The sequence below is a fragment of the Dendrobates tinctorius genome, unplaced genomic scaffold (genome assembly GCF_039654945.1).
Source record: "Dendrobates tinctorius isolate UK_male_01 unplaced genomic scaffold, ASM3965494v1 ptg000047l, whole genome shotgun sequence".
Classification (NCBI taxonomy): domain Eukaryota; kingdom Metazoa; phylum Chordata; class Amphibia; order Anura; family Dendrobatidae; genus Dendrobates; species Dendrobates tinctorius.
Window position 1 is genome coordinate 2,423,460 of NW_027361715.1, and position 144,179 is coordinate 2,567,638.

At 45.0% G+C, this 144,179-nt stretch overlaps 3 protein-coding genes and 1 long non-coding RNA gene across 7 annotated transcripts in view; 3 read left to right on the forward strand and 1 right to left on the reverse strand.

Annotated features, from left to right (window-relative positions):
- Window positions 1-1,384: 1,384 nt before the first annotated feature.
- HEATR3 (HEAT repeat containing 3) lies at window positions 1,385-26,236 on the forward strand. 2 transcript variants are annotated; one of them, XM_073576168.1, is made up of 15 exons: window positions 1,385-1,547; window positions 2,550-2,722; window positions 4,255-4,342; window positions 5,218-5,330; window positions 5,902-6,011; window positions 6,096-6,236; window positions 6,576-6,844; window positions 7,246-7,336; window positions 8,794-8,948; window positions 10,091-10,173; window positions 10,780-10,916; window positions 12,001-12,089; window positions 12,506-12,649; window positions 19,763-19,939; window positions 25,058-26,236. In XM_073576168.1, exons 1-15 carry the CDS (start codon window positions 1,419-1,421, stop codon window positions 25,178-25,180), a joined length of 2,022 nt encoding a protein of 673 aa, XP_073432269.1. In that variant the 5' UTR covers window positions 1,385-1,418; the 3' UTR covers window positions 25,181-26,236. The 2 variants fall into 2 exon arrangements, with proteins under 2 accessions (XP_073432269.1, XP_073432270.1); XM_073576169.1 differs by lacking the exon at window positions 1,385-1,547 and adding an exon at window positions 1,739-1,853.
- Window positions 26,237-35,724: 9,488 nt separating this feature from the next.
- TENT4B (terminal nucleotidyltransferase 4B) lies at window positions 35,725-91,432 on the forward strand. 2 transcript variants are annotated; one of them, XM_073576170.1, is made up of 12 exons: window positions 35,725-36,610; window positions 60,135-60,258; window positions 68,358-68,404; window positions 70,403-70,523; window positions 71,067-71,174; window positions 72,008-72,136; window positions 72,502-72,715; window positions 72,807-72,933; window positions 77,557-77,660; window positions 77,916-78,100; window positions 80,292-80,483; window positions 83,903-91,432. In XM_073576170.1, the coding sequence occupies exons 1-12, from the start codon at window positions 36,159-36,161 to the stop codon at window positions 84,077-84,079; spliced, it is 1,980 nt and encodes a 659-aa protein (XP_073432271.1). In that variant the 5' UTR covers window positions 35,725-36,158; the 3' UTR covers window positions 84,080-91,432. The 2 variants fall into 2 exon arrangements, with proteins under 2 accessions (XP_073432271.1, XP_073432272.1); XM_073576171.1 differs by having other exon boundaries at window positions 80,322-80,483.
- A 21,749-nt stretch (window positions 91,433-113,181) lies between these two features.
- Window positions 113,182-122,083, reverse strand: LOC141089696 (uncharacterized). Its single transcript, XR_012232372.1, has 2 exons — window positions 121,942-122,083; window positions 113,182-113,399 (listed from the first exon to the last, which is right to left on the reverse strand). It is a non-coding gene; the product is annotated as an uncharacterized lncRNA (long non-coding RNA).
- Window positions 120,127-144,179, forward strand: part of ADCY7 (adenylate cyclase 7) — a 158,410-nt gene continuing 134,357 nt past the window's right edge. Inside the window, exon 1 of one of the 2 annotated variants that reach the window (XM_073576175.1) lies at window positions 120,127-120,608. The gene's annotated coding sequence lies outside the window, so the exon portion shown is untranslated. The remainder of the gene's footprint in view (window positions 120,609-144,179) is intronic. The other variant, XM_073576172.1, reaches the window with a different exon arrangement.

A 144,179-nucleotide genomic window follows, 5' to 3' on the forward strand; every position in this document is an offset into this window, starting at 1 on the left:
AGTGTTGGTCAGACGCTTGATTTGTCTTTCCATTTTGTAGCAGGGATACAATTCCCCATTTTGCTCTTCTGCAGTTGGCTCCTCACCCATTGGTAAGTTATCACCTATCCTATGGATGGATGGATCATGGATGACAACTTTTTTCACTGGAAAGAGTTATCACCTTTTAGATTTTATGGGTATCATTTTAGGATGCACTTTTTTTTTTATTATCTTGTTTCTGAACAGTGTGGCATGACGGCATGGATTGTTGATATTAATAAGAACCTTTACATCGACCAAGAAGCAAAAGCCCGAACGGAACATGGCGAAACGGCAAGGCTGCATCCTGTCACCATTTCTCTTCAATTTATATGCAGAAGCTAATTTCAGGAAAGTTGGATTTGAGGAAAAAGAAGAAGGAATCCAAATTGCTGGACGAATCATCAACTAACTTAAATCCCCAGTCGATACAACATTGATGGCAACAAGCGTACATGGAATAATGGACTTATTATAGACTGTCAAGATGGAAAGCTCGAACATGAGACTGCTACTCAATACAAAGGCCAAAGATATTGACTACTGCCAGGTACGACCAGGACATATTGGAAATGGACGGCTTCAACCTGCTCAGATCAATGATCACCCAAGATGCAGCGACGACACCGGACGTCAGTAGGAGAATTACTATGGGCAAATCAACAATGAAGTCACCAGATAAGGTCTTCAAATCGAGGAACATTCCACTCGTGATGAAGACACGGCTCATACATAGTCTGGTCTTTATGTGGTAACATACGGATGCGAGACCTGGATGATAAAAAAGAAGACATGTGAAGGAGACTGATGTTACCCAAGACCACGGATGCCTAGAAGAATATATATATATATTAGATCAACCCAAGCCAGACATGTCACTGGAGGCAGGATCACCAAGCTACCACTTTGGACACATCGTAGGAGGAGAGCAATCACTGGAGAAGGACATCATGGAAGAAGAAGACCAGCAACCCAATGGCTTCATACTATCAAGATAACGGCGGAGAAGATCCAGCTTCCTACAGATCATTCATCCATCAACTCGCCATGGCTCAAGATGGAGCTGAAGGATATTAAATAATAATGGTTGCTTTTCAATAAGAACATTTGGTGCCAGGTTTCTTTAATAAGATCAAATTACACGGTGAAAAAGAAAGAAGTCAGTATAAAAATAATCTACATACAGTATACATTTTATTCAACATTACAACATGTCCTCAAGAGATAAAAAAAAAAAAAAAGGTGAAAAACAAAGAAAAACTCGTGTGGCGTTAGTCACAGTGAAGTGTGTTGTGTGCGGAAGTAGGTGTTAATAAAGTTTGTTGAAAGGGGGGAAAAAAAGGAATCGTGGTGCTTTGTCAATAAAGTTAATTGAATTAACCCCTTGTTGAAAGATCATGGGGAAGAGCCGGGCTCGTAGGTTCAAGCCGGTAGGCTTCACTCCTACAGCAGCCGTGAAAGCAGCGGCGGGAACCGGGGACGAGGAGAGCGCGGACTCCTTCCATGCCGAGGACCTGCTGCAGAAGGTGAGCGGCGCCCAGACCGAGCTGTCAGCCGCCGTCCGTGTGCCGGAGCCCGCAGACCTGGCGCTGCCCCCGTGCTCTGCGCCCCACACTCCCCTGTATACATGTCTATAGGGACACGTGTTTGTCTTGTTATATACAGATAAAGTTTTAAGGGAAAAAAACCACTAGAGGGCAGAGCTGCTGCCAGGGTGTGACATGGGGAGGCAGCAGCTGGTGGGCTCTGCCATGTGGGCGCTATCAGGCTCCTTGTCTGTGGCCCCAGCTGCCCTTCTCCCCACTGTGCGCCCCATGCCACCGTCTCATCCGGTTAGGCCCTGTTTCGGGGCGCATTATTGGGCACTAACTATATACAATGTGTATTTTATTGATGCTCCAGAAAAGTGTGTGTTAAAGGGAATCTGTCACCCTTTTATCGAATGTGAGCTGCCGGCCACCGCCATCAGGGGCTTATCTACAGTATTCTGTAATGCTGTAGATAAGCCCCCAATGTAACCTGAAAGAGAAGAAAAACAGGTTATATTATACTCACCGAGGTGGGCGGTCCGATGGGTGTCGCAGTCCGGCGCCTCCCATCTTCATACGCTGCCATCCTCTCCTTTCCTTCCTGTCGCGGCGCAGGCGCATTGCTCTGCCCTGTTGAGGGCAGAGCAGAATACTGCAGTGTGCAGGCGCCGGACCTCTCTGACCTCTCCCGGCGCCCGCGCACTGCAGGACTCTGCTCTGCTCTCAACAGGGCAGAGCAATGCGCCTGCGCCGCGACAGGAAGGAAAGAAGAGGACGTCACCGTTAGAAGATTGGAGGCGCCAGACAACTACACCCATCGGACCAGGCCGAACGCTGGGGTGAGTATAATATAACTCGTTTTTTCTTATCTTTCAGGTTACATTGAGGGCTTATCTACAGCATTACAGAATATCTTCCCAATGTCTGATTTGTCTGAAGGAGGGGGGGAGAGAAGCCAGCGCTAATTAGCTGTCCTGTGTAACTCTTCTGAACGTTCAGTTGCAGAGCCCTAGTCCTGAAGTGCGAGAATTTGCTTGTGCCAGCATCTCGAAGGTTGTCCAGCAGAAGCAAGTCATCCCAGCTTTCCTCCAAAGAGATGCCGTTCGATGTCTCGGCCCGCTTTTACTTGATAAGTGCATGTCTGTGCGTGAGACGGCGGCTGGGGCTTTACGGTAAGAGTTATGTGCAGAGTTACTGGCAGGAAGAAGGGGCCGCTCCTTTCTGGGCTTTCTTTGTAAAAACTGCTATGTAGTGGCCTTTGTCCACGCTGCTCCCCCTTCATACTGAACCAAGAACCTGCTGGTTTCCTAGGTAGAAATCACATGAATATTGAATCTGTGCTGCTTTATGTACATGCTCAATAGTGACCAGTGCTGTGGGGTCATAGATGAGATGAATCTGTGCTGCACTTTGTGCACATGCTCAGTAGTGACCAGTGCTGTGGGGTCATAGATGAGATGAATCTGTGCTGCACTTTGTGCACATGCTCAGTAGTGACCAGTGCTGTGGGGTCGTAGATGAGATGAATCTGTGCTGCACTTTATGTACATGCTCAGTAGTGACCAGTGCTGTGGGGTCGTAGATGAGATGAATCTGTGCTGCACTTTATGTACATGCTCAGTAGTGACCAGTGCTGTGGAGTCATAGATGAGATGAATCTGTGCTGCACTTTATGTACATGCTCAGTAGTGACCAGTGCTGTGGGGTCGTAGATGAGATGAATCTGTGCTGCACTTTATGTACATGCTCAGTAGTGACCAGTGCTGTGGGGTCGTAGATGAGATGAATCTGTGCTGCACTTTATGTACATGCTCAGTAGTGACCAGTGCTGTGGGGTCATAGATGAGATGAATCTGTGCTGCTTTATGTACATGCTCAATAGTGACCAGTGCTGTGGGGTCATAGATGAGATGAATCTGTGCTGCAATTTATGTACATGCTCAGTAGTGACCAGTGCTGTGGAGTCATAGCTGAGATGAATCTGTGCTGCACTTTATGTACATGCTCAGTAGTGACCAGTGCTGTGGAGTCGTAGATGAGATGAATCTGTGCTGCACTTTATGTACATGCTCAGTAGTGACCAGTGCTGGGGAGTTGTAGATGAGATGAATCTGTGCTGTGCTTTATGTACATGCTCAGTAGTGACCAGTGCTGTGGAGTCATAGATGAGATGAATCTGTGCTGCACTTTATGTACATGCTCAGTGGTGACCAGTGCTGTGGAGTCATAGATGAGATGAATCTGTGCTGCACTTTATGTACATGCTCAGTAGTGACCAGTGCTGTGGGGTCATAGATGAGATGAATCTGTGCTGCACTTTATGTACATGCTCAGTAGTGACCAGTGCTGTGGGGTCATAGATGAGATGAATCTGTGCTGCACTTTATGTACATGCTCAGTAGTGACCAGTGCTGTGGGGTCATAGATGAGATGAATCTGTGCTGCACTTTATGTACATGCTCAGTAGTGACCAGTGCTGTGGAGTCATAGATGAGATGAATCTGTGCTGCACTTTATGTACATGCTCAGTGGTGACCAGTGCTGTGGAGTCGAAGGTTTGGCTTACCGACTCCACAACCCTGTGTATAACTGACCATTACCCCAACCTGACCTTGAGGGACACAGTTATGCTTTACCCATATTACAAGATCGCCATATAGAGCTGTTTTTCTTATCGTCTTGTTATTATGTTTCCTGATATTAGGAACCTGAGCACCTGTGGAGGGTTTGAAGTCTGCGATGACATGGTGACCCGAGACATCATGACCCCACTAGTGGCCCTTCTGAGAGAGGTAGGTGTTCTAGTGACGCAAGTTGTTTTATTATCATGATGGGTGAAAAGTGCCACTAACACTCAGCTCTGGTTTATATTTTGAAGTATAACTAACTTTTTTACATAATATTAATACTATATACTGAAACTTTTTCCAGCTCGGAAAGCTGTGACAATTTGCAAATAACCTAATTAGGGGACTTGTTTTGTTAAAAAAAAAAAAATGCATGTAAGTGGCTTCCACTCACCGACTTTTCCCCATCTATTCTCCTGCCTTTAGCTGCACTGATACTAGGACTCATTTGGAGTACAGCTGATGGCAGTGATGGCTCAGCTCCCGTCTCCTCCTCTGAGTGCTCTGCTTATCAGACATCTCTCTTGCAGCTACTTATCCCGTGTTGGGTCTCATTCAGATGTCAGTTCTTCTCATAGGACTTCTGTCTGGGGTTTCCTTGGATAGCATTCGTACCTACTTATTCTTTGGGGCTGCTCATTTGTCCATGTGTTTTGCAGATTGGGTGGTCCACAGGAAAAGCTAATCCAGTTTTGGTCCTGATCTCGGATCAGACTTGCCGATTCAAGTCTATGGATCCATGAAATAAATCGGACCACACTCTGATGCCATCCATGTACTGTCCGTTTCTCACAGACTGTTTATTATGAAGAGGTTGAGAAACCTCCGTCAGGTTTTTTTGGGGGGGGTTTGTAATCCAAAAAAAAAAAAATTATGAAACTCTAATGGTAAAAACTGACCAAACTCCAAAACATTTCCGAAACCTGGACCATTTTTTATGTGTGGAAAAATCAGACATCTGAATGAGCCCTTAGTGAGGCCCAATGTTACAGTGTAAAGAGGTGGCTCACTGCTGCTTTCTGTCTGATGTTTTGGCGCAGTGTGCCATCGGTTTAGACGCAAACTTGGAGCCGGCAACAAATAGTAACGACTCGACCAAAAACCAAGTTGAAGATATTGCGACCCAAGCTGTGAATATTCTGTGGAACGTCTGGTGAGTGGATCTGTTTATTCAGCGTTGGTAGAATGGTGATAATCGTAGTGACGTAGCAGCTCAGACCCCAACACGTCGCTGTGCAGGCGGAGAGGAGCGGCGGGAGCCTAGTAGATCACTAGTGACCCAGCCCGTATACGTGGTACGTGGGGCCCATCTCCAGCAGTTTACTCGCACTTGTCCGTGCACGTCTATCAATAACGTGTCTATCCAGCCTGTGATTTCTCGAATTCCACCCTGTGTCTTTGGTGTGTTGAGGAGCGTAGATTTGGTAACTGTGTGCATTAGGGTTAGTCGGGTACACCCCGGACTGTATGACAAATCTGCAGTCAGAATCCTCAGCAGAAACTCAGTTGCTGCAGATTTGACACCACTCCACAGGTGAAATTCCGCTTAATATTTTTCTTCCCACACTACGTGGATGAGATTTATCACAATTACTAGACGAATTATGCAATGGATTGTCTACACCCAAACCGTGCGCTGAACGTCGGTCCCATGTCCTCTGAACGGACCGCACTGTCGCTATCAATAATTGAATGCTCTTTTATTTCCCCCATATCTGTCCCAGTGAAAGTAACAGTAAGGCTTTGACGATCTTTAACAAAGAAAACTGTGTGGAGATTGTTATCCGCTGCTTAAGCAAGTTCCCCAGCAACTTGGAGCTGTCGGTGTCGGCAGGTGAGTTCGGTTCTCCTTTCAGGTCTGTGGGAACCATTTGTCTTTTTTATTGATTTTTGTCTTTGTGAAAACGTTCCTCCACAGCTTACTGTCTGCAGACCGTCACAGAAGATAATCCGGAGCTTCTGGCCTCTCTCCATGCTTCTGCTCTGCAGATGTTGGAGAACGTGCTGATGACTCCTGCCACCACCATGGAGATGAGACTTTTGCAGACATTAGTTGCAGGTTAGAAAAAGGGGTGGAGGGCGATGTAACTTGGGTCTGTACAATATATGTCCATTCTTGCCCTGATTATTAGAGAGACCCTCATAGGTAACCCCCCACCTCTACGATGTATAGATGCTTTAAAGGGTTTTCTGATCATTGGGGGTCTTTGCTAGATCAGGAGGCTGGGAATCCTGTGTCCCCTGTTAGTCATGCATGTGTGTTGTTCAATTTATTGTCAATGGAACTAATGGAGATAACGAAGTACAGTGCTATCTTTAGTCCCTTAGAATGGAGCAGTGGTTGTACCCGAGACCCGTGCACTCTTTGTCCCAAGCGATCACCTGTTCTGTATTGCAGGTACCGTATGGAACATTAAAGACCGGATACCTTCTTGCAGCCAGGCCGACTCCATCAATGCCATGTTAAGGATCCTAGCAGAAGTCCTCTCCCAGGACGCGGGGCAGTTTATTATACAGATGAAAGACGCAGAATCCAGTCGCCTGAAGGCTGTGGACCTGGAAGAGGCTGCGTCAAGTCTTGAAGAAGCCTCTCCAAATGAAGACGAAGGGATGGGAGACGGGACTGCCAGAGATCAGAACCAGGATAGTTTCTCAGACTTGGTCCCAGTAAGTTCCATTGCATGTTCCTGCGTGGTGTGTGAGACCTGTCCATAATTAATGTCTGGTATAATCCTTTAGGTTTTGCTAGGACATTTTTTCAGGTTTTAAGGGGTTTCTGACAATTTTGTGAACATAAACCCTATCAAACTGGGGCGCATGGTCTTTCGGCCCTGTTTGGACAGTGTCACATCTCCACCCTGTTGTCAGTTCATTCATTTATTTCCGGAAAGAATGCCGGAGGAAGAGATCTAAGAATTGTGATCTTGTGCACAATACTTTTATGCAGTTTTTACTATAGCAGACATGTAAGGAGATCCTGGAGGTCCCATTTATAAAATGGACTTTTGTGAAATTTACTGTACGTCTAGGCCTTATTTTCCCCAACCAACTCTGTTTTATTTTGTAAGGTGTCACATGAAGAACTTAGGCAAGCGTCTTTCCTACTGGTGGCTCAGAAATCTGCGCTGGAGATGATCGTGAACATGTGCTGTAGTGATGGTCAGTGGATAAGGAACAAGGGCTTAATTCTGGATCCTGTGAGACCCCACCGGCCCTGTATAAATGGATTATCAGTCCAGTATAGGGACCACTGCTCTGTTCAATGTCTATTGGATTGTGGGGGATGGGAGAGCTTGGCTTAATCCAGCAAACCATAGACTATGAACAGAACCGCAGTGCCGATGTGGTACCACAGTGCCCTGTTCTTTGGATTGGTGGGTTTTCAGAACCTTATTATCACCCCAAGTAATTGATACCTTTTTTTATTGACTTATCTCTTTAATATACCCTACTCATTTAATCTTGCACTTGTCTTGAAATAGAGCTGCAAAAATCATAAGAACATAAATTGCTCCTCAGTATGATCCACACAAACGAGATGAATGCTACCGGCAAAAACCCAGTGATCAGGGCTTAAAAATGCATATTTTTCTCCAGTAAACAAAGGGTTAGCCACTATTATAAAGATTATGAATTCTTTAGAGCATCCAAGGACCGAGCTTAATAAGATTTTTATCTTTGGTCAAAAGTGTGTACAGAATAGGGAGAAAAAGGGACAGAATGAACGAACATGCAAAACCATAAATGCTGAAATGCTCGCAATCTGCAGACAAACAATGGCTGCCCATTGTTAGATTAGTGAACAGGGTTTTTTCATTTTTTCCTCTTCTTTTTTTTTTTTAAATGTTGAGTTTTCAGCTCGTATTTCTAAAATGCAAATGTGAGGGAATAGGCAGCAGGATGATCAAGGAGAAAGCGCCATGAAGACCTGTAGGTGACCTCAGGGTGTCCATCCTTGATGTCACAAATGTCACCTTCAAGATATAACCAGATATGATCCCTGTTATTCTAATGTGCAAAATATTAGGAGGCTGTGATGTAATAGTATAGACATTAAATGGTCATTGACATTTCCGCAAAGTTTGCATAAATCAATAGCCCAAGTGAATATAAGAAAAATTATCATCTATCTTATCAGAAAAATCTGCTTCTTTCTCCAGTTACAATCCACTTCTCTCTCTCCTGATCTCATCATTCACTGAAAACCAACCTGCAGTAAAGCTTTGACGCTTTTATTGGGTTCTTCTAGAAATAAGTAAATGGAGTTCCCTTCTAGATTGACATACATCGCTCCCTCTTGATGACCGGGTTTCTACAAAGTGATTGGCAGAACCTGGATCAACGGCTCGATCATAGATGGACGAGAGCCCTGAGAGCTGCCTCCTGGCATCTACGGCTCTTCTTCTGATTAGCTGGCCTGACACCATGTTATCATTGTGGGGTGATGTATATGTGACATCGCACCAGGCCGGCTAATCAAAAGAAAAGCTAAGGGAGGTAGAAGGCAGTTCTCAGGGTTCCTGTCTGACGGTCATAGATTATGACCTGGGTCGTGCCAATCAATGTGCCTCATTTGTACTATGGTGTGCGCTAATGACAACATGCATATCTTCCAGAGCCGTCTGATGATGAATGGGAGGAACTTTCTAGCAGCGACGAGAGTGAACTGGGTCTAGAAAAATCAATAGCGGACGGAGGCGAGCTTATGTCACCACTGTGCTTGTCTGCTGAAGTCCACTCTGCTCTCCTGAACCACGCCATCCCCAAAAAGGTGCCGGCTAAAATAGTGTACATGTTGTCTCCAGCACTCTGATCCCACATGAGGCATAACCAGCCAGCTGTGTTACTCAGCCGTAACTCTTGGGTTCCTCTCACACTGCGCTTTTGTCTACGTTTTTTGATCTCTTCAGGGGTTTGCGTATGAACACACACACACACACACACACACACACACACACACACACACACACACACACACACACACACACACACACACACACAAAACGGGATTTGGTCATATGCGCCAACAGAGTTAACGTGCTCCAATGTGATCATTTTTAGGGCTTGTAGGCTAGTTTCACACTAGCGCTTTTGAGCGCAGCGACGGCCTGCGCACGGCCACCGCTAAGCCCCGCCCCTGCCGCGCCTCCACCGGTAGCTCCGCCTACCGGCGCTGCATGCGTCCTGCGTCCCCTATCTTTATCACTGGGGGCGCAGGCCGTGCGCAGTATGCGTTTGGCGGCGCATGCGTCCTTTTGACGGTGCGCCGACCTGCGCCAAACGCAACCTACTGCAGTTTGGTTTCGCTCGGCGCACCGTCAAAAAGGCGCATGCGCTGCCAAACGCATACTGCGGACGGCCTGCGCCCCCAGTGATAAAGATAGGGGACGCATGCAGCGTCATGCGCCGGTAGGCGGAGCTACCGGCGGAGGCGCGGCAGGGGGCGGGGCTTAGCGGCGGCCGTGCGCAGGCCATCGCTGCGCTCAAAAGCGCTAGTGTGAAACTAGCCTAAATCTACTGGAGGTGGAAACTCAGGCGTAGTTTACTACTCCAGTAGGCATGCATGCCCAGAAATGATGGAGAACAGCGCACACGATGGCTATGTCGGCACCATTATAGTCCATAGCCCCCTCACTGCATATGTCCGAATTCCGTTTTGCACGGGGTTCGGCAGTAAGCCCCAACAGGATCACAGAACGTGGGCAAGAGCGCAATGTGAAAGCACCTTCAGCCCTATGGGGCCAGAACATGCCTTGTACGGTGACTGTAATATCACTTTCATTTGATATTTTATCTATTCTAGCTTTTTTTCTTATTTTTCCCTTAATTTTAATGAGCTGGTAATATGTTGTTATGCACCAATAATAAAATGGCTTAAGATCTATACATATTTTCTTTTTTGTGCCCTATTAGGTGCTTGAAAAAACTCGTTTTCCAGATGCTGCTGCTATACAACTATGTAGACGCCACGCCGCATGGAAACCATTAATTGCAAAGTAATAAAGTAATTTTGTTTGGAAAAAGTATTAGTTTCGATGAAAATATCGGTTGTCTTTACTGTAATGGCTACTAAAGTGTCATTTCAACAAACTTTCCTTTAATCGATAGTGCAGACTGGAATCTTTTGTAATATGTAATATCAGAGAAATCTGTGTTTCTCCACTTGTGAGCCACCTTATGAGTCACTCTGAAAACCAGCTAAAATTGGTCGTGGTCAAAACAAGAGGGACTGACCCTGAGGCATCAGGCTGCAGCTGACTGAGGTCTATGGAGCGGAGTGAGACTAAGCTGCTGTGTGTGAATATGCACATATAGTGGTAGCTTTATAGACGCAGGAGACCAGAGCTCCCTCATGTCTGTGGGTGCTGTGTATGGGAATGATCTCCGCAGCTTGCCTTCAGCTCAGTGACAACAGAGCTATAGCGGATGCGAGTCATATAAAGGGCAGAAGTAGTATTACTCCTTATGTAGACACAGGACGGGTACGCATCGGGGGCTGATTCCACCATATTTTAATGTTTAGCTGGAGTGTAACTGATGGAACAAAACATTTAGTCCTGCAGTATTTTCCATATGAGTAATAGTGTCTTCTCTGTATCTAGGATGTCCACCGTCCAGCACAGAGCCCTGACGTGTCTGCACAACATCTTGTCTATGGTGGACTCTGAGTGTTTAGGAGGAGCGTCCGCACTCCAGGAGCTCACTCAGCATCTTTCACAATTGGTCTTCACTCAGACAGGTTTGTTAAGAATCTTTGTAAAGGTGCGATAGCTTAAAGCGGTTACTTGGGATGATAAAAACATGGCAGACTTTGCCCAAAAACAATGATACCTGTCTACCAGTAGCGTGTGATATTGCAGCTCAGTTCCATTGAAGTGAATAGTGCAGAGCTGCACTACCAAACATAGACTGTAGACAGGTGTGACACTCTTTATGGAAGAAGGAAGCCATGTTTTTCTTCTCTTGGATAACCCACTTTTAAAGGGGTTGTTCAATGAAAACGAGTTATCACGTATCTACAGAACAGGATAACTTTCTGGTGGGTGGGACCCGCACCGATCAGCGCTTATACCCCCCTTTAGAACGGAGCTCAACCATTGCACCATTCATTTCCAGAAGGGGCTTTGTACACTTTTTCCACCACCCACATAGAGAATGAATGAGGCATCTTCCAGGCGTCTGATCTGCTCCGTTTTGTAATAGTCCTAGTGGTCAGACCGCCACCGATCAGTAAGTTATTGCCTAGCCAGCATCCAGCATCCCTAGGTCAAGACGTGATCCTAGAAATATTGCAAACATGGCAGACTTGAGAGTCTTTAGAAGGCCCACATTCGCCAAGGAAGTCTATTAGCTTCTTGCAATATGGGGATAATTATGGGTTGAATTCCCTCCTTATTTCTGGTCATTAAGATATATACACACACATCTAAGGGGTTAAACGGCCACTACTTGCTTCTGGTCCTGACCATTGCAGCAGGGAATGGACTGTATCATACAGCTGACATATCGCCAAAGGGTGGGCTTGTCTTTGGAGGCAGCTCCATCCCAGGGCTGTATCTATGCACTGCAGATCAAGAGGGGGGTTATATGGATTGTCTGCTTGTCATGGCCGTGCCGTGATTGAACGCAGCTAACAAGAAATACAAGTTGTGGTGACCAATGTATAACTCGTGGTGTTTGGGAACAGAAAACAAATCTTTATTCCCCTTCCTCACCAGAAATAGCGCCACTTCTGTCCACTTATGCTCATTGCAGTAAGACTCCGCCATATGTCAGCCTTTATTGCTGTTGTTCATTCATTTTCTGCATGTCTGTTTCATCAGATGGCCCAAAACAGGAAGAATTTTTAGAGGCTGCGTCCAGCGCCGTGCGGGCATTACTCCAGACAATGGCATCCAAGGGAATACCGCAGGTATTAATCTGATCTACCAAACTGATGAAAAACGGGCATTAGACAAAATAGAAACGTTTCCAGTGGTTGTCGTGGTTTGTAATATTGATGATCTGTTGTTTGGCTAGGTCATCATTATCAGATCACTAGATGTCTGACACCTGACCCCCCTGACCGATCAGCAGTTGTCTGCTCCTGTGGCTGGATTTAAACACTGACGTTTTAATGGCGCAGCTCTGTTTAATGCGTGGCATCCACTGTGAAGCATTACACATCAGCTGCCACTTATCTGAATAGGGGCTGATTTGATGAGCTAACAACAGATAGTTGGTGGGGGGTGGGCTTGTCAGACCCCTACCGGTCTGATATTGATGACCTGTCATGACAACCCCTTTAATCTTCTCCCTTCTAATTTCGGAATGCTCTGCTTCTTGCAGTGTATGACCCCGGAGCAGGTGATGAGCTTCGCTAACACTTGTGTGCAGAGCAGTAACGCCAGTACCAGGGTGAACGCAGTCAGTATTATCGGCGTCACCGGCAGTGTGCTGGCGAAGGGCGACAACACGGCTGACACACTGAAGGTACAATACAACTTCAAAACTTTTGTTATTGTGTTACTGCACGTTAATTACTACACGGTATCAGTGGTTTTTTTTTTTTTTTTTTCTTCTCGCTTTTTTTTTTTTTTTTTGCACTGTAATGATGTTGTTTTCAACTTGCCTCATGGCAAACCTGGTCAGATCTATTACAGTGACTATCTTGCAGACTTCTTTTCTTGCACATATTGTTTTTGCAATTTCTGGTCTGATCCCTTGAACTAAACTAACAGCACCAATGGCTTACATCCTGCTGCTAGTTCAGGTCACAGTGGGGCTGGGGGAATTAGGAGGCAGAGAAAGTCATCCGCTCATATGCATGTTTCATAAGGACTCCTTGTGGCAGACCCTATATTGAGCAGACCCATAATACCGCCATTTGCATGAGCCTTCATTCATTTATGGTAGTGCAATAAAATCCGTTTTCTTAGAAGTGTCAGTAATGATGACACCTGATGTTCCCGTGTCCAACACTGCAGCCATCTTTTGTGCATTGGTAGACTTCTAACATGATCAACATCTACAGTCAGTCTGCCATATTAACACCTGTGGAAATGACATGTAGCTCCTAATGTTGCAGGAACTCCTCTGTTGGCACGTCTGTGATTTACTGCCCTGTCTTGGTCCACATATAAGGGATTTCTGAACTTTTATAAATGTAGACTTAATGGCCAAATAAAATTAATTTATATACTGTAGATTACTCTGTCGCCTCATTGGGGTCACAGAACCATGGGTGTTATGCTGCTGTCCACTAGGAGGCGACGCTATGCATAATCTGAAAAAGATTAACTATGGCTCCTCCTCTGCAGTATACACCCCTGAACGGTGTCGGCCTTCACCAGTTTTTGCTTAGTGTCGCAAGGAGGCACACCTAAAAAATCCGGATTACAGATGAAGAAAAGAGGGTCTCCTGTGAGACTCCCGGCATGGCTCCTTCCTCAGTCCCCTATCATGGGGTGCCCGGTTGAAGTTGAGATGGCTGTTCCCCATGTCGCTCCTTCCCCAGTCCTGCGGGTGCTGGTTTGAAGTCGAGACCCCCCTCCTTCCCCAATTCCTTTTGGTCTTGGGTTGAGGTCGAGGCGAGGATAAAGCCCCCTGATGGTGACAGCAGCACCCTCCCTAATCCCCCTCTGGGGGTATTAGGTTGAGACCCCTCAGGTAGGGTTTGTACCATGGCACTCTGCAGCTCAGAGTAACCAGGGACCCCAGTCCAACTGCGGTCTCCTGTCGGGGCCAGGGGGGAGAGCAGGCAGGCATGGCACAATGGAGACAGGGGATCCCTGCGCCCCTGTCTCTGCAGCAGCACCAGATCTATGGTGCCTCAGAGGGGCTTCTCACAGCCCCCCTCCCGATTATAGCCCCACCGCTATCCTGGCTTTTCAATCCGGGGGGGGGTCCGGTTCAGTTTCGAACCCCTCCCGGACTTCCGCGCCGGCCTGGAGCCCTTTCTGGGCATCGGCATCTAATTTAGGCCGCGGGTTTGGCCTAGCTGAAGTCGCCGCCTCTTCTCCGCCCCCCCGGCCCGCACCCCCGGATGACAAATATGACACTACAGTGTCATAGAAGGGGCGGATCGAGACAGAAAGGGCGCGTTTTTACACAACTCTGCGCGCCCTTTTCAGCTCTCCGCCCCCCCCTTCTCCTTCCTCGTTTTTTTTCGGCGGCCATTTCTGCTGCAGGCACTGCATTCAGCAGCATCACGCCAGCCAGTCTGCGGGGGGGGGGGGGACACAGGACTGTGGATCTTCGGCGCTGGACCTAGGAGCACACTGGTGGGGTAAGATCACAGCTGGGTTTTTTACTCGGCTGTGATTCCATATTCCCTGTAAGGCTCTCCTATAGGTTTCCTCTGCATAGCCAGCCCTTCTGCACTCTGTGCACTATGCCGGGCTCAAGGAAGAGAACCAGGCAGGACTGTTTTTATGCATTCTGCACAGTCTGCAAAACCACTCTCCCCAAGTGGCAGTACGTACCCGCACTGCCGGGATTGTATCCAAAATACTGGGTCAGAACCCCAAGAGGCTCCTACCAATGTTTCAGCGTCTGCTACCACGCCGGAATGGGCTACCCAGATGTCGCAGTGTATGACGCAGTCCATAGATAACCTAACCTCCACATTGCTCCAGGTTCTGCAGGGTCATGTCTCGGCTATGAGCGTTACCCAGCAAAGGGACAGCTCCACTCAGGGACATGCCGTTTCCGGCACTCCCAGACGTAAGCGGACCCACAGGTCGTGTTCATCTGCGTCATCCCATAGCACACTGTCATCCCCCTCTAGGGAGAGACACCGTAGTTCCAGGTCACCTAGACCGTCCCCTAACAGAGACAGGCAACGCAGATCTCCACAGAAGACCTCCGCCCCAGTTCGCCCACCAGGGAACACCTTAGCGATACGCAGGATTCGGAAGGCATCTGTGACTCCGACTCAGACAAAGAAACGAAGAGAGGTCTCCGGTCCCTGGTCCTCCTAGCAATACAGCGCTAGTTGAGGACGTAATCTCTTCCATCCATCGGGTGCTGGACATTTCTGATCCACCCCCGGAAGCCTCAGAACACAAGATTTGCTTTGAAAGTGTTCTGAAACCACCTAAGGTCTTCTCTAATCACCCGGAATTCCAGGCGATCCTTACTAAGCAGTTTTCACAGCCTGAGAAGAAATTTGCCAACCGCAAATATTTGGAGGCAAGGTACCCCTTCCCACAGAAGGACCCCAAGGAGTGGACAGATTCACCCGAAGTGGACCCCCCAGTCTCTAGACTAGCAGCACAGACCCTTCTTTCACTGCCAGATAGCTCAACCCTCAGGGACGCAGCAGACTGGCAGGTAGAACGCATGGCTCGTTCAATTTTCGAAGCGGCAGGGGCTTCTCTGGCTCCCGTGTTCGCTTCAGTCTGGGCGGCCAAGGCCATTCTGGCTTGGACCAGAAAATTGCAGACTGGCCTCCAATCTTCAAATCCTGAGCTGTCTGACCAAGCGGTCCAAATATCAGTGGTAGCAGATTACATGCTTCATGCAGCTCTGGATTCCACAAGAGGTGTAGCGGGGATAGCAAGGCTCGTGCCTTCCACCAGGCAGTTTCCTCCCTCCTTCAAGCAGGAGTCATAGTAACGGTTCCCGCGGCCGGGCGCTTTCAAGGGTTCTACTCCAATCTGTTCGTAGTCCCCAAGAAAGGAGGCAGTGTCCGGCCCATACTGGACCTAAAACAACTCAACAAGTCTGTACGGGTTCGTCATTTTCGCATGGAGTCCCTTCGGTCCATCATTGCGTCCATGGAGCAGGGAGAATATCTCGCCTCCATAGACCTACAAGACGCAAACCTGCATATACCGATTGCTCCCGCCCATCAGAGATTTCTCAGGTTTACAATCAACCAGGACCACTACCAGTTCGTGGCTCTTCCGTTCGGACTCGCCACAGCTCCCAGAACGTTTACCAAGATCATGGCTGCCACCATGGACGTTCTGCACTCCAGAGGCATAGTAGTCATTCAATACCTGGACGACCTTCTCATCAAGGCTTCCACCTTCAAGGACTGCGAGGTCAGCGTCTCAATCGTAATCGACACTCTGAGTCACCTGGGCTGGTTAGTCAACCTTCAAAAGTCATCGACTTCCCCGAGTCAGTCTCTGACCTTCCTGGTGATGCTATTCGACACCTCCAGGGGTCTGGTGCTCCTTCCCAGGGACAAAGCACTGGCTCTCCGTCTAGGAGTTCGCATACTCCTCTGCAATTCCCCCCCGATCTCTCCGGTTTGCCATGAGAGTCCTCGGCAGGATGGCAGCGGCAATGGAGGCGGTACCATTTGCCCAGTTTCACCTCAGGCCTCTTCAACTAGCCATCCTCAAGTTCTGGGACAGGAATCCTTTCTCCCTCGACAGGGAGTTCCGGCTAACATCAGCAACCAGGAGGTCCCTGCACTGGTGGCTCAAGCCAACCTCACTGGTAACGGGAAAATCCTTTCTCTCAGATCAATGGAAGGTTCTGACCACCGACGCGAGCCTGACAGGTTGGGGTGCGGTGCACCTACATCACAGAGCACAGGGCAAGTGGTCACCAGTGGAAGCGAACATGCCCATCAACATCCTGGAAATTCGGGCCATCTTCCTGGCATTGAGAGCCTTTCGTCACTTACTGGCAGCCTCTCATATCAGAGTACAGTCAGACAATGCCACGGCGGTGGCATATGTGAACCACCAAGGCGGGACCTGCAGTACCCAGGCGATGAGAGAAGTGGCACATATCCTCCACTGGGCGGAAGACACGAGGTCGGTACTCTCTGCAGTCCACATTCCGGGTGTGGACAACTTGGAAGCCGACTACCTCAACAGACAAGGAATGGACTTGGAGTGGTCTCTCCATCCCTAAATTTTCCGCCAGATCTGCCATCGCTGGGGGACCCCGGACGTGGACCTAATGGCATCCCATCTCCATGCCAAGGTCTCCAATTTCATGGCCAGGACACGCGACCCGCTGTCGCTCGGAGCAGATGCACTGGTTCAGGACTGGACTCAGTTCCAGCTTCTGTACTTTTTTCCACCTCTCCCCCATGATATCCAGAGTCGTGAGGAAAATCAAACAAGAGGGAGTTCCAACCATCCTAATCGCGCCAGACTGGTCCAGACGTACATGGTACGCCGACATCGTACGCCGACATCGTACAACTTGCAGCAGACGTCCACTGGCGTCTCCCCGACCGTCCCGATCTTCTGTCACAAAGCCCGTTCTAACACCAGAACTCAGGGGCTGTCAATTTGACGGCGTGGCCCTTGAGACCTGGGTTCTAACCCAGGCAGGGCTCTAACCGGACGTCATTAGAACCATGATCAGGGCACGGAAGCCAGCCTCCGCCAAGATTTATTACCTTACCAGGAAAGCTTTCTTTACCTGGTGCGAATATCGCGGCCAGATCCCGCTCCCTTATTCCCTCCCAAAAGTACTTGGCTTTCTCCAATCGGGTCTGGACGCTAGGCTATCCCTGGGCTCGCTTAAGAGCCAGGTGTCAGCGCTCTCAGTACTTTTTCAGAGACGTATTGCTAACAAGCCACAAGTAAGGACTTTTCTCCAGGGGGTTTCCCGATTTGTTCCTCCCTACAGAAGTCCACTGGAAACGTGGGACCTCAACCTGGTCCTGACAGCATTGCAGGCACCACCTTTCGAACCTGTTAAGGAAGTCCCACTCTGCCTTCTATCACAGAAGGTGGTCTTTCTGGTGGCAATCACCTCGCTATGCAGGGTGTCCGCACTCTCCTGCAGACGGCCCTTCCTGGCTTTTTCACCAGGACAAAGTGGTTCTCTGTACAGTCCCATCCTTCCTTCCGAAGGTTGTGTCCAACTTCCACCTCAATGAGGAAATTTCACTGCCATCCCTTTGCCGGGTCCGGTTCATAGAGTGGACAAGGCTCTGCATACGCTTGACCTCGTCAGGGCATTGCGTATATACGTGTCTAGGACTGCACCCTTCCGGAAGTCTGATTCCCTTTTCCTTCTTCCGGAAGGCGTTCGCAAGGGTCTGCCAACTTCCAAAGCCATCCTTGCCAGGTGGATCAAGTCCACCATACAGGAGGCTTACCGCCTTAACAATTCTCCTCTTCCGGCCGGTATCACGGCACACTCTATGCGGGCGGTAGGGGCCTCCTGGGCTATTCGGCACCAGGCTTCGGCACAACAAGTGTGTAAGGCGGCCACTTGGACTAGCCTGCACACGTTTACAAAACTCTACAGAGTCCATACCCAGTTGTTATGAGCTCATTTTCTCCTTCACCTTTTGATGTCCGATGAACTCCCTCTGCTGGTGAAAGGAGGTAGTGAAATTGATTTGGATGGGAAAAACCTGTCATCTGAACAGGTGGACTGTGATTGGACATCCGGAATCTCTGAGTGGATATAAGGCCGCCGACGCCCTGCTGGGTTGCTGGTGATCCTTTCTGCTCTGAGCTCTGGCTTCCAGTTTAGTCCTGTCTACTAAAGCTAAGTTTTTGCTCTGCTATTGTTCCATGAGATTTTGTCTGGTTTACTTAGTGTTTTTGTTCAGCCAGCCCTGGTTGGGACTGGCTGAACTCCATTTTTGTCTCTCTGATCAGTTGATCTCTTTGCTCTGTTTTCAGAATATACCTGAGTGCTGATATAGTGATTTTGAAGTCTATCAGATGTGTTGGACATTATTTTTGGCAGGGTTTTTGTGTGATTGCAGACAGTTGCTTTTCTTTCCTGTCCTATCTAGTTAGTGAGGGCCCCATCGTTTGCTCAGCCTGTCTTTCTGTCTGTGTTTGTGTTTTCATCTGTTTTCACCGTCAATACATGTTGGGGGCTGTCTATTGCTTTGGGGTCTGCTCTGGGGCAGTTTAGATTTCCCCTTTCTTTAGGTTTATTTAGTTCTCCGGCTGTGAACGAGGTGTCTAGGACCACCGTAGGAACACCCCACGGCTACTGTTAGTTGTTGTGAATAGGATCAGGGGTCTGCAATCCGCTAGCTACCAACCTCTCCGGTTTTCTGGACTTAGCTTGTATTTTTGTTTTTTTCTCCTCCAGTCACTCATTCATAACACCCAGTCCTCAGCGGACGCGAGTCTGGGCAGACGGGTTCTGCAGGTGGCAGTGCCCCTAGTTTAGGGACCTGTCGGCACAATATTCGTCCATTGCTTCCCACCCAGGGACTGCTTTGGGACATCCCATGGTTCTGTGTCCCCCAATGAGGCTACAGAGTAAAGGAGATTTTTGTGTACTCACCGTAAAATCTCTTTCTCTTAGCCTCTAATTGGGGGACACAGCTCCCACCCTGTTGCCCTTATGGGCCGTTGATACGGTTGAGTTCTCGTATTGTTCTTTGAGCTCGTACAAAGTGGCCTTCTTACAAGCATGGTTATGTTGTTTCTGTTATGTTCCTCCTAATGCTTTTGCACAAAACTGGTGAAGGCTGACGCCGTCCAGGGGTGTATACTGCAGAGGAGGAGCCATAGTTAATCTTTTTCAGATTATGCATAGTGTCGCCTCCTAGTGGACAGCAGCATAACACCCATGGTTCTGTGTCCCCCAATTAGAGGTTAAGAGAGAGATTTTACGGTGAGTACACAAAAATCTCCTTTTTTTTTTTTCCAGCTGATTGGAAACTTTCTCCTTGGAGTTGCAACAAATGATTTTTCCTTGGTAGTATCTGGAGGAGCTCTGGACGCAATCTTCGATGTCTTTGCAGATGGTGATGAGTCTGAGAAAGCTGCGGTGGAGATAAAGTTACTCCAAGCTCTTAAAAAAATCCAACCAGCTTTCAAATCAAAGGTACGAGCTTCAGATAAATGTGTATGTACAGGGACTTGTATTGTCTGCCAGGCATGAACCTGTGAGACGCAGACAGGTCTCCGCATTTATTATCTTGTACTTTCTGTATGGCTTACACCAGGCGGATAGTAACATAGTTATTAAGGTTGAAGGGAGACTTTAAGTCCATGTAGTTCATCCCATATCCTATCCTAACCTGCCCTAACATGTTGATCCAGAGGAAGGCAAAGAAACCCCATGTGGCAAACCGTAAGCTTCACATTGAGGAAAAAAATTCCTTCCCGACTCCACATACAGCAATCAGACTAGCTCCCTGGATCAACGCAATATTAAGGAAACTAGTGTATATACCCTGTAATATTATACTTTTCAAGAAAGGCATCCAGTCCCTTCTTAAATTTTAATAGGGAATCACTCATTACAACATCATATGGCAGAGAGTTCCATAGTCTCACTGCTCTTACAGTAAAGAATCTGCGTCTGTGAGTATGCTTAAACCTTCTTTCCTCCAGACGTAGAGGAGGCCCCCTTGTCCCCGTCACAGGTCTAAGAGTAAAAAGATCAATAGAAAGGTCTTTGTACTGTCCCTGCATATATTTATACAGTGTAATAAGATCACCCCTAAGCCTTCGATTTTCCAAACTAAATAACCCCTAGTGTAATAACCTGTCTTGGTATTGCAGACCACCCAGTTCTCTAATAACCTTGGTCGCTCTTCTTTGCACCCGCTCTAGTTCAGCTATGTCTTATACACCGGAGACCAGAACTGCAGAATCTCCATCAGCAGCAGAACAGACCTTGCCCTGCAGTCTGGATATTCATTATGGGTTTCACCCATAGCAATGAATAGGGTGAAAAGCTGCATTAAAATCTGCAGTGGAAAACGATGGACCATTTGTACGATGCACCTGACCATCAGTATGCCAGACTGAGGCTCTGTTTACACTAGTGCAGTGCTCTCCGCTGAGCACTGACTGTTCATCGCAATCCCCCCCCCCCCCCAAGCAAGATTCTTGGACAGAGCTAGTCAGTTAAAGGGAATCTGTCACCCTTTTTTTGGCCCATCAGCTGCCGGCATTGACATCAGGGGCTTATCTACAGCATTCTGTAATGCTGTAGATAAGGCCCTGATGTAACCAGAAAGATAAGAAAGACACGTTAGATTATACTCACCCAGGCGGTCCGGTCCGATGGGTGTCGCAGTCCGACGCCTCCCATCTTCATACGATGACGTCCTCTTCTTCCCGTCCTGTAATGGCGCAGGCGCACTGCTCTGCCCTCTTGAGGGCAGAACAGAGTCCTGCATTGCGCAGGCGCCGGGAGAGGTCTGGTGCCTGCACACTGCAGTGCGCCTGCTCCGGAGCCATTACAGGACGGGAAGAAGAGGACGTCATCGTATGAAGTGGGAGGCGTCGGACCAGACCGCGACACCCATCGGACCGGACCGCCCACTCCAGTGAGTATAATCTAACATGGTTTTTCTTCTCTTTCGGGTTACATCGGGGGCTTATCTACAGCATTACAGAATGCTGTAGATAAGCCCCTGATGTCAATGCCGGCAGCTGAAAAAAAGGGTGATAGATTCCCTTTAAATGAAACCAACGGAGTCGCTTTGGACACTATGTGGCCTCCACCGGTATTGGAGGAATAGTGCACCATAAATTGGCACAAGAACATCTTTGCACGCTTTTTTTGCTACCCTCAGTGGGCGCTCAAACCAAAGGGCAGAATTGCTCAGTTTCTTACTGATGATGAGCTAGGTGAATCTGCCATTTAATTGGAGTGATTGATGGGGGTCTCTGAATACAGACTGCCACATATTAACATTAGTTAATGGGCTATAACTAGAGATGAGCAACTTTTCCTTTTTTAGGGTCGAGTCGGGTTTCATGAAACCCGACTTTCTCAAAAGTCGAGTCGAACGAAATCGGCCGATTATAGGGAAAAGTCGAAGGTCCGACTGAAACATGAAACCCAATGCAAGTCAATGGGGAAGCAAAGTCGGCAGGAAGTGGAGGACAGTAAATACACCTACATGCCGGACCGCTTTTTTAAAGTGCGCAAAATCTCTCTCTCTCCCTCTCTCCCTTCATCTCGTTGCCCACAGTGTACGTCCTTGCTCAGTGGCTGAAAAAAGTCACGTGCAGGCATTCTGGGAAACCCAACTTTGGCGCTCGTTTTGCCGACCGCACGCTGTGGTCGGATTTCGATCGGCGAAACACGGCTTTGCCATAAGTCGGCGACTTATGAATCTGGCCGACCTGTTTCGCTCAACTCTAGCTATAACATGATTAATCTAGAATTTTTTTTTTTTTTTATACTGTAAGGCAGTGGCTTTTGTGTCCGTGCAGCAATGGGGCAGCGACCCGAGAAAGTTCCACTTTTAACATCTTTATTTTCAAAACTCTAAAAATAAATGCAAACATTAGCCTCCGATTCGCAGCCGGGACGTTTGTATCAAACCGTTGCCGTGGGCTACTGCACCGCCGTATCACTCGTGGGTGCATCAGTGGCAACCTGGAGGAGAGGAGGGAGGGAGGGATCAATCCCACTACCATCCTACAGATCCCTCAAAAAAAAAATAAAAGCCCATGTCAGGGTTTCCTAAATCTCATAAACCAGAAAAGAGGCATGTAAAGTGGAGGGATCACCAATAAGGTATAACAAAATACAAGATAGTAAACTTTTTATTAATCATCCAAAACAAACAACATGCAGTGCAATTATAAAAACAATTAAAACCGCACAATCGCGTTCATTTAACACAATAACCCCTGCACAAACCCTTCATGATACTATTATTTGCAAATGTGCTAACAAAGCACCTGGTATAAGTATATAAAATCTTATCAACAGGTAATGAAAAACATATACTCCACCTTCCACCTTATATATTAATGGATGCAAACTACCTAGTTAATCTAACAAAATGTTAGAACAAAAAACCTGCTCAAATTAGCACAAAAACACCTAACAAATAAACGGTGTATATGCACAAATATGAGCATAGGGGTTGATAGGGTTAAGGACTGCTAATGCAGTATAAACAGGCCAAAAATCAAGGGTCCCAATTGCCAATGGCCCCCTCTATACAACCTGTTAAGAGCAAAATAATGCTGGCAGGTAAAGCCCTAATCCAGTAACCAGTGGAGGTAAGAGTGAGAAGTGGTGAGGCAGGGGCAGAGGAAACGCCCGACGCGTTACGCCAGAGCAACTGGCTTCATCAGGAGCAGTTTTTTTGAGGTTATAAGGGTTTCCTAAATCTGACTTGGTCAAATAGTGTGACCAAATCCACTTTCTTTTTAATCTGCATTGTAGCCACAACTGTGGCATCAATTACAAGGCTCTCCAGTGGGTTCAGTATGCCTCTGTACGCATCCTTGTATATGATTATTCTAACTGCCTCACAATACCTTTTTAAAAGGGTCAAATCCAGTTTGGGATTTATTCAGTTATTCCCTGTTATGAATGAGTCACCGTAGGAGGCAAAAGCAGAAATACAAGCTAAGTCCAGAAAACCAGAGAAGTTGGCAACTATCAGATTGCAGACCCCTGAACCTATCAACACAACTAGCAGTAGCCGTGGGGGGTTCCTACGATGCCCTAAACCCCTCGATCACAGCCGGAGGAATACATAGGCCTATAGAAAGAAAGGGGAAATCTAAACTGCCCCAGAGCAGACCCCAAAGCAATAGGCAGCCCCCAACATATAATGACGGTGAAGCAAGATGAAAATACTTACACAGACAGAAAGATAGACTGAGCAAAGACGGGGCCCCAAAACTACCTAGATAGGAAAGGATAGGAAGGCTGCTGTCTGCAATCTGCCAAAACCCTATCAAAGACATAAGCCAACCAGCTGATATGAAAAAGGCCCTGAAGCAGCTAGGCTTCAAAAACTGAATCAGCACTCAGGTATTTTCAGAAGACAGAGCTAAATGAATTCAGCACACCCCAGCAGGGAATGGCAGAAATCCAGAAAAACAAAGCAAAAACAAAGTCAAAGCACAAAAGCAAAAGGCCGAGCAGCAAACTTAGCTTTGGAGGAGCAGGAATTCAGACTGGTCTCCAAGGATCCCACAGAGAAATCACCCGCAGGGCAGAAGGGCGTCGGCAGCCTTATATACAGTCAGTAACTCCACTCAGCCAGTCATCATCATCATCAGCCTCAGGTGTTTGATAATCAGGCTCACTACCTTTCTTTACCAGAAGAGGGAGTTCCTCGGGCCTCAGTAATGAAGGGGAAAATGTACTCACAACAATTCCCCATCCATTGGTTAGAGGACAACTTAGTGATCACTGACGGTCCAAAAAGTGGAACCCCCAACGATCCCGAAAACCACAACGATTTTGTGAATGGAGTGTTGGTCGAACATGTGCACTGCCTATCCAATTCATTCATAATAGGACCATGGGAGATAGAAGTGGATGTGTGTGTGATCGACCAGCCCTCCATTCACACAGGTCTCTTCAGAGCCCCGATTCTCTGGATCGGTGCGTGTCCTAGCGTTCGGACACAAAGCAATCTGGACGTTATCCTCTGTCCTGTGGATGGGCATCAGTTCCAAACTGGAGAATACCCGGTTAAAGGGGGTTTGCCAATTTTCCCCAAATGTTGAGAAGAATGTAAATAATGTCAAGTTACAAAAATGATTTGTCACCCTTTATGTTCTTCTGCTTCTGTCAAAGCATGCACAGAGTAGTGTACGGGGTCAATAGGCTATCAGGCCACATCTGTTTTGAATGGTCAGTGGGGGGGCTCACAACTCTTATGTACAGGGTACGTCAGTGCACATAAAACAATAGTGTGGAGATACTTTAATGTTTTGTGGTTATAAGGGCTCGTAGACGTCTGAGCACGGCCCACAAAGGATGGACTGGCAGCAGCTCTCCTCACGGCTTCTTACGAGGCTGTGACGCTGGGGTTGGAGGATCCGTCACCAGCCTACGCTTTGGGGTCCGTGCCCAGACCGGTTTGCACGGACGTCTGCATGAGTCCTCACTGTGGATACCTAACTGGTAACAATGCCCATCACTCCTGCACATCACTCCTGCAGTAGAGCCAGAACTGATTTCTTGTATTTTTTTTTTTTTCTTCACTTATTTTGTGTGTAACAGATTCGTAAAGAAGGTCGAGAGAAATGCAGCACCGACCAGCTATGTGTCCTGGATAATGTGAGGACCAATCTCAGGCGATTTATATCTTACCTGGAAACTGTAGAGAAAAAACATAGAAACTGACATTAAAATGAAGAATGTAAGCTGTTTTTGTACAATTAAAAAGCCGATTGCACACAGAAGGCCGGAACGGTCTGGACATTTCTTTTCTTTACTTTCTAGAATTGTGATCTGTAGATCGGTCCAAAAACTGAATGTAAAGTTTACAACTGAGGCCAAAAAATAAGTTTCCAGCCGATGTCCTGTATTGAAAAACCTGTCAAAAGTTCGGTCCTCTTGGACTGATTTGTTCTTTTCATGTTGCGGCCTGAAAACTGTCTTTTAAAGTTGTTATCCAAGGACTGTGATATTGATGGCCTATCGTTTGGATAAGTAATCGGTATTAGATTGGTGGGCGCCGACACCTGGCACAGCTACTGATCAGCCTCCACCAAGATCCACAGGACGTACACTGGGTCCAGACCCGGCACACCACAGCTCCAGATACTGGTAGTGGCCTTTCTCAGGTGTGAGCGGAGCTGCGGGACCCGAGGGGATAGTTACTATCACCACATATATCCATCCCCAAAAAATGCATAAAAAGTGATCAAAATGTATGTACCCCCCAGAAATACAATAAAACAGCTCATCATGCCTTAAATAAGGCTCCAGCAACAGAACGATAAGTTGTGTGTCTCAGAAAATGGCAACACAAACGGATATTTTTTAATGCAAAGTTCTAAATTATTTTTAATTGCTAAAAGAAATGTAGATGAATCTTATGTTTGGTGTTTCTGTAATCATGGTGACCAGTAGAATCACTGCCAGGTCACTATTATTGTGCAGTTAGCTCAGTAAAAGCAAAAACGCCAAAAACAATGAGTGAATTGTGTTTAGTTCCCGTATTTCAGTACATTAATGGTGTCAAACAACTCTACCTGCAAAAAACGAGCTCTCGTATAGCTATAATACTGAGGTGAGATACTGACTGTGTGAACGTGGCCTAATCCGTGGGTTTTGTCTCGCCGGCGCAGGTCACGAGTAAGAACGGCATTGCGTATGAAACTAACAAGCGGTGTCGCCCTTAGTGTACCTGCATCTGGAAATGTGGCTGATCTACTAATAAAGTTTGCAGCTAAAGTTTGGTCCGTTCTTCTTTTATTCTTAGATTTATTTTTTTTTAATCCATCAGCCCAAATTTGGATAATCTGTGACTGCGCCAAAATAACTGAACCTTCATCTGATTAGACTGAAATCTTTTGTCTATGAAAATTTTACCCTAAGAATTCATTTGGGTATGTGCACACGTTGCGGATCCCGCTGCAGATTGGCTAGGGATTTACAGTATAATATTCTATGGGGGAAAAAAAACGCTGCGCAAAAATCCGCGCGGAAACACCGGTTTATTTTCTGCAGCATGTCAATTCTTTGTGCGGATTCCGCAGTGTTTTTACACCCATTCCATTATAGGAATCCGCAGGTGTAAAAACGCTGGCCAATCCGCAGGAAAAACGCGCAGATTTTGACCTACGGATTCTGTCAAAAGATGCAGATTCCACGTGGAAAATTTCCGCACAGCAATCCGCAACGTGTGCACATACCCTTAAGGGGATTGTCAGGATAAAACAAGTGGTCACCATTTTATAGGATAGGTAATAACACAACTGGAACCCGCATCGGTTGGCAGATGGGGAGAATTTTTTTTTTTTTTTTATCCATGACGCCCGACTACTGCTCCATTCATTGTTTATATTCAGGGGTGGGGAACGTGCGGCCCGCAATATCATCTTGTGCGGCCCGCAGCCGCTTTGCCCGTTTTTTGGCCGCGAGCCTTTTAATCCTTCAGAGGTGCGCGTGCGTATTGTGTAGGTGTTATCTGACTGACCAGACAGCCCTGACTATTTCCAGTCAGAGACTTTTTACTCACAAAAAAACTTTATTCTTTTGTGCACCCCTCCCAGCCAAAGCAAAGGGGAGAATGTCTCAGCCTGGTAAGGCCTGGATCACACTTCCGTTTTTTTAAATCCGTCCAAATCCGTTGTTTTCTGTTAAACGGATCTGCCATGTTTTTGGCGGATCCGTTTTTTTTCCCATAGACTTGCATTAGCGGCTACCGCGGATCCGTCAAAAAAACGGATCCGGTAGCATCCATTTGCGGCAAAAAACGGAAACGGATCTGTTTGGCGGACACAAAAAACGGATGTGTGAAACAGGCCTAAGGAGGTAAGAGGAGCCCAAATTCTGGAGTTTGCACAGTGCAAATGCAAAATCCTCCTGGTGCACATGGGAGTGCAGGCAGCTGGGGACCAGTGCGTTAGTAAGTTTGAGCCTTTCCCTGTTGCAGATGCATTTCCTGTTTTCCTGGTCGCCCTTCTGCAGAGCTGCTGCAAGGCAGGGCTTCCATGCTACATAATATTACTTTATGGTAGCCAAAAGAGTATAGAAGAAATCTGGTACCACACTATGTTTGACCAGTGTGACCGACCTGCCAGTTTTCCAAGAGATGCAATAGATCGCTTGGAAAATGCTAGTTTTTAGTGGGATTTCCCGCAGCAGGGAGTTTATTTTTCCATGAATATGGCCATGTGAGGGCTTACTTTTTGCAGGACGAGTTGTACTTTTGGTTTCAGCATGTCGGGTACTCGAAAATGGGAAGAAAATTCCAAGTGCGGTGAAATTGCAAAAAAAAGTGCAATCCCACACTTGTTTTTTTGCTAGGTTCACTAAATGCAAAAAGCGACCTACCATTATGGTTCTCCATGTTATTACGAGTTCATAGACCCCAAACATGTGTAGGTTCTCTTTTATCTAAGTGGTAAAAAAAAATTCCAAAGTTGGCTTTTAAAAAAAAAAAAAAAAAAAAAAAAAGCAATTTTCCGAGACCCCGTAGCATCTTCATTTTTCGTGATCTCGGGTCGGGTGAGGGCTTATTTTTTGCGGGCCGAGCTGACGTTTTTAATGATTCCACAATTGTGCAGATACGTTCTTTTGATCACCCGTTGTTGCATTTTAAGGCAATGTCGCGGCGACCAAAATAACGTAATTCTGGAGTTTTGAATTTTATCCTCGCTACGCCGTTTAGCGATCGGGTTAATGCTTTTTTTTGTTGATCGGGCGATTCTGAACGCGACGATACCCAATATGTGTGATTTTTTTTTCTTTTTTTAAATTTTTTTTAATTGTTTTATTTTGATTGAGGCGAATTGGGGTTGATTTGAACTTTTAGGTTTTTTAATTTTTAATCATTTTTTTTTTTACTTTTTGCATGCTTCAATAGCCTCCATAGGAGGCTAGAAGCATGCAGAACTCGAAAGGCTCTGCTGCATATGGGTGATGAGCAGATTGCCCATATGTAGCAGATTTACTGCATTGCTTTGAGTGATCTGCCTGCAACAAACCATAGAGGTCTCTGAGACCTCTGGTTGTCCTGGCAACGCGTCACCGACCCCTGATCACCTGACGGGGGACGGCGACTAGCTCACTTCTGACCCGGCGGCCGGAAGCTTTAGTTAAATGCCCGCTGTCAGCGCTGGACAGCGGGATTTAACTAGTTAATAGGCGCGGGCAGATGACGATTCTGCCCGCGCCTATTGCGGGCACATGTCAGCTGTTAATAACAGCTGAAATGTCGCAGCTTTGAGGTGGGCTTTCGGGGCTGATATATAGTATTCTATAATGCTGCGGCCATAACACGTATCGGCCAGACGTGTTGACAGGTTCCCTTTAAATGTTTGAATAAATATAGTTGGCTAATGATTAAGTTAATAATTTTATATGACCCCCGAACGCCATCATAAAATTCCAAATGGCCCTTGGAAGAAAAAAACCCTGGTCTATATGGAAGAAGTCAAGCACTCAGCAGCCCCCTAGAGAATGAATGGAATGGTGGTCCAGCATCTGCATTGCCCTCCATGTTCTGCCGATCAGTTCTGGTTTCCATTAGGCTACTTTCACACATCAGTTTTTTGCCGTCAGGCAGGATCCGGCTATTTTTAGAAAAAACTGATCCGGCATAAATTTTGGAGAACTGTAGAAACGGATCTGTTTTTCTGCCGGATCCGTCTAGCAGGTTATATCTGTTTCCTGGGGGCTGGCCAATTGGATCTGAGCATTCGCAGACTTAAAAAAACGGATCCGGTGGCTGGATCCGGCGCCCATAGACTTTCATTGTGGCAAAAAGCCGGAAGCGTCGGATCCGGCGCTTCTGGCTTTTTCGCTGGAGACAAAAAACGTTACAGTAGCTGTTTTTTCCAGACGCCGGAATGAGACAAGCAGCCGGATCCGGCAAAAAAACGGATGAAACGCAATGCCATCCGGCGCTAATGCAAGTCAATGGGGAAAAACTGGATCCGGCATTGCATTTCGCCGGATCCGGTTTTACAAACAAAAGCCGGATCGCGCCTGACGGCGAAAAACTGATGTGTGAAAGAGGCCTTAGTCGGACCTTCGCCAATCAACAAGTGGATAGGTGACGGCTTGTTTTAACCCTACAGACCCTTGTAACTCCTCTGGTGATCTAGTACTGTAGTACGAACAGATCACGATTATTCTCTATCGCTCTACAATGAATGTTTTTGCATTTGAACCGGCGTTCTTCTACCTATGATCTTGATCAACTGCAGATTTATGATAGAAGATGTAGATGTTCCTGGAAAATAAAATTAAATGTGCAGCTTATTCAAAATGGGGAAATTTATGATTTTTTTTTTTTTTTTTTAATCCCCCCCAACTTTTACGATCTACATCCAAAAACCACGTCTTACAAGATTTGGCCTTTTAACTGTTTGCAAAAATCAAGTTTATACTGGACGTGTGTGTGTGTGTATATATATATATATATATATATATATATATATATATATATATCTCTATCTATATATATATATCCTCTGTACTTCTAATATGCTGGATTTGATCACTTCCGAAACAGCTTCTTTTTTTTTTTGTAATTTTATGATCAGTGTCATGGGATTGATGCAATATAGAAATGTGTGATTTGTATGGAGACTATATAAGAATAAAGTTATTTGAATTTAAAGTTTTGGTTTAATTTTTTGGGGAGGGTGAAGTGTGTGAAATAAATTTGGCAGGTATTGAACATGTAAATCCAGTTTTTTGTTAGTCTTGTAGAATGGAAAACTGTAGTCCGTACTTCCAAGGGGTGAGGGTGAAAGCGTTACTCGCTCTCATCTCTCCCGTTGTAACGCTTACACGGTGCCCTCGGGTTTATGCCTCCGGGTCCTGTGGCAGCACATCGGAAATGGCGGTACGTGGCTGGTCTTGATGGTGTCTGAACTAAGCTGCAAGACGAGCTGATTACAGAGATCTGTGTGTACTATCAAATAAAGGAAATCTGTCACAAGGTTTTTTATCTATTTAATCAGAGCCGCATCATCTAGAGCACAAGACCCGGATTCCAGGGATATATCACTTATTAGGCTGTGTAATTTCAATACAATCACTGAAGAACTAGGTCACACATGCAGGCGAGTCCAGCTAATCTGCAACCCCGTCCCCACTACTGATTGGCAGCTTCCTATGTACACTTTCAGCAAGCTGCCAATCGGTGGCGTGGGCGGTCTATGCCCCGGAAGTGTGTCCTGCATGTGAAGACTTCCAGGGCATAGACCGCGCTGGAAAATGCCGGCGCATGCGCAGTACCGCTTATATGCTTCGCCGACAGTTGGGTAAAGCATACTGCGCAGGCGCCAGAGGCCTCTTTGAATGTGCAAGTGCGGCAAACAACGCTATCTGTGATATTCACAGATGAAGATTACGCTCAGCAAGCCAAGGAGGGGGAGGGGGGGGGGGGGGGGGGGAGAAGCCGGGGGGGAAGCCACGCCCATCGGACCGGACTGCGGCGATTTGCATACCTCTTCACCAACATAACAAAGGTATTTTTGCATCAAAGGTGCAGGGTCGGGGGGAATAAAAAAAATCCTAAAAGAATCCTTATGGGACGCACAATAGGGTGATATCTTTACATGATATCACTAAAAAGGGGTGACAGATTCCCTTTAAAACAACGCATTGCACTCAGACCAATGTTTCTCCATGGGGCAGCTCCTATCAGTCGTATATTTCTCGGCTGTATTTTACGGGCCGAGACAATCGCAGCATGCTGTGATTGTCAGCGTATTATGGGCAAAATAAGCCAATGCAAATCTATGGGAGCCAGAAAAATACGGATTACACACGGACCAGACGTGTGACTTGCGAGAAATACGCACCGGTGTCCTTTACCAAAAAGCCAGCAATTCATTTTGCGATATAGTAAAATCACACTGACAGGTTTAATAAAGAAACGAAAGAATAGATATATATATTACTCATGTCATTGAGATATATATAATTCAATTGCCGGCTTCTATGAACTCATTCTAAAACCCGACATGAAATGACACATGGTTTACATACAGTAAACCATTTCATTTAGTTTTTTATATGTGTCTAACTAATATATTAGGGTTTGTGTGTAAAATTTGGGACATGTAGGTGTCAAAGGGGTTAATTAGTTGAAAAAAATTGCGTGGGCTCCTGCAGTAGATTCGCAACCAGAGACAGAAAGCCAGTGAGTGAGGACAGATATTAATAGTCTTGAGAGTGAAAATTGTTTTTGGCTCCCCCCTGGCTACAAAAATCTGCCCCCAGACACCCCAGAAAAGGCGCATCTATAAGATGTGCCTTTTCTGGCACTTAGCCTCTCTATTCCCATTGCCCTGTAGCGGTGGCTAATGGGTTAATAAGAATGGGATAATGTCACCTTGCTATAGGAAGGTGACATTAAGCTGGACTAATAATGGAGAAGGAGTAATTGACACCTATCCAATATTAACCCTAGACTAGTAATGGGTTAAAAAACAGACATTAATTAAAAATTCTTTTAATGAAATAGACACCAAGTTTTTGACCAAATTTATTCATCTGCTAATACATAAACCATGGTCCTGTAAAAAAAAATGAGCGTGGGAAAGTTTTTGATTTTTTTTTTTTATTCCCACGCTCATCAGTTCATCGCAGGTCAGCCAGTGACGTCAGTGAGGCTGCACAGAGTCCCCTAGCTGACCTGAGGTGAACTGATGAGCGTGGGAAAAAAATGCAGAAACTTTTCCACGCTCATTAGTTCATGTCCGGCCAGCCGGGGAGGCTGCGCAGAGATGAATTAATTCATTCTGGAAGTGGTTTACAGTGGGCAGGTCGCATTAGCACTGGTCCTGTTGTAAACCAGATAACCCCTTCTGATGGATTGCAGTGGGGGACCTGACTGACCAGCGGAGAGGTATGTATATTGTTGCTTTTTTGTTTAATTTTTTTTACAGGACCATGGTTTATTTATGGATTAGCAGAGGAATAAATTTGGTCAAAAACTTGGTGTCTTTAATTAAAAATTCTTTTAATGAAATAATGTCTGCTTCTTTTAACCCTTTACTAGTCTAGGGTTAATAATGGAGAGGTGTCTTATTGACACCTCTCCATTATTAATCTGGCTTAATGTCACCTTCCAATAGCAACATTAACCCATTCTTAGTAACCCATTAGCCACCGCTACAGGGCAAGGGGAATAGAGAGGCTAAGTGCCAGAAAAGGTGCATCTTATAGTTTGCCAAGGAAGAATGGGCAAGAATTTCAGTCTCTCGATGTACAAAACTGATAGAGACATACCCCAAGCGACTTGCAGCTGTAATCGCAGCAAAAGGTGGCGCAACAAAGTATTAAGTGAAAGGGGCCGAATAATATTATTGCACGCCCCACTTTTCAGTTTTTGTATTTCCACAAAAATTTAAAATAACCAATAAATTTTGTTCAACTTCACAATTGTGTTCCACTTGTTGTTGATTCTTCACCAAAAATTTACATTTGGTATCTTTATGTTTGAAGCATGATATGTGGGAAAAGGTTGAAAAGTTCCAGTGGGCCGAATACTTTCACAAGGCACTGTATCTGTTCTTTCGTTTGTGTTTTAACCTGTCATTGGCCTCCATTATATGTCCATTTTTGCAAGCCTGCGAGAAAATCTCGGCATACGGATGCTTCCATGCGCAAAAAACGGAGCCCCACCTTGACAATGGATCACTGTTCAGGGAACATTTCTGTGTATTATGACCGTAAAACACGGTCCGTAATTTTATACATTGTGTCTGACTCCAGCTTTAGAGCATTAGCGCTGGCTGTCTGTGCCAGGATCGTGGTTACAGCTGCCGCTTACTTTGCACTGAGCCGTGCCGACGCCATCCGTATGACTGAAAGCCTTGGGATGCCAGGAAAAATAAAGTTAATTTCCTCTCAGTAGAAGGGCTCTCTATGAGGGTGCACTGACTACCTTGGATCCCATGATCGCTATGTGCAGAGAAAGTAAGCAGAAGGAATATTGTTAGCTGCCAGAGGGGGAAGGAGACTGATTCATTTCAGACTAACTCCAGCAACACAGATTAGTGTGGAATGGTGTTTACATGGCATTTGTGACATTACAGATCATGTGATTCCAGGAGGATTCTAATAATCGCATACAAGATTTCTCTCGCGCATCACCCCTACTCTGGAACTCTCTACCACAACATATCAGACTCTCACCTACCATCGAAACCTTCAAAAAGAGCCTGAAGACCCACCTCTTCCGACAAGCCTATAACCTGCAGTAACCACCGATCGACCAAACCGCTGCACGACCAGCTCTACCCTCGCCTACTGTATTATCACCTATCCCTTGAAGATTGTGAGCCCTCGCGGGCAGGGTCCTCTCTCCTCCTGTACCAGTTATGACTTGTATTGTTTAAGATTATTGTACTTGTTTTTATGTATACCCCCCTCACATGTAAAGCGCCATGGAATAAATGGCGCTAGAACAATAAATAATAATAATAATAATAATAATAATAATCATATGAGCTATGAAAAAATGTGCATAGTAAAACACATCAATTAAAAAGGAAACAACAACCACTGTGTAAGGCTACTTTCAGACTTGCGTTATAAGGTGCTGTGCCGTTGCTAAGCTCCGCCCCCTGCCGCCCCTCTTTTTGGTGCCGATGTGCGCCAAATGCAACGTGTTGCATTTTTGTGCGCTCTTTGCAGCGCCAAAAGGGCGCATGCGCTGGCAAAAGCAGACCAGCGCACGGCCAGCGTACCCAACGCTAAATATAGGGTACGCCGGTCGCATGCAGCGTCCTGCGCCCATAAGAGGAGTTGACCGGAGGAGGCGTGGCAGGGGGCGGAGCTTAGCAGCGGCCCTGTGCCTCATAACGCAAGTCTGAAATAGCCTAAGAAGGCCTTAAAGAGAGTCTGTCACCAGATTGTTACCACCTAATCAGACTCCGATTCCAGTGATGTCACTTACTGAGCTGCTTGCTGTAGTTTTCATAAAATCACAGTTTTATCGCCAGAAAAATATCACTAGAGGACTAGTAAACCTGCTGCTGTGTACTCCTCAATATTCATGAGTTCTGTCTAACCCCACCACTGATTGGCAGCTTTCTGCCTATGCACAGTGTACACAAAAGCTGGCAATCAGTGGTGTGAACGGGATTATACATCTCTCAGCATTCAGAGTACTGCTAGATCTGCAATATAGAGAACTGTGATTGTGTCATAATCACCGCAAGCAACCCGGTAAGTGACACATCACTGGAATCAGTCTCTACCCCTACATTAGATGTGGTGGCTAAAAACAGGTCACCGGTTCCCTTTAAAGAGTAAAATTGAATTTACTTTTGTAAAAGTGAGTTTTCTGTCCGTTTGACTCAAGTGTTTTTGTAGCTAAGTGTATTCCCACCAGGGCACCTTGCTGCATTGTATGTTATTATTGTGATGCTTGTTTTCTTGTTGTTAAACCTATAAAAAAACAGAAAAGAAAAAATTGCCGAATAAGAAACCGACTTCAGCCTCCTCCAAAAACCGGTGTGAAAACTTAAGCACGTGAGTGTTTCCACACTTTCTGCTCCAAAGACCCAATGCGAACACACCTTTAACCTGCAAGCAAGCTCCCCACGCAGCTGAACGACAGAACCCAGTGATGGCGCCTAATGGGTTTTTTAAAAGAATTTTCCACGTTTACCTTTTTTTAAAAAAAACTTTCACTTCTTGGGAGTATTTTCTTCTTGTAAAATTGCACCGTTCTCCTTTTTGTGGCAAGGCTTTTTCTAACAGAAAACGCCAAAAAAAAAAATACAAACACTGCACAGAAAAAAAGGCCATACTTAGGTAGAGCAAGGACCACGTGACTGTCACAACTGCTAGAGCGTTTACCGGCCAATCACAGCACAGCTTTCTTGATAGCAGAGTAGTTTAAAAAATAAAAGCAGAGCTGTGATTGGCCGCCTGTCAGCTGTGCTGAATAAGCCCAGACGTGCTGTAGAGCAGTGTACGATTATGAAGACCCTTAAGTGAGTAAAATATAGTGACAAATGCGTTAAAAGCCCCCGCGCGTGCAGGAAACACGGGCGCTCTCACGCACTAACGGCCAGAGGCGATTTTTTTTTTCTGGTTCGCTCCGCCCTATTTCCCTGACGTCGCATGCTCCGCCCACTCTACTTTCCTATTGGTTTAGAGTTTTACAGATTCCTTCGTGCACTTATGGTGGGCGGAGACTAAAACGAGTGAGACTGAGTATGCGCATGCGCAGTAAGGTAACGAGTTAGGGGGAGGGAGGAGCCGCCATTGCTGTGGCCGGTGTGACAGGAACCGAGTTGTGGAGCGCATGGGACCCCCACACGTTAGCGGGCCGTAGCTCCCGGGGGGCTGTGCCGGTATAACCGTGAAGCTTAGCGGCTCCTGCATTGTTTTTACCTTAGTGTTAGTTGGAAGCGGCTGAGGAGGGGGCGGGGGTAGGGAGTGAGAGCGGCGGGGACAGCTAGCAGGGCTGTGGGAGGGAGCGGTGACTGGGGAGCCCTGGAGAAAGGAGGGAAGGCGCGTGCTATTCCCCAGGGCGGAGGGCGAGCGGCACCGACACATCCGGGGCCTCGGTGCGGACCGTTACACCGGGCGGCGGGGCTGTGCAGGTGAGCGGAAGTGGCGGCGGGCATCCCCGGGGCGGGGCGGAGGTGCGCGGAGCCCCAGGCTCCGTTTGATGGATCCGCGGATCGCCTGGTTCCAGCCAGAACAGCTCGGCCCCTCCAACAGCCTGTGGATGCAGATCTGGGAGACGACGCAAGGCCTGCGGAACCTGTACTTCAGCCAGCCCAGCCCGGCCTCGTCCCCCGCGCACAGCGGCTCCTCCACCACCAGCTCCTCCGGCTGTGAGGCCACCATGTACCGGGACAGCGGGCCGGCGGCCGCCCCTGCCCTGCCGGCGGAGCAGGGCGACTTCTTACCGCTGGACACCTCCAGCAGCATCACCCAGCAGCAGCTCGTGAGCCCCGGAGGCTGGAGGAAGGGGCCCGAGCCCAGCAACAAGCGCAAGCGGGACAACAAGGCCAGCACCTTCGGCCTGAACTACAGCCTGCTGCACGCCGGCCCGCCGGGGGGCCACCACAGCGGGACCCCATGGAAGAGCCGCAACTACAGCGACGAGGTGATCGGGTGAGTGACGGCGGAGCAGACACGGGGCACCCTACCCTCGTCCTGTCACCGACCCCACGGGGCACCCTCCTCACACGTCCCAGGTGTCGCCCTACCCTCGTCCTGTCACCGACCCCCCGCGGGGCACACTCCTCACACGTCCCAGGTGTCGCCCTACCCTCGTCCTGTCGCTGACCCCAGGTGTCACCCCTATTCTCCTGTCACCGACCCCGCGGGTCACACTCCTCACACGTCCCAGGTGTCGCCCTACCCTCGTCCTGTCACCGACCCCCCCCGCGGGTCACACTCCTCACACGTCCCAGGTGTCACCCCTATTCTCCTGTCACCGACCCCGCGGGTCACACTCCTCACACGTCCCAGGTGTCGCCCTACCCTCGTCCTGTCACTGACCCCAGGTGTCACCCCTATTCTCCTGTCGCTGACCCCAGGTGTCACCCCTTAGCTGCCTCCTGTCGCTGACCCCAGGTGTCACCCCTTAGCTGCCTCCTGTCGCTGACCCCAGGTGTCACCCCTTAGCTGCCTCCTGTCGCTGACCCCAGGTGTCACCCCTTAGCCGCCTCCTGTCGCTGACTACACGGGTCACCCCCCCCTATTCTCCTGTCGCTGACTACACGGGTCACCCCCCCCCTATTCTCCTGTCGCTGACTACACGGGTCACCCCCCCCCTATTCTCCTGTCGCTGACTACACGGGTCACCCCCCCCCTATTCTCCTGTCGCTGACTACACGGGTCACCCCCCCCCTATTCTCCTGTCGCTGACTACACGGGTCACCCCCCCCCTATTCTCCTGTCGCTGACTACACGGGTCACCCCCCCCTATTCTCCTGTCGCTGACTACACGGGTCACCCCCCCCCTATTCTCCTGTCGCTGACTACACGGGTCACCCCCCCTATTCTCCTGTCGCTGACCCCCTAGTGTTACCTTGTATTTTCCTCAGGTCAGTGGTCTGTACTCCACTTTGCTGCTTCTTTCACTGACTTACATTATGTCCTCCTGTCACTGGCCAGCACTGTAACTGCATATATCACTTCATTCTCCTCCTGTTGGTGACTTAAACTCATTAAATCTCAGTGACCTGTGTTCCACCTCACAGCTGCCTCTTGTCACTGATTTCCACTGTCATACGGTATATTACGGATACTCACTGACTTGCACTGTCATTACATGTCACCTGAACCCTTCCTCCTGTCACTGACCAGCATTGTTCTGTATCTCACCTTCCTCCTGTCCTTCACCCTTGTGTCCTGTCCTGCCAGCCCACTCCTGTTTTCTTCTCTTGTCCTGTCACTGAGCCGCGCAGGAGTCTCTCGCCTGCGTCCTGTCACTGAGCCGCGCAGGAGTCTCTCGCCTGCGTCCTGTCACTGAGCCGCGCAGGAGTCTCTCGCCTGCGTCCTGTCACTGAGCCGCGCAGGAGTCTCTCGCCTGCGTCCTGTCACTGAGCCGCGCAGGAGTCTCTCGCCTGCGTCCTGTCACTGAGCCGCGCAGGAGTCTCTCGCCTGCGTCCTGTCACTGAGCCGCGCAGGAGTCTCTCGCCTGCGTCCTGTCACTGAGCCGCGCAGGAGTCTCTCGCCTGCGTCCTGTCACTGAGCCGCGCAGGAGTCTCTCGCCTGCGTCCTGTCACTGAGCCGCGCAGGAGTCTCTCGCCTGCGTCCTGTCACTGAGCCGCGCAGGAGTCTCTCGCCTGCGTCCTGTCACTGAGCCGTTAAGTTGTCCATTGACCCTATCTCATTTATCTCTCTGCTCTCTATATCATTCCTGCATCTTAAGACCTAAATACTGCATACTTTGCTATGGATACCAGTGCTTTATGCCGCGTTGATCTTACATCGGCACTATACATGCTCCTACACCCCGAACCTTCCAATGTTGAGCTTAGGCTATGTGCACATGTAGATTTAGGTCCTGTAGATTTGGAAAAATCCGCAGGTAAATTCTCAGGTCAAAAGAGAATGGAGAAGGTGTGAAACCGCTGCGGAATCCGCACAAAGAATTGACATGCTGCGGATTTGAACCCGCGGAAAAATCTGCAGCATGTGCACAGCGTTTTTCAGTTTATCATTGAAAACAATGGTACTGTACAACGCAGCTAAATCTGCTGCGGACCCGCAGAGCCTGAAACACTGCGAATCCGCAGCAGAATCCGCACCGTGTGCACATAGCCTTACATTAAGTCGTTGCTGTCTGGATCTGCACATCTAGACCTGAAATCCAGATCTCCTCTCTCCAGATCTCCATACTGTATGTCAGGCACACAGCGTATTGCACCTCTTTCTGTCTGCAGCCTCTTGTGTTGTTTTCTATGTATATTTGATCCATTTGTTTATAGCTCATTATAATTTGGACGTCAAACGCAAACTGCTGTAGCACAGGTAAACTAGGTGCCGTCCCTGAGGAGACACCCCAGCAAAGTGTGGCGGCTGCGGCAATCGCCTCGTGACCCTGATTTATTTATTTATTTTTTTTGGAAGAAATCATGATCAGCGAGTTGCTGCGTCAGAGTTGTTGTAGCTCACAGCAGCCACTTTGAATGAGGGCTGTTTGCTTCGGCCATTGGCTGTAATGAAGATGTTTTGGCTTGTGGAGGGAGGCCTATATAAAGCATATAGGTCTTATGTGTATGGACTTAAACCATCGATTAAGTCCTAACATTACTTGCATCTAGAGCAGCACGTGGAAAAGCGACATCTGGGAAGATCATATATGGCAGAATGATTGTGCAAAATCCACATGTTCTGCTGTGGATTGTACTGTAAATTTTCCACAGATTTCTCCACTAGATACAGTAGATGTAAATCCATGATATTAAGGATCGGGGATCTGTTACCAAGTTTTCGCTGCCCTATTTGCGAGCAGCGGTAAGGTAGGGGCAGAGCCCCTGATTATGGTGATGTACGAATTATTGCACTGCTTCAGGCTTAATGCAATCCTTGCAGATCTAGCAGTTCCCTGAATACTGAGCTCTGTATAACCCCAACCCACTCCACTGATTGGCAGCTTCTGTGTACACTGTGCGTAGGCAGAAAGCTTTCAATCAGTGGTGGGGGTGTGGTTGCACTGGAAGGCAGAAGGTTGACGTGGCCTCTAGTGATAATCGACTGTAGACCGTGATTTCTTCAAATCTACAGCAAACAGCCCAGTAAGTGACATATTGCTGGAATCCAGGTCCCGGGTGAGGCAACTGCTGACACTTTCAAATCAGAAGGAATTTGTCTGAGGGGATGAAATTTAGTAAAACCGATTATGGTATGTTTTGTACAGTAATCCCTGTGGAGCGTGAGCTCTGTAAGGTTCTATACTATCGCCACGCCAGTAGTGAGGAATCTGCATAGTAAGTGTCCATCGGATCATATGCATCCCTCAAATGCTATATAGCCAAGGAAAAAAGTCTAAGTCACCTTGTGCTGGAGGCAGATGTCTAGAAATACTCTCCATATGTGCCTCAGTCGGAAGGGATAAACTGCGCGAATGCAGCCTTCCGGGCAAGGAAAAAGATTTCCAGAATTGTAATAAATTATGTTGCGATTCGAAGAGTTAGCTGTGACACACTGGATTGTACTGCAGTCAGTGGCATTTTTTTCAGATCAGACTGCGATAAACGTTTTAAAGATTATCCGCCAATAGCTGCTTTATCTGATACTTGCTTCAGACTTTCATTTCTGTAGATATTGCTGGACTGTGGACTTTGTAGCTGTGTGAACAGGAGCCAAGCGAGCCAAAGTTGTCACAACTATTCCAGAAGCCAGGGATAAGTTTCTATCAAGCAAGCAGTCTGCCTCCAATTTCACATGACGCCCGCTATAAAAACGCTGTCGTGATTATGGGATTGCTCGCCATGATGGGGTTGTTCATTGTCAGTGGAAGGGGAACTCCAGTATATAGAGCCGGGTTTAAAATGGGTTGTCTTTCAGAAATGTCCCCTATCCAGTATTGGGACACAGTCATAACAGTGGGATGTCCCCGACACCATGCTCCCCTTGTAAGTGAGCTGTGATCATAAATCTGCTTCTGTCCATTTGATACATGGAAGGTCATTCACCTGAATGGTCGCTGTAGAATACTGCATTTGCCCTACAGTGAACGGTGGTGTTTCTCTCTGCAAAAATAAATGGGTGTCGGAAATTTTTTTTTTTTTTTTTTTTTTTTTTACAGATGCATCCTAAAAAGCTAAACATGGGTTAAACAGATACCTGTGAGAAATAACATACAGCAGCACCCATCATCGCCAGGCCAAAATAGTATGGAAATGGGATAGTCCCCATAGTGGAATAGTGTTGCATTAGGGTTACAGGAGGAACAAGGAGAGGCACAATAATACTCTGGTTCCCCCTGCTCTTTTTTTATTGTGTCTTTATGGAGATCTTTAGCATGTAACGTATATTGTGCGTTTTCCTAAGTATAGGGAAAAATCAGTGTGGGTCCAGCCTAATACAAAGATCATCTGAGAAGAGGCTAATTGCAAGTCTTTCACTGAAGGTATTCTCAAGTTTGGAAGGTGTCCTCTAACCGTGGGATAGCGGGTAACTTCCCAATAGCTGGGGGTCTGACTGCTTTGGACCCCATCATTCGTGAGAATCGGGGCTGTAATGGGACTGCTGTAGACACCAGAGCACAGCACTTACATAAGAATGAATGGAGCAACAGCCGTGTGTGTGATCGACCACCGCTCCACTCACACTGGGTGCTTCAAGCATCCATTTAACCTATACCTTATGATTTTCCAAACTGCGAATATACATTTAAAAACCTATATTCTGGAGCCTCTTATAACTTTTGATTGATCAAATAAGAATAGTACACTGTCCAGGCAGTCACTGTTGGCCATGGCAGATAAAAGCTTTTATATTTGTTAAAAAAAAAATTACTCGCCCTCTTCAGGTTTGATACCCCCTCTCAAGTAGGTTACGCGTGTGACACCTCTTAATGATGAGCGGTGTGCTCATGTCAGATGGCTTCTCATCCTCTGGATTTAGACCAGAGTTTTATTCACCTTTGCAGCAAACAGATCTTCTAAAGGGATAGTTGAGGTACGTCGTATTTTATAATTTGTGCAGTTCCTGGAGACCCCTGTGGGGAATGCTGTATGGGCCGCCTAGCCCTTCTGTTGTCAGTCCTCGATTACAGATTATTCCGGTCATTAATATGCAGTGAAGGTCACGTCATGAGGTGTAAGTAGGAGGCAGCAGATGCACTGCACATCATGGACTAATTTTACAGTCTTGCACCTGAATAGCTGACATCATGCTTGTGCTGCAGGGCAAAGGTTTGCCACCATGACATGACCAGTGTTTGCTAATCTTGCTGTTAGGAGCTGTATATTTCCCTTTCTGTGGCATACCCGAATAGTATAGTACTGATGGCATTTCTGTCTGGTAGCAATTGGTATAATACCTACTTCTCCCTGTCTTGCAGAGAGTGAGCACTTTCTCGCATGTCAGTTTTAGTAAAAATGCAAACAAAATATTGTGCGCGCCATAATTTATCACTTTTTGTTGCCTTCTTACCTTTCTGATGCTCCTCTGTCCTCCAGGAAATGTGTGAATACTTTCACAGTTTCTTGTCATTTGAAGTCTAAAGCACACTGCGATATCGCTAGCAATATCGCTGTAAAGTCACCGATTTTGTGACGTTGCAGCGATATTGCTAGCGATATCGCTGCATGTGATACCTCCGACCGGCTCCCCCGCTGGTTATTGCTGATCGCGCGAGAAGCTCCTGGACCATTCCTCGTCGGTCACTTCCTGCGGCGCTTCCTGTGGCGCCGACGCGTGGAGCCGGGCGGGATGACGCAGGATCGCCGCATCTGACAGGTAAGTAGCGATCCCCGTCCCCAGCGATGTCGCTGGTGAGATCTGCCTGTGTGGCAGCTCACTAGCGACCACCTAGCGATGCACCAGCGATCCTGACTGCATCATATCGCTGGTCGGGATTGCTGGTGCATCGCTAGGTGTAACGGTACCCTAAGAGGTTAATTAGAGAGTCATTTTTGTGTGAACTGCAGGGATCCTAACCTCTCTGTTACCATCCCAAGAACTGGCACCTTTACAACATTACTATGGTCCTGACACATACCATTGGTAGGGTTGCTACAGAAGTTATAGGACCCATAGAGCCTAAGTGTTTTTGGAGTGGTCTAGTCAAATCCCAGACCTTAATCCAATGGAGAATCTGTGGTCCGACTTGAAGATCGCTGTTCCCCAGAGGAAACATCTAATGTGAAGAAACTGGAGTAGTTTTCCCTAGAGGAATGGGCAAAAATCCCAGCGGCAAAATGTGGCAAGCTTATAAAGACTTATCCAAAAGGGACTCGCAGCTGTACTTCCTGCAAAAGGAGGCTCTACATAGTATTGACTTTAGGGGGTGAATAGTTATGCACACTGAAGTTTTCAGTTATTCTGTCCTATTTGGCATTTGCTTCCCAATAAAAAGAAAACCAAATGTTCACAGTTGTATGCATGTTCTATATATGAACTGATGCAAACCTTCAAAAACACTGAAATTCCTGATTTTGTGAGTTGGCTAAACACAAAAAAATGGCAAAAGGGTGAATACTTTTGCAAGGTATGGGGGGGTGTATGATATAACCCCTTTCTGTCATGTGACGTACTATCCCGTCTATGTGCCCTGGGACTTAATTCCCAGTGACGGGATAGTATGTCATGGTGAGCGCCGCTGATCGCGGCCGGGTGTCAGCTGATTATCACAGCTGACACCAGGCACAATGTGTCAGGGGCGGTCACGGACCGCCCCGACACGTTAACCCCTTGCGCACCGCGATCAAACACGATTTTAAAAAAATCGCTAAATTTAAAAAAAAAAAATATTCCCTAATTCATTTTTTGGAAATAAAAAAAACAAAAGTACACATTTGGTATCGCCGCGTCCATAATGACCCGCCCTATAAAACTGTCCCATTAGTTTAACCCCTTTAACGAACCCCTTAAAAAATAAAAACGAAGCAGAAAATGATTTATCATACCGCCGAACAAAGTGCAATAACGCGAGATCAAAAAGACGCATATAAATATCCATGGTGCCGCTGCAAGCGTCATCTTGTCCCGCAAAAAGCGAGCCGCCATACAGCGTCATCAGTGAAAAAATAAAAAGTTATAGCTCGCAGAATAAAGCGATGCAAAAATAATTTTTTATATAAAATTGTTTTCATTGCATAAAAGCACCAAAACATAAAAAAAGACCTAAATGAGGTATCGCTGTAACTGTACTGACCCGAAGAATAAAACCGCTTTATCAATTTTACCGCACGCGGAACGGTGTAAGTGCACCCCCCAAAAGAAATTCATGAAACGCTGGTTTTTGTTCGTTCTGCGTCCCAAAACTCGGAATAAAAACGATCAGAAGATGTCACGTGCCCGAAAATGATACCAATAAAAACGTCAACTCATCCCGCAAAAAATAAGACCTCACATGACTTAGTGGGTCAAAATATGGAAAAATTATAGCTCAATATGTGGTGATACAAAAACTATTTTTACAATAAAGTGTCTTTTAGTGTATGACAGCTGCCAAACATAAAAACCGCCATAAATAGTAAATCAAACCCCCCGTTATCACCCCCTTAGTTAGGGAAAAATAATAAATTAAAAAAAGTGTTAATTTCCATTTTCGGGTTAGGGCTGTGTTGGGGTTAGGGCTAGGGTTAGGGCTGAGTTTAGGGTTAGGGGTGTGTTGGGGTTAGGGTTGGAGTTAGAATTCGGAGTTTCCACTGTTTGGGCACATCAGGTGCTCTCCAAATGCAACATGGCGTCTGATCTCAATTCTAGCCAATTCTGCGTTGAAAAAGTCAAATGGTGGTCCTTCCCTTCCAAGCTCTGCCATGCGCCCAAACAGTGGTTTACCCCCACATATGGGGTATCGGCCTACTCAGGACAAATTGCAAAACAACTTTTGGGGTCCTATTTCTCCTGTTACCCTTAGGAAAATAAAAAATTGGGGGCAAAAATATAATTTTTGTGGGAAAAAGATGATTTTTTTGTATTCACGCCTGTGCGTTAGAAACTTCCGTGAAGCCCTTGGGGGTTCAAAGTGCTCACCACACATCTAGATAAGTTCCTTAGGGGGTCTAGTTTCCAAAATGGGGTCATTTGTGGGGGGTTTCCACTATTTAGGTACATTAGGGGCTCTCCAAATGCAACATGACACCCGCAGACCATTCCATCAAAGTCTGCATTCCAAAACGTCACTACTTCCCTTCCGAGCCCTGACGTGTGCCCATATAGTAGTTTTCTCCCACATATGGGGTATGAGCATACTCAGGACAAATTGGATAACATCTTTTGGGGTCCAATTTCTCTGGGTACCTTTTGGGAAAATAAAAAAAATTGGTGACTAAAAGATCATGTTTGTGGAAAAAATACGATTTTTTTTATTTTCACGCCCAGGCGTTATAAACTTCTGTGAAGCACGGGGGGGTTCAAAGTTCTGACCACACATCTACATAAGTTCCTTGGGGGGTCTAGTTTCCAAAATGGTGTCATTTGTTGGGGGTTTCCACTGTTTTGGTACATCAGGGGCTTTCGAAACACGACATGGTGTCCGATCTCAATTCCAGCCAAAAACGTCAAGGCGCTGCTTCCCTTCCGATCTCTGCCATGCACCCAAATAGTGGTTTACCCCCACATGTGGGGTATCAGCGTACTCAGGACAAATTGCACAATAACTTTTAGGGTCCTGTTACCCTTGAAAAAAAAAAAAATTGGGGGTGAAAAGATCATTTTTGTGGAAAAAATGTTTGTTTTTTTTTTTTTTTTTTATTGTACCACTGTACGCTATAAACTTCTGTGAAGCCTTTGTGGGTTCAAAGTTCTCACCACATATCTAGATAAGTTCCTTGGGGGGGTCTAGTTTCCAAAATGGGGTCACTTGTGGGGGGTTTCCACTGTTTAGGTACATCAGGGGCTCTCCAAACGTGACATGGCGTCCGATCTGAATTCCAGCCAATTTTGCATTGAAAAAGTCAAACGGCGCTCCTTCCATTCTGAGCTCTGCCATGCGCCGAAACAGTGGTTCCCCCCCACATATCAGGTATCGGAGTACTCAGGACAAATTGCACAATAACTTCTCCTGTTACCCTTGGTAAAATAAAAAATTGAACCTGAAGTATTTTTTTTGTGAAAAAAAGTTAAATGTTCATTTGTTTGTTTTTTTTAAATATTCAAAAAATTCCTGTGACGCACCTGAAGGGTTAATAAACTTTTTGAATGTGGTTTTGAGCATCTTAAGAGGTGCAGTTTTTAGAATAGTGTCACTTTTGGGTATTTTCTATCATATAGACCCCTCAAAGTGGCTTCAAATGTGATGTGGTCCGTAAAAATAAAATGGTGTTATAAAAATGAGAAATCGATGGTCAACTTTTAACCCTTAACTTCCTAACAAAAAACAATTTAGGTTCTAAAATTGTGCTGATGTAAAGTAAACATGTCGGAAATGTTACTTAAGTTTTGTGTGCTGTATCTCTGTGATTTAAGGGCATAAAAATTCAAAGTTGGAAAATTGCAAAATTTTCGCCAAATTTCCGTTTTTTTCACAAATAACCAAGTTATTTGAATGAAATTTTACCACTAACATGAAATACAATATGTCACAAGAAAACAATGTCAGAATCACCGGGATCCATGGAAGCGTTTCAGAGTTATTAGGCTGGTTTCACACTTGCGTTTTTTTTTGCGCTGTTTTTTAGCGCAAAAAAAACCATGCGTTTTTTTGCCCATGCTTTAACATGGGTGCGCATACACATGCGTTTGTACGCGCATGCGTTTTTTTGTAGTGTGCTTTTGGGCGCGTCAAATGCATCCTGTTGCATTTTTTTGTGCGTCCGACTTGTTCCAAAAAAATGCATGCGCACGCAATGCGTTTTTGTTTACAGCAAAACACCCATTATAGTCTATGGGTGCGCAGTGTAATGCACACGTATGCGCAAAGAACGCATCAAAACCCACAAAAAAATGCACACAAACGCATGATGCGTTTTTTTTCATGCGTTTGTGTGCGCAAAAAACGCACAGCAAAAAATTGTAAGTGTGAAAGTAGCCTTACCTCATAAAGGGACAGTAGTCAGAATTGTAAAAATTGGCCCGGTCATGAACGTGCAAACCACCCCCAAGGGTGGTTTAGGGGTTAATCCTGATGTAATTGCATTTTTAAACTGACCCAATTCTTGATGAAGTGAAATAATTCAGATATAAATAGCTGTTCTTGAACAAGACTCTAGTGCAAGGGATTTTCCAGCCGTAAAGGGAGCCTGTTGTCAGGAAAACGCTATTAACCTGCCCATTGCCCGCACTTAGCCGAACACTGAAGAAAATTCACTTTATTCCCCCAGCAGTGTCACTGGGTCTGCGCTGGTGGAAATACTGAGCTGTGGAAGTACCTGCGCCCCTGGCCCTGACTGACACTCGCTCTGCATAAGAATAAGTCTGCAGTTTTTCTGTGGCTGCAGACTGCTGTGTCATGCACACATTTCCCTGTATTCCCCATGCAAATGGGTTGTCATATGATTGAAGGTGTGCGATTTACAAAATTTTGGTCATGTGGTGACTAGCCTCTTCTATTGAGAAAAGCTGGAAGAGATCCAGATGTGACTAGTCTGCATGTGTCCAAATTTGCCAATTGGGCATATGTGGTCTTGTGATTGCCTACCCACATGGGGAATACAGTGGATTCATGAGTGTGCCCACCACAGCAGCAATCTGACCGCTGACTTTTCTTCTTACACTAGAAAACCCATTTGAACAGATCTGCAAATTTGTTGCCAGTCGGGGTATAATATTGGATAGCGTGTTATACTTTTTCCTTTTTGGTCACCAGTAATAATCCTAAGCAATGGTTGGCTAGTGTATTTTCCATAAATGTGGGCACAAAAAATATTGAATATGCCCTTCTATAAAACCAGGGTAATAAGGTAGTGCCCATGTCTAATTCCCGCTCATTAGGTAAGGGATGTAATCCTTCAGCAGCCTACAATCCGTGGGTTGTACAACCTGCGAGCTAAGGAAGCTCTGCTAAGAGACTTTATCAGGGATTTCTAATCCTACTACTAAAAATGTATTAGGTTTTTCCATTGTTTTGTCCATCACATTGGGGATGTGACCGGATTAACAATGAACTGTATTGAAATGGGTTGCAAAAAAAAAATCTGAGTCAGGGTAGTAAGGTGTTCTGGGTATTAACCCTTCCTATGTTCCCCTTTAAAGGCTTAATCTAAGAAACGACGGTGTAGGTATATCTATCGCTTGCTCCTTTTCTACATGCATAAGCTGATGGCACGTTCACTTTATACATTGCTTTTAACTTGTTGTACATAGTGAGATTTGTAGTGTTCGGCACTCTAAAGGCCCCGTTACACATAACGATGTCCCAGCGATCCCACCAACGATCCGACATGGATGGGATCGCTGGGACATCGTTAGGCTGATCGCTGGTGAGCTGTCACATAGACAGCCCCTCCAGTGATCAGGACCAGCGAGCAAGCTGGTTTCTAATGTAAACATCGGGTATCCAGGAGCCCCGGCTCTTGGATACCTGCTGTTTACCTTGGAAACCAGCGATCAGAAAATGGCCCAGGCCGATCGAGCACGATCAGCGATACCCGGCAGGGGGGCCGGTCACTGATCCCTGTCACACAAAGCGATCTCGCTGGCGAGATCGCTGTGGCGTCACAAAATCAGCGATCTTGCTAGCGAGATCGCTGTGTGTGACGGGGCCTTAACCTTCTCTGTTAGCTTTCCTTTTTTGGAGATTTTGGGTACAACTAAGTATTGGGGAGGGATTGTACCCAACAGACTAAGCCATGATTGAAATCACTCGTATGGTTAATGTGTAGGAACACTTTTTTGATAACTAATGTCCCACATGTGTTTATGAATAAAGTAGTAGCGATTGGTGATGGGCGGACGCCTGAAGGTTCAGCCGAACACTTTTTAAAAAGATCAGTTCGGGTACCAGAGCAGTACCCGGACCCCATTCAGCTGAATGGGGGCCTGAACATGGTTTGTTTTTTTTTGTTGTTGTAGTAGTGTTTTGTTTTTGTTTTTTTTTTTATCTTGCTACATTGTCTTCTGCATGACAGCTCTGCAAACACTGCCTCTGATCGATGCTAAGATTACCGTCAGCCAGAAGCTGTGACTGAGAACTACTCCCAATATCAGCCTCCACCTGCTGCCGCTTAGTAACAGGGGAGAGCAGGCACAGCTAAAGGGAGTATTAATCAGCTGGAGCCTGCGTAATACATAAATATAAAAAATAACAAAAATGTCATCACAGTGAATTAGATATACCTATATCCAGACATATTTTGAAATATAGGCAGTATTATTAAAGGTCCTAGGTTGTATTGTGTGAGTGTTCTCAATGACGTTGGTATCGCAGCAAGAGAGTGGTAAACGTTAATACAACAAGTGGCTGTATGCAGTGGGCGCTCACAAGCAGGTTTCATGCATATAATACAGATAGGATCATAATGGATCCTTGTTTGAGAACTTCTTAATACTCATTACTTACCTTATGAGTACCCTATCCCACGCCATATTGCAAAATGTCTGGATATAGGTACCTTATATCTATTTCACTGTGATTGACATTGTAACATCAATATGTGCCTTAAGGGCCTTTTACACATAGCGATATCGCTAAAGCGACACTGATTTTGTGACACAACAGCGATATCGCTAGCGATCTCGCAAAATGTGACACTTACCTCCAACCGGCCCCCCTGCTGGATATCGCTGATCGTGAGAGAAAGTCCTGGGCCGTTTTCTTCTCGCTGGAGTCCCTCTGGCACCGACGAGCGACGCATGGACGCAGGCAGAAGACATCATCATCGCTGCCGTCTGACAGGTAAGTAACAACTGCCGAGCATCGCGTCGCTGGCGAGATCTTCCTGTTTGGCAGCTCACTAGCGACCATGTAGCGACGTACCAGTGGTGCTGACCGGGTCGTATAGTTTTCGGGATCGCTGGTGCATCGCTAAATGTAACGGGACCTTTACACTGGTCTGATTCCAGCATAGATATCTTACATACTTGGCGCGAATTCCCATGACCAAGATAGGGATCTAGTTTTTGATACAGTGCCTTGCGAAAGTATTCGGCCCCCTGGAACTTTTCAACCTTTTCCCACATATCATGCTTCAAACATAAAGATACCAAATGTAAATGTTTGGTGAAGAATCAACAACAAGTGGGACACAATTGTGAAGTTGAACGAAATTTATTGGTTATTTTAAATTTTTGTGGAAATTCAAAAACTAAAACGTGGGGCGTGCAATATTATTCGGCCCCTTTACTTTCAGTGCAGCAAACTCACTCCAGAAGTTCATTGTGGATCTCTGAATGATCCAATGTTGTCCTAAATGACTAATGATGATAAATATAATCCACCTGTGTGTAATCAAGTCTCCGTATAAATGCACCTGCTCTGTGATAGTCTCGGGGTTCTGTTTGATGCACAGAGAGCATCATGAAGACCAAGGAACACAACAGGCACGTCCGTGATACTGTTGTGGAGAAGGTTAAAGCCAGATTTGGATACAAAATGATTTCCAAAACTTTAAACATCCTAAGGAGCACTGTGCAAACTATCAAATTGAAATGGAAGGAGTATATCATACAACTGCAAATCTACCAAGACCCGGCCATCTCTCTAAACTTTCATCTCAAACAAGAAGACTGGTCATAGATGCAGCCAAGAGGCCTGTGATCACTCTGGATGAAAAGCAGAGATCTACAACTGAGGTGGGACAGTCTGTCCATAGGACAACAATCAGTCGTACACTGCACAAATCTGGCCTTTATGGAAGAGTGGCAAGAAAAAAGCTGTTTCTCAAAGATATCCATAAAGTGTCCGTTAAAGTTTGCAACAAGCCACCTGGGAGACACACCAAACGTGGAAGAAGGTGCTCTGGTCAGATGAAACCAAAATCTAACTTTTTTGCAACAATGCCAAACTGTATGTTTGGCGTTAAGGCAACACAGCTCATCACCCTGAACACACCATCCCCACTGTCAAACATGGTGGTGGCAGCATCATGGTTTGGGCCTGCTTTTCTTCAGCAGGGACAGGGAAGATGGTTAAAATTGATGGGAAGATGGATGGAGCCAAATACAGGACCATTCTTGAAGAAAACCTATTGGAGTCTGCAAAAGACCTGAGACTGGGACGGAGATTTCTTCCAACAAGACAATGATCCCAAACATAAAGCAAGATCTACAATGGACTGGTTCACAAATAAACGTATCCAGGTGTTAGAATTGCCAAGTCTAAGTCCAGACCTGGATCCAATCGAGAATCTGTGGAAAGAGCTGAAAACTGCTGTTCACAAATGATCTCCATCAAACCTCACTGAGCTCGAGCTGTTTGCCAAGGAAGAATGGGCAAGAGTTTCATTCTCTCAATGTACAAAACTGATAGAGATACCCCAAGCGACTTGCAGCTGTAATCGCAGCAAAAGGTGGCGCAACAAAGTATTAAGTGAAAGGGGCAGAATAATATTATTGCACGCCCCACTTTTCAGTTTTTGAATTTCCACAAAAATTTAAAATAACCAATAAATTTCGTTCAACTTCACAATTGTGTCCCACTTGTTGATTCTTCACCAAAAATTTACATTTGGTATCTTTGTTTGAAGCATGATATGTGGGGAAAAGTTCAAGGGAGCTGAATACTTTCGCAAGGCGCTGAATACTTTCGCAAGGCACTGTATACAGTTCTAGTCAGTGAGCACATCTTTTGGAGCGACGTGTGCAAATAATGAGCAATACTGTCCTATCACCTATAGATGTCTGTCAGGTTTCTGAGACTTTTGTGTTGCACTTAAGCACATTAAATTGGTGTTGAAGGCTTGGTGAGGGAATCTTTTAGGGTCAGATGGGGCGAGTCAACATGGAGCGGGGGCGCTACTACATTCCCTATAGGGTGCCGACTGCTGCTAGGAAGGGAAGTAGCGGATGTATCTCTTTTCCCTTAGATTGATCTTTCATTATAATTATTTGTAGCTCTTGACTAAACAATTTTCTGACCCTAATCTACTCCCCTATTTTACATTGAGCTTTTGCCTCTTTTCGTTGTTTTTGCAGAATGAATGAGCCTGGCTGCACAGTTGCTTTTCTGTCGGCTTTGGAAAGGACCTGACACTCGCACGTTTTTATGTTGTTTTTTTTTTTCTATCCATCCTCCTCAATGAAATCTCAACTAAGGGTACATATAATCTTAGAGCTCTGCTAACTTATGTCCCGTTATTTACAAGTTTTTCTTGTGGTATTGATGCTCAAGTGTGCTGTACATGAACCTGTAACCTTTTAATAGTAGAGGGACTTCATTAAGGGGAATATCATCAGAAAGTTACCCAAGACTTAAATCCATTTTTTTTTTATGTTTAAATCATTCATTTCTCCCCATGTTCAAATTTTATTTTTATTGCCAACTGTATTAAGAGAGAAATTACACGTGTCTCTGCAGTTTGCTGACTGGTAAATTCCTGTTCTTTCTGGGAATCCACATGCACATTTGCAGCAATAGACTGAGACCCGAACTTTTGTATTGAAGGTTGTGACGTGTGCAGAGGTGTAATCTGTCGGTACAATCCTGCCAGCGATGAGACTGCTGAAAAGGATATTTGTAAATAACAGGAAGTAAGGGTCTAACATAGTCCCAATAGCCAGGGTGAGAATTCCAAGATTCTTAAAAAAAAAAAAAAAATAGAGAATCTTTTTTAAAAGTAAATAAAATACATTTAGCATTAACTTGAAACAGTTGGTCATTTTCTGCTGATACTTTGGCTTTAAGGCAGTCTCATAGACTTGAATGGAGGAAGCAGTGCACACGTTCAGTCCCCTCTATTCAGGTTGTCTGCAACTGGGCAGTCCGGGGACCGCTGGGGAGGCTTCTGGGCTGGGCAGTCCGGGGACCGCTGGGGAGGCTTCTGGGCTGGGCAGTCCGGGGACCGCTGGGGAGGCTTCTGGGCTGGGCAGTCCGGGGACCGCTGGGGAGGCTTCTGGGCTGGGCAGTCCGGGGACCGCTGGGGAGGCTTCTGGGCTGGGCAGTCCGGGGACCGCTGGGGAGGCTTCTGGGCTGGGCAGTCCGGGGACCGCTGGGGAGGCTTCTGGGCTGGGCAGTCCGGGGACCGCTGGGGAGGCTTCTGGGCTGGGCAGTCCGGGGACCGCTGGGGAGGCTTCTGGGCTGGGCAGTCCGGGGACCGCTGGGGAGGCTTCTGGGCTGGGCAGTCCGGGGACTGCTGGGGAGGCCTCTGGACAGGCTGGGGAAGAATTCTTGAGATTGAGATTAAAATGGTGAAGTATGGTCAAGGTAAACTTTGATCTAAAAGCAAATAAAGTAATTGGACACTTGTAATGAAATATGTACACATGTGGCATATGGAAGGTTAAGTTGCACAAGACCAAGTTGAATACTGTATGAAGGTCGCCCATGACTCACAATCACCTCCAATGTGACTGTATTATAAGGCTGCGGAGCCCTGCACTGACAGTACACATGGAAAGGGTATGGTTAGCCTCCGCTACAGGTGGACTTCTGTGTGGGTCACCTTACTGCCGGCTTCTATTTTCTTCTGAGTTCATTTATGTGGTCCTTGGTCTTGTACTTTATCCAGCAATTCTTCATTTGCTCAAGACTGTATAGAATCTGACAATCTTACTTCAGTTAATGAGAGCTCAGCTGTGAAATACCCTAACATCTAGAACAAACTCGTGGTCGTCATTTTTTTTTTTTTTTTTTAATAATAAAGGGTTCATTCTAAAATGTGCACTACTACTTGAAATAAATCTGTTAGCTGACTTTTGGCATTTAATCTTAGAGCTGCATAATATAGGGCAAGAGAGCATAATCCCAGAGATGTCCCCTGTTACGCATGTGTTGTAATTTCAATACAATCAGTGTTTTAACAGCAGGAGATTCACTGCTTGACTAGGTCTCAAGTGCAGGGCAGTCCAGCTAATCTGTGCAACCCCGCCCCCACCTGGATTGACAGCTTGCTGGCGACGAACAGTGTATACAGGAATCTGCCAATCGGACGTGTGGGCGGGGATAAACACAACTCAACATTCAATAGCACTGCTACATCTATCAAACAGCCCAGTAAGGGACACATCACTGGCATCAGGATCTCTACTCCTACTTTATGCTGTGCTAAATTACATAGCAAACACCTACTGACCGACTTCATTTATAAGCGGTCCTGTGACGTGTTTTGTTTTTATTACTGCACCACATACCTGATTTTATACATGGTGTACATACTTCCCAGCAGTTTTTCTTTTCTTTGGTCTTCGTGATATCCAGTTTTCATTTTATCCCACAGCATCATATGAACAGCTCAAGATTGTGTGGTAACAGTGTGATTATTCTCACCTCCTATATATTATATCAAGCTGAACTGGCGCCACAGATTGCTAGTGCTGGCTGTATTACACAGCCGGCATTAGTCTCCAACAGGCGCAGCCGGAGGGAACCTTACCCCTTTAAACACCATTTGTTAATCTGTGACCGTGGCATTAAGTGGATCCTATCAATCCCCCTGCAATGTCCCATATTTCAATTGCTTGTTATATTTTTCTTTTCCGTTAATTCTAACTTGAGGGAGTTGGCGATTTAAACACTTTGTATTTTTTTTTTTTTTGACTGTGTCCTTTTAAAGGACTTGCACCTGCAACCGTTTGATTGCTTTTACGATATTGCAGTATATAGTGAATATCTCGGGTCTCCCTGTGGCTGAGCGTCACAGGAGGACTGAGACGACCGTGATGGGGGTCTTCTACAGTCGCCCTGTAGCGTCTCTAGCCTCACTGTGTGAATGTCTTGTTTAGCGGAGTTGGATAATACAGTAATCATCTGACATTGTGCCATACTGAGGGTGTTGGTTATTCTCATTTTATAGTTTGGGGGTGCTGTCTTCTCATCACAGAAAGACGTGCATAACACCTCCACCTCTCCATCCGACGCTTGGCATTGTGCTTGGTGATGTAAGTCTGCATGAGGTGTCCGGCGCCCCTTTTTTTTTTCTGCTACCATTGACTATGCGTCCCGACGAAGGACGCTATTCCGAAACCCGTGTCGGGGTGTGCGCCGCACTGCAAACCGGGGACCACCACTAGACCACCACCAGGTAATATTTCTACATGCTATTCAAACTATCTCCATCCTTATTTGCGTTGTTATGGGCTTTATATCCTCTACATGGCTGCTTTACTACTTCTATCAGGTGATTGATCAGCATGTTTGTCTTATGATCCTTTTTGCATTACTGCAGTTTTCCATGTGACATGAATGGGTTTATGACCTAGCGGTATTTGTTGTTTTGATTGGCCTGTACATAGATCATATTGGACACATCTCTATTCATACCTCTAAGGCTAGTTTCACACTAGCGTTTCCTGGAGCTGCGGAGGGACGCGCATGGCTGCCGTGAAGCTCCGCCTCCTCCAGTCCGCTCTGCCTATGGGCGCATGACGCTGCATGCGACCTGCGTACCCTATCTGTAGCATTGGGTGCGCAGGTATTCATGGATTTTTGTGATTATAACAGGTTTCCAACCCTCATATTTTCATTATATTTTTATTTCATTGTATTATAGCTGGGTTTACCCACTTTGGGCATAGCTTTTTTTACACTTCCATTGTTACTTGCCTCTTTATATACCATTTTGTGGTCACTGATTCGTATATATTAATCATATGTTGTACATAAGTGTCTCTTACTATGTAATTGTGCGGGCACACTGTATCACACTCTTGCCATTCACCTCTAATAAAGGCATTTTCTGTTTATTGGTGTGTGTCCCCCGCCCCTACTTTTGTGCCATTAGCCATGTCCAGTGTTTTTGGTCTTGATACCAGAGATGTAGGAGGTTATTGTCAGCAGAGCGTTGAGGACTTTTCTGTCACTCGGTGACCACACTCTGTAGAGGGAAGAAGGTTCCTGGTTGCATCGGTGGCTCCTATCCTGGTATGGGTGAGAGCGTCACCACCAGCCGCCCTGTCCGATGCTAGTAAAGGCAGACAGGCGAGGGGCTTGAGTTGCTATGCTGGTAGCATTGCGTTGGAATTTGCCTGTCTTTCATAACCTATGCTTGTGCCATGGGAGGCAGTGACCGCGCTGCCCAGGGATCTCTTCTCTAAGGTTCACCGTCTGGAAATGCTTTCACGTTTCTACAGAAAGGAAACTGCTGTAAACCCTAAATCCGGCCGGGTGAGTCAGGCTGCTGGCATTCCTGTGAGCAGCCAGTTTACATTACTAATGTTATGACAAGCCCTATCTCCCCTGGTTTTGTATGCTGAGCTCCTGCGCACACAGAACCTGCAGCGTGAGTAGTAAATCTCACCCCATATTCTGGTGTATTCCACAGAGCCTGTTCTCCATCATCGCTAGTAATGTGTATGGGGATGCAGAGATGCCAGATTCCCACAGTGCTGTGCATATCGTAGGATATGTGTGTGGCCTTCACAATCCAGAATAGCGGTTACTCTGTGGACAAGGAGTTTTTGAATTCAGTAGGAAAACCCTTTATGGCACCTACACATTTATCACCCTTTTTTTTTTTTTCTTCCCTTGTTACATCCACTAATCAGGTGCCATCTTGCTATGCTGTGAGTGACCAGAGCTTTTGGGGCTGATTTACTAAGAGCGCTTGAAATCCAGCCTAATGTGGAACAAAAATCGGTGCCTTTGGCCACATTTATGTTTAAGTAAATCAACTGATAAAGCAAATCTCTGTGCTCAAATATACCATCTGTTTTGTTCCAGTGGTCCATCTGCCGGCATCCCTGGTGCCTCTTCTGATTTAGTAGATGACGTAGCGCCAGCCTATTAATTAGAAGAGGCAGCGGGCATGTCGGTAGGAGGAGGTTCGCGCAGCTCTGGTCTAGTGGCAAAGTGCCTCCATGTCACAATTGTGTGAAATTTTTCCTGTCTTTGTAAATAAAAGACCTATCTGGTGCTGATCCTGAGATACATCCTTAACCCCTTGCTTACAAATGTCATACTACGTCATTGGTTATAAACAGCTGACGTGCCCACAATAGGCGTGAGCGGAATCGTGTTCCCTCTCGCCTATTAACTAGTTAAAATCCGCTGTCAAACGCTGACAGCGGGCATTTAACTAGTACTTCCGGCGCCTGGCCGGAAATGAGCATGTCGCCGACCCCGTCACATGATCGGTGGTCAACGACGTGTTGCCTTGACAGCCAGAGGCCTCATAGAGACCTCTATGGTTGTTGCCGGCACATTGTTATGAGTGCCGCCCGGTGGTCAGCGCTCATAGCAATGCAGTAAATCTGTTACATAGAGGCGATCTGAGCATCGCCTATATGTAGCAGAACTGATCAGGTATGGCATGCTTCTAGCCTTCAATGGAGGCTATTGAAGCATGCCAAAAGTAAAAAAAAAAAAAAAATGCTTAATTTTTTTAAAATAACTAAAAGTTCAAATCAACCTCCTTTCGCCTCAATCACAATAAAAAAAAAATCATACATACACATATTAGGTATCGCCGCGTTCAGAATCGCCTGATCTAGCAACAAAAAAAAGTATTAACCCGATTGCTAAGCGGCGTAGGGAGAAAAAAATTCAAAACGCCAGAATTACGTTATTTTGGTCGCCGCGACATTGCCTTAAAATGCAATAACGGGCGATAAAAAGATCGTATCTGCACCAAAATGGTATCATTAAAAACGTCAGCTCGGTGCACAAAAAATAAGCCCCCACCCGACCCGAGATCACGAAAAATGAAGACACTATGGGTCTCAGAAAATTGCATCTTTTTTTTCTTAAGCCAACTTTGGAATTTTTTTTTTACCACTTAGAAAAAAAAGGGAACCTACACATGTTTGGTGTCTATGAACTCGTAATAACATGGAGAACCATAATGGTAGGTCAGTTTTTGCATTTAGTGAACCTAGCAAAAAAACAAGTGTAGGATTGCACTTTTTTTGCAATTTCACCGCAATTGGAATTTTTTTCCCGTATTCGAGTACTCGACATGCTGAAACCAATAATGTCGTTCAAAAGTACAACTCGTCCCGCAAAAAGTAAGCCCTCACATGGCCATATTGACGGAAAAATAAACTTCCTGCTGCGGGAAATCCCGTTAAAAACTGGCGTTTTCCAAGCGTAATTAGCTTGCAGAATGCTAGCGTTTTCCAAGCGATCTATAGCATCTCTTGGAAAACTGACAGGTTGGTCACACTGGTCAAACATTGTGTGGTACCAGATTTCTTCTATACTTTATTGGTTACCATAAAGTGATATTGAATATTGGTGGTATATTACCCTTAATTGGGATTTTGTAATTATTGGGCAATTTTTGTGATTACTTCCATGCAACATGTCTGGAGATCACTCTTCTAGTGCAAGCTGACATGGCTGCACTGGCATGCATGTACTCGCTGCAAAAACTGCACAGCCCATTGCATGCAGTCAGCAAGCAACTGGTTAAAAATTGCATGCACGCTTAATATTCTTTTATTTTGCTTTTTTTTGCCATGGTTGCAGCTGTGTGGTACCAGATTTCTTCTATACTTTTTTGGTTACCATAAAGTGATATTATGTAGCATGGAAGCCCTGCCTTGCAGCAGCTCTGCAGAAGGGCAGCCAGGAAACAGGAAATGCATCTGCAACAGGGAAGGCTCAAACTTACTAATGCACTGGTCCCCAGCTGCCTGCACTCCTGCACGCTCATGTGCACCAGGAGGATTTTGCATTTGCACTGTGCAAACGCCAGAATTTGGGCTCCTCTTACCTCCTTACCAGGCCAAGACATTCTCCCCTTTGCTTTGGCTGGGAGGGGTGCACAAAAGACTTTGCCTCTCCTCTCTCTAGTTTTACACCCAAGATGCAAAGTGACAGTGTGCAGCTCCAGATGATCCTGCAGAGCTGCCAGGGGTTCGGGAGGCTGTTCCTGGATTGCACTTGCAGTGCACGGTGCGCCTCATTCTCCCTCCTCCGCTCCATAAAATAGATTTGCAGCCGAGAATCGCCATGATTTATACTGTCAGCGGCCGTGCTGAGCAATAAAGTTTGTTTTTTTTTTTTGTTTTTGTTTGTGTTTTTTTGTTGTTGTTTTTTTTGAGTAAAAAGTCTGACTGGAAATAGTCAGGGCTGTCTGGTCAGTCAGATAACACCTACACAATACCGCACGCACCTCTGAAGAATTAAAGGGCCCGCGGGCAAAGTGGCTGCGGACTGCACCAGATAATATCGCGGCCCACGGGCCGGACGTTCCCCACCCCTGCATTAGACGAACGTTGACAGTTTGTGTATATGAGCCCCAGACCATATGTTGTCGGGGAGGGGGAGATACTGATCCAAGATGTCCCATTTTGAGCGATCGGTCATAATGCCACACGGAGAGAAGTTGTCTCCCTGCAGCGACTCTTATAGAGCACAGGAGAACTTGTCCAAACGAAGCTCACATAGTACGGGAGAGATGGTAAAATGAGGGACCGCCATTGAATATGTATAGCGGGCTTTAGAGAGAGCTCAGCATGCACTGCTCTGCTCAAGAAGGATGTAGAGCCTGGTTCATGGCATCATGGGGTGTTCCAGTGGTTAGACGCAAGCGACCTGAAGAACTTACAATTTTAGGAATAACCCTTCTAATCTTGCACAATTGGGGCACAGCCACAGAAAATGCCATGGATGTATGATCAGTGTGGGTCCCATCGCTCTGTCAGCGTAGAGGTGGCACCGCTAGCTCAGATCTCTCCATTCCTTTTTATGGAAGTTGCAAAAATTGCAGAAGAAGCTTGAGCTTGACTAAATGACTGTGTATAGTCCTTAAGGCGATGTCTGTGTATTATGCCATACATAAGTACCACACGCAGCTGCGTTCTCACCCACTTCATCCCCCTAGTATTACATTGCTGTGTATGGACACTCGGCAGAACGCTCTTATATCAGTAAATGGAGGCCTGTTATAAGATCTGAGAACTGGATGAGCACCCCATGCAGAATGCTACCTCCTGTCTTTGATTTGGGGGGGGGGGGGGGAAGGCTCACCAGTATGTCTGCAGATACTGTATTGTCATTCGTGCATTTTCCATTATTGGTGCCTTTTGCCTGCTTCCCTTTTTGGTTTTAAAGGCAACTTGCCCCTTAACTCATGCCTAAACTATGGGATGTGCGCCGTCATTCCAGAAAAAATAGTTTGGCAAGCCGGGGATCATAGGCAGTTGAGGCTAGTCTGCCGGCACCATGCCTCCAGTGATTTACAGATTTCTTCCATACATGTACGTGGGGAGAGACCTGTCAATCTAGATCGGCGAAAGGAGAAGCGCAGGACTAATCACATCTCTCCCTATGGTCCCCAGCCAGATCTTCAAACTATATGTACTCCGAAAGGCTGATGATTTTCACAGTAAAACACCTGATAACTTTTCATCTATAAATAAAGCCATATGAATCTTCTGTGCTGCAAAACAGTCACTGTACATGGTGCTAAGTGAGAACGAGCGAAGTTTGTGGTCAAATGCATGGTTTAAATAGAACTTTTATGTTCTGCAGGCTTCATGAAGAAATTCTCGATTTCTACAAATATATGTCCCCACGACCTGAAGAGGAGACCATGAGAATGGAGGTCGTTAATCGAATAGAAAGTGTCATTAAAGAGCTGTGGCCGAGCGCAGATGTGAGTATTCAGTGACTCCATGTGATGCCTGTGTTACCGCTGTTTACTCTGAGACTCCTACTAAACTGATCCACGGTCACGGGGATCTGCTCAGTGGCAGTGGTGCTGGTGATGCAGCCATAATCTCTTGGGAATCTCTTAAATCTTCTATAAATCTACAGACTGATGATCAGACCATGCCGGTTCCTTTGAGGTGTTTCTTGATATGGTGGGAAAAATAGCACTACATGTAAAGAGCAATAGATATATAGATAGAGATATATATATATATATATATATATATATATATATATATATATATATAGGAACTTGACTATGGGATGGAGGATATGTATGAAGGGTATATGGGCACGGGCCTATGGGATCGTGGATATGTATGATGGGTATATGGGCACAGGACAATGGGATGGAGGATAGTTATAATTTGCTATAACTAACCACAGTTAGTTACTATGCCCGGGCAGCTAGTGTATGTATGTATATGTGTGTGCATGTATGTATGTGTATATATATACACACACATACATACATACATACATACATACACACTAGCTGAAGAGCCCGGCGCTGTAACGAACTGTGGTTAGTATAGCAAATTATAATTATCCTCCATCCCATTGTCCCGTGCCCATATACCCATCATACATATCCACGATCCCATAGGGCCGTGCCCATATACCCTTCATACATATCCTCCATCCCATAGTCGAGTGCCCATATACCCATCACACATCCTCCATCCCATAGTCCCATGCCCACATACCCGTCATACATATCCTCCATCCCATAGTCCGTGCCCGTATACCCATCACACATCCTCCATCCCATAGTCAACCATTATGACATCATAATGAGCGGCGGGGCTTGCAACCTATGATGACATCAGCGTCACCATGGCAACCATTATGACATCATAATGAGGGGCGGGGCTTGATACACACATTTTCCCCATTATGTAGATGGGGCAAAATTGGTGAATTGGAACGCATGGGGTTAAAATTTCGCCTCACAACATAGCCTAGGACACTCGGGGTCCAGACGTGTGACTGTACCAAATTTTATGGCTGTAGCTGCGACGGTGCGGATGCCAATCCCGGACATAAACACACACACACATACTTGAGCTTTATATATTAGATATATCTATTTCTTTATCGCCTTATTGGGGGACACAGATTTCCATGGGTGTATGCTGCTGCAGCTAGGAGGCTGACACTATGCAAAACAAAAAACTTGGCTCCTCCCCGGCAGCATACACCCACCGACAGGCACCAAGTACCTCAGTTTGTGCTTAGTGTCTGTAGGAGACTGACCGGGATCTCCCAGATCCGCACTTAACGATTTCTTTTTAGGCTTTAGTTGTGTGTATTAATCTCTTCCGTTTATTTTTCAGATTCAGCAATAGGGAAACAGGGTGTAAGTTCACCCTGCTTTCTCATATCAGGCGACTGAGCGAGCAATGTGGTAGTGCCCACATCGCAACTCTCAGGACCGCAGGCAGGATTTTTCCCCTATCACCCTCGAGTGCTATGGGCTGATGATGGTGGCCGGTCCTAGCCAATTCCCCTCCTCACCCCATCTCCCGGGACAGGGCTGAGAGGAAGACGGCGGTCACCAGCGGTGACATTCCTCCTTCCAGCAAGACATGGTGCCGTCTTCTGCACTATAGGGACATGGTGCGGGTACAGAGGACTTTCGCGCCCAGCGGCCTGCTCTCTATTCGTGGGCCCCTGCGGTCACCCTCCTCAGGGACCTATATAGGTAAGCTGTCTGAATGTCCCCTACAGCCCCTCATTCACCTGGACCCATGCTGACCCCCTCAGTACCGCAGCGTGACACAGGCATCTACTAGCAGTCACTGGGGTAGCTGGCACCTGTTTGAATCTCCCACCCTGCGTTCTGCTCACATAGCAGTTTTCATGACTGGCTCCTATAATAGCTGGTTTGAATTTCCCGCCCCCTTTTCCCCCGGGCGCGCGTCTCCCCTGCCATCGCTCTGCTCTGAGGGAGTTCACCGGTGTTTCTTCTCGGCGGGCAGCAGTTACCTTCTTTCATATGTCCGCAGCATCGCTGGCGCCCGGTACGCCGTCCGACATTATCCTCGGGGGGAGACGCACTTTCACTTTGGCAAGCTTCTTCCTCCTCTCTGCGCGCACTTTATTTGGGCTTTTTTCAGCCCATCATGGGGCTGCTTTCTCTTCAGCGCCATCAGTCTCCCCCTCTAGCCGCGCCCCCCCCAGTCTTCATCCAGTCACGTGGCTCAGACGTTAAGCTCCCCCCACCGCTAGCGTTTTTCTGGCATTTCTGAGAGATCACTTTCTCTCCTTTCTCCGGATCTCTTCTTGGGGGACACAAGGTGTTTGCTCCGCATCTGAACCTCGGTAGGCTCGGCGTTGCTATAGTTTGACGCTACACTTAGCTCCCCATGGCAGTTCCCTGTCATCTTAGTGCTACTGCCGCATAGACTTATGCCCAACTCTGCAAGGGCGCTCTGTTCCAGACCCACCGCTATTAACTACGCCTGCTTCTTCCAGCTCGCAAGGTCCTTCCGCTTCACCCAGGCTACGCTCCTCGTCTCCCTCATCAGCAGACGACCATAGGCCAGACGATGATTCCCAATCCGGATCTGACTCAGAGGCCGACAACATGGCTAGAACTTGGGACATGGTAGATAGTCTCATATCGGCTATCTTCCAAACCCTCAAAATAAAGGAAGATAAGGCACCTCCTCAGGAATGCTCTCTCTTTTAAGCGAGCGAGGCCTCCCCCTCGAACCTTTCCTAATCACAAGGAGTTCGACACCTCCTTAGCCAATCACTGGGAACACCCTGAGAAATGTTTTTCAGGCCGGAAGTACTTAGATGTGCTATATCCCTTTGAGGCGGATCTAGTCACGAAATGGACCAAAGCTCCTGAGGTAGATCCTCCAGTTTCCCGTCTTTCCTCTAAGACGGTTCTATCCCTCCCGGACGGAGCTTCGCTTAAAGATCCGATGGACAGGCAAATAGAATCTCTGGCTAAGTCAATTTTTGAGGCATCCGGCACCTCCCTCTGTCCTATTCTCGCCTCTGCCAGGGTGGCCAAGGTCATTTCAGCTTGGGCAAAAATTCTTCGCAAGGGCATCTTAGCGGCAGCACCTCAGGACGAGCTGGCAGATCAAATTAATCATGAAGGTGTAAATACCTTGCGGCCGGGTGTGTAGCAAGAGCTAACAGCAACATAGTAGCCATACGCCGCATCCTTTGGTTGAAGTCGTGGAGTGCGGACACCACCTCTAAAAAGTCGCTCACCAACCTGGCTTTTCACGGCTCTAGGCTCTTTGGCGCCAAGCTGGATCAGATAATTTCGGATGCCACTAGTGGTAAAAGTACCTCTCTTCCTCAGTCCCGGCCTAGAAGGTTTTTCAACAAAAAGGCTGCTCGGCCGTTTAGGTCCTTTCGCCCCTTCGCTTCCACTGAAGGTTCATCCCAGCAGGACCGGCCCTCCGCTTCCAGGGACCGGAGAAAACCATCATATAAACCCGCTCCCCGCTGGAGGTCAAGAGGCCAGCCCACCAGGTCTTCAGGCTCCCGGTCCAGCAGATTTTCCTCTAAGTGACGGGTCACCCCCACCTGGAAATTCTTCCAGGGTGGGAGGCAGACTTTCCTTTTTCAAGGACGCTTGGCTGTCTGTTATCGACGACACTTGGGTCAGGGAAATCATCACTTCCAGTTACAAAATCAAATTTTCTTCCCTCCCAAACAGTCGCTTCTTCCTGTGTCGACCCCCAAGACAGCGGTCCCAGATTCCAGGGTTCCTTCAGGCCGTCTCCTCCCTTCTTTCCGCCGGGGTTGTCGTCCCCCTTCCTTCAAACGAACGGTTTTCAGGGTTCTACTCAAATCTCTTCGTAGTCCCGAAAAAAGACTGCTCTCTTCGTCCAATTTTAGACCTCAAGTTGCTCAACCACCATGTGAGAGTACTCCTCTTCAAAATGGAGTCCCTGCACTCGGTAATAGCGTCGATGGAACCTGGAGAGTTCCTCTGCTCTGTCGACATACAGGATGCCTACCTGCACATCCCTATTTGTCTGCAACATCAGAGATTCCTCCGCTTTGCGATTCAGGACAATCACTATCCGTTCGCGGCCCTTTCCTTCGGCCTGTCCTCCGCTCCCCGTGTCTTTACGAAAGTAATGGCAACAGTCATGGCCATTCTTTGATCCAGGGGGATTCTCATCATCCCTTATCTGGACCATCTCCTGATCAAGGGCTCGTCCCGCCAAGACTGTTTTGAGATAACCCTGGATGCTCTCGGCCGCCTCGGATGGATAGTCAACAAGAAGTCCATCCTGAACCCTACCCAGCGTCTGACCTTTGTGGGCATGGAATTCGACACGAATCTAGCCCGGATGTTTCTACCAAGGGACAAGTTTTCAACCCTTTGCAAGGGAATCCGATCCCTAAAACACTCGAGGATCATGCCCCTTCGGTCCTGCATGAGGGTCCTGGGGAAGATGATAGCTTCCATGGAAGCAGTGCCTTTTGCACAATTTCACTCTCGCCCTCTCCAGCTGTTCCTCCTTTCAGTCTGGGACAAGACTTCGTTTTCTCTGGACCGCCCCATCTTCCTTCCGCTCAGTCAGACAATCGCTGACTTGGTGGACTTCGCCGGTGTCAGTTCTCCAGGGAAGGTCCTTTCTTCTGCCTAAGTGGCAAGTCATCACCACTGATGCCAGTCTCCTGGGATGGGGGGCGGTTTACCATCGGGAAAATGGCCCAAGGGCGCTGGAACGCCCAGGAGGCTCTTATTCCCATCAACCTTCTGGAGATCAGAGCAATCTTCCTTGCTCTCCTTCGTTAGCAGCCTCTCCTCGTAGGCAAACCAGTCCGCATTCAGTCAGACAACGCCACGGCCGTGGCGTACATAAACCACCAGGGCGGTACTCGCAGCAGGCAGGTAATGTCAGAAGTGGCAAGGATACTGCGTTGAGCAGAGCGTCACGTTCTGGCGATCGCCGCCGCTCACATTCCATGGGTGGAGAATTGGGCAGCCGACTTCTTAAGTCGCCAGGGTCTAGCGTCAGGCGAATGGTCCCTTCATCCCACAGTCTTCAATCAGATATGCCAGCGTTGGGACACCCCGGACGTCGATCTCATGGCATCTCGGATGAACAACAAAGTTCCTCACTTTGTAGCCAGGTCCAGGGATCCTCTAGCAGTCTGTTGCAACGCCCTGGTAATTCCGTGGTCCCAGTTCGAAATGCCTTACCTGTTTCCTCCCCTTGCCCTAATCCCAAGGGTGGTCAAAAAGATAAAGTCAGAGAGCATCCCAGTCATTCTGGTGGCTCCAGACTGGCCAAGACGTCCTTGGTACGCGAAGTTGGTGAACATGCTCACGGACGTCCCCTGGAGGCTTCCATACCGTCCAGATCTTCTCACAAGGCACCCTTTACCACCAGAATTCTCAGTCTCTGAGTTTAACGGCATGGCCGTTGAGGCCACAATTCTGAGAGAATCGGGATTTTCCAGCAGGGTCATTCAAACCATGATCAGAGCTAGGAAACCAGCCTCCTCCCGCATTTACCATAGGTACTGGAAGGCATTTTTCCGTTGGTGCGATAACGATGTTTTTCCATTGTCGTTCTACATTCCATCCATACTTGGCTTCCTCCAGTCTGGTTTGGATGTGGGCCTGTCTCTCAGTACCCTCAAAGGTCGTGTCTGCCCTGGCAGTCCTCTTCCAGAAGGATCTGGCTTCCTTACCGCAGGTGAAGACTTTTCTCCAAGGAGTCGCCCACGTGGCTCCTCCTCATCATTCTCCTATAGATCTGTGGGATCTCAATCTCGTTCTTGGCGTTGTCCAAAAGGCGCCGTTCGAACCAACCCAGGACATTCCTCTGTCCCTTTCTCTCATGGAAGGTGGCTTTTCTAATTGCCATTACATCCATCAGGAGAGTTTCTGAGCTGGTGGCTTTATCCTGTCGTTCCCCGTACCTAATCCTCCACCAAGATAAGGTCGTTCTCAAGCCAGTTCCTTCCTTCCAAAGGTGGTATCCCCCTTTCACATTAACGAAGATATCGTCCTTCCATCATTTTGTCCTGCGCCTGCTCATCCTCTGGGAAAGTCGCTCCACAAACTGGATGTAGTGAGAGCCTTGCGTGTCTACCTTGCCAGGACCGCTTCTTTTCGCCAATCCAATTCCCTGCTTGTAATCTCTGAAGGTCACCGGAAAGGACTTCCGGCATCCAAATTCACAATTGCTCACTGGATTCGTTCTACCATTCTGGAGGCCTACCGACTTCAGGAAAAACGGCCCCCTCCGGGAGTGAGCCCACTCCACCTGGGCCGTAGGGGCTTCTTGGGCTGTGGGACACCAGGCTTCGGCCTTACAACTTTGCAGAGCTGCGACCTGGTCGTCTTTGCACACCTTTGCGAGGTTCTATAGGGTTCATACCCAGGCCTCGTCTAATGCCGCTCTCTGTAGGAAGGTTCTGCAGGCGACGGTAGCACATCGACCGACCCAAGCCCTTCCTTCTTTCGTTCCTTTATGGCTGTTCCCACCCTCGGGACTGCTTTGGAACGTCCCATGGTAATCTGTGTCCCCAATAAGGCGATAGAGTGATTTTGGGTTCTTACCGTAAAATCTTTCTTTGAGCCTTCATTGGGGGACACAGCACCCTCCCTGTTTTAAGTTGTACCGTGTTGGGTCTTCAAGTAGCTTGTTGGGTTGGTACATATGTTGATAGTTTTTGGTTGCTTCTCCTACTGCTTTCTCACCAACTGAGGTACTTGGTGCCGGTCGGTGGGTGTATACTGCCGGGGAGGAGCTAAGTTTTTTGTTTTGTCAGCCTCCTAGCAGCAGCAGCATACACCCATGGAAATCTGTGTCCCCCAATGAAGGCTCCAAGAAAGAGATTTTACGGTAAGAACCCAAAATCCCTCTGTTTTTGGCATTTAAAAAAAAAAAAAACTTCTACAGTGGAGTCTCCAATACAGATGTCAGCCATCTAAGGAGGTTTCCTCTGGCTCCTGTCTTCAGGAGCGCGCTGTTCCCATACCCCCAGCTTCCTGATTGACTGCTTGGGACATTGGCTAAGTGCAGGCGCCGGGCAGGTTAGTAACGCTGTTAACCTGTAGATTAACCCCATATCTGCAGGTTAATAGCGTGTTGTTTTTTTTTCTGGTGATAGGTTCCCTTTAATGGGCTCAAAAAGTTAAGAATGTTTAAAATAAAATTTCTCCTGCACTACTGCTGCTCCACTTCAGACAGCTTTTCATCCCCCCCTGATGATCTGCGTTGCTTAGATGAAATGTTTGCACTGAAGCCCATCAGCTGCCAGTGATTGACTGCAGCGCTCGTCTGACGCCCCATCGCTGTTGATCCTAGCAGACCAGAGGGGGGGATGCAGCTCTGACAATGGAAGAGCCACATTGGTCTGTGATGTTAGCCCATTAATAAAGGTTTATCCAGCAATGTCCAAAACACTTCATCCACTTTTTGCCTAACTGACCTTTGTGGCTTTATTTTTCTAAGCATATTAAAAGAAAAAAAAAAGAAATGTTGCTGTTTTCCTATTAGACTCTAGGTGTCTGTCCACACTTTAATGTTCTCTCTCGCTGCCACAGCCCATGAGCGTCCACATTAAGTACATAGAAAATCACATATTATGCCCAGAGAACATTTTTACATAATTTGTGCACAGTGTGGCGAGATGGGAAGGACCTGGTAAATGTTGACTGTTTTCATAACTAGTTCTTTCCATGTAATTGTTTCATTGTGTGCCCGGTTGCTTATATTCTTTTTTTATGTCAAGGTCCCAAATCTAGTCACACATTATATATTGCTCAGTTTGCTTTAGATTACCGGTGGCACATATGCTTGTTTTCTCACACACGTAATTCGGGCTTGGAGAAGGCTGATATCTGCTCCTCCGGTCCTCTTTAAACGTACTGCTTATGTGGGACCTCTCTAGTGATCATTGACTCCAATCCCCCCAACTGATGCACCAGAAAAAAAGCTGCGATTATTATTAATAACCACCTAAATGTCCGTGCAATTAATCCCCAGCGAGATGTGTATTTTACAATCCTCTACTAATTGTGCGTCCATCTGTTTTTAGGTTCAGATATTTGGGAGTTTCAAAACGGGTCTTTATTTGCCAACCAGGTAAGGAGTTTTCCTAACTTATCGTTTCTTGGTCTTACAACACATCTGATACATTATCTGACATAAGGAGACCCGTTACTTCCCAGCATGCGGTGTTTCCGTAGATCTACATACACAAAACTAAAAAGTGTCCCTCCGACCTCCCCTGTGCTGGTTCACGTTTTTATTCCTTTTATTTTACTGCATAAATACACTGAAGTAAATCCATGCAGGTTAATATTTCAGAGCCTTGTCGTCGGAACAAATACACCTAATGTATACTATCAAAGACTTGAGTGGTGGAAATGGGTCACAATTTTTTATTTATTTTTTTTTTTTTTTCTATGCTCTGTGTCCTGGCACAAATAAACCTATCAGAGTCCAGAAATTACTGCTAAAAGTCATTTGTTTTTATTCAATTCCTGGCTACTTGCTATTGTGAATTTCATGTTTTTACACACTACTATTTTTTTGCAGTAACTTGGCTGCTGTAGCTCATATATGGTATTGTTTAAGCGTGGTACAAATATTTTTTTTGTTTTGTCAATTAAAAATGTTTAAAAACAGAAACTTCCGAGGCTAGCTTGTTTTGGAATCTACCCTTTAGTCCTCTCCCTGTTACTTGTGTGTGTTGTTCCATTGGGGTGAGACTGGTGGGACCTGCACTGACTGGCAGGACTAGGAATTTTTATCCAATAGGGGCACTTTGATCCCTGATGCAGGTTGGATGTCCGTCCGCCGCCCCATTCATTCTCTATGGAGTATGGAGCTGCTGGGAAAAGTAGGGTGCAGTGCTCACTAGGGAATGGATGGAACCATGATGGAGCGTGCACACGGCGCCTGTGCTGGAGCGTGCGCCAAAGACTCTGTTCTACCAATTTCATGGATTGGAGATAACTTGTTTTCACCAGACAACCCTTTTTAATGTATGTTGTGCATGGCAAAAAAACTAAGTTCTAGAAAACGGAGATACGTAGCCTTTTTAACCCTTTAATGACCACCAATGTCTTTTTACTGACCTGCAATATGAGTAGCATCCTCCGACAGGCGACAATGCTGCAGCTGTACACTATAGCTGACATCTTGCTTCCTCAGCATCAATGTTGGCACCGACCATGGCCGTTTAACCCCCTTAGATGCTGCTGTCAATAGAGACTACAGCAGCTAAATGGTTAACAGTGTTCGAGCTTCCTCTTCAACCCTGTTTACACCCTAAGTTGATCATGTGGTCCTGATGTTTGCCATGGCAATTCATGGCCAAATAACGGTCTTAGTCTGCCGACTTCAGTGGCCTTGTTCGGGGGCTGGCAACATTTAGGTGGTAATAATCAACTTTCTCATTCCTGTCATGCCACTTTTAATTCCTGAAAAGCACCGGAAGGGTTAATAAACTACCTAAAAGCAATTTTTAATACAGTGAAGGGTGCGGTTTTAAAATGGTATCTCTTTTGGATAATTTCAAGATATAGACTCTCCAAAGTCACTTCAAAACTTAACAGGTCCCTAAAAATAAGTTGTTGTTTTTTTGTTTTTTTTTAAATTTCCTGGAAAATGAAAACTTGCTGCTACACTATTAAATCTTCTAAAATGCTAACAAAATAAAACAGCATTTCAAAAATGGTGCTGATGTAAAGCAGACATATGGGAAATGTTATCTATTAATGTTTTTGTGTGATGCAACTATCTGGGTTAAAGTGATAATCAATCAAAGTTTGGAATTTGCTAATTTTTAACATTGTCAAATTTCTGATGTTTTTATAGCAAAACATAAAACTTATCAACTTCGTTTTACCATTGTCAGAAAGTATATAAATGTCACGAAACACTCCAATATCAATGGGATATGTTGAAGCATTCCAGAGTTGTTACTACAGAAAATGACAGATGTCAGATTTTAAAAAAATTACCTTTTTCCATACAATGTAACATTCAGCTCATGTGGTGCAGTGAAGCCAGCAGACGTGTGGTCAGAGCGCTCCCGTCCTACATGAATCTAATAATGCTCTTTTTGTCTCGTAGCGACATTGATCTTGTGGTTTTTGGGAAATGGGAGAATTTGCCTCTCTGGACTCTTGAAGAGGCATTAAGAAAACACAAGGTGGCCGATGAAAACTCTGTTAAAGTATTGGACAAAGCCACCGTGAGTTCATTTGTTGGGGATATACTACTCCTGTGTGATCCGAAATTGTGTGATATGTAAATCATTCTTTTTTTACAAACCTATTATCTATTGGATGGGGAAAGTCCTGAATTATTGTACTTTTCACACTTGTCTCTATGACGCACAAGTGGCTGACATTTTGTTTTCTACATTTGATCTTCTTCATTGTGTAGATTGGGGTAAAATCTGCAGAGCCTTTTCATTAGTAATGAGTTTATTTATAGTGACCATCACGGATTTTTATCAAATTCACCAAGAACAATGCAACCTGCCACACCCTGGGGCTGTTTTTTTTTTTTTTTTTTTTCTCTCTCGATCCCAGTAGTTGACTTTTTTTCTCTGCAAATTCATTGCAGCTGCCATAAAGCATGCACACCATGCTGCAAAGTGTCTCTACAGTGTGGCCATTTTTGTATGTATTTTTCTTTTTCTAGGCATTGTCGTAGCATGAAAATGCTATTAAGAATAGTCATTTCTTTATTGCTGTCTTATAACATCTTAATCTGTTTGGTTTTCTTTTAGGTACCGATCATTAAATTAACGGATTCATATACTGAAGTCAAAGTTGACATAAGTTTTAATGTACAGAATGGGGTGAAAGCCGCCCAACTCATCAGGGATTTTATCAAGGTAAGAGACTATTTTATTTAGCTGCGATACACCTGGACCAGGCGACCCTCCCTATAGGACCCTCCATGTAATGATTTATTTATGTTAGGCTCTGGCGGGGGGGAGTGGAGGCTCCTGGCTGTCGCCTGGAGTTTTACAGTCACACGTGAGACAGTAAAGGCCCCGTTACATTTAACGATGCCCCAGCGATCCCAACCACGATACGACCCGGTCAGGATCGCTGGTGCATCGCTAAATGGTCGCTAGTGAGCTGCCAAACAGGCAGATCTCACTAGCGATGCAGCAGCGGTCGTACTCACCTGTCAGACACGGCGAGGGTGACCATCTTCTGCCCGCGTCCATGGCTCGCTCGTCGGCGCCAGCAGGAAGCAGACGGAGAGAAATGGACCAGGCCGATCTCGCGCGATCACCGATAACCAGCGGGGGAGCCGGTCAGACGTGAGTATCACATGTAGCCATATTGCTGCTGCGTCACAAAATCGGTGACGCTTTAGCGATATTGCTAGCGATATCGCTATGTGTAACAGGCCCTTAAGAAGCACATATGGATGAGCTCCTGAGGAAAGACTTCATGTAATTTTTTTTTTTTTTCTTTTTTTGATCGGCGTTAAAAAAAATAAATTGGTAAAATAAGAGAAGAATATTTATAATTGAGTCCTCAGTGGTTGATACCTTTTTAATGGCTAACGGAAAAGGTGGAAGCAAATTGCAAAATAAGGGGGTAATTATTAGTTTTTATTTCTTCATTTTTTGTTGAATATGATTTTGGGGTACACAGGTCATTGTAAGCAGCATGTGTAGATCATAACATTTTCATTTGTCTTTTGTTGCAGAAATACCCAGTTCTTCCATACCTAGTGCTGGTTTTAAAGCAGTTCTTGTTACAGAGAGACCTGAATGAAGTGTTTACAGGCGGGATAGGCTCCTACAGTCTCTTTTTAATGGCCGTCAGTTTTCTGCAGGTGAGCTGCTGTCCTTTATTGCCTACATTGTAAACCTTGGGCTGTCGCATAGAGATGACCGGTAAAGTAAATGTTAATGTAGTTCCCTATGACCGACATGAAATATCTGTATCCATTGGTAATTTTCGTACCCTGTGTCTTCCATGGTCCTGGTTTGCCATGGCTGTGACTTTCTTCTGATATATGTAGACTCTGCAGAAGATTTGCTTGATATTATAGCATAAAAAAGCACGGACTTGCATTCTACGGCCTAATCCTCTCTGGATGGCATACTCCTCTTGACAGGCTTACCACCATTTCTGGTGTGTGAAAGCCTGTGTTCATAGTCTTTTTTTTTTTTTTTTTTTCCCCCCTTATATTTGCAGTTGCACCCACGAGAAGACGCCTGCAGGCCAGATGCCAACTATGGCGTTTTGTTGATAGAGTTTTTTGAACTTTACGGAAGGCATTTTAACTATTTAAAAACTGGAATCCGAATTAAAGACGGTGGTTCATATGTTGCCAAGGATGAGGTACAAAAAAGCATGTTAGATGGATACAGACCATCCATGCTATATATTGAAGATCCTTTGCAGCCGGGTAAGTATGGAACAGGTTCTGTTTCATAGATGTCGTGAGTTTGGTGATTGTGCCAAAAGTAACTCCTTTTGCCACTTTTTTTCCTTCCAAGGCAATGATGTGGGAAGGAGCTCGTATGGGGCCATGCAGGTGAAACAAGCCTTTGATTATGCATATGTTGTCTTAAGCCATGCAGTGTCGCCTATAGCCAAGTACTATCCCAACAATGAAAGTGAAAGGTAAGCTGAGTGTGGCGCGTAATAATTGCTTACATCGATCTATTTAGTACAAAAAAGTTTTCTTTACTATCTCAAATGATATTCTAATCTTTGACATTTATGGCTATTCCTCTAAAAATGGCATAAACGCAGATCCCACATTTCTCCATAAACAGGCCATGCGTACGTGACACTCTCCATTCACTTTTGTTGGAGTTCTAACAATAGTGCTGCTCTCCATCCTGAGATCGGAATACCCCTATTAATTTCTCCTGCTGTGTTTCATAAACGATTTCCACATGTTGAGAGATATTTGGTGCAGACACGATCAGGATTTCTTGCCTGACACTTGAGACAGGGAAGGCTCAGAAATCCTCATTCTTAGAAAATGAACACGTGTTGCTCGTTGTGTAAGGCTGACAAGATAATTGGTGTTAAGAGCTGTAAATGACTGCTGTCACTGCCAGCGGGGTTGTAGCATTCTTAACACACACTTCCTTCCAGTTTTGTCTCAATTAAGAGGTACAGTAGTTTGTACGTGCTTTATAGCAGCCAGTATATTGGCGTTTGCATGTGTGGCTCAGCCCTGTTAAGTGGAATGGTTTAGGTGTTGGTGGAGACTCTCCTGCTTATACATGTAACTAGCTATGAACCCGTTCTATGCCTGGGTGGCAAGCATTTTTATTGGTATATGGTCTCCCATCCTGGTATGTGCTGCCCCCTCCTATCCTGGTATGTATGGCACCCCTCATCACTATCCTGCTATGCATGGCAGCCTCATCCCTAAAATGGTATGCATGCCCCCCTTATCCCTATTCTGGTATGTATGCTCCCCCCTCCCCAATCCTGGTATGCATGGCACCCCATTCCTCATCCTGGTATGCATGGTCCCCTCACCCCCCGATCCTGGTATGCATGGTACCCCTCACCCCCCAATTCTGGTATGCATTGACCCCCTCACCCCCCAATCCTGGAATGCATGGTACCCCTCACCCCCCTATCATAGTATGCATGGTACCCCTCACCCCCCTATCCTGGTATGCATGGTTACCCCTCACCCCCCAATCCTGGTATGCATGGTCCTCTCGCCCCCCCAATCCTGGTAAGCATGGTCCTCTCACCCCCCCCCCCTATCCTGGGGTGCATGGTCCCCTCACCCCCCAATCCTGGTGTGCATGGTCCTCTCGCCCCCCCCAATCCTGGTAAGCATGGTCCTCTCACCCCCCCCCCCTATCCTGGGATGCATGGTCCCCTCACCCCCCTATCCTGGTATACATGGTCCTCTCATCCCCCAGTCCTAGTATGCATGGTCCTCTCGCCCCCCCCCAATCCTGGGCTGCATGGTCCTCCCACTCCCCCCCATCCTGGAATGCATGGTCCTCTCAACCCCCCCCCCCATCCTGGTATGCATGGTACCCCACATCCCCCCCCATCCTGGTATGCATGGTACCCCACATCCCCCCCCATCCTGGTATGCATGGTCCTCTCACCCCCCCCCCCCATCCTGGTATGCATGGTACCCCTCACCCCCCAATCCTGGTATGCATGGTCCCCGTGGAATTCACGGAACATTTCCTTTGACCATCACCCGATGGAGCCCAAAAGTGTCCTTTTGTGCCCACCTAAAACTTTTTGCTACAGAAGTGTGTGTGTGTGTGTGTGTATACACAGACACACACACACACACACACACACACACATATATATAATGTGTTCAGTGTACTAAAACTCCATTCTCAGTTAAGAAAATAACTAACCACATGGTAATGCTTTTTAGCTATAGGAGAGATGAATTTCTGAAAGTAAATTGATGGGGAGCAAAGCTGTTAAAGATCATTTACTATTTTCTATATTGGTGGTCCCAAGGGAAATGAAGTACTGAACGCTATTTAATGATAACTGTAAAGTTTGGGATGACAGACCTTTCTCATCTTGGATATCCTATGGACTGGAAGGAAGATGGCGGATTCCGTAGAACCTGTGACGCACAGCTGCTTTATTGAAACACAAACAATGCAGATCATTGTTTATCTGATTTGGGGGAATCCATTAGTAAGATCAAATCCCCAAAATGGCATATATGGCCATGCAGGTCTTTAACGATTAAATCCACAAACACTTCTATATCTATTCTTTGCTGCGTTCCAGATAAATATGCATTGTGACTCTAATGTAAGTGATATATGTGTATACCGTGGCACAGCTGAAGTGGTGCACAAAAAAGGTTCCCACACCAGAGTAATAAAATAATAATTTTTTGGCACTCCACTTTGAATAGTGGATGAATTTTATTCGCAGTCACAATAAACGTTTCGGTCAGTACACGTCGACCTTCCTCAATATACTGCAATAATACAAATACATAAATCAATAAACAGAAATAACTATGGATATTTCCTCCAAGATTCTAATCAAGAAACAACGATTTCAAAAAATTGTGCACAGGTGATGAAGTAGTAAACGGAAAAAGAGACAAGAAAAAAAGAAAAGATAAAGAACATACCCAGCTGCTCTTGTAATGTAGGGATGGGTAACCAACCTAAATATAAATGTCAAAGGATAGTTGCGTAGTAGGACACACGTTACCAAATAATGGGACAACTTGCGTGAAAGATTTAATTGGTGACCCAAAGGTCCGTGAGTAAATTGCATAGGGGCCTCCCATCTTCATACGGTGAAGTCCTCCTCCTTGCTTCACAGGTGGATATCACAGGAAACCACAGATGGATATTTTCAACTTCCCAGAAATAAAGGCCTTGAATATCTAAAATAGAGAGCTTGTTATTAGAGCTGCCTGAAAGGCGGGAGAGCACGTTTTCATTCACAACCCAAATCCGGCAGGTGAGGGACAGTGATGCAGAAAAAGGTGGAGGAGGCTTGTACTCCAGTGGTGTGCACCCAAGGCATGTTGTGGAGTCCCAGTACAGATCAAGGCCAAGAACATGATTGTGTTCTGGTGGAGAAACGGAGCAGTTCCTCTGTAGCGGACAGCTGGGCCCTTCATGTTTTTACATGTGATGGTCATACCATTTTCTTTTTTTTTTTTTTTTTTTTTTTTTTTTTTTTTTTTTTTTCTCTAAATGGGGCTTTTTAGGTTTTTTCATGGCTTGCCAGAAAAATAGTGCTGAAATCATAGATTCTTTTCTTGAAGTGACAAAATCTGCATTGATGCATTGTGAACAAAACCTTATCATACATTTAGACTAGCCAACAATGGTCAGTTTGAAACCTGTGATGGTAATCTCCCAATGGTCAAGAAAAATGCTTGTGCTTCAGGTGACTGGATTTTGGAGTAAAATCATTGCTAGTGGCCGCATATCGCCCATCTATGCAGGGAATGTGCTGCTGATGACCCTATGCTGTATATGGGGGACAGAACGCTCATTCTGTTCCCACTAGTCATTCGTCATCCTCTTCAAATGAGTGCCACCGATTGGCAGTGCCAACATTTTCTATAAAGGCAATCTGTCGGCAGGTTTTCTCGATGTAATCTGAGATGAGCATAATTTAAGGGTTGAGACACTGATTCCTGGAATGTATCACTTACTGGTCAGCGTGTAGTGATGTTGATGCAGTCCCTATTTTCTCTGCAGATCTAGCAGAGCAGTGTATAACCCCGCACACACCTTTAGCTGCTTTCTGTGTACACACTGCATAAGGCAGAAAGCAGCTATACAGTGGTGGGAGGCTGTGTTACACAGAGCAGGAGGACTACTGGCAGCAGGACTACTAGTCCTCTACTTAACTCCTGCTGAGAAAACACTGCTTTTATTTAACCGACACCACGCAGCCCAGTAATGGACACATCGCTGTAACCTGGTCTCTGCCCCTACGGCATGATGCTCTCGGATTACATAGCAAAAACCTGGTGACAGAGGTATAATTGAGCAGGCAGTTTTGACAAATGACAAACTGTACAGAGTTGTACCAATTAGATTTTTTTCTTTAAACTCATTTTATTGAAAAATGTAAAATTAGATCTCGACATGACAGCGACACCATGCTCATAGGAGTTACAGGATGTCAATTTTGTAAGTCCTACTACGATTACAGTGTACATATTAAGGTATCATCTCAGAACACATATTCAACAGCAACATCTTGTAATACTTGTCTTGACAAAATAGCAATACACAGAAGAGCAGGTCAGCCGACTCGATCTATGTGCTGCTGATACTTTGGACTCACATCTTCAACTAGATCCCGGAGGTAAGCTGTAAGAGCCCGTGGAGGACGAGGCTCTCCTGTGTGTGGGGAACGGATCCACGTTTCCCATACTTTCACATAAAGAAAAACTTGATGTCTTTTGAATACTTTATCATCTTAATCCTCATGGATCTCCCCCCACCCACCCCAAACGGACTTTAAACCATCACAAATCGTATGCCACAAGTATGCTTCTCGAAAGCTACATTTTAGACATTTCGCCTCGATTTCATGGTTAGCAAGTCTGTTTATTTTATGTTCCAAGGTGCGAAGACAAACCTGTAATTACAGAGTAGCAATGGTCCTCAAATCACGGCACCGACTACTCCCAATGGCGAGACCCCAGTAGAGGATTACTGAGCCCATGTGTGGGGGGATTCTAATGGCACAATTAACCTTTACATTCAAATGTAAACCCTTCCTGTGCTTGTTTTCCAGCATTCTGGGACGGATTATTCGAGTGACGGAAGAAGTAGTCGCTTACAGAGAATGGATATCCACTAAATGGGGGCAGCAGAATAGACCTGAACCGCTGTACAATGGTAAAGCACATTTTATAAAGACTTTAAAAGTAGTTTTTGTGAGTGGTTTTATTTTTTTCCGTCTTATGAAACCATAAAATTAAAGTGACTTCTTTATACAAGTGTCTCATGTTTTAACTGTGCCTATGGAAAGTGTGTGTGGGGGGGGGGGGTAGTTAGCAAAGTATGAACACATTACAAAAAAATGCAATTATCTTTGTGATAAATCTATTCTGCATTTTTGTCATTCCTTTTTATGATTTTATTTATTTTTAGGTAACGATGTGACGTTGATCGTGGACGTTCACCATTTGGATCAGTGTAACAATAATGTGTCTGGACAAAAGGCTGCCTTGGGACAAGCAAAGAATAAATCCTCCGAAGCTCTTGGCAAACATTCGTCCAATTCTTCTGGTCCTCTGTCTTCCTCCTCTTCCACCCTCTCCAGTTCCAGCGATGTGGTGAGTTCAGGACACTTATTTATTGTCTGAAGTTGACCCGTTGGATAATAGCGGCTTATGTCCCTTCTGGGCGTCTTTGAATCCAACGTGCCTAAACTTTTGCTTATCTTCCATGCCAAGGAGGCATCACCACTGCTACACACTTAAGCTAAAAGTCATCTGAAGCAGCCATTTCTGGTGTGCCGTGACTGTGTGGCCAGCTTTAGTGTCATTTTAAAGGGGACATCTGCTTAAAAGAAACGTGGCATCAGAAAATAGCGTAGTCTTTGAAGATCTGTCACCAGATCAAAAGTGGACAGTTTTGTTCTTGATTTAGTTCTGCTTTTCCCCTGAATAATCAGTTTTTTGTTTTAAATCCGTCATACGCTTTTAGAGATATTGACCTTTCTGTAGACTGCATGTTATGATCTTTACCGAGGGGGCATGGCTCTTAGGGTGATTATGCAAAGCGGCCTAAAGATACGCACCCACAGAATCTTCCAAGCACCACCTCCTTGTGAAAGCCCCGCAAAAATTGGCAATTAAAGGCTCATATCTCCTGGAACTGTATGGAGGATAAGAAAAAAAACTGAATACTCAGCGGGGGAGGGAATAAATTACAGGCAAGAAAGGATCCACTTGTCATGGGTCCTATTTTATATCAGATTTTTATTTAAAATAGGGATTTTCCAGTCTCAGAAGTCTTCCAAAATCGTGACACCTGAGCGATGCATACACTCTCACAAGCCCCCTAAATTCTCCATGGTGGTGGGCGGTCTCATGCTGACTAGTCTCATCTGGCTTCTCTGAATACTCTTCTATTGAGATGCTGGATGAGACTGGTCAAAACATGATCACGTGTATGCGGCCCACCCGCACAGGGGATACAATTGGATTGTGGAAGTGGGTGCATCGCAGACTTCCTTCTTAGATTGGAGAAGTTCTTTAATTTTTTTGTTTCCAAGTTAATTCCTCATATTACTGTGTATTGAAAAAAAAATCATCTTGCACTCTTTCACAAAGGCGACTAGGGCTGTTCCCACTTTGAGCTTTCAGTGAGTTTATGATGTTGCAGATAAATTGGGGGTGGGTTGCATTTTTTCCAAAAATACACAGCATAAAAAACTCCTCATGGGAACCTAGCCTAAGAGATCCACAAGAATATTAGTAACAATAGACCGACCCAGACTCTACTGAGTGTGTGGAAAGGTCTAAAGCCCCCCGTTACACACAGCAATCTCGCTAGCGAAATCGCTGCTGAGTCACAAGTTTTGTGACGCAACAGCGATCTCACCAGCGAGATCGCTGTGTGTGACACCAGTGACCGGCCCCCCTGCCAGGTATCGCTGATCGTGCTGGAATGGCCAGGACATTTTTTTGTTCATTGGTCTCCCGCTGGCCAGCACGCATCGCTGCGTGTGGCAGGCGGGAGACCAGTGAGCTGGAGCTGGTAACCAAGGTAAACATCTAGTTTCTAAGCGCCACGCTGTATTTAAAAACCTGATGTGTACGTTAGATACCAGCGCACTGGTGCAGGGAGCTGGTAACCAAGGTAAACATCTGGTTTCTAAGCGCCGCATGGCACTTACAAACCTGATGTGTTCCTTGGTTACCAGCTCCCTGCACCAGCGCGCTGGTAACTAAGGTACACAGTGGGTAACTAAGCGACGTTCGTCGCTTGTTACCCGTGTGTCGCTGGTGCTAATCGCTGGTGAAGCCTGTTTGGCAGCTCACCAGCGATCCTGACAAGTTCACATCGTTGTCGGGATCGCTTGTGTGTCGCTTTGTGTGACGGGGCCCTTAGTCAGCGGTTTATATTGCTGTCACTGGCTGTTGTAATCCTGCTTGTTAAGATAATGACACTTCTGAAAAGTCTTTTGTAAAGATCAGGAACTGAGACTAAAGTGCAGCAATCCCAGTGGCCATTGTGAAAATTGTAATTTTTTTTTTTTTTAACAGTTTGGCATTTTATTTTTCATGTCACAAAAGAAAAAACCTGATGCAAGCAATAAAATTCTGGTGACACATTCCCTTTAAGTAGTGTGTTCCGAGCATTACATGAGATCCAGTATATGGATCCCGTTTCAGCATGGGATCCCTCTCACTGATGTGATATGATACAAACATTTTGTTTCTGTGGCTTTGTGCTACGATCCACTGTTAGCCGGTGGTGTCCACTCTCCCTGCATGATGCATCACGTGTCTCCCGTAGAAGAAAGTCATTAAACGTCTGTGCATTCAGGACTCAGACGGAACGCCATTCAAGACGTCGAAGCAGCCAAGTTGTCGGCAGGCGAGTGATAGTCGGACGGGTCCTCAGGAATCCTGCACCAGCTCATCGCAACCCAGCAGCAAGCCACAAGTGAGCCAGAGCGTCACCTCCTCAAACAGCAACAAGGCCCAGGTACCAGCAGAACTTTCTCTATTAAATATTTTATGAATGCTGAATTATAGGGTGTTCATGCACTAATCCTGAAGTTCACATCCTTGGCCTTTTGTTTGCACTGCTGTATAACTCATCTGTATAAATACTAATGTATTTTACATAGGTTGATAATTTTGGCCAAAATGTGAACTCTGAACCCATTCACGCATTTGTGGGTGCGCGGAGATGCTTGGTATTATACCTGCATGTAAGGCTTCTGTAGGGTGCAAGCTTACAGCCTACTGTCTCCCACAGGATTAGACCATGCCCCGCTTATTGTCTTTTTTATTGCACCTCCTGGTATTCGTTCCTTAAGGCTATGTTCACACGTGGTGGTTTTTATGCGATTTCGAGGCGGTTTTAACCGTGCGATTTTGCCGCGAAAATTAAGCATCCCATGCATTCCTATGGGATTCCGCAATGCTGTGCTAATGCTGCCCTTTTTACCGCGGCGGAATCGCTTCGCGGTAAACGCAGCATGCTCATTAATTTAGCGGAATCGCGGCGATCCCGCACCCATAGGAATGCATTCTTCTGCTTACTTTCCGCATGTGGCTGTGCACACCATGCGAAAAGTAAGCAGAACATTTGCGGATGGTACCCACGGTCCGGAGGAGGGGAGACTGTCCTCCGGGCTTTGGGTACCATATCCCTGTAAAAAATAGAATTTAAAATAAAAAATATTGTTATTCTCACCTTCCGACGTCCCGCGCAGCCTTCCCGCCGCTCTCCACGCTCCCGGTCCCAGTAATCCTTTGCGAGCGATGACGTCCGTTCAATCAGTCTCCAAGTGATGCTACAGATCGCTTGGAAAACGCTAGCAATTCTGCAAGCTAATAACGCTTGCAAAATGCTAGTTTTTCCGCGGGAATTTAAAATGCGATTTTCCCACGGAATGGAATTTGGAATTCTCACAGTAACTTCCGCGAGAGTTCCGCTACGTGTGAATGTAGCCTTAGAGCGTCCACCTAATGTCTGGTGCCGGTGGTCACATGGGCTCTGCAGCTCAGTGCCACCGCCGAGTCCTCTGCCACAGACATGGAGGGATTCCTGCTATTGTATATGTCAGCCACTGAGAATTACTGCACTACATGTGACTTCTCACCAGTGATGGATGCATCAGGTGGATGTTCTGAAAGGAAGCAAATCACTATTCAAGTTAACTTTCCTTGCTAAACACCCCTTGCTGTGTTTTTTTTTTTTTTTTTTCTTCCTTAAATTGCATTCACCCTGACCTTGCTACGTCTTCTCTGGTTGTGAGAGAAACATGGCAAGCTCAATGGCGAGCACCATTGTCTCACTGTTGGCACTTGCTTGGCTTCTTTCCCCTCAACAAGAAGAGAAGATGCTGCAGCATCAAACCTGGTTAAGACCTCAGGTTGGGGCGGAAACGCCTTCTTTCACCATTGACACTACCTGATTGTATCCGGGCAAGTGTTAATATAGCGCCTGGTCCTGTACAAGATCCATCCTGCGGCTTATGGAACAAAGAGGTTCAACACAACCCGGTGCAGAGAAGAGCCGTTTTGATCATTCTCTGTCGGGAGGCACTTGTTTTTTATATATATATATGTGTTTTTGAGTACATGATATGATAAAATCAATGGTGTCGTTCAAAAGTACAACTCGTCCCACAAAAAACAAGTCCTCACATGGCCATGTTGATGGAAAAATATAGTTATGGCTCTGGGAAGAAGGAGAGGGAAAAACAAATGCAAAAACGAAAATGGGCAGGGTCTCTAAGGGGTTACATAAAAAAATTAAATATTTATCAGAAAAGCAACCCCTGCTGTGTGTGTATGTGTGTGTATGTATATATATATATATATATATATATATATATATATATATATATATATATACATACATACATACATACACACACACACACACACACACACACACACACACACACACACACACACACACACACACACACACACACACACACACTTGCTTTTCTGATAAATATTTAATTTTTTTTATGTAACCCCTTAGAGACCCTGCCCATTTTCGTTTTTGCATTTGTTTTTCCCTCTCCTTCTTCCCAGAGCCATAACTATATTTTTCCATCAACATGGCCATGTGAGGACTTGTTTTTTGTGGGACGAGTTGTACTTTTGAACGACACCATTGATTTTATCATATCATGTACTCAAAAACGGGGAAAAAATCCAAGTGCGGTGTTATTGGAAAAAAAAGTGCAATTCCACAATGTTTTTGGATTTTTTCTTTTACCATGTTCACCAAATGCTAAAACTGACCCTCCGTTTCCAGGTCATTACGAATTCATTGACACCAAACATAAGTTGTTGATAAGTTTGTTAGTGTTTTTTTTTTATTTAAGGCGTGAAAAAAATCCAAAGTTTGTTAAAAAAAAAAAAAATTGTGCCATTTTCTGATACCCTTAGCGTCTCCATTTTTCATGATCTGGGGTCGGGTGAGGGCTTATTTTTGAGCGCCGATCTGACGTTTTTAATGATACCGTTTTGGTGTAGATAACTTTTGATTGCCTGTTATTGCATTTTAATGCAATGTTGCGGCGACAAAAACGTAATTCTGGAGGTGTTTTGACTTTTTTTTGCGCTACGCCGTTTAGCGATCAGGTTAATCTTTTTTTTTTATCTGTCGATTTTTGAATACGGTGATTCCAAATGTATGTTTTTCTTTTATTTTGAATGGGGCGCAAGGGGGGTGATGTGAACTAATTTTTTTTTTATATTTTTAAAACTTTTTTTTTTTTTTTTACTTTTGGCATGCTTTAATAGTCTCCATGGAACGGTAGAAGCTGACCTAACCCGATCAGCTCTGCTACATAAAGGCAATCGTCAGATGACCTGTATGTAACAGAAATGCTCACTTGCTATGAGCGCCAACCACCGGGCGGTGCTCATAGCAGTCCATCATTGACAACCCTTGAGGTCTCCAGGAGACCGCCGGTTGTCATGCCAACCCACCGTTGACCCGCAGTCACGTGACGGGGGTCAACGGTGGATGGATTTCGTCCCAATGGCCTGAAGCGCGCGTTAAATGCCGCTTTCAGAGTTTTGACATTAGCATTTAACTAGTTAATAGCTGCGGGTGGATCACTGTTCCACCCGTGGCTGTAGCTGACATGTACCTGGAAAAATGTGGGCTCACTGCCGGAGCCCATATCAAAGGGAGGGAAGCGACCTGCGCAGTACTAATACGGTAGAGGTCGCAAATGGGTGAATATATATTTTATATACATTTACTTACGTAATTTTTTTTTTTTTTTTTTTTGCCACCATACCATATTTTTACTTTTACATTGCATGACGGCCAAAAGCCTGCCCCGACCATGTAAAGTTCTGCAATGTATGATTGGTCTTATTCTATTACCCCGGCTAACTCTCTTGCTCCACCCTTCCTTTCAGCACGGCCCATCCAGACTGTTCCGTTCAGTGTCCTCCAGCAAAGGTTACCAGAGCCAACCCAACTCGAGCCAAGGCACATCGGTGCCGAGCCGGCATCTACAGAGCAACAAAGCACAGTACCAGCAGTACCAGAGCAAAAAACGCAAGCACAAGAGGGAAACGGACCTGTGTAGATAGCGGGCCTTGTGTAATCTTCCTTGTTGTGCCGCTACGTGGCTTCATGACTGTACTGGAAGCTTACAAACTTTTGAGTCGGTTTCTTTTTACTTTTTTTTTTTTTTTTTTTTTTTCCTCCTCCAGATGACCACAAAAATGGATCATGATCAGTTGAAACAAAAAAACAAAAAAAATTTAAACGAAAATGAAAAAAAAAAATTTAAAAACCTAAAAATCTCTATAAAATGGCTGCTCATTTGATAAAACATAGGGAGCTGAAACGATTATTTGCACTTCTTTATCGGCACCGGTGTGCTGGTTTATAGGACTTGTAAAGAATAGGAATAAAAGAACAATACAGATCGTACATTTCAGAAAGGGGTGCAATTTGCAGAAACCCCCTTGTTTGGGAACTTTATTTCTGCATGATGATTTTTTTTTTTTTTTTTTTTTATCATTTTGGATAATCTACCATTTTATTGTGCATACCACACTATATAAAATTGCACTTTTGTAATGGTGCAAATGCTTTTTTACAGAAATCTTTACAAAAAAAAAATTTTTTGACTAGTTTAAGGGAAGATGTCCATCTGCATTGAGATTAAGTTGGTCACCCAGAAGCGATCATTTCTACTCACTGTTGCCCATTGTCATTTATTTATTTATTTTTATATATTATATATTTAAATAATGGCAAATTGATAAAGGCGGACGGCCTGACCGTGGAAAGAATGTAACACTTTTTTTTAATGTCATTTTGACAGTCATAAATGCTTTTCTGTCATTCATTTTTTTTTTTTCTCTCCGTCTGTTACTATGGAGCGAATGAGGAACAAAACCATGAAGAGTGTACTGACGTGGGCTGTGCTGCAGGTAGAAACTACACACCGCTGATGCATACCTTCCAACATTGACTGCTGAATTGTGGGACGTTTACCCCCCCCCCCCCCCCTCCCCAAGCACAGCCTTCAGAAATAAAGATCCATGTGCACCACCTCTCTTGCAGTCTGATTCCCTGGGCAGTCCTGTAAACAAGGGCTTTGTTGGCAGGTATGCAGTGGTTTTGTAAGGGAAATTAAACCCTTTAGGATGGCGTGTTAGTGATGACATGCTAAATAAGGATAAAAAAAATCACATTTTAGTGTTGCTTATATAATGCTTTGTCCTCAATTCCCTTGTGTTTTTTGTGGACAAGGCACAGAGATACAGGTTTTCTTTAAAAGTGCACAGAGCGTTGTATAATCTCTCTAAGGCCGGGGTCACACATGCGAGAAACACGGCCGAGTCTCGCATGTTAATACCTGGCACTGCCGCCGGCCCTCGGGAGCGGAGCATTCGGCCACACAGCAATACAAGCAGCTGAAATCTCTGCTTCTGAGTGCCGGCAGCAGTGACAGGTATTAAATTGTGAGACTCGGCCGTGTTTCTCGCATGTGTGATCCCGGCCTTAAATGGACAGATGCTTCTGACTTGTGTAATATACGGTCAGATTCAGGCAATGTCAAGTATTAGGCCTCATTCACACGTCAGTGTTTTGAAAAACTATAATTGAACGATTGACCCCTATTCTGTGTTTGAGATGCAGAACACTGATGCAAATTTACTGATGTGTAAATGAGGCCCACCAACACCCCCTCGATGAACTGATTGTGTCACAGTGCATCAGCAGTGACAGCGCCATACAGCGTATTGTGGCCATGCATGGTAGTGCATTTGGGTTTTAATAACCTTTGCAAAATTTGAGACTAAAACAGGCATGATATTACGTGTGATGTTGTGTGATGTTTGTGTGGATGGACACCTGTACGCTGGGTAAGTATTAGATATGTACTTGTGTGATTTACTACGTACAAATGTGCTAGTGTTTCTATTAGATCGCATTCAGTGTAACAGCCGTGTGCAACAACACTAAAGGTCCAAATGGTTTGGGGAAAATGTATTTGACCTCCTGTTTGTTTGTTTGTTTGTTTTTTATCGATTTTTTTTTTTTTTTTTTTATATATATATACCTTTTTTAATCAATCAGCAAATTTTTTAGACTTAAAAGAAAACGCTTAACAAATACACGCTTACGGAACAGTCAGCCCCTCTTAAAATAAAGCCGACTTCTGTAACCCCCCCTCCCCAGTGGTAATCGCCGACTCACAGCAGAGTGTCAGCCATCCTGCAGCATCTCGCGATAACTAGTATTACATTGCAGCCATCGAAATAATATTGGTAGGAACTGACTCCTAAGACAGTCTGTGTGCGCCTCCATAGGGCTCATTCACACAGAGGCTTTTCAGATCCCAGAATTTCGATAGGTTTTACATAAGAAACGTCCTGTAAGTATTTGTGGGTCCTACTATAATATGTACTAAAATGGCCTATTAATCTTTCGTGTTACCGTGCCTTTGCATTTAAAGAAAAAGGCCCCCAATAAATATTTTTCCTTTTTTGTTTTTACTTTACGTTTTGCTTCAAAAAGTTTCACAAGATTAGTGTTCAACTCGTTCCAAACCAGCAACAGAAACCAGTGGTGGTGTGGAGTGCCCATTCCTGCGGATGCTGATGCTTTCTCTTGTCTTCTGAGCGCTCCCATCCTGGCAAGGTAACTGGTTTAGATGCTGCGGTTAATGGCGACAGCGACACCTCAGGTGTTTGGTGTGATCGCGAGCCCTAATAATGGGGAGACGCTGGCAGAGGTATAGCCGGGCGGTGACGATGGGATCTAGTGTTTGTTAGTTTCCAAGTGGCTCTAAAAGTTTAACATATAGGAATAAATAAAGGGCATTTGTTCTCCATGAAATTGTTTTTCTTAATTTACCCAAATATATTATAAAAAAGTTCTGCTATACAACTGAAATTGTAACTTTAGCAAGTTTTTTTTTTTTTTTTTTTGTAAGCTCCAAAAACGAACACTTAACATTTTTTTACATAATAAGAAAGCCAACATTGCTGTTTTTTATTGCCTTTTTAAAAAATATCCATTATGTATATTACTAAGATCGTACCTCTGTCAACATCTCATCCTGCAAAAAGCAAACCCTTGCAAAGCTCTGACACCAGAAATAGTGATGGCTCCTGGAATAACACAATTGTGTTACTGTACAGCAGTGGTGAAGCAGGAGACTGTAGACATACGGAGCATAAGTGTACAGTAAATGTTCGCACACCACCCCCACAAAAAAAATCTGCGGATTCCAGAATGGGGCCATAAGGCTTAATGCAGACTGTATTTGTGCCCACCGCTGGGATGACCCATTGTAAAAAAACAAAGTATAGGAAAGTACAGTGTTAATATGACGGTGTGCAGACACGAGGGTCCGTCTGGTGAATGGCCACCTATGGGAATCTTTATGGTATCTGTGAAGGAAAGCGCCTGGCGTACATTGTAGTGTGCACTTAGCCGAAAAATTGCTACTCGCCTGCGAAAAATGGTCTCTGGCAATCGCGTCACAAAAAGGTGCGCTCATTAAGGGCACGGAAAGGTAATTGTAAGACGATCTTCAGATAAATCCCAGATTGGCTTTCAATCACTGACCTCAAGCAGAGAAAAGGTGACGTGGAAACAGTAAATATATAAATACTGCATAAAATTGCATTAAGCATCGCTGTATCACTGGGGAGGGTTCACACTTACTGCCTAAACCAGGAGATTGTCATTCAGAGCCATTGTAAACCATGGTGGGAGGAGATGAGCGCCCATATATTGGGTTTTACCTAATTTTCCCAGTGATGATGCAGTCTGCAGTGAACGACCCACTTGTGTGACGGCGGGCTTGAAGTACACTTGAGCATATAGTTGTGGATCAGGTGCGGCTTTTGGTTTACCTCCGTAAATTGACGCAACCTCTTTGCTGGAAGGGTCGGGAGACTGATTTTTTTTTTTTTGCGGCTGTTGAGTCTTTGTATTGTGAGAGCGACTGGGACCTCCAGGGCGTGAATCCTTGTAAATACTCTGCAGTGGCTAATGGAAGGAAACCTAAATAAAGTACACCCCTCCCCCCGAATACACTTCTCGATAGAGAGTGGGTCTAGACCTGCATTGTATGATTTCACTGTGGTTACTTTAAATGACCAGATTCTGCAGAGAAGCTCTACTTCAGTCAGTGTCAGACTTCCGCTTATTGCCGGCATTGTAGACCTCGTCCTTGGCTTCTTCCATGCGCTGCTTACTGTTAGAGGGGTTGTTGCCTCATGGTGGTTCAGTAGTTGCACCACTGCCTTGCCTCCCGGATTCCTACTTGTGTGGCGGTGACTGACAGTACTGAGCGTTGTGCCGCCAACCCAAACTATGCGCTTTCTGCGAGCAGAGGGGTTTTCCATGTGCAGCATAGGAGCCCAGTGGTACTGAACCTGGATGGTGTGGGAGGTCACACAGCATATGAATGGCCCAGCCAGCTGTACTAGCCCTTATGGACAGAGTTTGTAAGCGCTGAGCACTGTGTTCGGCCTCAGCTGCTCGCCTACCACAGTGGCTCCTCCACCTCTGCAATCAGCAATAAAGAATAAAATTAAAAATCCCTCTCCTTTCTTTTTTGCAATTTTACCTATTTAACGACCCTTGTCCTCAAAGGAGCTTATGTTCTCTCTAGTTTTAGGACTGATTTATGAGCCATAACGTTGGCTGGTTACTGACTGTTCTAGTCCTGTTGACATTCAGGGGGCTGGACGGGGTTTTTAGACAATTGAGCCATTGCCTGACACATGAGACTGCAGCTAATTACCTCCAGCCAGCATATTGCCCCTCATTCTTGGATGCCCTCCATATTTGAGGTCCTACCACTAGAGCGGGTTGACCCCTCACTTATTGATGCCTATGGTAACCCTTGATGGTCACTAATCAGTGTACCGCGTGCCTGTATACTGCTCCATTATTTTGGATGTTTCCCGTAGACTCAGTATTGGTGACATTATGGCGACTTTCCACCACTACAATACTAATCGCTTTTAGTGTTTTCTCTCACCTGTATAGTATAGATTGTACCCGATAGTCATGTACTTTCCATATATTTCGTTTGCTCAGTATTCCGCTTATTACAGTCAGACCTGGGAAGTGTAAAACGTACATGTGCGTCATCGGTCGTGAAGGGGTTAAGTGCATGTATTTTCGGCTCAATCATTTTTGCTGTTTGGGGGTAATCAAAAATGTGACCCCATTTGCCTTTCACAGGCTTTTTGTTTCCTTTCACATTCAACTTTAATGTGGTCACAAATTAGCTGAGAGAAGCATTAAAAAAGGTTATAAACTCTCATCGGAAAATCAGAATGATGGATCCTCAGATAACCAGTGCGACACGGAGGCTAGAAGAGGCAATCGCTGCAAAATATGTAACGAAACCCAATAGGAAAAATGATTTTACCCTAAAATATTTGAATAGTAAGCAAAAATAGTCCCCAAAAGTGGAGAATCGCTTTCCTTTTTTTTTTTTTTTTTTTTTTTTCTCACCTCCACCCAAAAAACTAGGTGCTGGGAAAGAAATGTCTGATCGCCAGGACCTTCTCTAATTACGAGAAACGGAGTCCTAATTGCACATTTTTCTTTGCTGCAGGAGAAATTGAATGCAGCCGCAAAATGGTGCCTCACCGCTGGTGTCGGGATGTTCGTCGCCTATCCTATGGACGGGTGATCGATGTGGGGGTGGGGGGGGACACACAGGAACCATAGGGGGTCTGCTAAGTCTTTTGTGGGGAAACCACGTTAATCTTGGGATGGTAACGAACGCTTTTGAGGTTTGTAATATCTGTAGCCATGGATGGGATTGGGGTAATATAATGGCATCTGGTAATGATGGCGCAGCTCTCTGACTGCTTATGGCAGGGGATCTCCTCCACACAGCTGGGTGGAAGCTGGAAGAAGTGTCCAGGCAGTTTAGTCCCCGGACCGTAGGGGAGTCCCTCGCTCTTGTCTTTATAGAGGCGCTATACGACCAACTGTGGGAACATTAGTGATCGCAATTTCCTAGACCTTCGGGGCAGTCCCATCCTCCAGTAGTCCTCTGAGGAGTTCAACATAAGACTCTGGATGAAACGCAACGGGAAGGAAAACTGGGTCAATTTTACATATAAAGGGCTAAGATTATGCACTGCCGTTGTCAGGGATGGAGTCCATGCAGAGCAAAACAGGACGCAACTGTCCCGCTGCCTCAAGGGCCTCTGCCGCCCCCAGGAATGACGGGACTCTCCAGTAGGCCACCATTTGGGTGAGCATGAACCATTTCTTGTCCATGCACTAAGGTTGAATGTTTAGGATGCGTCTCTTAAATACAATTGCTCATGTTCAAAAATTATAATCCGTCTCCCGTTGATCCGAGTCATATGTCGTTCAATATGGCGACATCTAGATTGGAAAAAACAGAGTAAAATTATGACGCAAAATAAATATTTTTAATTTGTATTAAAAAAAAAAAAAGATCCTATAGTAATTCATTTACCCGTAAGATTTGCATTATATTTTTCTATTTTCAGCACTCGTAGGAATAAGAGAAAAATATAAAGGCCGCTGTCCCCCGCACACATCGGAGGCCGCCATTTAGACTATGCATGTACTGAAGGCAATGACATCGCTGCGATGGCAGAAAGGCAAAATGTCTGCACATTAGATATGGGGTAAAGTTTGAGCTGACCTAGTGTGAATGGGGTCCTTGGTCCCAGCGGAGATGAGCCGCTGCTAGAAGGGTCTGTCAAGGTGTAATTTCCTGTTGGCTGGACAAGTTGTTATTTCCGGTGTCTCGCTGTACCTACTGATTATCTGAACATTTCACCCAGCGCACAAACCCACTACACGTGTACATGGTCTTCTGGTGAAGGCGTCGGCTTTTGTGCGCAGATATTTTTGCTTTTATTTTCAGTATTCAGCAGGACACTGGTTTCTACACCTCAAATTTGCACCATGTCAGACTGTGTTGCTTTACTTTTTAGGACACTCAAAAAAAAAAAAAAAAATATAAGGAATAAGAATGCAGCCATCATATTTTCTAGCAAGTATACTAATCAGCGGTGTTTGCCAGAAGGTTATATTGATTCCTTTGGAATCTCCAGTTTGCCCCATTTTATGATTTTCATAAATACAGCAGGAAAAGTTTTTTGTTTTTTTTTTCTTGTAGGATGTTAAAATCACCTCGGGGGTAAACTGATTTAATTACAAAAACAAAAAAAATATGAAAAAAAAAAAATTGTCAATGTGTGTATTTCTTAATGCCTATAGATTAAAATTGAAATATAAACTTTTTTTGTATTTTTTTTTTTTCATTAAATGCTTTAATGTATATTTCATCTGTGTACATCACTCGGTTTAATTATTTTATTTCTTTCGGAGTTGATATACTTTTTTGTGACAACTTTGTGAATCTCATTGGGTGGGAGGAGAATAAATGTTTAGTTTAACTTTTACGTTGTGCTTGATTTTTGTGTTGTCTGTTCTCTGAGGCGCTCCTGGATGCAGTTCGGTATTTGGGCAGCTAACATCTTTAGGTTTACTAATATTTTGTACGGCTGGAAACCTAAAGATGGTGTTTCACGAGAGACATTTATGGCCTATCCAAAGCATGTTATAAATGTCTAATAGGCTGAAGCCGAGAAGTGAGGCTCTCGCCTGTCTCCAAACTCAGGGGTCCGCTGATCCTCCGGTTTGGCTGACTAGTGAGTGGTGGGTCGGAGAACCCTGTTCTGGCGGTAAGCATGGGCCTAAGGCCTCTTTCACACTTCCGTTTTTTACAATCAGTCACAATCCGCCAGGTTTTGAAAAAAAACGGATCCTCAATTTTTTTTTGAGGATCCGTTTTTTTCCCATTGACTTGCATTAATGGCGGATTGTGACGGATTGCTGTCCATTGCATCCGTTTTTTGTGAGGATCCGCCAAAAGTTGCTGTCCGTCACCATCCTCAAAAATTTCAAAACGGAGCTTGTAACGTTTTTTTCTCTGGCGGATCCTGCAAACACTGATTTAACCCGAATTTCTTTCTGGGTGCCGGACAAAAAAAAAAAAAAAAAATTTCTCTCTCTCTCTCTCTCTCTCTCTCTCTCTCTCTCTCTCTCTCTCTCTCTCTCTCTCTCCCCTCTTCCCGGCCAGCGATTCCTTTAAATTTCTTCATTTTCAGGATCCGTCTGAAAACGGATCCTGTGCCATCCGTTCACATCAGTTGAGAACGGATCCGCTTGTCCGCCTTTTTGGCGGATTATAACTGATGCAAAAAACTGAAGTGTGAAAGAGGCCTAAGATCTATCGGAGACTTATGGCACAGGATTTGCAAAATTGTCTCTTGTGAGACAACCCCTTCAATTTTTACAACTGGGCCCAATTCATCATTGTGTTTTCACCAGTTTGAGACATAAATACCTCTGAATTAATGACTATTTGCTCCAAATTCATTTGCCCCTTATTTTGAAGTTGTCCTTTTGTTTTCAGATTTTTACATCATAGCTGATTTTTCCAGGTATTTTAAAAAAAAAAAAAATTGCTATAAATTTGCACAAATGTTCCCCTCCATCTGGAGTGATTTTATGTACGCTAGTTATTTTTGCAAAATGTGCCACCTTTAGCTCATGAAAAGTCACAAAAGATGCCTAGTGAGGGGGAAAAAAGCTAAATTTGTGAATCACATGCTCCACCGTGAAAAATTTGGGGCAAAAAAAATTCAAAAAAATCCCGCAAATTATGAAACTGCTCTCAAGTCCCAAAAATTGCAGAAAGTGGGAGGTCACGTATGGAAGGACTGAGTAAGGTTAGGGACCCAAAGTGCGGCTGAAAAGCATGCCAACCCGCGGGAGCTAATGAGTTCAGGAGTTTGTGGCGCTTGGTTTTGGGCCGCACTGTCTGACCTTCATCCTCAGGATCGTGCCGATCTAAGACGTGGAAGATGTTTGGGAGAATGAGACCTTTGCGTTTTCTCTTGGAGTGGTGGTCTACTCCTGGAGACCCCTCACAGATGTGCTGCTGTATCCTGGCTCTGAGTAATGGGAGCAGGTAGGAGGAAGCGCTTGTCTAAATTCGCCTCACGTCTTGCCATTTTTCTGCTGTAACGATGGTCGTTGCCTTGTGGTTTTGCAGATTTGTAGTTGAGTCAGCCATGTTTTTAAGAGTATCAGCAGGAAACTTGAGCACATGGTTTGTCCATCCTTTCTGGAACAAGAACATAATCAAATTACATATGCACGTAAGCACAAAGATTTCCGCTACTTACTTTAGTTGGATAACTGTTGTGTACGGTAAATATTGCACATGGAATAACCAGTTTATTGCTGAATAAGAGAAATGCCCCGGTAACATTATTGGTCGGAAAGGTCTTGCAACCAAATGGTGAGCTATTATCGCACTGTGGCGGCTCAGGATTTACAATCACACCATCGACAGTGGTGTTGGCTGGAGTGGTAAGTGCAGGAGTTGGTTCTCGTCCCAGTCTGTTAAAGGGAATCTGTCGGCACAAAATAGCCATTCAACTCAAGTAGTTGTGTTCTGACCACCTTCCCACCTGGTTATGTTCCCTCCCTCTATTTTGATTGACCTCTCTGGATTTCTAGAGAGAAGGGCGAAGATGGATGTGAAGATGCACTGAACGATGTGGTCACACCAAGGGTGCACCAAGCGCTTATGCTTGGTTTGAACAGTCATTCTGAGCTGAGACAATGTCACTGGCGGTTAGTGGTGGGGACTCAATTTGTATCGTTCACCCTCCTGGCTACAACGAATGGCATCACAATCAGCCAAGGGCAGTAGCCAAAGAACAACCTGTGTCTGACGTGGTGAGGGACAATATTTTCTGAAGCGTGCATTGCACACAACGTTTGTTCCTTGAAACAGGAGGGCAATATTGGTGGTTTTGTGTCTCTGGCCCTGTATGAGAATAAGGTGTGTGTACAATGCAAATGTAGTGTTACGCCCAACTGTGTCACACGTTGATTTGTGGACCCACTGTGTCACAGGAGCAGGCCTGCCTAGGAAGCGACATAGCTAAGTGGCTACCTGGAGCTCCTGATGGTGGAGAGAGACTGAGCTGCAGGTACCACTCCTAGGCAGGACCCGGTACTGCAGTTGTTGACTCCAATGGTCAGGTTCGTTGCCACTGATAGATCAGTGTGTGAACATAGCCCTAGGATACTGGATCAGGGACTGGTGCACGCAGACCTGGTGACAGTAGTACTCAGGCACTGGCAGCACTGGGAACAGGACTGGCCTCACCAGGACCAAGAGACACAAGGTTGAAGACGCTGGCCGTTTCAGGACCAGGTGACAAAGTTCGGGATTTTGGACAATGGCCACACCGGGACCAGGAACTTGGGTTCAGGACACTGTCTGAGGGCATTTACTATGTGGGTGCTGCCCCTTTTAGGATCAGGGGAGCTCGTGCACAGCAGGAATACTCAGGAGCATACCGGGGATCTATGCCGCGGGGCTGGCGCGGTGAAGCCGGCGTTTCTGCATGGAGGGAGGTGTCACCATGCAGGGACGCCGGCCATTGCGCTACACAGTGCTTTAGTATTTTGTTTCCTTGCAGTATATAAATGGGGTTACTTCTATTTCAGTGTAGATTTGTTTCCCAGTGTGAACAAGGCCTACAGCCATATTGTATCAATGTTTGTAGGCCAAAACAAGAAGTGGGTAAACAACTAAAAAACCTCTAATCTTTTCGGTGTTTTAATCTTAGATTTGACTTAAAATGATGATGAAAATGACCATTTAAAGACGCTTCTGTGAAAATGACACTTAATGGTTATAAAATGTTTTATTTACGTGAACTAATACTAAACAGGCAAAGTAATCTGAGTTGTCTCGAGGATCGCAGCGGTTACACAGTAAAGAGAAAAATACAATCAAAGCTATCCTTAGGATCGGCAATCTGTTTGTCCTCTGGGACGTCTGACAATCGGCGCCATGGAGGAGAAGCAGCCGGCCTGCACAGGGATATCTGCTAGCTTTTGATTGCACGGAAAATGCCAGCATCTCAGAACGAATTTTTTTTTTTTTTTTTTTTTTTTTTTTTTTTTTAAAAAAAAGTCATTTTTGGGATGTTTAAAATATGTAGGACCCCAATGTCACATCAAAACTGAACAGTTCCCTAGGAAAAAGTTTTGTAAATGTCTTTTAAAAAAAAAAAATATAAATTACTGCAATATTTTTAAACCTTCTAAAATGCTAACAAAATAAAACATTTTACAAGTGGTGCTGATGTAAAGCCGACACGAGGGAAATGTTGTTTTTTTGTGGTATGACTTTGGATTAAAGGGCTAATCGGTCAAAGTTTAAATATTGCATTTTTTTTTAAAATTCTTTTCAAATTTGTTTTTGGTTTTTTTTTATAAATAAACTTAAAACATATCTAACCTAAATTTTACCATTATCCTAAAATATAATGTGTCACAAACAGTCTCAAAATCAATGGGATATGTTGAAGTGTCCAAGACTTACTACATAATGTGACACTGATTCAATCCTAATTCAGAATAGCACCCAAAGGTACCCGAAAATCAAGAGATCCAGCAATATTACAAAAAATATTAATTTTATTACAATATTTTCAAAAATAGTAAACAGCAATGCCCAGTAGAAGACACAAAAACAAAAGAAAAACACTGAAGTATCGCCATTCGCCACTATAATCTATTGTATATGAATATACAAAATCATGCAGCATAAATATGTATAACTTAAATAGATATAAATATTAAAGAACAATGTCTATAAACACTTAATTCATGTGCCACATTTTCCCTAATATAGAGGGACCCAATACATATCACCTCCAAGGCAGTACCCATTATTAAGAATCAATCACCATACCCTTGGCTATATATAAGAAAATATCATGGCCATGAAAATAAAAAACTTCTCTACTCTAAATAGCCAGGGTAATTCCAATGTAAGTATAAAAAATGGGACATCAACGATATTACCTCAATAAATGGAGCATAAGTGGCGCAGTGTGGCGTGTCCGCCCTCACCCCTATGCGCATTTCGCACAGGCTTCCCGTGCAAAACGCGCGTAGGGGTGAGGGAGGACACGCCACACTGCGCCACTTATGCTCCATTAATTGAGGTAATATCGTTGATGTCCCATTTTTTATACTTAGATTGGAATTACCCTGGCTATTTAGAGTAGTTTTTTATTTTCATGGCCATGATATTTTCTTATATATAGCCAAGGGTATGGTGATTGATTCTTAATGATAATGGGTACTGCCTTGGAGGTGATATGCATTGGGTCCCTCTATGTTAGGGAAAATGTGGCACATGAATTAAGTGTTTATAGACCTTGTTCTTTAATATTTATATCTAAGTTATACATATTTATGCTGCATGATTTTGTATATATACAATAGATTATAGTGGCAATACTTCAGTGTTTTTTTTTGTGTCTTCTACTGGGCATTGCTGTTTACTATTTTTGAAAATATTGTAATACTTTTTGTAATATTGCTGGATCTCTTGATTTTCGGGTACCTTTGGGTGTTATGCCGAATTAAGATTGAATTAAGGCTTTTAAGTGCCAGCTTTTTGTTTTACATTTATTGGGACATCTTGAATTTAATGTGACACTGGTCAGATTTAAAAAAAAAAAAAAAAAATTGACCCAGTCGCTAAGGACTTAAACAGCCTTTTGGCTCCATCTCTAGCAGTGGCGATTTGATGGATGAATGCTCTGTAGGGAGATCGATCTTGTGCAAGCCTAGATAGGACCACCAGGATCTTCTCTGCTGTTGTCTTGATGGAATCTAGCCATCGGGTTGCTGGTCTTCCTCTTCGCCTTGTTCCTTCTCTTCCGACCATGATGTTCTTCACTGATTTCTCTCTTTGTATGATGATCCAATGTATGCAAGTCGTAGCTTGGTGATCCTTACTTCTAGTGACATGCCTGGCTTGATTTGTTCTATTTATTGTTCTTGCCACCCATGGTATTGATAACATTCTTCTCCAGCACATTTCAAAGGCGTCAATTCTTCTGTCTTGTTTCTTTATCATCCAGGTTTTTAATGTTACTACAGCAAAGACCAAATTATGTATGAGCCGTGTCTTCATCACCAGCGGAATGTTCCTCGATTTGAAGACCTTGTCCGGTGACTTCATTGTTGATTTGCCCATAGTGATTCTCCTACTGACTTCCGGTGTCGTCGCTGCATCTTGGGTGATCATTGATCTGAGCAGGTTGAAGTCCTTTCCAACTTCCAGCTCGTCCCACCGTCCATCTTCAAAATGTCCTGGTCGTACCTGGCAGTAGTCAATATCTTTTGTCTTTTTTTTTTTTTGGCGTATCAGTCACATGTTGAAGCTTTCAATCTCGACACTCCTTCATAAGTCCTTCATTCCATCTACACATGTTGACGATTCGTCCACCGTTTTGATTCCATCTTTTTCGGCAGGTCCAGCCTTCCTGAAAATAGCTTCTGTGTATAAATTGAAGAGAAATGGTGACAGATGCCGCCTTGTCTGACGCCTTGCTCTACTTTTGCACCATGCGGTGTCTCCGTCTTCTGTTCTAAAGTTTCTAGTGATCAGCTCAGTCGATGGCTTTGCTGTAGTCGATGAAGCAAAAATAGATTTTTTTCGTCCATTGTCGCCATTTACAAATACATTTTAGGAGGTTTCCCAGCTTTGAAAAAATTTAAAGGCTGATTTAATCAAAGCGAATAATTAGTTAATATTTGTTTCTCACTCTGGAGGACCTGTCATTTTGGTTCTTTTACATGGACGATGTTGTACTCAAATGCTGTTGCAAATACTTCATTTCCTCTGAACTTAACAATGGCTACTGTGTTTCATCGCACTTTACTTCTGGGGGTCAACCCCAAAACTGGATTACACACCATGACTGGCTTATTGCTGCCCCTTCAAAAAAAGAAAGAAAAATGTTGTCCAGTGCAGACAATATACAGTCTGAAGATTTGCAGAGTTTATAGCTAAATGTAATAAAAAAAAAAAAAAAAAAATTTGTGCCTCTTTTAAAACACTAGATGGCGCCAACATGTTATACAGCTGTTGTGCATATATTTGCGTTGTTATCCAGGGACAGCAGGCGGTAATACACACTTCTCGTGTTTGTCAAAAATGTCTAATTCCTTTTGATTGCTGCACTCTTTGTAGATGGTGAAAACAGGTTTCAAAGTCAATTTTTTTTTTTTTACATAAACTTGTTTTTTTTGTATAAATTCAGCAGTGTATATATAATAGAATAACGAGGTATGTATGGTACATACTGTATAATATAATCACATGAGACAGCACTTCTGATATACAGTGGGTACCGAAAGTATTCAGACCCCTTTAAATTTTTCACTCTTTATTTCATTGCAGCCATTTGGTAAATTAAAAAAAGTTCACTTTTTTTCTCATTAATGTACACTCTGCACCTCATCGTGACTGAAATAAATGTGCAAAAGTTTTCACATTTATTTTATTAAAAAAGAGAAACTGAAATCTCACATGGTCATAAGTATTCAGACCCTTTGCTCAGTATTAAGTAGAAGCACCTTTTGAGCTAGTACAGCCATGAGTCGTCTTGGGAATGATGCAACAAGTTTTTCTCACCTGGATTTGGGGATCCTCTGCCATTCTTCCTTGCAGATCCTCTCCAGTTCTGTCAGGTTGGATGGTGAACGTTGGTGGACAGCCATTTTCAGGTCTCTCCAGAGATGCTCAATTGGGTTTAGGTCAGGGCTCTGGCTGGGCCAGTCAAGAATGGTCACAGAGTTGTTCTGAAGCCACTCCTTGGTTATTTTAGCTGTGTGCTTAGGGTCATTGTCTTGTTGGAAGGTGAACCTTCGGCCAAGTCTGAGGTCCAGAGCACTCTGGAAGAGGTTTTCATCCAGAATATCTCTACTTCGCTACATTCATGTTTCCTTCAATTGCAACCAGTCGTCCTGTCCCTGCAGCTGAAAAACACCCCCATAGCATGATGCTGCCACCACCATGTTTCACTGTTGGGATTGTATTGGGCAGGTGATGAGCAGTGCCTGGTTTTCTCCACAGAAACCGCTTAGAATTATCACCAAAAAGTTCTATCTTCGTTTCATCACACCAGAGAATCTTCTTTCTCATAGTCTGGGAGTCCTTCATGTGTTTTTTTAGCAAACTCTATGCAGGCTTTCATATGTCTGGCATTGAGGAGAGGCTTCCATCAGGCCACTCTGCCATAAAGGCCCGACTGGTGGAGGGCTGCAGTGATCGTTGTGGAACTTTCTCCCATCTCCCTACTGCATTGGTGAAGCTCAGCCACAGTGATCTTGGGGTTCTTTGCCTCTCTCACCAAGGCTCTTATCCCATGTCTGCTCAGTTTGGCTGGACAGCCAGATCTAGGAAGACTTCTGGTGGTCCCAAACTTCTTCCATTTAAGGATTATGGAGGCCACTGTGCTCTTAGAAATCTTGAGTACTGTAGAAATTATTTTGTAACCTTGGCCAGATCTGTGCTTTACCACTGTCTCTGAGCTTCTTGGACAGTTCTTTGACCTCATGATTCTCATTTGGTCTGACATGCACTGTGAGCTGTGAGGTCTTACATATAGACAGGTGTGTGCCTTTACAAATCAAGTCCTATCAGTTTCATTAAACACAGCAGGACTCCAATAAAGGAGTAGAACCATCTCAAGGCAGATCACAAGGAAATGGACAGCATGTGACTTAAATATGAGTGTCTGAGCAAAGGGTCTGAATAATTAGGTGATATTTCAGGTTTTTCTCATTTAATTTGCAAAAATTTCTACACTTGTTATTTTTCAGTCAAAATGGGGTGCAGAGTGCACATTAATGAGAAAAAAAACTTTTTTGAATTTCCTAAATGGCTGCAATGAAACAGTGAAAAGTTTTAAAGGGGTCTGAATACTTTCCGCACCCACTGTGTCTGTGCATAGTTTCTGCCAGTGGTCTCCAAGACTTCACCTGCCTGTCCGCGGCTTCCAGTAACCCTGTTACATGTCCGCCTGCAACTTCCAGTACATTAAGACTTTTAGTTTGCCTTCTATGTTTCCACCTGGATACGGTATTCAACATCGTGTCTGTGGGGTCCTTGATGTCTGCCACCAGCCTGCAGTTTCTTGGCCATCTGTCTGAGGTCTCCTGGAAGACTCCTGCCTACCTACCAGTGGTCTTCTAGATGCATTCTGCCTGCCTGCATTCTCTCCTGGACATCTCCCACCTATCTGCGCTCTCCTGGACATCATCCGCTTCCCTGAAAATTCCAGCATGCCATCTGCTTACCTAAGGTCTCGTGGATGTCTCCCTCCTGCCTTCAGTTTCATGATGTCTTCCGCTTGCCAGCAGTTTTCAGCATCCCACCTGCCTGCAGTCTCCTTGATAATTTCCGCCTGCTTGCCAGCAGTTTCCAGCATCTTGCCTACTTAACTGTGATAACCATCATTCCACCTGTCCACCTGCGATTGTCAGTCCCTCAGCTGTCCATGTTTCACATGCTCCTCCTCGGTGCTGCACTGATGACCGTGCCTACCCAGACCTTGGACTTAGGATCCACCTCAAGTAGTGAGTCTACCATAAACTACGGTATGTTTAAGCAATCAATTTTTGGTAGTTTTAAAAGAACCTGGAATCATGGAAAGAAGTTCTCCGCTATGAGGGGGATCTAGGCAAGTCTCCTGCAGAAGATATTTGTACAAATCAAAAACTTAGTTCCACAGCTAGAGAATTGGGGAGCATCCCACCAAATATGAAACAAATGGTGCCATATGTGTATTCGCATCTCCATGTCATGTTACCCTACTTGCCATAGGGTAACCTTTAAGGTAATTTCCTAGAAGTCCAACTCATTTCCTCTTTCCCATTCTTTTACAAACCAGAGTGGGACCTCATTAGAATATGAGGAGTGGATTGAATGGTTTTGAGAAATGGGACAATTTGAGGGAAAATCCCAAAGTTAGAGCAAACAATGTTTGTTTTTTGTTTTTTTTTGGTGGCCTGGTATGGCCGCTACGTGGACGACATTCTTCTGGTGTGGTACGCCAGCTTGGAGACTGTATGAGACTGTCACCTATTTGAACAGCGATAATCAAATTGTTTTGCTTATAGTTGTCGCAGTTCACAAACCTCATTCCTGGACATCCATTTACAAGGAGATCTAAAATGTGGCAAGGATCATACATCCCTCCAAGGAAAAAAAAATGTTTCACCTAATACTATTTTACAATCTTCTAGTTATCAATCCTCTCGCACAACCAAAGCCATTTCTTATGGTGAAATTTTGCATTTCAGACGCATCTGTTCAAGTAACAGTGCTTTCTCCCAGGAGACTGCGCACATTAATAACAGACTTTATAACATAGGTTATAATAAATATGCGGTTAACCTTGCCTCTTCATAATAATGTTAGTGAACTTTGAGATTCAGTGTCTCCAATTACCTAGAGTACACCATTTAGTTTACAGTTTAACCAAATTCAATGTATTTTAAGTGCTCAATGAGGATGCCATTCTTAAAAAGTAATAGTGTCTATAGATGCATGGCCAGAAGGGGTCGATCCCTTGGCAATATCCTTTCCTTTTTTTCCCAAGAACATCCAGTCAGTTCCACTTGGATTTTGCAAGAAAAAAAAAAAGGTTTGTTTATCGTCCAATGTGCGTCATATGCCGCCTCCTTGACTTTGATGCTGGCTTGCACGCCAATCCCTCATCTTTGCTGGCAGGTGATGGCTGATTAAATCAGCCATCAACTGCCTCTAACAGCTGCAGGTGGAGCACAGCTTCGTCCATAGCTCTTAATGTGTCAAATGCTGCTGTCTATCTGTGACTCTTATTCTATAGCTGGACTCCTAAAATGCTCAGGATTATATCACTATTCTGAGATGGATATTCAAAGTAAATACACCAGTGTCAACAGGTCTAAGATCTATTAAGTAATATATACAGTTTGTATTGTGAAATTATTTGACAGATCCACTTTATCTAATGATTTCTGGTCGGTGATACTACAATCTTACCAGTGTCCTGTATTTGTGCGCCTCATTATACATAACATGCGCTTAATTTATATGTGGTAGAACTAATAACTGGCTCTTAGCAGAGAGCTGGACCAGTGGGCAGGAAGCAGACAGATGTGGTATCAAACAATGGATGGCACAATGACATGCTTGATTGAGCCCATCTCAGGATTAATAATGGCCGGTCTGTTATTTACAGCTCTGCTATGGAGCAGGGGCCACTTCCGTGTTTGCACTGCTCGATATCCATGCTTGCTTTGCAGTTTAATACCCGACAGCTATGTTCTATAGATATGACACACAAGCTCCTCATGTATTGTTCCTGCTCAGTGGCGACACAATGCAGAGTTCTGTCTGTCATGTAAAAGTGATTTTTTTTTTTTTTTTTTTTTTTTTTTGTTCATTATGCAGCCAGTAGAGGCGAAAAAAATAACATGCCAGGGCATCTTACTGAGTGTTTTTCCAGCATTTTCACCTGAAAAATCACTAGTAGTTTCTTCATTTTTGAATAGTTTAAAAAAATTTTTTTGAAAAAAGGGCAGTAGGTCAGAAAACGCCAGGAAAAAAAGACCAAAAACAAATACCTAACAAGTATCATGTTGGAATGTCAACACTGATGTCCCCTATGGCTCACTGCAAAAGAAGAAACTGTGTTTACAATGAATGCATCTACTGGTTTATAGGAGGTGTCTACTAGGGACATTCAGAAGAACGTACATGATCTACACAAGAGCTTGCCAGAGTCGAGATCAGATATGGCTGTTATCTTTGCACGCCAGTCCTTAGTGTGCTGGATCATGGGGCAGGAAACGCCGCAGTATATAGCAGAGCAGTGTGAGCCCTGAGACGCCTATCCAGGAACACAAATTGATTACGTTACTAATGTTTTCTTTGCACTTGAACTTATAAATAACAAAAATAAAACCAAACATTGTTACCCACGATGCACCACATGTACATAGGCTGCACTGAGGGTTTTGATAAAGGTGTATTACACAAAATAAAAAAAAATTTATATACTTTTTGAAGGTTTGAATATAATTTTAAGTTACAAAAATGTTTTGTTCTCCACGCCAGATAAAAACAAAAATAATAGTTTGATTATTTATAGTTTAATTGGCTACATTAAATGTTCTAATGTAACTCATTCTGGGTTGTTTTTTTTTCATTCTCTGTATATTTTTCTTTCTTTGTCTTTCTATTCTCCCTCCATCTCTGTTGCCCGGCGTTCTTTCCGTCCTCGCTCTCTCCTTTCCGCCCTTTCCCTCCCCTCCTTTCCACCATCTCTCTCCCTCTCCTTTATGCCCTCTATCCTTTCCGCTCTCTCTCCCTTACACACTCTCTCGCCTTTCTACCCTCTCTTGCTCTCTCGTTTCCACCCTCTCCCTCTTACCACTCTCTCCTTTCCGCCCTCTCTCTCCTTTCTGCCTTCTCTCTCCTTTCCGCCCTCTCTCTCCTTTCCGCCTTCTCTCTCCTTTCTGCCCTCTCTCTCCTTTCTGCCCTCTCTCTCCTTTCTGCCCTCTCTCTCCTTTCTGCCCTCTCTCTCCTTTCTGCCCTCTCTCTCCTTTCTGCCCTCTCTCTCCTTTCTGCCCTCTCTCTCCTTTCTGCCCTCTCTCCCATTTCGCACTCATTCAATTAATATGAGCTTTATTGGCCGGACTAAGTACATGTTAGCATTGCCAAAGCAAATGGTAAAAATAGGGGGACGGGGGTAGTTGGGCACATAGAGGTCTATGCTATATCAGGCTCCTGTTAGAGGATAAGGACATGTTCAGGGTGGGGGTATAGGAGTCCTTGATATATCAGTCTCTTAGTTGGGGGATAAGGACATGTCCAGGGTGGGGGTATAGAAGTCCATGACATATTAGTCTCCTCTTAGTCTGTGGCAAGCACTGACATATTCCACTGCTATGGCTGCTGCACTTTCCTCTTCCCCTAGTATTGTCGGCAGTTTCTCTTCCTCCTCCATGGAGGTGAAGTCTGGGAGGAGATCAGAAAGTCTCTTGAAGTAAGGGTACCGTCACACTTGGCGACGCACCAGCGATCCCGACAACGATGCGACCTGGTAGGGATCGTTAGTGCATCGCTACAGGTCGCTGGTGAGATGTCAACCAGTCATAGCTCAACAGTGATGCAGCAACGATACCAAATGATATGACCGTCGTTGGGACCCTGTGTCTCAGACCTGTAGTATTGAGGTTGTTCGTCGTTGTCCCTGTCAAACACAGAGATGCATGCTGGCCAGCAGGACACCAGCGATCAAAAAATGGCCCAGAACATTCAAGCACGATCAGCGACATCGCAGCAGGGGCCCGATCGCCGCTATGTGTCACCTGTAGCGAGATCGCAGGTGCGTCACAAAATCGGTGACGCAACAGCGATCTCGCTATGTGAGATGGGGGCTTAAGTGTCCCTCACTGTGGAGTATTTGGGGCACCTCAGCAGGAAGTGGGCCTCATTCTCCACGGCCTCCTGGGGGCACTGCTGGCAGTCTCTCAGGGCTTGTCTGTCGGTGCCGCCTGAATTCGATGAGTAGGCTGTGGGCGCTCAGTCTGTACCGGCTCAGGATCTGTCGCTCTTTGGGATTTTTTAGTTTCTCTAGATATGGGGCCAGTTTGTACTCCCTCATAGAATCTTAGAGTTGGAAGGGACCTCCTGGGCCATCTGGTCCAACCCCCTGCTCAAAAGCAGGATTTGCTAAATCATCCCAGACAGATGTCTGTCCATCCTATGTTTGAAGACTTCCATTGAAGGAGAACTCGCCACCTCTCGTGGCAGCCTGTTCCAATCATTGATCACTAACTGTCAAAAAGTTTTTTCTAATATCTAATCGGTGTCTCCTCCCATTCAGTTTCATCCCATTGCTTCTAGTCTTTCCTTGTGCAAATGAGAATAAAGATGATCCTTCTACAATGTGACAGCCCTTGAGATATTTGTAGACAGCTATTAAGTCTCCTCTCAGTCTTCTCTTCTGCAAGCTAAACATTCCCAAATCCTGCAACCTTTCCTCATAAAACGGTTTGCAGACCGATCACCATTCTGGTCGCTCTTTTCTGAACTTGCACCAGTTTGTTGATTTCTTTTTTAAAATGTGGTGCCCAAAACTGGACACAGTATTCTAGATGAGGTCTGACCAAAGAGGAGTAGAGGGCAATAATGACTTCACGTGATCTAGACTGTATGCTTCTGTTAATACATCCTAAAATTGCATTTGCCTTTTTTGCTGCTGCATTACACTGTTGACTCATTCAGTCTGTGATCTATTAGTATACCTAAGTCTTTTTCACATGTGCTGTTGCTTAGCCCTATTCCTCCCATTCTTTATATGCTTTTTTCATTTTTATTGCCCAGATGTAGTACTTTGCATTTTTCCCTGTTAAAAACCATTCTGTTAGTTCCTGCCCACTGCTCCAGTTTATTTATATCTTTTTGAATCCTCTCTCTCTCTTCTCTAGTATTAGCTATCCCTCCTAGCTTTGTGTTATCAGCAAATTTAATCAGTTTACCCTCAATTCCTTCATCTAAATCGTTGATAAAGATGTTGGACAATACAGGGCCCAGGACAGAACCCTGTGGTACCCCACCTGAGACCTTCCAACTGGATGTGCAGCCATTTACGACCACTCTTTGGGTCCGATCACTAAGCCAGTTATGAATCCACCTAACAGTTGCCTTGTCCATTCCATACTTAGCCATTTTTTCAATAAGGATTGTGTGAGATACTTTTTCAAATGCTTTGCTGAAGTCAAGATATACTATATCTACAGCATTTCCTTGATCCACCCAATCAGTGATTCCGTCATAGAAGGAAATTAAGTTAGTCTGACATGACTTATTAGTTACAAACCCATGCTGACTCTGTTTAATCACTTCATTCTAATGCAGGTACTTACATGTTGTTTAATAATTTTTTCAAAGATCTTTCCTGGTATAGAAGTCAGACTCACCGGCCTATAGTTGCCTGGGTCCACCTTCATCCCATTTTTGAAGATGGGAACAACATTTGTTCTTCTCCAGTCTTCTGGGACTCCTCCTCTGTAGGTTCTGTTATATCGTCAGTTTCTGGGATTTGTTTGTCGTTCCTCCAGATGCTGAGAGATTCCTCTTTGATTTTGTGTACCATCTTCCATATTTTGTCTTTTGTCAGGCCATGTAGGTTAATGGCTTGGTCAGGCTGGCTTTAGGTACTTTGTGTTGGGAGGCTTCCTGGTGTAGGAAGGCTTTGTGATGGTAGGACCTGGGACTACTACTTTTGTAGATGACCCTTGAATGACAGCACCTTCTTCTGGATTGCGAGATGCAGTGGGAATCTGCTCAGCAGGCGTTGTTTGATATGCTTCCATGGACTTGGAGAAGATGCTTGCAGAATTCTAGGTGGAATATTTCAGTCGGCCCAGAGTTCCATTTTGACCAGTTTGGATATGAGACTGGGCCCCAGACCTCACTGCCGTACAGAAGGATTGGGGCAATGATGGAGTCGAAGATTTTTAGCCAGACTGTTACTGATGTCTTGCGATGGTACAGATGTCTTCTGATGGCATAGAAGGCTTTGGATGCCTTGTAACTCTATGGCTTGCTTGAAGCTCCCTGACTGATTGAGTTCTAGGCCCAGGTAGATGTACTTGTTGGTTTCTGTAAGTGGACAGTTGTCTATCATAAAGGTAGGATAGCCACTAGGATTCTGCTTTCTTTTCAGGAACACCATGACATTAGTTTTCTTCTGGTTGATTGGCAGTGCCCATGTCCTGCTGCAGGTTTCTAGGATTTTCAGATGATCTTGGAGGCCTTTCTCAGTTGGTGATAACAGCACGAGGTCATCAGCATACAGCAGAAATTTCACCTGGGTGTCATTGAGGGTGAGTCCTGGTGCTGAGGAGGACTCTAGGGCGCCACTAGCTCATTGATGTAGATGTTAAAGAGCGTTGGACTGAGGCTGCAGTCCTGTCTCACTCCTCAGCTCTGTTGGAAGTAGGCCGTTCTCCTTCCGTTGACCCTCACGCTGCAACTGTTCTCTGTGTAGGAGTTTCAGATGACCTCGTGTTTTGCCTCCTATTCCACTCTCCAGCAGTTTTAAGAATAGTCCTGGGTGCAACACTGAGTCGAAGGCCTACTTGAAGTACACAAAACAGGCGTATATCTTCCCGTTCTTTGTATTGTGGACATGGCTCTTGATGAGGCCGTGCAGACTATAGATGTGGTCAGTGGTTTGGAACAAATCCTGCTTTGCTCTTGCTAAGGACATTGAGCAAGGTGAGGATCCTCTTGTTCAGGATGGAGTTTGAGTTTATCCAGGTTTCAGCTGACATACGCTACCGTTCAAAAGTTTAGGGTCACTTAGAAATTTCCTTACTTATGAAAGAAAAGCAGTTTTTTTTTTTTTTTCAATGAAGCTAACATTAAATGATTCAGAAATATACACTATACATTAATGTCCTAAATGACTTTTCCAACTACAAACGTCTGGTTTGTAATGCAATGTCTTCATAGGTGTATAGAGGCCCATTTCCAACAATCATCACTCCAGTGTTCTTATGGTACTTTTGAGTACGCTGTGAAAGAAAGCTAATGGTTGTTAGAATACCCTTGTAAACCCTTGTGCACAGCGTCGGACTGGAACACCTTGGGCCCACCAGAGAAAATCATTCTTGGGGCCCACTATGTAGCTGCATAGAGTTAAATACCAGACCACCAATTATGCGGTAAAACACGCTAATATCCGGGTATAATATAAGGTTGTACATGTCTTAATTATGTAGCAGGAGTTGGGGTAGCCCCCTCATAGAATATAAAGCAGCCCCCTCACATAGTATAATGCAGCCATCTCATAGAATATAATGCAGCCATCTCATAGAATATAATACTGCCCCCCTCATAGGGTATAATACTGCCCCCCTCATAGGGAATAATGCACCCCCTCATAGGGTATAATACTGCCCCCCTCATAGGGTATAATACTGCCCCCCTCATAGGGTATAATACTGCCCCCCTCATAGGGTATAATGCTGCCTCCTCATAGGGTATAATACTGCCCCCCTCATAGGGTATAACGCTGCCCCCTCATAGGGTATAATGCTGCCTCCTCATAGGGTATAATACTGCCCCCCTCATAGGGAATAATGCATCCCCTCATAGGGAATAATGCTGCCCCCCTCATAGGGTATAATAATGCACCCCCTCATAGGGTATAATACTGCCCCCCTCATAGGGTATAATACTGCCCCCCTCATAGGGTATAATACTGCCCCCCTCATAGGGAATAATGCACCCCCTCATAGGGTATAATGCTGCCTCCTCATAGGGTATAATACTGCCCCCCTCATAGGGAATAATGCATCCCCTCATAGGGAATAATACTGCCCCCCCTCATAGGGTATAATACTGCCCCCCCTCATAGGGTATAATACTGCCCCCTCATAGGGAATAATGCTGCCCCCCTCATAGGGTATAATACTGCCCCCTCATAGGGAATAATGCTGCCCCCCTCATAGGGTATAATACTGCCTCCTCATAGGGTATAACACTGCCCCCCTCATAGGGAATAATGCATCCCCTCATAGGGTATAATACTGCATCCCCTCATAGGGTATAATACTGCCCCCCTCATAGGGAATAATGCACCCCCTCATAGGGTATAATGCTGCCTCCTCATAGGGTATAATACTGCCCCCCTCATAGGGAATAATGCATCCCCTCATAGGGAATAATGCTGCCCCCTCATAGGGTATAATGCTGCCCCCCTCATAGGGTATAATACTGCCCCCCCTCATAGGGTATAATACTGCCCCCTCATAGGGAATAATGCATCCCCTCATAGGGAATAATGCTGCCCTCCTCATAGGGTATAATGCTGCCTCCTCATAGGGTATAATGCTGCCTCCTCATAGGGTATAATGCTGCCCCCTCATAGGGAATAATGCTATATAGATATATAGATATAGAGTTAGATAGAAATAGATAGAAAGATAGATGTAGAAATAGATAGATATAGAGATAGATAGTAGATAATGGATAGAAAGTAGATAATGGATAGATATAGATAGAAAGAAAGATTCATAGAGATAGATATAAAGATAGATATAGAAAGAAATATAGATATAGATCGATAGGTAGATAGATATAGAGATAGATAGAAAATAGATAATGGATAGATAGATAGATATAGAGATAGATAGCTATAGATAGAAAGATATAGATAGATATATAGATAGAGAAAGATAATAGATAGAGATAGATAATAGATAGAGATAGATAATAGATAGAGATATACAGATATAATAATAATAATAATAATAATAATAATAATATAGACATATATAGATATAGAGATAAATATATATAGATAGATGGCTATAAATAAAAATAGATATAGAGATATATAGAGATAGATAGATATAGAGATAATAGATATAGAGATAGATAGATATAGAGACAGATAGATATAGAAAGATAGATATAGAGATAATAGCTAGATATAGAGATATGTATAGAGATAGATAGATATAGAGTTAGAAAGATAGATATAGAGAGATATAGAGATAGATAGAGATAGCTAGATAGATAGATGGATAGATAGATATAGATAATAGAGATAGTAGATAGAGATAGATGGATAGATCAATAGATAAAGAGAGAGAGATAGAGATTGATAGATAATGAGATATAGAGATAGATATAGAGATATAGTGTTAGATAGAAAGATAGATATAGAGATAGATAGATATAGAGATAGATATGGATATAGAGATAACAGATATAGAGATAGATAGATATAGAGATAGATATGGATATAGAGATAACAGATATAGAGATAGATAGATAGATATAGAGATAGATAGATATAGAGATGATAGATAGATATAGAGATAATATATAGATAGCTATAGAGAGAGATATAGATATAGATATAGAGAGAAACAGATATATATATATATATAGAGATAGATATAGAGATAGATAGATAGATATAGAGATAATAGATATAGAGATAGATATAGATATAGAGATAGAGAGAGCGGTAGATAGAGAGAGAGATAGATACAGAGATCGATAAATAGAGAGATAGATATAGATAGAGATAGATAATAAATATAGAGATAACAGATAGATATAGAGATAGATAGGTAGATATAGATAATAGAGATAGCTAGATAGACATAATAGATAGATACAGATAGATATAGATAGAAAGATAGATATAGAGATAGATGTAGAGATAGAAAGATAGATATAGAGATAGAGCGATAGATATAGATAATAGATAGAGATAAATAGATAGATATAGAGATAGATAGATAGATATACAGAGAGATCGATATAGAGATAGAGGTAAATAGATAGATAGATATAGAGAGAGATATAGAGAGAAATAGATATAGATATAGAGATAATAGATATATATAGAGATAGATAGATATAGAGAGATAGATACAGAGAAAAGATATAGAGATAAAGAGATAAAGATAGATAGATATAGAGATAGATAGAGATATATAGATAGATAGCTATAGAGATATAGAGATAGATATAGAGATAGATAGAGATATATAGATAGATAGCTATAGAGAAATAGAGATAGATATAGAGATATAAAGATAGATATAGAGACAGAGCGATAGATAGCGAGATAGATAGATACAGAGAAAAGATATAGAGATAGATAACGGATAGATAGATAGATAGGTATAGAGATAGATAGATATAGATATTAGATAGAGATATATAGATAAAGATAGATAGATATAGATGGTAGCTAGATAGATAATAAATATAGAGATAATAGATATAGAGATATAGAGTAAGATAGATAGATATAGAGATAGATAGATAGACATAATAGATAGATATAGAGATAGATAGATAGACATAATAGATAGATGTAGAGATAGAAAGATAGATATAAACATAGAGCGATAGAGATAGATATAGAGATAGATATAGAGATAGATATAGAGATAGATAGATATAGATAATAGATAGAGATAGAAAGATAGATATAAGAGAGATAGAGAGATATATTGAGAAATAGAGATAGATAGAGAGAGACAGATAGAGAGAGCGAGAGAGATATAAAAAAAAACAAACAAAACACAATACTCACCTCTCCTCCTCGCTCCCACGCTGATCCCGGCTTCAGTGTCAGGAGCTGCCCCCTCTGCCAGACACACAGCGGGTGCGCGATGTAGTGACGTCATCGCGCACTGGCTGTGAGTCAGGAGCAGAGGGGCCTGAGGGCGGCGCCGGCCCTGATGCAGAGCGGCTTACTGGGCTGGGGGCGGGGCCTCTGGGGGTGGAGACCTGAAATGATATTCACTGCTTCGCAGTGAATATTCATTTCTCTTTAGCAGCGGGGACAGGGGCTCCTGCCTCCTGACACCCGCTGCTGCTCCGCTGGCAGGGGCCCCCATAGCAGCTGCATGGTGTGTGACACACCACTGGCTGGGGGCCCCTGGAGCAGCGGGGGCCCTAGGCAACTGCTGGCCCTGTATGCCTGCAGGTGCCAGGGCCCACCAGATGCCAGGGCCCACCGGAGAATCCTCCGGTTCCCCGGTGGGCCAGTCCGACGCTGCTTGTGCAAGTATGTTAGACCAGCTGAAAACAGTTTGGCTGATTAGATAAGCTATAAACCTGACCTTCCTTTGAGCTAGTTGAGAATCTGGTGCATTACATTTCTTGGTTCCATGAAACTCTCAAAATGGCCAGAAAAAAAGAACTTTCATGTTTAACTCGACAGTCTATTCTTGTTCTTAGAAATGAAGGCTATTCCATGTGAGAAATTGCACAGAAACTGAAGATTTCCTACAACTGTGTGTACTACTCCCTTCAGAGGAGAGCACAAACATTTTCTAACCAGAGTAGAAAGAGAAGTGGGAGGCCCCGCTGTACAACTGAGCAACAAGACAAGTACATTAGAATCTGTAGTTTGAGAAATTGATGCCTCACAGTTCCTCAACAGGCAGTTCAATAAATAGTACACGCAAAAGGCCAGTGTCAGTCTACAGTGAAGAGGCGACTCCGGAATGCTGGCCTTCAGGGAAGAGTGGCAAAGAAAAAGCCATATCTGAGATTGGCTAATAAAAGGGAAAAGATTAATATGGGCAAAAGAACACAGACATTGGACAGAGGAAGACTGGCAAAAAGTGTTATGGACAGATGAATCCAAGTTTGAGGTGTTTGGATCACACAGAAGAACATTTGTGAGACGCAGAACTGAAAAGATGTTGGAAGAGTGCCTAACGCCGTCTGTCAAGCATGGTGGAGGTAATATGATGGTCTGGGGTTGCTTTGGTCTAGCAAAGTGGGAGATTTGTACAAGTTAGATTTTAAATTCATTTGGCAACTCATTTGATTAATAAAAGTATGAGTTCTCATGGAAAACACAAGGTTGTCTGGGTGACTCCAACCTTATGAACGGTAGTGTATATCACCCCATAGTTTGGTAGAATCAGCTAGCTAGTCTCTATCCCTCTCTCTCTCTGTCTGAGATCACACTACCGTGTGTGATGCGAGAAACTCGCATAAGTCACATCAACACCCGGTGCTGCCACCGTCACTCGGACTGGTACTGCGGCCAAAACAGCTTTTTTTTTAATTATTCAATGGAGGCGAACAATAAAAGTTCCTATGAATGACAGCAAGCAGAGATTTTCAACCTTTTAGGACTCATATGAAAAATCGAAGCTCGAAAACCCCTTGAAGTTAGACCAGATCCATCATCAGTTAAGTTTGTCTTTTTGCCGCGTTCATACAAAGCTCTTACGAGTGCAGGTCAATGCTCCTTATCCTTTATGGAGATATTTGCAATATCTTATTTTCTGCACTTTGTCCTCTGCCTGCACCAAATCTCCCAGCTGTAAATAGTTGTGCACTGTATTATTGTAGGCCAAAGATCCCAGATTATGGCAAGTCGTGGATAGAAGAGCAGCGATAAATCTTCATGTTACATGAAATGATTGACATTGTAGTGTTAGACATTGCTTCTTATTCACATCAGTGCATTTTGTCCCGTAAACAAATGTGTAAAATATAATCTAATTGCACACACTATTTCCACCACTTACATTGATTTCTTCTCCAAGAATTGCTGAGCTCAGAAGTCATACATAGGGAGAACACAAAGGCAATGTGTCATCAGAAAACAACCTATCGTTTAAAGTTTTTATGGTAAATATATTTTTAAAAATTGTGTTTATATTTTTTTTATTTTAGATGTCACCGTCTAGATAAAAAAAATCTGAAATTTTGCAATTTTCACACCAGCGTACTAGTAGAATCATATTTCCTATTCAGTAAAGATGACTATTCAGCAGTCTCATTATCACCACAGACAGGATTATATTAAAAGATACAATGAGGTAAGGGAACTGGGCTGTAAATGGCTCGTATATTGTTCTTGCTCAGGGACCCTCTTCTGTCTGTGTCTGCCCCTTCATAGGATGGATTTTTTTCTGGAAGGTAAATTCATGGTATTAGACATTCGGTCCAATCTTAGAGCTTATTCTGAAAAATGGTCCAATTATTCTGATCCGAGTGTGATTCAAGTGACATCAGGTTTTCTTGTACGTAGGGAGACAAATAAAGTTTCTCCACCTATTTGACAGTCCGTGAAAATCAGACGGCTCTTGGATCTGGGTACAGTCCGAATTTTTTTTTTTTTTTTTTTCCCACAGACCCGTAGACTTGCGCTACTGATTTTTGACCCTTGGATCAAAATCGGACATGTCTCCGATATTTTTTGCAGACCGCTCGGTCTGAGGAAAATAAAATCGGACATGCGCATAACACTATAGAATAACATGGGTTCCTGAAAACCACAGATAACACTCATGCGAGAAAATCGGATGTGTGAACGAGCCCTTGGGGAAAGAGTCATAAAATAAATCCTCGTTCACACGTCCGTGTCTCAAGGCGTATGTGAAAAAATGATACCGGTATCATCAGTGTGTCATCCGTGTATCCGTTTTTATCATCCTTGGTATGGCTGCTCTATTTTATAGGATCTCTGTGACGCTGGATTTCCGTTCTTTTACATTACAAACTATTTATAGTTTTATGACTGGAAACCCTTTAAGCCTTTCCAGCGCCGCACTATAAAACGTATTTTACAATCATCAATACTCACTTACCCGTCACAAAAAACTCCTAAACATAAATGTCATAGTGAGCGCTGTGAGCTTTTATTTAGGAGCAGCGGGGATTCCCTGTGCCAGAGGGGAAGGCACAGACCGGTGACATCAGCGACTACAATGCTCATGTGTCCTGTGCTTATCCGAGACCCAAGAAAGAAACAATAAAACATAAAAATACAATAAAAAAGTAGCAAACAAAAGACCTGTATAAAAAGTAAATAACTCTCTAACCCACACACATTAGGATCAGATTTCCTGCATGACACATTTTACGGGGTCGTTGTAATGAATGGACACCAATTTTTGGATGTAAGGGAATTGTCTCACAATCCAAAACTTTTTACTGGATCCCTTCTCTTTGTGCCATTAATTCTGTTCTCGCTCCCAAGGACTTAAACGGCCGGTTCTGATATACAAAAAGAGATCATTAAAAAAAAATGTCAGTGGTTTCTCTCTTATTCAATGGAGCAAAAAAAATGACTGGAAAACGATAGTTAAATTTAAAAAAAAAATTGAAAAAAAGAAAACTCTTTCAGAGTTCCTTGTAGCGTCTTCTGCTTGAAAAATGTTACCCATTCGCCTGAATTTAAAAGACGTTGTGTGCCCGTACCGTGAGACAGACATCACGCACCCGAGAAAGAGTCTTCAGGAGTAGGGCTGCTTCAAAAATACCTGGAAAATTGCTAAACTAATGCATAAAAGACATTCATTTCTATGCTCCATTCCATCGGCATCAAGGACACTGTTCTCTCCTGGTTCTCCTCCTATCTCTCTGACCGCTCCTTTACTGTATCTTTTGCTGGCTCCTCCTCCTCATCTTCCCCTTACTGTTGGGGTTCCTCAAGGATCAGTCCTAGGCCCCCTCCTCTTCTTGTGCACTGCCTCTCTTGGTTAAACAATCAGTAGATTTGGTTTCCAGTACCATCTCTATGCTGATGACACACAATTATACGCTTCTCCTGACATCACGCCAGTCTTTCTAGAAAACACCGGTGATTGTCTAAACGCTGTGTCTAACATCATGTCCTCACTATATCTGAAACTGTCAAAGACTGAACTCCTTGTGTTTCCTTCCGCTACTAATGTACCTATACCCGACATTGCCATTTCTGTGTGTGGTTCCACTATTACTCCCCAGCAACATGCCCGCTATCTTGGGGTCATAATTGACTCCGAGCTTTCCTTTGTCCCCCACATCCGATCACTGCCTCGCTCTTCTTATCTGCACCTCAAAAACATTTCTAGAATTCGACCTTTTCTTACTTTTGACTCTGCAAAAACTCTTACTGTTTCTCTTATTCATTCTCGTCTCGACTATTGTAACTCTCTTCTAATCGGTCTCCCTCTTACCAAACTCCCCCCCCCCCTCCAATCTGTCTTGAATGCTGCTGCCAGGATCGTATTCCTCGCCAGTCGTTACACTGATGCCTCTACCTTGTGCCAGTCATTACACTGGCTACCCATCCACTCCAGAATTCAGTATAAACTTATTACCCTCACCCACAAAGCTCTCCATGGCTCAGCACCACCCTACATCTCCTCCCTTGTTTCAGTATACCATCCTACCCGCCGCCCTCCGTTCTGCTGATGACCTGAGGTTAGCATCCTCAATAATCAGAACCTCCCACTCCCGTCTCCAAGACTTTACACATGCTGCGCCAATTCTTTGGACTGCACTTCCCAGGTCAATACGATTAGTCCCCAATCCCCACAATTTTAAGCGTGCCCAGAAAACGCATTTATTCCGACTGGCCTACGCCTCAACACATTAACCTAATCTATCCCTGTGTGGCACAGCCAAAAGTTTTTACCATAACCAGGTTCCCCGCATCATGTTCCCACATGCTTTATGCATCCATTAGCCCTCTGTGTCTGTACTGTTACACACTTAACATTATGGCTGGTCCATACAATCAGGGCAATTGTTACCATCTACCTTTCGTGTCTACCTCTTTCCTCATAGATTGTAAGCTTGCGAGCAGGGCCCTCATTCCTCTTGGTATCTGTTATGATCTGTGATTATTGTTATGCTGTAATGTCTATTGTCTGTACAAGTCCCCTCTGAAATGTAAAGTGCTGCGGAATATGCCGGTGCTATAGAAATAAAATTTATTAATATTATTATTATTTGAAAACTGACCCACTGTTCACACGTACAGTTTTCTGAACGTTTTCAATTCACTTCATGTTCTCAAAAACGCCAAATGATTAAAACAAGTGGTGGGAGCGATCATCAGACGGATCCCTCTGTGGAGACGATCCATGGTTTATAGCAGAAGGCTATGTGATCATCTCTTAAACTCTTCAAGATTTCAAACATTACTGGATGGTGAAAAGAGAGTGCATGTCACTGATATGGAGGAATTCACACTTTCAGGATCAAATCTGCAATGAAAAACTAAGCACCGTGTTCATGAGATTTCAGAAATGTCATTTACTTTGCTGCTCCTGTAAAACGCTGCGGTTTGTTTTCAGAAATAAATGTGACCAAACCACATGTGATAAAGTCCTAAGGTGCATTCACACTGAGACTTTTTTTTTTGGTCAGTTTTTGGAGCAGAAACTCTCCAAAATCCACCTTAAAAACACAGAACTCCTCAAAAACTTGATGTTTGGGCTCCAGAAACTGAGCAAAAAGACTCCGCCTGAGCACACTCTGAGGGTGAGTGCACACAGTGCGGATTGCCCTGCAGATTTTTCCGCACTGATTTGCAGGTAAAATGACCTGCGGTTTTCCTGCAGATTTGCCGGCAGTTTGACACCTGGACAATGGAACAGGTGTCAAACCGCTGCGGAATCCGCACAAAGAATTGAAATGCTGCGAATTTAAAACCGCGGAAAAATCTGCAACGTGTGCACTGCGGTTTCTAAAACCCATTGAATAACATTATACTGTACCATGCTAGCGGATCCGCAGCGTGTGCACACATCCTAACATCACCGTACACATTAATGGCTGTCAGACAAACGATAACGTCCCGGCCGCCTGCCTCATACAATGGAGCGCTCAAGCCACCGCCTGCCCCACACAATGGAGCGCTCGATCGGCCGCCTGCCCCACACAATGGAGCGCTCAATCGGCCGCCTGCCTCACAGAATAGCGCGCTCGATCCACCGCCTGCCCCACACAATGGAGCGCTCGATCCGCCGCCTGCCCCACACAATGGAGCGCTCGATCCACCGCCTTCCCCATACATTGGCGCGCTCGATCCGACGCCTGCCTCACACAATGGAGCGCTCGATCGGCCGCCTGCCCCACACAATGGAGCGCTCAATCGGCCGCCTGCCCCACAGAATAGCGCGCTCGATCCACCGCCTGCCCCACACAATGGAGCGCTCGATCCGCCGCCTGCCCCACACAATGGAGCGCTCGATCCGCCGCCTGCCCCACACAATGGAGCGCTCGATCCGCCGCCTGCCCCACACAATGGAGCGCTCGATCCGCCGCCTGCCCCACACAATGGAGCGCTCGATCCGCCGCCTGCCCCACACAATGGAGCGCTCGATCCGCCGCCTGCCCCACACAATGGAGCGCTCGATCCGCCTGCCCCATACATTGGCGCGCTCGATCCACCACCTTCCCCATACATTGGCGCGCTCGATCCGACGCCTGCCCCACACAATGGAGCGCTCGATCCGCCGCCTGCCCCACACAATGGAGCTCTCGATCCGCCGCCTGCCCCACACAATGGAGCGCTCGATCCGCCGCCTGCCCCACACAATGGAGCGCTCGATCCGCCGCCTTCCCCACACAATGGAGCGCTCGATCCGCCGCCTGCCCCACACAATGGAGCGCTCGATCGGCCGCCTGTCCCACACAATGGAGCGCTCAATCGGCCGCCTGCCCCACAGAATAGCGCGCTCGATCCACCGCCTGCCCCACACAATGGAGCGCTCGATCCGCTGCCTGCCCCACACAATGGAGCGCTCGATCCGCCGCCTGCCCCACACAATGGAGCGCTCGATCCGCCGCCTGCCCCACACAATGGAGCGCTCGATCCACCGCCTTCCCCACACAATGGAGCGCTCGATCCGCCGCCTGCCCCACACAATGTAGCGCTCGATCCACCACCTTCCCCATACATTGGCGCGCTCGATCCGACGCCTGCCCCACACAATGGAGCGCTCGATCGGCCGCCTGCCCCACACAATGGAGCGCTCAATCGGCCGCCTGCCCCACAGAATAGCGCGCTCGATCCACCGCCTGCCCCACACAATGGAGCGCTCGATCCGCCGCCTGCCCCACACAATGGAGCGCTCGATCGGCCGCCTGCCCCACACAATGGAGCGCTCGATCCGCCGCCTGCCCCACACAAAGGAGCGCTCGATCCGCCGCCTGCCCCACACAATGGAGCGCTCGATCCGCCGCCTTCCCCACACAATGGAGCGCTCGATCCGCCGCCTGCCCCACACAATGGAGCGCTCGATCGGCCGCCTGCCCCACACAATGGAGCGCTCGATCCGCCGCCTGCCCCACACAATGGAGCGCTCGATCCGCCGCCTGCCCCACACAATGGAGCGCTCGATCCGCCGCCTGCCCCACACAATGGAGCGCTCGATCCGCCGCCTGCCCCACACAATGGAGCGCTCGATCCGCCGCCTTCCCCACACAATGGAGCGCTCGATCGGCCGCCTGTCCCACACAATGGAGCGCTCAATCGGCCGCCTGCCCCACAGAATAGCGCGCTCGATCCACCGCCTGCCCCACACAATGGAGCGCTCGATCCACCGCCTGCCCCACACAATGGAGCGCTCGATCGGCCGCCTGCCCCACACAATGGAGCGCTCGATCGGCCGCCTGCCCCACACAATGGAGCGCTCGATCCGCCGCCTTCCCCACACAATGGAGCGCTCGATCCGCCGCCTGCCCCACACAATGGAGCGCTCGATCCACCACCTTCCCCATACATTGGCGCGCTCGATCGGCCGCCTGCCCCACAGAATGGAGCGCTCGATCCGCCGCCTGCCCCACACAATGGAGCGCTCGATCCACCACCTTCCCCATACATTGGCGCGCTCGATCCGACGCCTGCCCCACACAATGGAGCGCTCGATCCGCCGCCTGCCCCACACAATGGAGCGCTCGATCTGCCGCCTGCCCCACACAATGTAGCGCTCGATCCACCGCCTGCCCCATACATTGGCGCGCTCGATCCGACGCCTGCCCCACACAATGGAGCGCTCGATCCGCCGCCTGCCCCACACAATGGAGCGCTCGATCCGCCGCCTGCCCCACACAATGGAGCGCTCGATCCACCACCTTCCCCATACATTGGCGCGCTCGATCCGCCGTCTGCCCCATACAATGGCGCGCTCAATCCGCCGTCTTCCCCACACAATGGAACGTTCGATCCGCCGCCTGCCCCACACAATGGAGCGCTCGATCCACCACCTTCCCCATACATTGGCGCGCTCGATCCGACGCCTGCCCCACACAATGGAGCGCTCGATCCGCCGCCTGCCCCACACAATGGAGCGCTCGATCTGCCGCCTGCCCCACACAATGTAGCGCTCGATCCACCGCCTGCCCCATACATTGGAGCGCTCGATCCGACGCCTGCCCCACACAATGGAGCGCTCGATCCGCCGCCTGCCCCACACAATGGAGCGCTCGATCCACCACCTTCCCCATACATTGGCGCGCTCGATCCGCCGTCTGCCCCATACAATGGCGCGCTCGATCCGCCGTCTTCCCCACACAATGGAACGTTCGATCCGCCGCCTGCCCCACACAATGGAGCGCTCGATCCGCCGCCTGCCCCACACAATGGAGCGCTCGATCCGCCGCCTGCCCCACACAATGGAGCGCTCGATCCGCCGCCTGCCCCACACAATGGAGCGCTCGATCTGCCACTCGCTCCTGTGTTCTCTATGAGAAAGTCGCTGACTCAAGAAATCTGTGCTAAATCCAGGGCAAAATCCACATTGTGCAGCTGCGGACGAGCTCGGTCCACATTTTATCCATTTTGCTGCAGATTTTCCATTTATTGCGGAGCTGGAAAAATTCAGCGATTTTATTTTTTTATTTAGCTGTTATAGATTCCCATTTACTCACACGGTAAATCTGCTGCAGCCCAAAACACCTCCAAGCTGCACAGTGTGAATGGGGCGCAGTAACCGGGAGGACGTGGTGGGTTACAATGAAGTGTCTGCAATTACCTCATGGAAAAAGGAAAAAACCCGAAACATCCCCGCGTGTATCACTGACAGGTGTGACCTCCCGCTCCGCCGCCCACACACCCAGCGGCCGTGATTTCCCTGTCAGAGCAGCCCACGCCGCGGGACCAGGGGGTCTGTGGAGGGGACCCGAGTGAGCAGCCCTCCGCATGTAGGAGCCCCCAGTGCCGCAGCTGTACCGCATGTAGGAGCCCCCAGTGCCGCAGCTGTACCGCATGTAGGAGCCCCCAGTGCCGCAGCTGTACCGCATGTAGGAGCCCCCAGTGCCGCAGCTGTACCGCATGTAGGAGCCCCCAGTGCCGCAGCTGTACCGCATGTAGGAGCCCCCAGTCTCTGCGTCTTCTCCCACAGGTGAGTCTCTCCTTGTGCATTTGATTATATGATATATATATATATATATATATATATATATATATATATATATATATATATATTACAATGTAGGAGTTGAGCAATGGAGATTCTGCCTGTTGTATCACCTGTTTCCCTCTTTAGAATATATTCACATGAAGCGTTTTTGCTCCATGGTATGTGAGGTATTTCACAATACTTTTCCCACTTTGCTTTTTACCTCAGGTGCATTTAATATTTGATACGTGCGTCCTGTGTAGGATATTGATCCGGTGTGTCCCTATTTTACAATTTTGCCCGCTCTGGGCTGACAGTTTTCCATGTAAAAAAAAAATCTAAGAACATTTCCTAGAAAACAAAAGTGCAATTTTTGCGTTTACTACCAAGGGTGACCCCGCAGGGTGCGAGATATTAGCGCCACACCACAAGGTGCACATGTGGGCATGGTTTTAGGGCTCAGTCAGACGGCCGGGTTTCGCCTACATCCATATTGTTCACGCGCTCACCGGGGATAGTCTGTGGGGGCGGCATATGTCTGTGTTTTTTTGTGTTTTTTTTACCTCGGACGGAGTGCTCTGCAGAAAATATCAGCGACCTGTCCGATTTTGATGTCAAAGTTGGATCAAAATTGGAAACACAAGTCTATGGGCCTGTGAAAAAGACTCCGATCTTACTCGGATGACATCAGTTTTCACAGACAGTCAGAAAGGAGAAGATGGAGAATTTTTTTTTTTTTTAATTTTGATGACGCTCAGAACGCACACTGACCCAACGCTGATCAAAGTCTGATCCGAGTAATCGGCCTGATTTTCCCTAACGCGAAAAACACTGGACGTCTGCCTGAGGCCGAGGCGCTGTCCCCTCTGCAGTGCCGTCCTTTAATTCCCGTTAATTATATGTGTAGACAGATGGAGGACGACTTGTGGTAAGGGCTTGTTCAGATGACGCGTATGATATAGACGTGTGCTGCATTTAGATCTGCTATCACACAGACTGCACACTGACCAGTGCTATAGAATTGGGCCATTCAGATGGCAATTTTGCATGTAAAAACCCAAAACTTGCAGCGTGCACTAATCTCTTTCAGATTAAACTCGCCTATTGGAGTCTATGGGTGCGCAAAAAATAATGGGATCATCCGTTTTTTACCAAAAAACACAGTTATTGCCGTTATTTTTATAGGATACTGCTCTTAGTCTTGTAAATTTTCTTTACTGGTCATATATAAAAATGGATGCTGGACAGATGGAAAAAACAGACACATGGATGACCATACAGATGAAAGTCGAACGATGTACCTGGATGTAAGTCAGACGATTTTTCACACGCTCACCTGAGCCCGGCCTGAGGAGTAGCACAGTAGGCTGGGCAAAATAACAAAAATGATAATATCAGCTCTCTGCTGTCTGCTTTACTTTTGCTGGTTTCATGTTATGCAGCCTATAAGCATGCAGGGATTGGCTTTGAGTCACTGTAATGCGGTGGCCTTACTGAGATTGGCTGGCCAAGTGACATCATCAGGGCTTATATAAGAACAGGAGTGGCTTGGCACACTGATGCCATTGCACAGCTTGCCCAGGTGTGTGCGCACAGTATAAGGAATCAGAGGCTGGTAGTGTTGATACTGGGGCACAAGCTGAACTATGACCCTGATAATTTCTTCATAGTGTTTGAATGTAAGAGTACATCAACTACACTTTCAAAAAAAATTCTGGATTCAATTAGTCATCCTTACAGTTTAATGTGCTTTTTATAAAATTTACAGTGAGTTAAAATTTTTAACTCCTTTCCGATATCGGGAGTCATAGTATGCCGATGTCGGACTCCCCTTGTCCGGGCACATGACAGCTGATCTGTCCAGCTGACATGTGCCCGCAACAGCCACGGGTGGAATCGTGATCCACTCGCGGCTGTTAACTAGTTAAATTCCAGTGTCAATCTCTGACAGCACCACTTAACTCGCACTTAACGGAAGCGCGTCACTAATACTGCCCATTGGTGCCCATGTCACATGACCGCGGGTCGCCGATGGGTTGGCATGAGATCCCGGAGTCTGCAGCAGACCCCTGTGGCTGTCATTGTCAGATTGCTATGAGCGCCGCCCAGCGGTCGGCACTAAAAGCAAGTGAGCATTTCTGCTACACACAGGCGATCTGATCATCACCTGTGTGGAGCTGAGGCGATCAGAGTACTGCAGCTTCTAGTCTTCCATGGAAACTATTGAAGCATGCCAAAAGTAAAAGAATGTTTTTTTTTAAAAATATTAAGAATATATATAAAAATATAATATATCACCCCCCCTTTGCCCCATTCAAAATAAAACAACAGAAAAGTAAACATACACATACCGTATTTGGTATCGCTGCATTCAGAATCGCCTGATCTATCAGTATTACCTGATCATTAAACGGCGTAATGAGAAAAAAATTAAAAACCCCCAAATTAATTTTTTTTGGTCACTGCTACATTGGAATAAAATGTAATAACGGGCGATAAAAAGATCCTATCTGCAGCAAAATGGTATCAATAAAAACGTCTTCTCGACACGCAAAAAACAAGCCCTCACTCAACCCGAGATCACAAAAAACGGAAACGCTACGGGTAATGGAAAATGGCGCCATCTATTATTGTTTTTCTACCAAATTTTGGAATTTTTTTTACCACTTAGATAAAAAAAGAACCTAGACATGTTTGGTGTCTATGAACTCGTAATGACCTGGAGAATCATAAAGGCAGGTCAGTTCTAGCATTTAGTGAACATGGTAAAAGAAAAAAGCAAAAAACAACTGTGGAATTGTAATTTTTTTTTTTTTTTGCGACCTAAATTGCCATCAAGCACGAATGATGAAAGGGTTAAAGTGCGGGTGGGATTGCACTATTTTTGCATACAGTGTGCAGACATAGATGTGAGATATAGTGTAACAATAGAGTCCTCTGACCTTACGTGGGCACCGCAGGGTGTGACTTACTGTGGTCTGTAGGATCGGTCGAAAAGGTGTCAAGAAGACAATATCATGTTTCCTTTTGAAAAATCAGCTGCATATTGAAATGCTCCACCACTCCCTGTATGTGAATGTTGGAGATAACGCCACTGCGTATTGCAGGGGTTTGACCATCTCTAGGGACTTACGAGGCCTGTGAATATTTTAAGAAATCATTTATAAATCTGTGTAAAGTTCCTCCAGTAAGGCACTATTATAGCCCAACAAGGACTTTCTTTTTTTTTTTTTTGTAATTTATTTCTTTATTAAAGAAAAATAACAGCGGCAATACAGCTGAAGAGTACATTTTCAGAATAACATTTTACAGCAGGGTAAGCCATGCATTTCAAGAGAAATAAGTTCGACGAACAGAGTCAAACCAAGAATTACAACAAAAACACAACGAATTCAACAATGGTGAATACCATGCATTGGGGTAGAGAGGTATAAAGGGAAGAGAATGATTGTCATTTTAGTTGAAGACCGAAACATTCCTGTGAGATAATAGTGTTGTAGAAAAGAGATATGATGTGTGAAGGTGGGTGGCATCCATAAAAAGAGGGGTAGAGATCCGCTGTAGGGGTGTCATTAATAGGAAGAGGTGGCTGAAGGGGCCCGGAGGTCTGAAAGACTAAGTGGGGGCAAATTTTTCCCTCCAGGAGATCCAAGCTTTTAAAAAGAGGGGCTGTGAGTGAGTTTTCCAACTAGAGAGTTCCTCCATTCTGTAAATTAGATTGATTTTTTTCAAACCATTCTGAGAGGGGGGTGGAGATGTACACTTCCAATGGGACGAGATTAAATGTTTAGCTGCACTCAACATTAGGGCCAAAGGACCATGTTTTGTTAGCCTGCAGTCTGAAGTGGGGCAAAATAGTAATACTTCCTTAGGAGAGAGGTTTCTGGATATCAACTATAGATCCATGAGTGTTTTGTTGACCCCTGACCAAAAATCTTTCAGAAGGGGGCAGGACCAGAAGATGTGTGACGTGTTGCCTATTCCCGAGCCGCACCTCCAACACAATTTAGACTCCATCCAAGATGATGCAAAATCTCGGGTGTCCTATACCATCTCGTGAGTATTTTGTAGGAGTTTTCCTGTAATAAGGTGCATCTGGAGAACCCTTTTGAATTGGCCAGAACCCTATGTACTTCTGAGTTTGATAATGTAATTCCCAATTCTTTCTCCCATGAAAGTAAGCAAACTGGTTTTGATGGATTGTAAGAGGAAACAATTTTTTTGTAAATTCTGGAGAGCAACCCCGGGAAAGGCATAGGAAGTTTCAAGAGCACGTCCAACCAGGACCCGCCTCTGATCTTTGTGTATTTAGCATTGAATTTTGATAAGATTTCAGAGGCACCCAACAAGGACTTTCTGACCGATTTTAAGATGGGTTGTTTTTTTTTCTTATGGACACAGAATCACATCTGCCTTGTCTGAAGCTTTATGATAATTTACGTAGCTTAAAGGGATTCTTCATTTTGGGAAATCCCAACTTTTCAAAAGAGTCCTTTTGTAAATCAGCCTGACCAAAAAATGCCCCTTGGTTGGAGCCCTGTCAATCAGCCCTTTAGGCCTCATTCAGACGTCAGCTTTTCTCATTCGAGCTTAAACTGTATTTTTCACCGATGAACGAAAATAGATCCGAGTTCTATGGCGGTGTTCACTTTGGCATGTATTTTTGCAGACCAAGTGGTCCTTATCACATCACTGATAAATGTGCGATTTAGATCCGAGTCACCAATCGATAACGCACGTCTACTCAGATGGTAAAAACTGACACAATGACCATACTGATGAGTATTTTATTATAAGCACTTTTTTTTTTGCATACCGACGTGTGAATGAGTCTACTTGAGGACTGGAAATGGAATTGCTGCTTTAGGCCTGATTTACATATATGTTGTGTTTCTTATATGTGAAAAATGGTCTTTTTTCAGTTTTTATAATCCTTCTCATGTCCATTTTTCACATAATTGGAAAATAAAATAATCTTAATACAGTAAAAAATCGAGCTGAATTTTCTGTGAAACCACCTCCCATAGATCCTTCAGAGCAAGATTCTCCTGTTTTGGCCAAAGGATTAAGATCCTCAAAAGAGGACCCCAGTGTATTAAGTTAGAATTGTCTGGTTTATTAGGGCTGCCGAGTTTAGGAAACCCATTGTCCTATAGCCTGAACTATATTATTAACTTTAGCTAAAGAGACCGGCGCTGCCCGGGCATAGTAACTGTGGTTAGTTGTAACAAATTATAATTATCCTCCATCCCATAGTCCCGTGCCCATATACCCATCATACATATCCTCCATCCCATAGTCCCGTGCCCATATACCCATCATACATATCCTCCATCCCATAGTCCCGTGCCCATATACCCATCATACATATCCACCATCCCATAGTCCCATGCCCATATACCCATCATACATTTTCGCCATCCCATAGTCGAGTACCCATATACCCATCACACATCCTTCATCTCATAGTCCCATGCCCTTATACAGTTGTGGCCAAAAGTATTGACACCCCTGCAATTTTGTCAGATAATACTCCGTTTCTTCCTGAAAATGATTGCAAACACAAATTCTTTGGTATTATTATCTTCATTTAATTTGTCTTAAATGAAAAAACACAAAAAGAATTGTCCTAAAGCCAAATTGGATATAATTCCACACCAAACATAAAAAAGAGGGTGGACAAAAGTATTGGCACTGTTCGAAAAATCATGTGATGCTTCTCTAATTTGTGTAATTAACAGCACCTGTAACTTACCTGTGGCACCTAACAGGTGTTGGCAATAACTAAATCACACTTGCAGCCAGTTGACATGGATTAAAGTTGACTCAACCTCTGTCCTGTGTCCTTGTGTGTACCACATTGAGCATGGAGAAAAGAAAGAAGACCAAAGAACTGTCTGAGGACTTGAGAAACCAAATTGTGAGGAAGCATGAGCAATCTCAAGGCTACAAGTCCATCTCCAAAGACCTGACTGTTCCTGTGTCTACCGTGCGCAGTGTCATCAAGAAGTTTAAAGCCCATGGCACTGTGGCTAACCTCCCTAGATGTGGACGGAAAAGAAAAATTGACAAGAGATTTCAACGCAAAATTGTGCGGATGTTGGATAAAGAACCTCGACTAACATCCAAACAAGTTCAAGCTGCTCTGCAGTCCGAGGGTACAACAGTGTCAACCCGTACTATCCATCGGCGTCTGAATGAAAAGGGACTGTTAGGTAGGAGACCCAGGAAGACCCCACTTCTTACCCCGAGACATAAAAAAGCCAGGCTGGAGTTTGCCAAAACTTACCTGAAAAAGCCTAAAACATTTTGGAAGAATGTTCTCTGGTCAGATGAGACAAAAGTAGAGCTTTTTGGGCAAAGGCATCAACATAGAGTTTACAGGAGAAAAAAAAGGCATTCAAAGAAAAAAAACATGGTCCCTACAGTCAAACATGGCGGAGGTTCCCTGATGTTTTGGGGTTGCTTTGCTGCCTCTGGCACTGGACTGCTTGACCGTGTGCATGGCATTATGAAGTCTGAAGCCTACCAACAAATTTTGCAACATAATGTAGGGCCCAGTGTGAGAAAGCTGGGTCTCCCTCAGAGGTCATGGGTCTTCCAGCAGGACAATGACCCAAAATACACTTCAAAAAGCACTAGAAAATGGTTTGAGAGAAAGCACTGGAGACTTCTAAGGTGGCCAGCAATGAGTCCAGACCTGAATCCCATAGAACACCTGTGGAGAGATCTAAAAATGGCAGTTTGGAGAAGGCACCCTTCTAATATCAGGGACCTGGAGCAGTTTGCCAAAGAAGAATGGTCTAACATTCCAGCAGAGCATTGTAAGAAACTCATTGGTGGTTACCGGAAGCGGTTGGTCGCAGTTATTTTGGCTAAAGGTTGTGCAACCAAGTATTAGGCTGAGGGTGCCAATACTTTTGTCTGGCCCATTTTTGGAGTTTTGTGTGAAATGATCAATGTTTTGCTTTTTGCTTCATTCTCTTTTGTGGTTTTCATTTAAGACAAATTAAATGAAGATAATAATACCAAAGAATTTGTGTTTGCAATCATTTTCAGGAAGAAACTGAGTATTATCTGACAGAATTGCAGGGGTGTCAATACTTTTGGCCACAACTGTACCCATCATACATATCCTCCATCCCATAGTCCCGTGCCCATATACCCATCATACATATCCGCCATCCCAAAGTCCCCTGCCTATATACCCGTAATACATATCCTCCATCCCATAGTCCTGTGCCCATATACCCATTATGACATCATCATCACCATGGCAACCGTTATGACATAACCGTCACCATTGCAACCTATTAAGACATCATCGTCACCATGGCAACCATTATGACATCATAATGAGGGGCGGGACTTGCAACCTATGATGACATCGGCGTCGCCATGGCAACCATTATGACATCAAAAATCTTCTTTAAAAAACCTGTGCGCCCCTAGTGTATTTTTCAGCCAGATTCTGGGCCATAAAATCGACCCCCAAAATTAACATAATGCACAGCAATGTCAAAAGGACATTGCTGTGTACATGTTCCATCTTATGTCACTTCTTTTAACCACTTCATGGTTTGTAAATCCAGAAGCGGTTAAATGAAGTGTAGTGCTCCTTCTGCTCTCTATACTTGACAGATGCCAGCGACAGAGGCACAAAGCCGCTTCAGGAGAATGACCACCAGTGTCTTTCCTATAATTCCCTTGTCTGGGAAATCCCAATGGCTGCGTTGGCATCTAAAAGACACCATGTGCACATAGCCTTACTCTCCAATCAAAACTCATGGCTTTTGGCGAGCATCTCCTCTAAAAACTCATTGTGAACACAGCCTGAGGGTTTAGGCACATGTTGTAAATCTTTGTGACGCATCGAGGGTTCAATGTGCTCAGCACACATCTAGATCAGTTCCCTGAGGGGTCTAGTTTCCAAAATGGTGTCACTTGTTGGGGATTTTCACTGTTAAGGCACACCATAGGCTCTCCAAATGCGACACGGCATCCTCCAATTGTTCCAGCAAAAAATCAAATGGCGCTCCTTCCCTTCCGAGCTCTGTCGTGCACCCAAACAGTGGTTTTCTCCCTCATATCGGCATGCTCAGGAGAAATGACAGCAAATTTTGAGGTCCATTTTTATCCTCTTGCTCTCGTCAAAATAAAAAAACATTGGATCTGAAGTCAATTTTTTGTGAAATAAAGTTAAATGAAAATTTTTTTTTTCACATTCCTGTGAAGCACCTGAAGGGTTAATAAACTTCTTGAATGTGGTTTTGAGCACCTTGATGGGTGCAGTTTTTAGAATGGTGTCACTTTTGGGTATTTTCTATCATATAGAAGCCTCAAAGTGACTTCAAATGTGATGTGGTCCCTTAAAAAAAATGGTTTTGTAAATTTTTCTGGAAAAATGAAAAATCGCTGGTAAACTTTTAACCCCTATAACTTCCTAACAAAAAAATGTTGGTTTGAAAGTTGTGCTGATGTAAAGTAGACATGTGAGAAATGCTATTTGACTATTTTTTTGTGACCTGTCTCAGTGATTTAAGGACATGAAAATTCAAAGTTGGAAAATTGCAAAATTTTCAGCAAATTTCCATTTTTTCACAAATAAGCGCAAGTCATATCAAATAATTTTGACCACTTTCATGAAGTACAATATGTCACAAAAAAAAGCAATCTCAGAATCACCGTGATCCTTTGAAGCGTTCCAGAATTATTACTCCATAAAGTGGTCAGAATTGTGAAAAATGGCCTGGTCGTTAACGTGCAAACCACCCTCGGGGGTAAAGGGGTTAAGGAAGCAGCAAAATACTGAACACGTGCACAGCAATGTCATATTAATATTCAGGTGGAATCTGCCTGAAAACCATTGTGCACATACCCTAATGGAAGTTCCCAAAGCAGTGGAGCAACAGATGGTCTCTTGGTTGGAGATCATTCCTTCCTTTTTATTTCTGTTAGGAGGACCCCTGGAGGTTTTGCTGAAAGAGCTTCCTTTTAAGACCTGTTTTTCCAGGGATGGTGAATGATCTTTTTTGTATGTTTTTCAATAGTTAGTGGAAGTGGAATAATGAATTAGAAAATGAGATGGCATACTGAGAAACCAAAGATACTTATTTATTTGCATTCAATTTGGGGAAATGCTCCCCCCATGCCTAGTTTAGGTACTAGCAACATTTATTAACATTCCAAAGCAAATGACATGTAAGTGCCTCCAAGGCTATGGGCATTCATGGAGTAAAAGCACAGCGTGGGCCAAATGCTAGTACCCCCTACAGACACAGTATCTACCCCATGGGGTACAGGTTAACAACTATAAGATTACAGACAAAACTGTGCTATTCTGTATAAAATGGTTTTCTAATTTTATTTTTTTGCGGAAATGAGCTAGATCCAATTGTTGCTGTTTACCCCACATAAATACCGCTGATATTCTCTGGCACTTTTGGATTCTCAATTCTGGTGGGGAATACGTTCCCTTGCCAATACTGCATTACTGAATCGTTGCCGTATACAGTGCAAGCGATCAAGAAAATATAGTATTATTCTAATATAAGGCATGTGTAAATGTAAAAAAAGTTACATAGAAAATCTTACATAAACATGTTCATAACTGAATTAAGGATTTTGGATGCAATCAGCTGCATGGATACTTAGTGCTTTGTTAGGATTAGTCACCGTGTCAGCCCAATGAGACCATTCACTGTGAATTTGTAGAACTCTGCACTTACAACACAACAGGACATTGAACATGTGAAACATTATCTCTTTACATAATGCATTCAGTTGTTTTGTATAAAGCAAATATTGCAAAATGCTGCATTGAATCGCTGTGAAATGTGACTTCTGTTACCATTGTTATTCTTACCTTTTTAATAATACAACCCCTGAGCTGGACTACAAATACTTTGTTCACCAGACAAATAATTTATGGTAGTTTATGGAGGATAAAAGGGGGTTTATTATGTAATGTAACCTTTATTCAAAAATAGGTAAAATGGGTGAGCTTAAATAATGGTAAACCTGATGACTCTCTTTTAAAAAGTAATGGCTGTCATAGCCGACCAATTGGGAATCATACAGTACTGTGTTGTTGCTGTTGCATCTCTATGTAGTAAGGTTTGCCTTTATGGTAGTTTGTCCTCCTCCTCTCACTATCTGCCTCCTAGCTCCAATGTCATTAACCTCTCCCCCTTCTTGCCTGTTCTGTATATGTCATCCATCTTAAGAAACTCAGATCTTGCATCACTCGTTCAGAATAGTCTTTTTTACCTACTGTATTGGTGCATAACTACAAGAATTCGGCTTGAAAATAAACCTTCTGGAATCTTCATTCGTGCCTCTGAAATAGAGTCAAGCTTTCTGATGAAATCTCTTCATGTTAGTACTGGTACATAGAGACAGCCAAGAAACTGTGTTTCAAGCGTCCTACACTCACAGGCTACACTTGAGCCAGAATAAAGGCAATATACAAAACTTTCACGTCTGAGTACTACAGCACTCTACTTATCAGCATGAATTATTGTAGTGTAAGGTAGCGCTGTCATTCAAGGTTGAGGACACTCGCTTGGCAGCCAATAAATCACATCCGGCACAGGTTTCTTAACATAACTCCAACAGTCCATGTGGTTTATTAGGCATCATAAACCAGGAACAGCAACAGAAAGTTCATATAAACAGCATCGCGTCCATGACAGAGCTTCACTCTGCTTATCCTGTGGTCACACAGGTTGTGCAATGTCCAGTACACAGGCTCTCTAGCCTCAGAGTTATATGCCCTGTCTGGGTTTACCTTATGGCTGCTTCTCAGTGCAGACATTCATTCCCTCTCCCTGGGAACTGTCAGACGCTTGCAGCCATTACTTGCAGCATTCACGTGCTGTCAGGCAGGAAGCCCCATCTCCCAGCGGGACCTTCCACAACAGACCAACCGGGTCCAAGCATTCCCTCATGTGACCTACCCTGGCCACATTATATGGTCCGTAGCCACGCCCACTAGGTCACATGGCTATGACCTCATCACAGGTCCTACAAGCATTCATACATTCTTTAGTATGGTGTTCTAGACACACCCCTGGGTGGATTTGTAGGTAGCTGGTTCCGCCCATCTCTCCAGCTACCTGAAGACTTCGCTAAGACATTGACACGGAACCTCAGCAGTATCACTGCTGATCAACACATACACAAATCTTCATCTCAAGGCCACACACCTTGAGATACATTACGATCATTCAGCATCCTACTCCTATCAGGACACTGGAAATGCTTATACGCGTGTCCTGGACCACCCACACAGCGCCCCCTAGCGGACACAGTGGTCGCTACAACACATACCTCCCCACTCTGTTCAAACTTGTGGGGTTGAACACACAACATTACCCCGGGATCTCGAGACCGGGCACTCATTACACCTTACACCGCAGGTCAAGAGAACCGTCTCCGTCTGTCATATGGCCTCATCTCTATGTTAGGCCTCCCCCCCAGCGGTCAGAATATCGGCCTCTGGCCTTTCCGTCAAAGTCTGTCTGCGACATCAGACACTGTTTAGTCTCACAGGGCCTAAGGTCTCTCAGCCTTGTACTGCCCGTGGCACTGCTACTTGCTGACATTCTTCGGCCATCTGCCATGTCACTTCTTGGAGGAACCCTTCGGGTTCTTACATCTTGGGTTGAAGGCGGCCGCCACCTGGTGTTCCGTACCTCTTTATTGATCCGCAGACGGTCCAGCCTCAACTGCTCAATCTTGTAGGTACCCCACTTGATACTCCAAGAGCATCCGAAAGTTTCTCAGGCTTTCCACGGAGCCAGCCACCATGATGGGAATCCTACCCTCTTCACTTTGTACCTGGTCTTCATCATCAGAAGGGATCCTCACCACACCGGAGATATTTACAAGGTCTTGCATTACCTTCCCGAGTCTTCTAATGATTCTCCCAATCAGACCTTTGGGTACCGGAATCACATCTTTCCGCAAACCCAGCCGATCCATAGCCTCCCTTGCTAACTCTAGGCATCGAGCAGTTTTCATATTACTCCGCCTGACCAACAGTTTGGCATGGAGACATTGCAAATGCATCTCTTTCTGGATAGCTACCCGGTTTGCTATATCTTCCCTGGCTGATATTATCGCCAACTGCCGAGTCTCAGGTGCCCAGTGCCCGCCTCTTTGAAAGCCTCATGCACACCTTCCTCAGCACAGGCTTCTTGCATATCTTCGGGTACCTCGATCACAGATTTGAAGGTCGTGGTCTTGCTCTCTTCCTGGACATAAGGCTCCGGCTTTACCAAGGACACCTCCCCCACTACAATTGACCCAACCGGGTGACTGTCTTCCTCAGCACTTTGCTCACCAACTTCACGAGATTTTATCTCTTCACGACCCTTTGCCAAGATGGGTACTGGCAGTTCCGTCTTAGTATCAGTCGGGCCCGGCCGCTGTAAATCTTCATCCAAGCTCTTCTCCCGCAGAAGACCTTTTACTACTCCTCTGAGTTCTTCCATCTCTTCCCTAAAGGTCTTGTTCATGCTTTGCCAGGTTGACAGGTGACTGCTATGATGAGTCACCGAAGGAGGAAAAAACAAAATACCAGCTAAGTCCAGAAAAACCAGAGAGGTTGGCCGCTATCGGATTGCAGACCCCTGAACCTATCCACAACAACTAGCAGTAGCCGTGGGGGGTTCCTACGGTGCCCTAGACCCCTCAATCACAGCCAGAGAACTATATAGCCTAGAGACAGAAAGGGGAAAAACTAAACTGCCCCAGAGCAGACCCCAAAGCAATAGGCAGCCCCCAACATATAATGACGGTGAAGCAAGATGAAAACACTAACACAGATAGAAAGATAGGTTGAGCAAATGATGGGGCCCAAGCTAACTACATAGGACAGGATAGGAAAGCTGCTGTCTGCCATCCGCAAAAACCCTATCAAAATGAGCCAACCGACTGATAGGAAAAACAGGCCCTGAAGTCGCTAGGCTTCAAAAGATTATATCAGCACTCAGGTATATTCTGAAGACAGAGCAAAATATCAACAGAACAGAGACAAAAATGGAATTCAGCTCACCCCCGGCCGGGGATGGCAGAACTCCCAAAAAACAAGGCAAAACAAAAACAAAACTGAAGAGTACAAAGCAGAGCAGAAAAACTTAGCTTTGAGATGCAGGAATCAGACTGGTCTCCAAGAATCCAGCAGGAAAATCACCAGCCAGGAAGAAGGGTGTCGGCAGCCTTATATCCAGTTCTCAATTCCAGCCACCCAGTCATCATCTAGCTGCCCAGGTGTTTGGTAATCAGTCTCACTACCTTCCTTCACTAGAGGAGGGAGTTCATCAGACCTCAATGGTGAGGGGAAAAATGAACTCACAACAGGTGACCTTTGAGCTCAAAGACTTCTTTCTCTAGCTCTTCTACCCTGTGCTCGGCCATTTGTCTCAGGACCCTTTCTCGTTCGAGATGTTTTTCCACTGTCTCTTTTATTAACTGTATCTCATGATCTTGTTCTCTTTTGGCCAGCACGTGTCACACCACTACCTCTTTAATTATATTGTCAAAGGGTACCACTGGGTCAATCCCGATACCGTCTACCCGTGTTTTTACCCCAGTTGTCTCGTCAGTCAGGTCACCACCCGTCATGTCACGAGACGTAAGGTCCGTAAGTTGGGCAGATGTACCTCTTCTTCCGGTCAGTTCTACCTCTGACCTATCCACTTTAGGAGGCGTCACCGTCTCAGTGTCTGCTGGCCCCACAATCGAAACGTCTTCATCGCCGACCATACGTCATCAAACAAAACAAAGTCCCGGCCCCTCTACCAGGCATACACTAAGTCACGTGGTATCCCTCCCCCTTGGCACTCACCACCTTTTGGTCCCCTCAAACATTACTCTACTGCATAGTCCACCGTGACCCCGAGTTTACAGCGAACCCTGACGTTTCTCTCGTTCAGAGAGAAAGCGAGAGGAGTTCCTGTCAGTCACCTGACTCTTTGAGTCCAACCGTCCAGAGACTCTTTCTCGGTGCAACATCATGGTACACACCTGCGGCCTGTCGTTATCCGGAAAGACTGTCCCCGATTCTTCAAAAGTCATACACACACTGCAGTTCCCCAGACATACCCACTGAGGCAACCAGTGCTGCCTTTTCCTGAACCACCCCGATTTTGGTCACCGCCCCCCTCTGGGACTCCACTCCTTTTTGGGTTACCACCCCAATTTGGGTCACCGCCCCCCTCTGGGACTCCACCCCTTTTTGGGTTACCACCCTGGTTTGGGCCACCACCCCCTTTCGAGATTTCCCCATGTCCTCTCTACACGTCTCCTTAGACCACTGTTCACACAACACAGTTTGTCTCTTTTACGATACCACACAAGTCCTTGCTGGCACCACCACAGCTCCTGCTGTCACCGATCTCTGACACCGCTGGCTGCCGTTCACACACAGCTGCTGGTGTCACCTTCGTAACCCCGCCGCATTACAGGAAGCCGCTTGTCCCCTTCGTAACCCCGCCGAGTTACAGCAAGCCGCTTGTCACCTTTGTAACCTGCCGAGTTACAGCAAGCCACTTGTCACCTTCTTGACCCCCACTGAGTCACCGCAGGCTAACTTGAAAAGGGAAAAAGAAAAAAAACACACATGCAACACAAAACTCGCGTGTCCTGTCTGTGTGCTCTTCAGGATATCCGTCTCCTCTCCTGAGACCGTCCAGCACACATGACGCACCGGGTGCTATTCAGGGAGCCGACCCTCCTCCCAGGGTTTCCCAACACACTGGCCTCACCAGGTCCAGGGGCTCGGCGGGTGCTATTCAGGACACCCGTCTCCGCCTGAGACTGCCCAACACGCACGCCTCACCAGGTCCAAGGTCACACGTGCTCCAGGGATCCGATTCTTCTCCCAGAACCTCCCAACACTGACCCTCCAGGACCTTGCTCACTGAACCCTCCAGGTGCACAGTCTTTTTCACTGACCCAGGTCAGTACAACACGAACACCTGTCCGTTACCTGTGTCGGCCACACAGGTCCTTGGGTACTTCATATCCACAGAGGCACCCTATCACAATCCACAGTCTCTTTCTCTGACCCCGGTCAGCACATCACATGATTTTCACGAGCGTCACCTGCTGGCCGCGCAGGTTCTCGGACCCCTCTACTGCATAGGTGTCCTCTAAGTCTTTTCCACTGACCCCGGTCAGTAAATCACACGGCTTTCAAGGCCGTCAGCCCTCCTGGCTCAGCGTTGCCAGCACTGCACCATGTGCTTTTGGAAACCCTTGCCCTTAGCAACCGAATTTTGCAGTCCTCTTCCTTTGCTCCTAGCAACAAGGCTACAACACTGCCTATAGCATTCTCCACCAATTGTAAGGTAGCGCTGTCATTCAAGGTTGGGTACACAGTACACAGGCTCTCTAGCCTCAGAGTTATATCTGCTGTCCGGGTTTACCTCATGGCTGCTTCTCAGTGCAGACATTCATTCCCTCTCCCTGGGAACTGTCAGACGCTTGCAGCCATTACTCACAGCATTCACGTGCTGTCAGGCAGGAAGCCTCATCTCCCAGCGGGACCTTCCACAACGGACCAACCGGGTCCAAGCATTCCCTCATGTGACCTACCCTGGCCACATTATATGGTCCGTAGCCACGCCCACCCGGTCACATGGCTATGACCTAATCACAGGTCCTAAAAGCATTCATGCATTCTTTAGTATGGCGTTCTAGACACACCCCTGAGTGGATTTGTAGGTAGCTGGTTCCGCCCGTCTCTCCAGCTACCTAAAGACTTCCCTAAGACATTGACACGGAACCTCAGCAGTATCACTGCTGATCAACACATACACAAGTCTTCATCTCAAGGCCACCCACCTTGAGATACATTACAATCATTCAGCATCCTACTCCTATCAGGACACTGGAAATGCTTATACGCGTGTCTTGGACCACCCACACAGCGCCCCCTAGCGGACACAGTGGTCACTACACCACAGTAGATATTATTTCTCTTCTGTCTTCAGGAGCGCCCTGTTTCTCAGCCTCTCAGCTTCCTGCTTGCCGGGGGGAAGGTGTGTTCCTGAAAAATGGCAGCGTTAGGGTAATGGTTCAACCTGCCTTCTCTGAAGTGCACTGCATAGCAACTCAACAGCAACAACACAATACTGTATGATTCCCAAGTCATGGAATATGACAGACAGTTTTTATAAGGAAGCCAGTCATCCGGTTTACCATTATTAAACCAATTCCAGCACATTATGTCAATCCTAATTAGGATCCTAATGATCAGTTCCATGAGCCACCGGGCCTGCCTCTAAGACTGATCTTTATTCACTGCTCTCCTGCATGGTATTTAGTGGTCAAATGAGGCTTCTGATTGATGGGGCACACAGCAGGCACCGAGGTTGATGTCTACATGGCCATCGTACTGCATGGGGCTGAGATAAAGGGATTCAGTAAGTTTCAGATCAGCACTTGTAAGCTCTAAAGCAGGGGTAAGGAAGTTTTCTTCTGCCAGGGGCCATTTGGATATTTGTACCATCATTCTGGGTCTGTACAAAACTATCAACTTGAAATTTATCCTGCTAAATTTGGTCAATAATTTAATTCTCCCCTACTGTGTTGGCTGGAGCTGCTTCTCTTTGGTGAGACGTGTGATGTTAGGTGCTATTGATGATGTGTATGATGACAACTGTTTTTCCAGATCCAGATTTGCGGCGGTCTAGATCGCAGTTGACTATTTGCAAAGAATTTTGAAAAGAACTTGCAGCATTAAGTTGTTTTGATCACAAATGAATCGCTGCTCTTGTTACATTTATAGAACTCAAGCAGTGGGGATCTACTGTATACATGACATAGGAGACACCAAAACTGCTGTATATACATCACAAAGGAGACACTGGCTGCAACCATGTACATCACAGAGACGACACAGGGGCTGAAGCATATACGTTGAACAAGAGACGTCAGGGCTGCAACATATACAGTATGTCACATAGGAGACAATGAACTAGAAAAGTCCAAAAGGACTAAGCTCCAGCATCAGGGAAAAAAGGGGGTTTAAAACATAACTTTTACTCTGGAATTAAAAACATACCGTGAAGAGTGCAAACAGATTAAAAGAAGTAATATGGAACCTTAAGCTTGCATATTTTGGGTTAGCAACCCTTCTTCATAGCTGTCAGGAAAGATATGAGGTAGCATCTTAAAAAGTAAAGATGAAAGGCGATCGGAGGAAATGAAAAGTAAAGGAAAGAAAGTGCATACATCACATGAAAGACCCTGGTGCTGGAGCACATACAGTCACGCGGGAGATGCTGGGGCTGCAGAACATGCAAACACACGGGAGACTCTGCAGTTGTTTGGTTGTGTTTAAATTTCTGGATTGTAAAGATAATTTTGGCTTTTTTTAACTAAATCTAAATAAATAAATAATGGCTTGCCTGTCTTAATGCAAGAGTCACAGTTTCGGTGACCCTTAAGCTTTGGTTTCAGGATTTTGGTTAAAGGGGTTGTCCGGGCTTTTCACATAATCTCAGTGCATATCTGGGCTGCAGAATGCTGACAATAAGTAATTTACCTTCTGTGGCCAGTTTGCAGGGTTTGCTAGATATCAGCTCTTGCTTGTAAGAAAAACGTCTGGGGGGGTGTGTGTTCTGGCATTGAAATGAGAACTAGTCGTTTCCTCCTACTCCACTAAAAACATGCCCTCTATAGCAACAACGCCACCCTCCATAGCTATAGGCCCTCCCCGACCCCATGAACAAGCCCATCCCTGCTCACACAGTAACAAATCCTCCCCCTCTAGCAGCCTCAGTGCAGAGAGCAGCTGCTCCTCCCCCAGAAACACTGAACAGTGATCTATGGAAAGTGAAACTATTGAGGAGGAAACGACCAGTTCTCATTTCAATGCCAGAACACCCCCCCCCCCCCCCCCCCCGGACGTTTTTCTTACAAGCAAGAGATGATATCTAGCAAACGCTGCAAACTGGCCACAGAAGGTAAATTACTTATTGTCAGCATTCTGCAGCCCAGATATGCACTGAGATTATGTGAAAAGCCCGGACAACCCCTTTAAATAGCAAAAATGGCACTGAGGGGTTTAATACTTCCCCTTGTTTGCAGTGTGTGAAGCATACAAAATGCTGTTGTCAAGGTGTGGTTACTGCAATATTTTCCAGATCAATCAATTCAGTCACACTGAGTAACTGACTATGCAGGTACAGCACCTCCCTATATCACTTGAATCTTTGAATTATTAATCACAGACTGAGACTTCCACTCACATCTTAAATCTGCTTCAGCACTGCAATAATTTGCCAAAATCAGTTTAGGCATTTTTCCGTCCCTATGTGGAAAGAGCTGTGCGCTCTGACCTCCTATGACTACACTGTAGAAGCATCAAATGGTGTGTTTGCCTGCACCACCTTTTATATTTCATGTAATAGCTCACCCTGCTTGGCTGGGCTAGAACATGTGATATGATAGCGGCAGGACATTATTATGAATCCTGCGCCTGAGGTCATTAAGCCACTATGAGACTTCAGCTGTGTGTGAAATAGTTTTTAGTTTACCCTTTCTGTTATTTTTTTTTCCCTTCATACCTGTTTTTTTAGGTACTGTAATTTTGTTTTGTTTTTTTATATATATTTCCAGTTTGGGTGAGTTAGTTTTTAATGTTAATCTACCATATTAGATACCGATAAACAGTAAAAAAGTTAAAGCTGTCCTGTGTGAGTACATGAGGAATTATACCCTGCCTATAGCCATTATATTATTTTGATGCACTTTCACCATTGTTTGTCTCTGTAGGCTCTGTCTCTCTGATTTCCAATCCACATTGAGCTAGTAGGAAAAGACTAGCTGATATAATGTCTTCTGTACATAGGACAACTCAGCGAGAGAGAAGAATTCCTGCTTTGTATTTCTGTTTTAGTACACAAAGAAAATCATCAGCAGCATGGAGGATGTTACACAGCAGTAGTGATTAGTGTAGATCTGAATACAGTACTGGAGGTAAAAGACTTGTTAGAAAGCTCCGCACAATCTTTGTATCTCTTATTTCCATAGAATATAATGAGCTGTGTTACATGAAACCTCACTGACTTGGCAGTCTGTCTTATTGGAGCAAGATGGAGTTCAGATGACTTTTTTTTTAGGCTAGAAGACAGGGGGAAGGGAAGAAGTTATCATAAGCATAGAAAGATACCGATTTCTCTGATAAGATATATTAGAAGCTTCGCATATTTACCTGTGCTATTGCTTTATGCAAAGTTTGTTGAAAGTAACGTTCCCATTTCACTTTTTTAAGTAAGTCAATAAGATTGTAGAAATGTGCTTTTAGTATTAGTTAAGGTAGGTTCACATGAGCGTATTTTCTGATCAAGTGCTGTGTGTGAAAAAAATTGAGCACACACCGGTTTCTTCCGTAAATCCGATGAGACTCGCTCATTCAGGTTCATGAGTATGACAAAAAAAAAAATCAGTTTTCGAGATAAAATTCTGACTATCTTTATACACTTTTGTGTACTTTGCGTTAAGCAGTGATTGTGCCCTTGTTTTAGATTACTTGGTTATATATTTAGGTGTGTTCAGAGCAAACAAGTCAGTCTGTCATCTATTATTGGAGTCAGAATGTTCTTTAGTTTGAACACCAGGTAAACTTGACATTGTCTCAAGAACCCACGGATTGGCAGCCATTATGTAAGCGGTCAGTGCGGGCTGATGTGCGCTGAAGGAGCAGGGCTTATTGCATGCACAAACGATGGTTTTGGCAATGAATATCTGAGCTTGTAGATTCAAAATACTGCAACATTATAAGTCACGTTTATAGTGTGTGGCGAGGACTCAATAATTACCGACAAAGGAATGTTATTTAGGACGTTACCGATAACAGAACCGCTATTGAGGTCAAAGCGCTATAATGTTCACTTATAGATTTTCAATATAGATCATAAACTGGGTGTAAAATACTCTGGGCACCACACATCCACATTCCTATGATCATCATCCCAATAACGCATTCTGTCCGCAGCACATCCTGTTTATACGGGGGTTGTGCTGTCCATTAAGCAGTGATTTTTAGGTACACTTGCCTAATAAATGAACTTTTTTTTTTTTTTTGCTGATACAGTCATATGTTAAAGTTTGGGCACCCCTATTAATGTTAACCTTTTCTCTTTATAACAATTTTGGTTTTTGCAACAGCTATTTCAGTTTCATATATCTAATAACTGATGGACTCAGTTATATTTCTGGATTCAAATGAGGTTTATTGTACTAACAGAAAATGTGCAATCTGCATTTAAACAAAATTTGACCGGTGCAAAAGTATGGGCACCTCAACATAAAAGTGACATTAATATTTCGTAGATCCTCCTTTTGCAAAAATAACAGCCTCTAGTCGCTTCCTGTAGCTATTAATGAGTTCCTGGATCCTGGATGAAGGTATTTGTGACCATTCCTGTTTACAAAACAATTCCAGTTCAGTTAAGTTTGATGGTCGCCGAGCATGGACAGCCCGCTTCAAATCATCCCACAGATGTTCAATGATATTCAGGTCTGGGGACTGGGATGGCCATTCCAGAACATTGTAATTGTTCCTCTGCATGAATGCCTGAGTAGATTTGGAATGGTGTTTTGGATCATTGTCTTGCTGAAATATCCATCCCCTGCGTAACTTCAACTTTGTCACTGATTCTTGCACATTATTGTCAAGAATCTGCTGAAACTGAGTTGAATCCATGCGACCCTCAACTTTAACAAGATTCCCAGTGCCGGCATTGGCCACACAGCCCCAAAGCATGATGGAACCTCCACCAAATTTTACTGTGGGTAGGTATTTTTGGAGGTGGTCTGTGGATTGTCCTTGACTGTTCTCACCATTCTTCTTCTCTGCCTTTCTGATATTTTTCTTGGCCTGCCACTTCTGGGCTTAACAAGAACTGTACCTGTGTTCTTCCATTTCCTTACTATGTTCCTCACAGTGGAAACTGACAGGTTAAATCTCTGAGACAACTTTATGTATCCTTCCCCTGAAAAGCTATGTTGAATAATCTTTGTTTTCAGATCATTTGAGAGTTGTTTTGAGGAGCCCATGATGCCACTCTTCATAAGAGAATCAAATAGGAGAACTACTTGCAAGTGGCCACCTTAAATACCTTTTCTCATGATTTGATACACCTGGCTATGAAGTTCAAAGCTCAATGAGGTTACAAAACCAATTTAGTGCTTCAGGAAGTCAGTAAAAAGTAGTTAGGAGTGTTCAAATCAAGAAAATGATAAGGGTGCCCATACTTTTCCACAGGTCAAATTTTGTTTAAATGCAGATTGCACATTTTCTGTTAGTACAATAAACCTCATTTGAATCCAGAAATATAACTGAGTCCATCAGTTATTAGATATATGAAACTGAAATAGCTGTTGCAAAAAACAAAATTGTTATAAAGAAAAAAGGTTAATATTAATAGGGGTGCCCAAACTTTAACATATGACTGTATGTAGCCTGGTTACATGGTGCAATATAGTTTCTATGAATGCTTGTTTAGTTGATTATTGGCCCAAATATGAGGATCTCAACCCAGGAACACTGTGGCTTACATTGCACTTTTAGGCTCCATACCCACAATACGTTTTTGGTGAGTTCTTAAAGCCGCATATTTTCGCTTCTTCAAAAATGCAGCGTCTTACATTTGCAGCAGCAAAGTTGATTGGATTTATAGAAATCTCATGTCCATTGTGCTTTTTTTTTTACCCTGCATATACTGACCTGCGGTGCATATTTCAAATTTGCAACATGTCAACTTCTCTTGTGGATATGCTGAGTATTTTCTGCGCAGATTTTTCCCAAAGACTTGCATTAGATGTGGAAAATCTGTAAGTAAAAACTGCACATGCATTTCCGCAGCAGAAATGCACTAAAACCGCATGTAAAAAGTTATTGGGTACCCTGAAGTATGTTTTCATATGCTAAAGGCTGGTCCAACACAAGATTCTTCAATGTGCCATGATTTTGACACAAAAAAAAGGCTCTAAATAACGCTTTGGTTTCAATAAATTGCCCTTGTGGCCTGTTTCTTATGGGACATCTCAAATATAACCTATTGGACCTTATTGATGAAATATTCTGTATATATAGTGTGACGACACAGCATTTTATCTTAATTAACCAGACTTCTATTTTCAATAAGCCAGGAGGAATAGACTGTTATCTATATGTTGACTTTTGAATTTGTGCTTTTTTTCTTGTTTGTCAAGAGTCTGAAATGTTGACTCTTCTTGTAGGTTAAATTGAAGCTCCTTCAGTTTATTGTACTGTTATCTTTGCAAAACAGGGATGCAGGGTCACTGAACAATTGTGACTATTGTGTGGGTCCTGTGGCTTGTTGACTTGCAAAACACAGGACAAAAACGATGCAAATTGATTAGTCATAAACAATGATAATTAACAATCACATCTTCCTCTTGACCTCTGGAAGCTAGCTTTAAGGACAATATTTGTGAGCTATATAAGTGGGATATGCCTCTAACAGACAGATGGGAGATCCAGAGATACAAAGAACCAGAGACCCTTTACACAACCACAGCTAGGAACATTCTACAAGATGTCTGCCAGATTATGGCTCTATCACAAGGGACACAGATTTGCTCCATTGACCATCACTGAACAATGATACATTTTGGGTAGTCAGGATTTTGACCCACCGGTCACCTGAGCCACATGGATATCTGAATAGTGATCTGCCCATGGGAAAAGAGAGTGGGCGTTTACTGATAAGTGCCCTGGTCCAAGTGGTTTCAGCTAGCGGAATAGAGCACCTATGACCCCTGTGTCTTCACATATAGTGATTATCTGAATATTAACAATGCAATTATGACTTTGCTATCTATGTGTGTCTTGTGTACTCTGAGACCTTTTTTATTGCAAGTGCAAGGACCCCTCCCCAATACTGCAAGCATGTAATATAATATCTTTTGGAGACATGTGAAGTAACCACTGACTGCTGTAGTATTTTTCCTGCTTTGAGGTTATTTGTTGTTGCGCACAATACATAAAAATGTAAGCAAGAAATAACATTGTTTGTAAATGCAGAATGAAGTGTCAGTACAGCAGCCATGTTTACGCATCAGATTTACAAGCTGATGATGGGACGTGCGCACTGTCTGGACTTGTTTGCTTTACAGCAATAAATTGGCATTAGAAGCCAAGCAGATGTAACACAGAGAGCTGCAGATTATGTGGCAAATGTCAATGTGCTTCACTGGTGAAAAATTAGTACAGCTAAAGGAAGGAGTAGTAATCAATAAAGAACAATTGTTTCATTTTCTGTTTTGCGTTGAAGAGGAAAAAAAAGTATTTGCACTAGATACTGAGAAGAACACCATCTCCACTTTTGGTTTGCTCTAATTTTGTTTGCTTCACGTATATTGTGTTTTAGACAATTCGTGTGACTTTCGAAAATATTGACGAACATAAATGGATCGCCCTCCCAGGGCTGTGGGGTACTCGGTAGCGGGCCGGTCTCTCAGATGGGAACGTCACAGCAGCGGTGACCTGGTCCATGGCCCTGGGCGCCCAAGTAAAAGGGAGATTGAATG

Coding starts and splice junctions, on each gene's coding strand:
- HEATR3 (XM_073576168.1), top strand. CDS start 1,419: ATGGGGAAGAGCCGGGCTCGTAGGTTCAAGCCGGTAGGCTTCACTCCT. Junction 6,012..6,095: donor GGAGCTGTCGGTGTCGGCAG/GTGAGTTCGGTT, acceptor GTTCCTCCACAG/CTTACTGTCTGCAGACCGTC. Junction 10,174..10,779: donor TGGAAACCATTAATTGCAAA/GTAATAAAGTAA, acceptor CTCTGTATCTAG/GATGTCCACCGTCCAGCACA.
- TENT4B (XM_073576170.1), top strand. CDS start 36,159: ATGGATCCGCGGATCGCCTGGTTCCAGCCAGAACAGCTCGGCCCCTCC. Junction 68,405..70,402: donor GGTCTTTATTTGCCAACCAG/GTAAGGAGTTTT, acceptor TTTGTCTCGTAG/CGACATTGATCTTGTGGTTT. Junction 72,716..72,806: donor TGAAGATCCTTTGCAGCCGG/GTAAGTATGGAA, acceptor TTTCCTTCCAAG/GCAATGATGTGGGAAGGAGC.